Raw genomic sequence first — 144,179 nt, forward strand, 5'->3', positions numbered from 1 at the left:
AGGGCTGTGTGGTCTCTGCACTTTCATGAGTACATGCACATATGCACACACTTTTTATTTTCTACATTAATACTGTAAAAACTCAGGGTGCAGAGTGCTGCTGAAAAGGCACCGTGTATTCTCCAGCTCACACAGCATATTCAGCCATCTTCAAACATTTCTACTCCTGTTACCTTAGTAACAGTGCTAGGGAATCCCTAAGTAATTAATCAAGCTGCTTATCTATTTAAGGTTTCTTACGAGGGATGCTGTTGTCAGGCTTCTTTCTCATTGCTGGCAAAAAAAAAAAAATCTAAAAAAAAAATCTGTATTCGGAAAAGAAATGGCATGTGGTCTGTGTCTGTCATATGGAGGAGGTAAACAAGTGCCCATGTGCACCTTGTTAAGCATTTCTTTGGCATGTGTGTACTTACTAAGTAACTGATACCACAAGTCACACTTGAAGCATGAACCTCAAAGAATTTAGAGGTGCAGCTGCCAGGTTGGGTTTCTTCAAATATTTCAATGTCCATTCTAGGAGACCATCCTGGTTCCTCCTTCCAGTGCCACATTCAGAAATCACTTTCAGGGTCATTAATGCAAAACTGAGAGTGAGAGCAAGAAACAACTATTATAATTTAGCCTGAGTTCCCATAAAACCTTTTCCACAGACACTCACTGTTTAATTTTAGTTTGTTTTTTTTTCTCTGCTGAAGGCAGTATTCTTCCTTTGTACACTAAGGAGCATAGCTGAGTGTGCTGGGTTATGGAGACCATAAAGCCTGTCTTACAGAAAGACATACCTGTTGATCCCTTCCTCTAAAACAAATGAAACTCTATCAATATGGACTGTTATTTCTCTTTTTAGGAGAGCAGCTAACACCATGTCAACCCTTTTTCATGGTGTGGATCCCTGAGGATTTTAGCTTGGAGCGGTGGTTCTTTACAAACCAATTCTCTTTCCTGAGTTGTCCTCCAGGATCACTGGGAGGTGCATGGCACTCCACGGACATGACAACAAAAGCATGACTAGATCAGGTCACTAAACTTTCAGTACAGCTCCTTTCCTTCAAGGGATATAGAAACAACAACAGCAACAACAACCACTCCCAAATATTCGTAAGAGGCTGCAATTTGGATCAGTTTTCTCTGGCAAGCCTTTACAGACTCCATAGATCCCATCTGGGGAGACTCAGCAGCAGTACTGATCAGGGAAGAGGACAGTGGTGAATCTAGCCCTTGCTCATCCTGAATCAGCTCCATGCATTGATTTTCACCACCCAGTACCCTCTCTCAGTACTCTCACTACAGTGGTCCCAGCTAAAAGGGTCTCTCCTATGTGTTGTGACAGCCTCTGAAAGACTTACGATGTCTGTGTATGGGATGGGAAAATTTCTGAAGTCACAAAATGGTCAGAGGAGGAGAGAACAGCAGCAGATGTCTTTCTGTGGTCTGTGCTGTGCCAGAAGGATGCTGTTTTGCCTAATTTTGCTGACTTTGCATAGTGAGTCTTGACAGTACTAACCCCCACGATGACCTACTCTTTAAGATGCTCTGCTCTTTAAGTCTGAGGGATTTGCGTCTGTTCCAGCAGCAGACACCACTTTATTTTTAGATTAGTGAATCCTGGAGTAGCAAAGCACTGTATGACTGTTAGAGATAATTTCTGACTTCAATAAAACTTAAGCAGTTTATTGTAATAAAGCAAGAGACATCTGAAAAATGAGAAGCAAAAGCTACAAAGCAAGGAAAATATATACCAGTAAAATGGAGTAATTAATTACTCTTAAACCTCGTAATAGATTTCTCCAAAGTGCTTAGGGTCTCAGCTGACCTGGTAGATGGACCAGCTGCCCTGTCCTCCCAATCTGTGTTGCATTTTGAGCTTATGCCTCAGAAAGTTCTCTCATGGCTTACAAAAAAAAAAAAATAATCCAGCTCCTTATACTAAATACAGACATGATGACTCTCAGTTTTCTTCTTCTGTTTTCTCAGACATTCACCTCTGAAATACAAATGCTGAAAGCAAAACGTGGTTTATTTTCACCTACCCTAGGACTTTCTCTGCCTTTACACTGCTATGCTGTGCCTGAATTAGCACATTTCTTCTGCTCTAGCCAGAGCTTGCTGGTTATGATTTCTGCAGCATGACTTTTACCTGTTTCTCTTTTCTGACTAGAAAGGAGATCTCATGGACTTAGAAGGTCTTAAGCCACCTATGCTTCAGTTCCTTCAGGTTGGGTGAGATGAACCTTCCCAGTGAACCCCAATGTCTTTAGGAACTCTTCCCAAGAACACACATTGCACCAGACATGACTTTCAATTATTCCACACCTATTCATGAAGTTCATTCTGTTCCACACCAATTAAATAGTCGTTACCGTAGCCTAGAAATACACAACTAGAATTAAAATGATGACAGTGGGTTACCAGCCTAAGGACAGTTTTCTCACTGTGGGAATAATTTTTTGAGCATTCCCCCATTACCTCCTTGACAAAGATCAAACATCCATGAGTTTTCACAAGGCCTGCTGTCATTTTGTTGTTGTCTGAAACTGGAGAAATACATATTTTTAATTGGGTTGTGTATTCCCACTGATCTCATATATACTGTGTACACACACACACATATATAATGTGTATTTACAGGGATTTATATACACATTCACAGGACTGTTGGCAAGGCAATGCAGAAAACTATCTATGATTAGCCCTGATGCTGTTGTCTGCCAAAAGCAGTTCACCTATGCTCAGATGAGGCTGCAACTTGTCTTGAAAATTAGTCTCCTTTGCTGTTTCATTTCCCTCTTTGTTGGATCTATATCTCACAGAAAGTGCTTGCTTTTGCACTCTGCAAATGAGTGCTAATGAGGTCATTAAACTTTGATAACCATCCATTTATTTGACACGCTTTGAACAAAGCTGTGTCTCAGTTTTGGGGAAGGCAGTTTTTCAGCTCTGAACTGCAAGCAGATTGAAGTCAGGCAACGCTTTGCTGGGCAGAGGAATTGCTCAATGAGGCTGATTAGGAATTCATCTGATGAGGTTGACTAGGAATTCACCTGATAAGAGATTAGAGGGGAAACTCAGCATTTTGGAATGAGGGAGGAAAAAGAAGAAATTGAAAAAGTGGCCAGCAGCAAGGGAAGGAGAAGCAGGGCATGGCACAGGGCTTTGCTGTCAACATGAGAAAAGGCGTAGCCAACTGAGGAAATGGAAATAAAGAAATTTTCAGTGGTTTGGTCAAGATACCTACATCTCCTCTGTTTGTTACATAAAGAATGATCAAAAATTTTGGAAATTTTTCCAAGTTGGTGTGTCTATCTGTTTAAGCCAGTAACTGCCAGACAGGGTGGCTTGTACACCAGCACATCAGAAATCCCAAGCTCTTTCAAGAGACGCCAGGATGTTTGCAGGCAGGAGACAGATGCATTTTATGTCCTATTTTGAGAGGGTCACGGGCAGATTGACAGTGTTCAGTAGCCAGCAGGGCAAGAAACAAAGCTGCACAAGCTGCAGTGTTAGGGAGCTGAGTTACCTAATTAGGTGCTCTGTATTTTCATTTAAAGCTCATTGGAAACAAAGGATCTTTGTTTTTTTTCCTGTAGGGAGCAGAGGATTTGTTTCCATACACAAACTGTGCCTTTGACAAACAAAAGAAAAATCAATATATAACACGACAGGTGCCTCACCAGTGGAACATGAATGCACCATGTGCCCAAGCAGTGGCTGCTTTCACTGAAGTCATCAATCTTTGCCATCACACTCTCACAACTGCCAGGTAGGCTGTGAGGCTTGCAGCAGAGGGTCACTTAGCCTCTTGATTAAAATAAGGATGTTTATTTTTCTCAAGACTGAGTTCAGGGGAATAGAGACTCTGAGTGTCTCCAGTTGGCTGCAGTTTTCCTCCAGCCTCCAGCCTACACCTGCAGACCTCACTCGTGTGCAGCTCACTCTGCAGTCATTCCACTCCTAATTAATTCTCCTTTTCTCTTCTGAGTGTAGATCAATATGTCTGCAACTGGAGGTAAAATCACAGCATTTCTAATGTGGAACAGGAGTTCCTAAATCCTAATTCAGAGAATCCATTGAAAACAGCCTTTATTTTAGGTTGCACTAAAATATGTTGCTATCAGTGAACTCAGTGAACTGTGCACCCTGACGGAAACTGAACACACACAGTTAAATAACACTCCAGGCTACTTTTTCATCTTTCAGCATCCTCACCTATGGGCTTGGAAAAGCAGTTTGGCTGGAGCTCCTAGTGCATCTCAAGTTGTACACAGACCTGAAACATTGTCCCACTAGGGTAATGCATTCACACTCATATTGCTCCATGTGCATTGGGACATAATGAAAGCAAATTGTAGCAAGAGACTAAGATTTTGCTCCTAAACCGGAAATGCGGCTTATACTCAGGAGCGGCCAATATGTGAATAATTTTCTGACGTTTACAACCTCAGAAGTGCCAGCCAGAGTGCCAAGCCGAGCAGCTGCAAAGTCGGTATTTTGCAATTGTTACAAATTGTTACTCTGTTGTGCCGCGGGTGGAGCCTGGCTGCCTGCAGGCAGCACGGGGGGCGGGGAGAGAGGCGGGAGAGTTCTCTCCTTCCCTCCTCTGCCGCAGCCCGGCGGAGAGACAGGGGGGCCCCGTGCCACCATTGCCGCGGCTCTGGGAGGCAGCGGGGGCCCCGTGCCACCATTGCCGCGGCTCTGGGAGGCGGCGGGGGCCCCGTGCCACCATTGCCGCGGCTCGGGGAGGAGGCGGGGGCTCTGTCCCCGCCCGCCTCCGCGGGAGTGGGGGGGGCTCCGTCCCTGCCTGCCACCACAGGGCAGCACCAGGCCGTGGTGACCGAGCCCAGAGGTGGTGGCCGGCCCCGAGCGGCCCCACCGAGCTGGGCCACCTGGCCCCGTCGGCAGCCCCTAGCGGGCCGAGACTGCACAGCCCGAGCCGAGCCAGTAAACCCCGCCCTCCCGCGGTTCTGTTACTATTTGGCAACGTTGTTGCACACGGGTCCTCGTTGCGAACGACAGAGCGGCTTATACTCGGGTACGGCTTATTTATGGACAAAGAACAAAATATTTACCAGCATCCAGAGATGCGGCTTATACTCAGTGTGGCTTATATTCGTGAAATTACTGTAAGTGGTAAAACTGTCTATTTCCATTCCAGCTCACCTACTGAAAAACATTCAGAAGAACACACTTGTCTGATTTGCAGACAGCCAAGTGGGAAGTGTTCAGAATTCATTTTAGGACCCTTAGAGAATGACAGCAGAGCCAGGTGGGTGGACTGTAGTGGTCACCGTACACAACTGCATTTGGGAAATGTGTGTATGTGTGTGTGTGTGACCCTACAGTGATGAAGAACCACTACAGAGCAAGGAAGAAAGGCTGCTTCAAAGGAAGTAGAGGCCACTCCAGAACATGAGAACAGTAATTGTGAGATGCAAAAACTATTACCAAAGGACACCTCAAGAGGGGCCTTAACAGTAGTTGAAGAAAACAGAAGCGAGCAAAAGAAAAAAGAATGTGAAGAATCTTTACTGTGAGGGTAGTGAGACACAGGAACAGGCTGCCCAGAGAAGTTGTGAATGCCCCATCCTTGGAAGTGTTCAAGGCCAGGTTAGATGGGGCTTTGAATAATCAGGTCTAGTGGAAGGCATCTCTACCCAAGGCAGAAGGACTGGAACTTGTGGGAAGATAGGTTGAAAGGATAGTACAGAAGGCAATATCTCCTGATGAATTACAGCTGTACTGATTACTGAGGAGTGGAAACATCTGTGCCTGCCCAATGAGCTTGGGTGTTATAAAAGAGCAGGTTAACTGGCTACCAGTTGTAGTTTGAGACAGAGTTTGCTGTAGTTTGGGGGTGGAGGCTGCTGGATGTGCTGTGAGGGATATGCAGTTGTGCAAGGCACAAGGTAAGAAGATGCTCTGTGAGGGACATACAGGGTTAGGCGGCCAGGAGAGGGACACCTTGGAGTTTAGCCGGTCATGCAGAGAGGACAGAAGGAGTCAGAGCTGTGTGGAGCTGCTTGTAAGGGAAGGAGTCAGAGTTGCTTGAGAGACATTCAGTGAAAGAAGGCATGAAAAGCTTTCTAATAAAGAACTGGTGGTGATGCTGGTTCAGTCCATCTTGACACAATTACTACAGGAACTAAATATTCTTTAAGGTCCTTTCCAACCCAAACCTTTCTATGAGCCTATGATGAGAAGAAAAATATCTGTATGAGACTTAAAACCAGTCACTACTTTTGCATTTGATGTTTCCCATATTCTTTAAAGAAACATTTGACTAGAATGCTCATCAAATCTTCATCCACATCTACATTTGCTTACTTGCAAATTAATTTTTGTGATTCCAGATGTTTTTGTCTCACAGGGGTATACTTGGGTAGTGAAGATTCTGGTATGAGTTTCCAGCCACCTGTGACTGCAGCACAAAACATCCAACTATAGCCTGTCCTCCTAGCCACTTCCTACACAGGGAGCAATTCAGGTGCTTAAGCATCAGTAGCTAATGACACTAGATGTTATTTTTGGTCTGAGACTTTCAGATGGCAAATATAACAAGGCCTGGGCTTTTCTCGAGCCAGAAAAGATAGATTAGCATCTAATCCACACTAGGCTCTTTCTTACTACCAAGAAACTTCATTTCCCCTCTCAAGAGGAATGAGTTGCTAATTCATCTGACAGGATTTTGTCTTTGCAGCAAAAGCCTAGATTTAGCAAAGATGACACAGAATTTCTGTGTTCTAGTCACCTGAAATGCTGATTAAAATAAAAGCAGAGGAAATCCCCTAATGTAAACCAGAGTTTTTCAGCAGTCTGTGTATGTTGGTTTTTCTGATATTAACTGTGATGTCCTTTATACAGCCTACATGCTAAGTTTGCTGGGTACTACTGATTTTCTCCTTGATAGAATACACTTACATCTAAATTGTCTGGTGGAAAGATGTGTTTTTGTGCAGCTCTGCTTGAGACCATTTGCAGACATGAGAGGCAGCTCAATACCATGGGATGAGATAGATGTATCTTCTAAGTGATCAAAAGGGAAATAGCTCATCGTGATTCTACTCAAACTGCTGTCTCTAAACTCAGGAGGCAATAATCCCATTGGGATGAATGAGATTGTTTACTTACCAAAGCTGTGGCTTCATGCCTCTTGCAAGTGGTTTTATTTATTGGTTTTGCTAAATTCACAGGTAATCCACAGGGAGGGAGTTGGAGTATAAGTCTGTGGAAGAGGAGAATCACCAGAAGCTCCTCCAAGTGAAACAAGATCTTAATAGATATTTCCTGTGGTCTATCCTGACTCTTGGCAAGATGTGCCATGCCATGCCTGTCCCCAGCCCAGGGAGGCCCTGGAGTCATTTACCTGCACAGGCAAACCTGCCCTGAGCTGCAGCAGGAGCAGACTTGCACAGAGTGGCATCAGGGCACAGCCAGGGCTTCCCCAGGGGCAGGGCCTGCCAGTTCCACCACAGGAAACTGGTTGACGATCCAGGAAAAACTTCCTACAGTAATTTTCTGAAGATGGAGGACTTTTCCCAACAGCCAGATTTCCCATCTCTGAGCTCCACAGGGTTTTCCTGGGTCCCCATAGGCAGCCGAGGGATGAAGTCTTTTTGAGCAGCAACAACATGGATATTAACTCCATTATGAATTCCTGAGGGGAACTGCTGGACACAGATCCTGTGATAGTCCTGCTGCATCTCTTCACCCACCCTCTCCACCAGTTGAAAACACAGCCACAGCTAAATCCAAGGTCACTGCTGTAGTCTTCTGAATGGATTTGTTGTGGCTTTGTTGCTGCTCCTGCTGTTGGCAATTGATTTCTTCCCTGAAAGGTGACTGCAAGACATAAATTTACTGTACCCATTAATTCACTGACACTAGAAGGGCAAACATCCTTCTTCCTCTTCCTGCCCACTAGCCCCATTTATGGTCCCATGTTGTGTCTGGTCCTCTTTTGTCACAGCTCTAGTATCTGTTCTTCCCACTACAGCATTTCTGATGGTTCTCTACCAAAAATACAGTGTTTTCCTTACATGTTCAGGAAGATAACTTCTCATGTCTGCCACCTACCCAGTTTTTACTCTCTCCACAAAGTGAATATGCCTCACACTCCTCCAGAAGGGCACAATAGCTGTGAAAAAACAAGTACTTTTTGCTGAGACTTGGCAGATACTATAAGTTCTCATATCTGCTTTCCCCGCCCCCAGTCAGAAAACAACTTCAAAGTGGCTAAAGCTGGGTGCAGCTCATGGTTTACCTGCATCTCCACTTCTAATTAGACATGAGGTTACTCTGTGCCTGTTCTCCTGTTTCTGGTGGCAGGTTTGGGATGTGGACAGTCACAGTGATGGAGAAGGCAGCACATGGCATCACCACTGTGCTGTGGTATGTAAGCAGCAGCAGTGGGCAGGGTGAAAGAGTTACAGCTGCATTCTCTGCCGCATTACAAGTGGAATTGCAGACCTACAAAATGGCAAGGATTAAGCTGGTGTCCTAGACATGTAAAATTCAGGCTCTTGCCAGAGTGTTTGGGAAAACAAAGGTGTTGAAAAATCACATCCTCCTTCCCTTTCTGAAATGTCATGACTGATGGAACTAACTTTTATGCCACACAATTGCATTTAAAATAGGAAAGAGAGAATGATAGGGTTCTTTTCTCTCACTACAGTGTTGAGCTTATGCTAACACTTTAACAGCCTGGTTCATCAGCTGTGCCTCCACTGTGAGTGAGGGAGCCATCCCTCTCCATGCCCACAGGACTGGGACAAGGAATACTACCTGTACAGACCCTCTGATTTGGCCCCTTAAAAAGGGAACACACAGGACTGCTGTAACACTTCTAATTCACCTTTTGTGCTCAGAAATTCTCAGCTGATTTGGAAGGAATTAGGCCAGTTTCCACAAGCAATGAATTTAGCCCTAAGAAAATAAATATCTCAAAAATGTTGGTCTGTAGTTTTTCTGGACATGCCCTCATAGCAAACCAGACAACACCAGAAATGATCTTAGCTTTTTGAATGTCAGTGTAGGCGACGAAATAATTTTCAAGAATTGTACAAGCTTTTGTTATGCATAAAAGATTATTTACAGAGTGCTATTTTAAGTTTGAGCTGTAATGGGAACAGATTGACTCACGTGCACTGCCTGATATAAAACCAATCCAAGTATCTAAGATGGTCATCACCTTTGTAGATGTTTTATGTGGAGGAGGAATATGTTTAAAACTTGGCAACAGAAGTTATTAGCTGTTAATATGATCCTTCCAGGAGTGTTTGTGTACAGAATTTATTAAGCTTATTTTAAACTTGGATAAAATCTTCAGCATCCTCCTCTGAATATTATGCCTGTGTTTACCCAGGAATGCAGTTGGACTTCTCACCCTGGTCTTCCAGCTATGGTAACTCTGTATAATCAAATCAATAAAGGTAAGTGGAGCTACAATAAAGCATTAAAGTATAAAGTATTCACATGATGATTCATAGTTTAGGGTATCAGACTTTGACAATGCCACTTTCAAAGGCCTTAGTCAAATGAAAGCCATGCCTTCTGAAGAACGAGAGATTATTTTACTATGCTGTTTGATGGTTTTGAGGTTCATGTTTCAGGAATTTCAAGTTTCATTTTAGTTCAGGAAAGAAGGACATTTGGTCAGGGTGCAGCTTTGGCCAGTCCCAGTATCCTGCAGATGCTGGGCACTGAAACCAGCCTATTGCAGCCAAGGACCAGGCAGGGAGATGCAGCAAAGCCCAGCTCTTCTGTATTTACTGCTTCCAGCTGTACACATCTGGTCTGTCCTGCAAGTGAATCCTTATGAGATGCAACAAGATGCATGAAGACACTGGCCTTTATTGTAGATGGCATCTCTACCAACTTAGAGCGGAGAGATACAAGAGCCCTTCATAGTCACATATTTCAAAGGGAATTCTAAACACGAGAAGAAGGAATTTTGCAGATGAACAGCTCTAAAACCAATTTTGCTAAATTGCCTAGAAGTATACGTAAATATTAGCAGCCAAAAATATATTTCACCCCTTCATATTTTCCCTCAATTCTTTCTGCTATTAATCCCATACTGATACCCTAAGTTTTAGCTTTCATATTATCCAAATTCTGTACTGCATTAGTATATAACTCTGAACTTCATATAAAGTGTTAGCAAGTTCTCCTCACGGTTTAGTTGAAAACAATCCTTTTCCAACTTGAGAACCAAGGGCACTGTTGCAGCTTTAGGCTCAAGAAGTGTAAACAACAGCAAATTGAGGAAAGCAGTCTGGGAGGGTGGGACTTTACAACCTGAAGCTGTAATTGGACAATTAACAAAAAACTTATAAAAGTGTGAAAACATGTGACCCATCATCTGTCTTGGGCACAGCCATGGCCAGGCTCACACCGTGCCCAAGGTGTATCCTTTGAAGGCCTTTTTAATAAATACCTACTTTATTTCTTCAACTCTGTCTAGCCTCTGTTCTAGGTAGCCTCTCAAGGCATCAATACAATGAAACACATGTACATAATCCTGCAAACATCTCACATAATTCAAAACAGTATCTGTTTCTATTTAAGGCAAAGTGAAATATGTGCCACAGATGCAAGACTAATTTCTTATGTTGGAGAACGTCCTTTTCCCCAGGCATGCAAATATTTTAGCTTTTTTATTTTTCCCTGCTCCAGTACAGCATGCTAGCTCAAGCCTAACTATCCCTCCCTGTGTAAATAACATCATAACACCGATGACAATTCTGTCTAACAACTAGTTTTCCTGTCAATGTTTTAAAAGCAAGGTTTCCTTTAGTGACCATCTCAGTCACCCAGCAGCACAGTTTATCAGAACAGTACTAGGTAAGTGTTTAGTGAAAGTAATTTCTGTCTGTATGAGTGTGCTCAAAACAAGCCTGACATGCAACTAGATAAGCCAAGGCATATGATTTTTTAATTATTATCGTGTCAGTCTGAATAACATTGCAAGAAAGATGCTGAGCATCAGGAATATTGCAGTCATGAGAAAGGATGACATTCCCAGTCCTAAGTGCAATTCAGCTGCAGGGCCTCTGCATTATAGAAAAGGGAAATGCAGCCACAGCAGTGTTTCTCATTAAAGCCATGGCCCGAAGAATAGCTATTTACCATAATTTATTTTGGAGAGGAAAGAGATCAATAACTCAGAAACATCTATTTGCTGTCCTTCATGCCTCCCATTCAGTTTGTAAAAGTACTTATTAACCTCAAGCTTTTTAACAACAAAAAAAATCAAAAAATCAAAACCAATAAGACAAACAAACAATGAAAAAAACCAAAGAAAGAAGAAAACAAAGCCCACACCATTTTACACAACTTTATTTTCAGCAATCCAGAGGGGGAATCTGTCAAGGGAAACATCTGTTTTGAGCTCAGAAGAGGCATGTGCTACGCATGAGTGAAGCTTTTCAGTGCCACATGACTGAAATGCTCTGGTTTGGTTATGTGACATTTAACAGTCCTTGAACACAACACTCATGTTGGTGCACACAAACACAGAGATGGCAATAGGAGTGCTCATAATGGGGAAGAGAATATATAAATATTCTTTGTTTATATATCATAAACAACTCAGATGAAAGAAAAAGAAAATAACTTGAAAAGAGAAAAGAAAGCAATGGTTACATACAAAGAAATGGCCAATAGAGCTGAGATAAAAGTACAAGTTGTCCTTTCTCCTCTGGCAGCTCCTTCTTCCATTATTAACAGACAAGAATCAGAGCAGGCATAAAACATCATCATTAAGATCACTGTGTGCTGCTCCTCATGGTGCAAATTACACCTAAACCTGGGGACTGTGACAGCTTTCTCAGTACAAGCCAGACCTTTCCTCCTCCTACTTTAAAGACATCACTGGGCCATCTACAAAAGCATGAGTTCTGCATGTTCTCATCTGCTACAGTCCCTCTTCTGTTATGTATAATAAAATTTATATATCCAGGCCATCTGCTATTTTAGCAAGTGAAATTTTTAGGAAAAAATATAGCAAAAAGGTGTTTGAGAGAGAAATTTCACATCACATGCAGGTGTGCAATTTCTTCTTTGAATGCTGGAAACTGCACACAGGCAGTTCCTGCTAGAAGAGCCACAGGCACAAAAGCAAGAGAACAGGCAGAGTAGAAGTAAAGTTGGTTCCTTGTTGTTTTGCAATGACAACAAGATATCAAAGCAGACACCATGAGAAACTGGAGTTACCTTGAGGACAAGGTAGATCCCTCATAGGTACTGTGCTTGGGATGAACAGCATCCTTTGGTCCTCAACCTCATGGAGATTCATCACCCTTTACCCAGCTGGTCATCCCTTGGCAGGGCTGGCAGAGGTGCACACACACCAGGGTCCCAGGCAAAGCCCAGTGTGATCCTGCAGGAGCTTTATCAGTGATTTGAACTCAGGCTCCTGTGGAAGAAGACTTCCTTTCACTGATTCCAGGACAGTGATGATCTCTGAAAAAGAGGCAGAGCAGGAGCTGGCAGGGACTCTGCCCCAAACAGGTACTCAAGGTCTCCTACAGATGATGGGTCCAAACATACTCTTCCCAGTTCAGGCCCTGGTCTGCCTGCCTCTGTTTGAAGGGAAGAGCTTCTTGCCTGCAGCATCTGAAGGCCCTAGGCCCTTCCTGAACAAGCATGAATCACTTGCCAGTATAAATGCATCCTGAGAAGCCATACTGCAGATTTGTCATGCTGAGGTCTCTAAAACATCAGGCCCAGTCCAAATCCCATGAAATAATAAAGAGATCTTTATAGGTTTTCACTAGGTCTAGAATGAATGACACGTTGTTATAAACACAAAGCCATTGAAAAAAGTAAGGATAACTGCCATGCAAGAACACTTTTGTTCTAGTCACCTGATTTCCTGGACATTCTCAACCAAGTTCAGATCCAACAGCCTGCAAAAAGATGTGAGGCAAAGACTTCCTCTGCACAGCTCTGACTGTCCTGTACCCACAGACAAACCCTGCCAGGACTCCCAGGCACACCCCACAGATTCCCAGTTCTGTCAGGTGTCTGGCTGACACTGAATTTGTGACTGTGGAGCCTTCTCAGAGCCTCTGCATTTGAGAAAAAATTATTTTGAATTGCTCAGTTGCTAAAATAAACGCTTCCTCTCACCTCCCCAATATCCACTAAAATGGAAATTGGACCAAAGCCTGGTATTATGTATGATGTACAAAAAGGAAAGCAGATTTCTGAAATCATTACACATCCTCATTTTGAAGTGCTATGCCTTATTTCAAAACACAATCAAAAGTATTCTGCTGCTTCAAATTTCAAGAGTAGGTTGGACAATTTAGATACAATTGCAGTCCATATTAAGTAGGGTAAAAAAGGAGGGGAGATTGTATACTTACTTGTTCTTTTGCTTTCAGCTTATTGCTGGCTCAGTGTGACTGACTTCAGCATCTAACATGTGATTTTATGCCCATTGACCTTTTAGTTTATTTAATCTGCTCCATATTTGGGCTACATTTGTGATGTATTTGATGGAAAAAATGTGTACATACGTGTGTGTGTTCATATTTGCACACATACATGTTTGCATCCTGTTCCCCACCAACTGTTCTTCTAAACCTATGGAGAGGAAAAACAAATGTTTGTGGTTTTTTGTGAGTTTGTAGTAATGTCAAAGTTTAGCCCCAGCATCAGTCAAGCCCCAGGTGAAACACTAATCTTAAAGAAATTAGGATTTTAGTTAAAAGTTAAAAGAAACTGGGCTTGAGATAGTTACCTGAAACTTAAATAATTGATTGCCTGTCAATTTATGTTTGCTTAGCTGTGCTTGCAATGGGAAAGGATGAAAGTACTAGTTAGGTCCAAAGAACACAAACAATTGGAACCAGAAACTCATTATTTGCAAAACTGGAGTTGCCCCAAAAGCCATTTGTATTGTCATTAATAGAAAAGGTCAGGGTGAGGAAGACTCGCCTTACTTCCTCCTTTTAAGACCCTTCCCCACAAAAACAACCCCAGACTTAATTCAAGAAGCCAACCATTCATGCTTAATAGCCATTCAAGCTAATTACCATAGGAAGCAGGGGATGGGAGGGGCTGGTATTGTGAATATGTATTTATTTAAACCCTTTGTCAATAAATAGACTCTGTGACCACCTGTAATTTTGCAGCGCATATCAGGGGGCTACCCCACGCTGCTGCCCAGCGCTGAATAAAAATACCCTTTCTAACTTTAAATTGTTAGAGACTCTTTTGTCCGTCACAGTTGAGTATCCGTATTAGACCAATACTCATATTTTGGTAAATCACAGGCAGCTGCTTTCTCACAGCCTCACCAGTGGGATCCAGGGGAGAATCAGAAGGATAGAAGATAGGAGACTTGTGGATTGAGACAAATACAGTTTAACAGGAAAAGACGCACCACAAATGAAATAAAACAAGGAATTCGTTCACTGTTTCCCACAGGCAGGCAGGTGTTCAGCAATCTCCAGGAGAGCAGGGCCCCATCACACTCAATGGTGACTTGGGAAGACAAACTCCATCACTCCAAACATCCTCCCTTTCTTTCTTCTTCCCCCCATTTTATATACTGAGCATGATGTCAGATGGTCTGGAATATCCCTTTGGTCACCTCTCCCCGCTGTGTCCTCCCAAGTCTCCATTGCACCCCCAACTTCCTCACCAGTGTGGCAGTAGGAAAGGCAGAAAAGGCTTGGCTTTGTGTGAGCCCTGCTCAGGGCTTAATAACCAAAACCTCTCTGTTATCAAGTCTCTGTTCAGCACATATCCAAAACATTACCCCATACCAGCACTGTGAAGGAAATTAACTCTACCCCAGCTGAAATCAGAGCAAGTATGTGTAGTTACAGCTACTGCAATTGCAAATAAAACAGAGGATGCAGTCCTTTCACACATCAGATGTATCTCTGTGACTGCTGTCTGAGCGCAAAAATAGCAACCACTGAAAAACAATTGCCTTTTCAGCTGTGTACAAGGCTATTTTGTCTCTGGCCAGGGCTCAGCACTCTGCACAACAGGCAACAATTTCTCCTTCCTACAGGTTTGGTCTTTGTCAGCAAAGGCCTCCTGCAAAGCTAACACATTTGGGATATTTCTAAAGGTTGGGAGGAGTGGTTCAATTGTGCAGGGGCTCATCCCTCTCTGCTGCTCACTTCTATGCCTTGCCCACTTCCTTCGTACCAGCCTGAACTTCAACAGGACTTTGTCAGCCCAACATTTTGTCCCACACCCCAAAGGCTAATTAAAAAAAAAAAAAAAAAAAAAAAAGGCAGATTCACAAAATGCAGTGAATCTGCTCCACTTTCTAGTACAACAAAGTAGACTGATATCAGAGCTGGTCCTTGGAACACACCCTCAAAGAGGCAGAAATACACCTGGTTTTACTAGTGGGTTATAAAAACCCATCTGGGGACTGGGAGCTGTGTATGCAGGTGGGTTTGTAAGGGCAGGGGAGTCCCACAGGAATGTCTGCCCACATCTCCTCAAAGAGCTGCTGCAGGACTGGCTCCTATGCAGCTCAGATTGGTCCATGCCCCTGCTGACAGGCCAGACTCACCTGAGGGTCCCTGCAGTCCCACCTCACCTTGGCAGAAGTGCTAAAGGAAGCTGAGGGAGAAAGGCTCACCACACATCAGTGTCTGGCTGGTAAGAAAGTCCAGTACCAGATTTGTGCAGGTAGCTCTCATTCCCCACTGTGAAGTGTAGGCAGACAGAGGTGTACAAAGCAGTGTGGGATATGGCTGGGAGGAAAGACTTTGCATTGCTCTCTCTGCCTTGCATCAGCACAGACGTGTGAGCAGCACAGAGCTGACCATCAGAGGCATTGCTCTCCACTGTCTGTGAGGATGGAACACACACACCAGCTACAGGTGCAGGGTTACACCTGTCCCAGGGTTGCAACTCTCCCAGCGGCTGATTCGTGTAAGGTGCTTTGGTTTCTCTTTCTGAAAGCCAAACACTGGGAGTATTTGATGTTAACCAGATTAACTTCTGATTTCAGTTTTTTAAAGTACAGGTTCTGTTTTGTTTGGAAGGTAGTGTGAATGCAGTATGAATGACGGGGAGAGGAAAAAGGCAGCCAGGTACTGTTAGTGTGGGACACAACTGGGAGCAGGGTCTCCCTGTTGGGTGGTGCTTCTGGAGAAGACTAATGACCAGTCTGTCCCTTTTCCCCTGGGCTGCTCCTTCCCACTTCTGACTTTTTTAGGGACCAGACTGAGGACTATGGTTTTTTCCAGATCTCAGAAGAGGGACATCATATGCAGAATCTCTATTCAGACCTAAAGGATGAACAGAGTGGATGTACAGGTGATGTGGCTGAGAGAATCTGCCTGCAAGTGAAAGACTGGGATGGCTTTTGTGAGAAGGACAAGGTCTAAAAAAAGGTTGGGCTGTGTTCCAGCTGGGGAAGCCAGACCCACAGCCATCACATTATCATGCAGAGTTCTACATACACACATGCATGCAAAAATACACAAACTTTCCCCCTCCTTTTTTGGTGGGGGGAAAGGGGAAGCTAAGGCTAAGAAAGCTTATAGGCCTGGAATTATTGTAATAATAATCTGTAATAGACAATGCTGCTTTCATCCACATCTGTTTGTCTGCTGGTACCAATCAGTCAAGAGAAATGTTTATAGTATTTATAATATTTAAAAGGAACAACTGTTATTTGATTGTATTGGAGGGCAAGCTCATTATGTCATTAACTGCTTATGCTAGTTATATGTTTTGAAGTAATCTGTGGTGCATGAGGCAATATGCCTGAATCCTTGGGAAATAGGCAGAGAGTAAGGACTTGTCAACTCTAAAAAACCTCCTCAGTTTTAAGTAACAAGAGTATCCAACAACCCAACATAATTGAAAATTAAATAGCAAAGTTGAGCCTAATTTAGCTTAATTTGCATGTGGTTTTCTACCTTTCTTTTTCACAAATATACACTGTATATCCCAATCCAGTGCCTGGACTTTAAAAAGGCTGTTGGCAAATTAAAGAAGTTTCAAGGAAGATCCACAAAAATGGTTCCTGAAACTGTGACAGATAAACTCAGTCTATTTATTTTATCATAGAAAAGTTTGCAGATAGATCATTTGAGCAGGTGCACACTTACAGGGAGAGGACTGAGGAAGATGGAGCCCACTTTCCCAAGCCCTGAGTGCTTTGTGGGAGCTCATGCATGCCCAGAAGGACACTGGGCCATTCCACAAACCCTGAACATGGGCAGCTGCTTCCTGGCCCTAGGAAAGAAGCTCTTGGACAGAGGAGCAGCAGGAACTGTGGACTCAGGCTCCATTGTAGCAAAAGCCAGCAGATAGTCTGAAGACGGAAAATTTAAGATCAGAAAGTTTTCCAACACAAGTGGCAACATGCTACTGGGGCAGCATACTTAGAGTCACACTGGATTTTCTATGTTTTTATAATCATAAATCAGGCTCAGTTTCCTTCATTAAAGGTACAAGCATAATTAGATTAAAAAGTGCTTAAATGACAATCTTTGGTCTCTGTGATGCAGAAAGTCAGCACAGAGGGTTGTTCTGATCTGTACAGCCTGTGAGTCTAAAGCATTCCTTCATAACAGCATAGGCAGGCACAGCCAAGACAACATGCAGCATATGACCAGAAAGAAATAATTTATTCTCTGTGATACAGGATGAATAGATTTTCACACCATTCAGATCCATTTTTTTTTAACCATCCACCATATGCCGGGAACTGGAGAGCAGTGCGCAGAGCAAGCCTGCATCTGCTTCCTCCTGCATGCTGTGCATGCTTGTTATAAAAGTCTTCCCTGGAAAGCAGCAGAAGCCATCGCCAGCAGCACTTCCCAGGGTCTGGGTGAACACTCTGCAGGGGATGGACAGTGCTGGCAGCCAGTGTAAATAGGCAAGAAAGAGCTGCAAGACCACGACACAGATGAGGATGCCTAAGCGCCTTCCAGCACAACCATGATGGGGAAAGCTGACACATATGAACATCTTTAAAAATGAGAAGAAAATGTTCATCTTGATAATTCTCCTGTGTGGGAATACTTAAGTGTGAGGATTCACTGTGAGTTGGTTCTGTGTCCACCATCTATTTCTCTCACTGCTTGCAAGCATGTTTTAAGGAGATCCTGCAAGTTGTGCAAAGGTCAGCTTTTATTACAGCGCTATTTACCGTGCAAACTGTATTAAATTGTAGTCTCATAAACAACACTTACAACTCTCACCATTTTTTTTGGCTGGAGTATTTATCCAGCTTTATCCAGGTCTCTGCTCAGGGTCAACTGGAAGCCATCAGACTGTCAGACTGCTTTGTTTATCCACCTTTTAAATTTCTTTAGCTTTTATTTCATGTCATTGGGCCTTACGTCCAACAACTTTCACAGGGTGCTTGCAGTGAAAATTGACACATTTGTACATATCATAGTTTTTTAAAATAATGATGGCATAATTACTGTGTTTATAAACATTAGCTTACTTGTAAAAGTACTTCAAATTTTACCAAGAACCTGCTACCTCACTAGTATTTTTTTATAAAGCAATGATGGTATTACTACAGCATCAGCAAAAGAACTGACATTCATAGCATTCACACTTAGTTCAGGTGACTAATTCTAAACTATAAATACTTCAAGATCAATTTGTCACAGACTTACAAGCACCTTGTCTCTGATGCTACAGCCTATTTCCCTTGGCACTTCCAAAACATCAGTGAATGGGAAACTCATCACCCAATAAACTCGGTAATGATTCTTCTGCTTACTACTTAAATGCATTAGTATTGCCACACAATAGATAGGATTAGGTCACCAAGTTTGCTTTCTGTGTCTGGCATTGCATGTATGACAGGGTTTCTTTTCTAAACAAAAGGCTGTTTGTCAGTGTTACTTTTGCTCTAACGCATGTAAAGCCGACTGCATAAACAGAGCAGTATTTCTGTAACCACCTCACTGCTCTGTGCTGCTCTGAAGCTCAGAGGAGATGGACTTCTCTCACCTCCTAGGCTGCATCTACTGAGACAGCAATTCAAGCTGGAAAGCACAGCCTGGCTTGCTACTTATCATCCAAAAAGTCTTTGAGGAGAGTATATAATATTATTATTGCTCAGCTAAGTTTCTGGGCACCAAGACAGCCAGATGGTTAATTCCAATATGTTTTGTTGTTTTTTTTTTTTAAAGGAGGAGCAGAGGGGAGGGAAGTCCTCTGGCACGAGGTTCTGGCACAGCAGGCTGAGCCCCAGCACAGCAGTTGGGATTGTTGACCCAGTGAATGTGCCCAAAGATCCTTTTCAGCCACACAAAACAGTTCAGTTTTGCCATTAGCATATCAGAGGTGGAGCGGTGGTGGGAAATGGCACGGGCAACAAAGCTGGGAGCTCAGAGCCTTTGTCTGGCTGCAGCTTAGGGATGCAGGAAAAAAAATTATAATTGGCCATTGGCCGTGCAGTGACAGACAGATGTTGACATTTTTCTCCCTTGGCTGATCAAACCCCACCCTCGTCCCAAGGTCTGGAGGAATGCTGCTGGCTGCCCCATTCAGGCAGGCAGCTTTCTGCCCACTCTGCAGAGTGACAGGGACTGCATTAGCACAGTATAACCTGCAAAGAGAAAATTGAGAGGGTGAGAGAAATTGCCTCTGATTTGTTCATTTGATTTTTTAAATTTTTGTCATACTCTAAATCAGATCTAAAATAAGGTTTTAATTCCAATTCAAAAGCACAGGTGGCGTACATCAGTTAAATGCTACATCCTAGATCACCTTTGAACCCCATGCAATATCTATGGGAAGAGGCCAACCTGCCTTAGACAGCCTTCCTTTGCTTCCTTGGCAGAAAGAGATGTTTTGGCACCCCAAAAACTGCTCAGAGAGTTCCCACTCCCATATACTAAAAAAATCCCAGAGGAACAGGTTCAGGCTGGGATCTGTAAGTGTGCCCTGATGCTTCCAGCTCCACGCATCTTCCCTCCTCCTGGCAGCAGCCATGAGAGCAGCACTGGTTCTGCTTCCTCCTGTCCTGACCAACTCTGGGACAGGAAGGATGCCAGATCTGAAAGAGGTGACATTTCTCTGACACAGCGATAAAGTCAGCCTGTATGCTCAAAGGACAATTCTGCATCTTTTCCATTTGTTGTCCAAATCACAGATCAATCCCTGGAGGCAGAGCATCTTCCAGTTCACTGCCCATCAGACTTTCCCTAGAGCCAAGCAATACTTTTTTTTCTGACATAGAGCTTATTTGCACCGAATATCTCATCTATCACTTTTTGAATATCACATCACTTTTCTGTATGAAGAAAGTCTACCCACCTCCATGGCTGTTATTCTGAAAATGTTTCTCTATGCAATGGCCCTTGCTTCTGCAGCAGCAGTGAGGCAACATCTAAGGACAGCCTGTAGTCATGAACACTGCCTGAGAAACCTCTGGGAATGCCTGGCAGTGTTGCAGAGACAAGCCCAGATCGTCAGAGGTAATACCAATACTTGCCCAGCCCCAAATCACTCACAGTGCCCTAACGGCCCCAGCAGGGAGGAGTGAAGATGCCAGTGTCCATGGCAAAGAGTGGCCATGTGTGTACTGCTAAAATGGAGCAATTTCCCCTGCACTCATCACCCTTCTACTCTCCTTCATCAAATGAGCTTCACACGGGCTCGGCTTTCACCCAGCTTTTAGCTTTTTCCAGTGACAAATCATGATTTCATAAGGTTTTGTTTCTGCTTTGAAAGGCCATCATGAAGCCTGTACCTAAAGCATCTGTTTAGAAAATTCACATGAGGGCAATGAGTCTATTAAATGCTGTCTAGATGCAGGCTAGAGCAGAGACTGTCAAGTCTGCATTTCAAAGCGACAGCTGAGCTTGGAGTTTAATGCTGTCATATTTTGCTTCTTATGAGATCAAGGACCCTGTCCTCAGCCAGTCCAATGAGGAGGATGATCATGCTGGGCATGTCTCCTTATGAGTGGAAAAAACCTGGCCCACCCCCTGCAGGAAAGGCCCTTTACACCATTCTGTACTTCAAAGCCAATTGACTCACCCAGCCTGGACAAAGAACCACAGAGAGTTAAAGCTCTTGCTAACTCTTGCCTCAGGCCAGGTTGAGCTGCTTCAGAGGCAAGAATGCTTAAGTGACCCCAAACACCCAGGGGTAGGAGGATCAGACCTGTCAGCACACAGTTCAGCTCCTAGCTCAGCAGCTGCTGAGCTGGCTACCCTCTTGGGAGGGTCTTGAGATTCAGGGTTGGGGTCCAAACCTACATATAGCTTCAAAGATATGTACACAGTTGTTAAGCCCTTTGTTTGTTTACATATATAATGCACTAAGCGAATATAAAACTAGATTTCAATATGTTTGATAAATTATTTATGGCAAATCCATTGAAAATTCATGTAGTTCCTAGCAATTAACCTAGCCAAAGTGCAGTGGATATGAAGAGTCATCATTCTTCTGCCTTGTCCCAAAGGAAACACACAACCATTGAGCATAGATCTTAAATGCACATATCTTTACATGTACATCTACAGTCACAGCTTGGAAATGAGTTTTTATTTGCTTCAGATGTGCAGGTTCTCAGAGTAGATTATTCTGCTTTATGCTTGGTTTGCCCTTTTATTAGGACTGTGCAATGTGAACATTTCTCCATGGAGGCATTACTGTGTGGTAGTTGTTCAGCTCTTTCCACATCAGAATACATGCTCTGTGGCCAAAAGGCTCTTTCTCATCCCATCCAAACCCTGGGCTGGATCAGACTTAATGCTTCTTATCCCATAATAATGGCTAAAATATGTCTTGCTCTACTCTGTAGTGAGGATTAGTAGACCCTCAGCCTGAGTCACCCATTACTAGAGGCTCATAGCAGTTACATGGGTGCAAATTTGGCCTTGCAGAACTCTGACTGTGGAGAAAAGGAATGGGAAGGAAACAGCAGTTTGACTCAAACACCACAGAGTAATATTCAGACTCAGAAAGGAGTGTGAAGCTTGAAAGTTAACCTGATTTTCAATGGTTATTTAAATCAGAACTACTTTTCAGCTGTGATGGAGCTGGTTATAATGATGAAAACACAATCCCCTTCACCACTGCTGACAACACTCAATTTTCCATTTACAGTCCTAGAGTTCAGTCTAGGTTATGCTCTGTGTTGGGATGGGAGTATTTTTATTTACACAGTTTGTAGATCTGGCCTTAAGTTATTGTACTTAGAAAAGTAATGTAAACAAGATGTAAAAATTTCAACCAATAACCTTTAGGATCCAGCAATTTCAAAGTGAATCATACAATTCAAATTAGCAATTATGGTGGGGTGACACCTAAATGTAAGTTTTGCTAGATATTTACAGCTGCCTTCTGTTCACATTTCTAAGCTAAATTTACAGTCAAGCAATCCAAACTCCCCTATACAGACTCAGACACCGCACTTGTTTTTTTCACTAAATAGGTGTAAACAAGTCTGAGAATCTGGACAAAAAGATGGTAAGAAAAACTTTAAAAAAGATCTTGCAACTGCTGAAATTAACACACCTTCATTTTACACCTATAGTCATGCAGGGAAAATCCCTTGCTAATAAAAAATGCTTGCTCTTCCTATTTTCATGTTAAGGTTGTGTTATGACCTTATATTCTTTGCATAGGTCACCTTATTGCAAATGAAATAAAAATAATACTTTCTAGTGAGGGCAACAGAAACATTAATAGCTGAGTTGATTTGAATTCAGGTGAAGGAAGGACATGGCTGGTTTTTAAATAAGCAGCTGCTAAACAAACCCCCACATCAGATCCTGTGTTTGTAGAAATCTCTTGATACTTGCTAAGAGGGAGTCTTGAAGATCATTTGAAGTGTGGCTGGTTTTCCAGGGCTCACCTCAGTCATGCAGGACTCCTCTGCAGCTGCTGTGTGCACACCCAGACCTGCCCTCCTGTGGTCTCCTCACCACTGGTATTACAGAATCTCCTGCTTGTGGGGAAGGGCCTGGGGGAGGGTCTCTCTGTGGAACTTTTTATAGGACTGGTCTTGGCAAGCCCTCCAGCAAATGTCAGATTTTGGCAGAGAGTTTGACTGTCTGTCCATCCATCTCACCCTTCAGCAGATAATTTTGGATTTCAAGCACAGTTGTCAGGAGCCAGGATGAAAATGTACAGAGGTGTTCCTTTTTAAGATGGCCATCTCAATATGCATTTTTCAAGCATGAAAGTTTATTTTCAGTACAGGATGTGATCTATTGCTTTAAAAGCCTCGCTTGATCAACCCCCCTCATTTTCCTTGTTCATGGATATGCAGCACAGGGAGTTGAAATACCTTAACAAACAGCACTGGAGGGTAGAGAGGCAGTGAGTACATCAGCAGGGGAGAGAACACGTTATACTTGATAATCAATGCCCAAAGGCTGGTAGAAGACAGCTAAATTATCACACATGAAATTCCCATCTCCCTGGAGATGAGTTTTTCTGCTGAGGAGGTAGGAATGGAACAGTCACACTTTGAAGCATTTCAGATACATTTTGCATCCAATCCAACGGTCAGTATTTCTCTTAGGGGTTCCTGCTTTACAGATATCAGCCCTGATCTGAACCACAGTCGCGACCAGAGATGGTGACCAGTTTTCTTATCGTGTCTGAGCAGCATTTTTCCCTTCCCACTTCCCATCATCTTTACATATATCTGTGACAAAGATTTTAAAAACCTTAATGTTGAACTGTAGAAACCACAGTCTTCTGGAAAAAGAAATCCCTGCCAGCATAACTGTATTATTCCCTTTTTGGCCAAACGGTTGAGGAAGTGAGAGCTTGCTTTCATTCTGCAGATGCCTTGACGAGGACAGGATGACACATAAACCTTGCTCTAGCTCCATTCTGAGATCCCACGCAAGCAGAAAGCTGTCTCAAACGATTGGTGAAGCAAAGAGCACATCCAGATTCACTCGTCTTCATGGCAGCATCTGCTAGAAAATACATGCAGAGCTGAACCTCAGACATGAAAAAATATTTTTAAAAGTTTGCGGACAAATGCCATACGTTCCTTAATGGCATTTGTCTGTTAGTAACTCCTGGAATAAAAAATGTTTTCATTCCCAGTTTCAGCATTTTCTTCCTCCCCTTTGAGTCAACAGGAACTGAACCTATAAGTCAAAATAGCCTTCTATCTGCAAACAGACTGAGTCAGTGCCATGGTTTAAAGAGATAGGGGAATGCTGGTGACTGCTTTGAGGCAAGAGATGGAATTTCTGTCAAAAATGGGTTGAAGGGTCACAAAACAAAACTTCAAAGCTCATCTGCACTTAAAGAAAATACTACTGCTCTTTGAATCAACTAGGCTGCTTCCACAGCCAATACTGCTGTGACAACCTTTGTCTTTAAAGAAGTAAAATGCTTTATCACTTCACAAACTCTTGCACATCACTATTGCAGGAACAAAATTAATGCATAATATTCTGCCTTGGTGGTTTGTACTATTAACTCCCTCTCCATTAAAAGATAGCTGCTTTCAAACAAACCTGCCTCCTGCCACATGGGTATCTATGTTTGAACCTGCTGTGGATTTGGGAAATGCATTTACACACGTGCATTGCAGTGTCATCTGTGCCTGTGCATAGCAGTGCTTGTGACATGCAACAGAGGGACTTTGCCAACACCCAAAGCACAGCTCTTCAGAGAGAGGTGAATTTTGACACAATCCAACAGACTGTGGAGTCAGTCGGTGTCTTGCTTGTTCCACTGTGTAAAATGGCCCAGAGGAGCTGTGCCAGAGGCAGCAGCCCATGCTGGGACAGTGCTTATGGGATCGGTGTCAGAGGCTCTTGGCAGCCAGCACAGCCATGCCTGGGGCTGGCCTCACAGAAATTACAGTAATTTAATGACCATAAGGCACACCGGACTATAAGGCGCACTTCCGGGTTCGAGGGAAAATTTGAGTCAAAAGGGTGCGCCTTATAGTCGTGAAATTACTGTACATTTCTATGGCCTCAGCTTGCTGCAGAAAACAGGCTAGTTAGGTCAACCTTAAAAATGAGGTGGGACTTAGCAGTGAAAGGTGTATCTATTGCACAATAAGAATATTCAAAGAAGCAGTTTGGAATTTGGTCTAAAATGATGGTTTTTTCTCCACTTTACATATTTTCTTTTATTTACTCCCAGACAAACCACTCTGAAAAGCCAGTCACCCCTAAAAAATTAAATAATGAAAAAACATGAGAGATCAAGTCCATTTGGGGTCAGAAGAAATGAGGGCCACACTGAGTAAACTTGGGGCAGTCAGTGCCAACTAGGATTACTCTGATTCTGACTCTTCATGCCTTGCTCTGCTCACTGAGCAGACCAGAAAAACAGTGTCGGTCCATCCCAAAAGCCCCAGCTGATCTCACAGATCAAGAGTAAAAAACCAGCCAGGAGACTGAGCCCTCTGCCCCCTGCCTGGACAGCAGTGTGGCAGCACTCCTGTACCTCTGAGTGAAGGGGATGGGAAGATCAGGCAATCCCTTTTTAGCCAGGTGGGAAAGATTCTGGAAGAGCTCCCCATTGCCTTCCTGTTCATAACCATACTCCAGAACTGTATTCTGCTTTCCTCAGAAGCACAGCCCTCTTCTAATCAATCTAATTTTATCAGTACCAAAAGAACTCACAGCTGGTTTAGATCTAAGGACTTCATGTTGTGTTTAGAAGTCAGACAAGACACTCAGCAAAAAAAACCCAAACCAAACCCCAAACAAAACAAAAAAGTGGGGAGAAGAGGCATCCAGAAGCAGCAGAAATGTTTAGGATGCCTTTTTGATGAACAGACTGCAGCCTGGAAAGGCTTCAAAGAACTGCCCAAGGGTTGAGGCAATCCCTCTGTCTGCATAAATAATGTCACCTTATACTGCAAAAAGAAACCTCAACCCTTTTGATATTATTAAAAAAAAAAGTCCAGATACCACTTTAAAAAGAAACTTCCAGGATGGAAGCATTTTAGGTGCTCCATGTTGATTAACAAACTGCACTTTGGGTCATCAAATATATTAGAAATTTAAAATTTGACATTTTTTCATTATTTATTGTATTTACTTTTCTTCGGTGCCATGAGGTTAGGCAATTAAACAAAATAGTTTATCATGGGATTTCAGTCAGTTTTCCTCTCAGGTTCTCATGCATTATTTTGAAGTCCTTAGCTTGTAAACACTGCAGGGTAATATTTATTTGTTTAAAAGTGCTTTCACAAAACCCTGGAATGCTTTGTTAACCTTAAATCTTTTACGAACAAACAACCATCCTCAGACTATATAGTTTTCTGTATATATTATGGTTTAATCCTGTACTTTAAAGTGATTTTATATAAAGTCATATGATCCTTCAAATGCTTTCACTATTTTTTTTCCTGCTAACCAACACAGAGAGGTCACATCTCTTCCTTTGCAGTCACTTTTTCATAGAATCCACTTCCCTCTTCCCATTTATTTTTAATACTAGTGGTTTCATCCACAGGAATATATTTGCTATAGAAACAAACCTCTCCACTGTTGTTAACCAGAAATGGCTCTGAAAGCCAAGTTGTGGCGGAAGAGTTTCCTGTCAGAAAATAGGTACAACTTTAGCAGCAACCACTACTGCACACTGGCTTTGATGTGTTTCAGTTTTGTTTGCTTATTTTATCTTTTCTTCATCTTTATTTATTCCATCAGAGTGCCCAGCTGTCTGAGAGAGCAGCAGGGTTATGTCCATGAGGGCTGCCACCACGGCTGGGCTTTTATCTGTAGGTGCTTTTATCTTGCTCTACGGTCAATCCCTCGTGACTTTGTCAGCTTGCAGGTAGATAGATATCTTCTGGGCAGATCCTTTGTGCCCTAACATATCCTTGTCCACTGCTGCTGGCTTCTCCTAACACCAGGAAGTTTTGGGAGCAACATTATGAAGGGATTTGGCAGGTCAAACTGCTCCAGGGAAGGTGCTGCTGCTGTGCAAGGACGAGGGCCAAAGGCTGCAGCAGTGTCAGCGCGTGGGTGTTTGGGTGTTGCCGCGATGTTTTGGTGAAGCAGACACGTGCTCTCTGCCTTTCAGTGTTCTGTTGGAAAGATGATTGATTTCCTCCTGAAACTGCCCTAATGCAAAGTGGTGGATACCTGAGAAAGCCTCTCTCATAAACTGCGCTTGGGTCACGGAGGATGGGAGTAAAACCTGATTTTTGCCCCGCAGAGAGAAGGCTCTTACAGTCTGGCTTTGTTCTGGACTGAACGAGAGGAGCAGAGCACATGTGGTCTTCATTAGTGACGCTCCTTTGAAATGCCTCCAAGTCCTTGGGTTGTAACTTTAGCACACAAAGGGATGGGGGAGTGAGGAAGGGAGAAGGGAATGAGGGAAGAATGAGGCTGCTGGAGTTATCCCTCTGAAATCCATACTTGGACACACTTTCTGGTTTTTTCCTTCCTCCCTCCTTTCTTTTTTGTTCTTTTCTCTTTCTCCTCCCACAGGCACAGGATTTTTTTTTAACCTTCTGAACTGTGAAAATATATATTTTTTTTAAATGCCACTGCTTTTCTGTCAAAGCAAAACCAAGATGAATAATCTTTTCTAAATTATAAGCACTAAATGACGGAGCAAAACAGTTATCATTTCATTGCTCTTTATCCATATGTGCCTGTATATAGGCTGTTGTGGTCACATGAAGTCTGTGAGCTGCAGCAGGCTGGAGTTTAAAAAATGCTTTTGAAGGAGTGGTTAGAGAGCATGCAGGAGAGTGGGGACTGATCTGGGAAGCTGAAGTAATTGGTGTTGATCTCTGCTCATTAGGAGCCATGTCACAGAGCTGCAGCCTGATCAACATGCCTGCCCTCCAACTGCATGGTGCTTCTTCGTGTTTTAAAACTGAACATCTCTACTCCTTCCCAGGAGCAATGAAGAATGAAGTTTAGAAACAGCCATACTAACTGCATATGTTAATTTTCCCTTATTTTGCCCATCTATTAATTACATTTGAATTTCAACCCTCTTAAATTCACAGCTACATGTACATGGTTTTCCATAGTAGAAATCAGTAAGAAACTGTTGAAAACTAAAGAATAATCAGTTAGAAACTGATGAAAACTGAAGAATATTAGCAGAAGAATAACCAACAGCAAACACAAAGTGTCTCAAACCCAAGGGCAATTGAGATTCCACCCTGCAGCCTGAGGGAAATGGGAATATTTCACGGCACTGAGGAAATAACATCCACATTTCTGGTACTGACAGGCTGCTGAAGTATCCTTTTAATTCCTGAGTGAGTTTGGGAACATTGATGTCTTCAACTGGCCAGATGTAAAGCATGAAACTCTCTCACACACACATCCACCCACTTTTCCATTTGTGCTCCCTTCCCCAGGGAGTCTGAATTTCCCAGGTAATGGACATTCATGTGAGAAGTACAACAGCTCTATCACACAGGCTGAAATAAAAAGGTGCTGACATGGGAAAGGCTCAATTGCCTACATGCAGGAAGGCAACAGCCCAGGCCTGCATCAGAAACAGCTGCACCTTCATGGCAGGGCTAGAGGAGTCTAAAGGAAAAGCTTCTCTCTGAGGTTTTAACTGTTGAAACAAATATTTTTGCCCAACTGCAAACCACGGTTGATCCTCACAGGACTGTGTGCTCAGAGCTGTGGGTAGCTGTTGTAAGCAGAGGGGTTGGTGCCAGGGCTTCTCCACACACTCAGCTTCAGAAGGTATTTTGCCTTTAGTCCTTTTCGTCTTTTTCCTTTCCACTGATGCTGTAACACCCAGTGATGCACCAAGGGTCCTGTAATAGCTCTGTTACCAAAAGCACAGTCCAAACACTGTTTAACAAACGAGGCTTGTACGACAGAATGGGTGCTATACATAGCTATGAGCAACTATACTTAACTGGAAAATGCTTCTCTCCTTGCCTACATAAGGATTTGCCATTCAGCATCCATATGAGGCTGTATCATTCAAGAACATCATCCAGCTTAGCATATAAAAATGCTGGGGCCTTGGGCTAAATTGTGGTGTCAAAGGGGATTGTTGGCAAATGCTGCTTTGGCCCAGATGTATTTCCCTAGCACTGTGTACAGACCTGGCCTGCCCACTGCTCTCTCCTGGGCACAGGGCAGAGGGGCTCCAGCATTAAGGCACAACTGATCAGGTTCTTCATCATCCTCCACAGCACATCTTGCTGACTGCAAAACAATCTTGGGAAATGTTAGAAAGTGCCAATGGGGTGCAGGAGGGAATGGTACAACCTATTTCATTCCCACAATATATTAATCCAGAAAAAAGAATACTTTTCCATCATTAAGCATATGTACCCACAGGCTAGGCATTAGGATGTGGGAGTTGCCTCCTTTTATTCCTCTTTCTGTATATGGTAATAAAATGAAGGAAGGTATTATTGTCCCTGTGACCCACCAACTGTTTTCTATAGACTGAAATACTGAAAACCTCCTAACATTCAGGTGGGCAGATAAGGTAAAAAAAAAAAAAAAAAAAAGAAAAAGAAAAAGAAAAAAAAGCTTAGAAGAACGGGTGTGGTGTTTTGAAGCATGATTCTGACTAAGTACATATTTTAGGAAACCAGCGCACGAACAGCCTCACTCTAATCTCCCAGCAAGTTTACAGCCAGGCAGCTCTCCCAGTTCATAACCAGATCAGAATCCAGCTCAAGACAGTAATTTTTATACTGCTTGGCATTCTAGTAATGACTACAAAAAGGGAACTTAACCCTTTTGTCCCTATACTTTTACAGACATCTTTGCTGAGTAACTGTTGCAACCCATTCTTAGCCCTTCCTAAAAGCTTGGGCTCACTTCTGCTCCTGTAGCTCTTTAAACACTCATTTGTGTCAGAAAAACAGCTTTGAACAATACAGAGCTCTATTGCTTGCTTCTTATCTCACCTTGCCCAGTCTAATCCTGTTACAATGGTATTTGCTTTAATATTCACAGTCTTGATTAATGCCACAGTAAATAAGATAAAATCAGATATAGCCCATGTTGTTCTATGAGAAGACATACAATATAGTTGAAGACAACCAATTAAAATCTTACATTCAAGTACAGAACTATAATTTTTTTTATTCTAAGAAGTCAAAAAGGTTGGCCTAGGTAAATGCCAATTGCCAAATGGACAAAATGGATTAGTATCAATACACACATGAAAGTCAACAAACAGATTAATACAAGCTCAACATATATGATGCTATTTTATTTCTGACCAGGTCACTAATAGCCACAGATACAATTCCATGTTCATTTTGGAGATGTCTTCACAGACCATACAGGTATTCCTTACTCCTTAGTGCCACATAAAACAGTGCTGCACTCCCACTGCACAGTGAGAGCTTCTGCTGTCCAAGTGACCCACTTCCTAATGCACACGTGTGCCTATAAAACCCCTGGGTGTTTTCCAAGAGCCTCCTGATGTAAGACAATCAGCTTTGGTGAGCAAGGGCTTAAAATGTTTAAGATTCAGAGGTTATAAAGTAGTTCAGCATTTCAGTCTCTCCTTGAGAGTAAAGCGGCAAACCACTCTTGATTCCTGTTCATTCCTGTTGTATGCAAAATAAACTAATCAAAATGAAAAATGTATATTAAAAAAGGCTATAATAGCTAGACCTTAAAAGCTAAATAATATAAAATTGTTACAAAGATTCACAAAGTAAATCTGCCAGTGTTATTGCAAATTGGGCTGATTACCAGACAGCTTTTTTTCTCCTTCTACTTTGGATTGTATCTGTAGTGTGCAGAGATACACTTTAGATTAGCATACACTGAGTGATGAATCACATTATATTTCATAAGAGCACATATTTTTTGAAATATGTCCATGTTCTGTTTGTATCAGAATATCGATGGTGTAATTTCTTCTCTGCATTATTTTGAATATTTCTGTTGTGCACAGAGACTAGAAATTGCAGATGCAGGCAGAGATTATTTTTTCTAAGTTAAACAAGCATTTTCCATCAGTTCAACATCTGGTTTCAGGTTTCAAGTTTAAACTTATGTTATCCATATGTTTGCCCACGCTTCACAATAGAGACTTTCTGTAAACAATATAAATTTCTTTCATAAATGCTCTGATCTAAATTTTTGTGTAATGTGATCACTGTTTTCACATGTCAAATGGAAGGTACATCATTTTCAGAAAGTAAAGGCTTAGCATGTTCCAAAACTTCAGCAACTGATCAGGTCTCAAGTGGGAAATCTGAATACTGTTAAGTGCTTTACAAAAATTTTGTCTCTCTATAATGGAACTGGTCATAATGGACACAAAAAATTGTTACTTTCTGCAGGAATTTTGGAATCACTTATTTTTACTACACAGTTCATGATATGCCTAACATATATCTAGTGTTTATTAACCTGGAAAAAAAATACATTTTTTATTAAGCATTTTGAGACCTACTTATAGAAAGACTGCTACAAAAGAGCCTGGAATTAATAACAATAAGCCACAATACCAAATAATCATTCAGATCTTACCATCCCAACAATGAACAGAGGAATAGCACACCTAATTCATTCATTGTTTTTTATATTTCCATTGTATTACCCATACTGACTTTTCCTCCATGATAAAACAATCTCAGTCTTTCCAGTGTCTTTTAATTTAGGCTGTAAATGTTCTTCTGTTCTGCCTCTGCACCTTTCTTCCTTTTCCTCTTCTGCAGAGTACTTTCTGCCCCAGGACCAAGCCACTGCTAAGTCCACGGCTCCACAATATTGTCCTATCCAGATTTCAGCTCCCCAGATTGTTCTACTGAATTTATACAGCTTTAAAGGCCTAGCTTTTTAACATGCCACTGCATGACAAATTGGAGCAAGCCTCCAGAGAAGGAAATGTCAATGTACAAAGATGTGATTGGAGGTGTGGAAGGGCTGGGGACATGGAGGCACCTCTCCTCCTCTCTGCATCTGTGAGGGAGACACTAGATGAACACACATATAGCAAAGCCCTTATAGCTACTCCCACAGCTGCATCCCAGGAAAACACACCAAATGTATGGAAGCATAGACTGCAGAAGCTGATGCTGAAGGTGAGAACTTTTGCTATGGTCTTGGGCTTGGTTTTTACTGACAATAAAAGGGACCTTTCATACCCCAAGCCTGTCCCTTGGACAGGGTCAGCAGAATGCCAAGGTTTTGCATGGCAGAGCTGAAAGGGAATAGAGATATTGGGAGAGGGAGCAAACATGAACATGATGAGGCACTGCACTGTTTGCCTTTACAATGGACAGTAAGTGGGGAGTATTCATATGCACACACTAACAGGCTATTTTCTAATAGCACTCAGAAATCAACCTTCCATTTTCCTGCTTTAAATTCTCCTTGAGTGTGGGAAACAATAGCTGTCTCCTGCTTGTAAGTTTGTTAACCCAAAGATTGCTAACCTCTAGATCTCCAAGGGCAATTAAAAATACAAGCCCTGCAGGATTGACTGGAGCATGAGAATTTAAGGATCCCATATCTGTGATAAAAATCTACTTCTTTAAAAGATGTTTATAGTGCTTGATTTTATAGAAGACAGCAGGAGTAAAAGAGAACAAGACTTTCTCTTTCCTGGCTGTGCCAAGGGTCTTTCACAGTCAGTGCTCTGTCCAAAAGCTTCCTGCATCTTCCTCTAGGTGATAGTGCCAAGCCATGTTTTCTAAGCTCAGTGGTGCTGCCTTCTCTTTCTAGCACTCTTGCTGCTTCATCTTCTTTCATTCCTTTCCATTACGCATGAATCATCATTAAACAACAGCATGTGCTGTAGAGGTGTCATTGCTTTGGACTGTGTTCTTGGGCTGGGGCAGAGAGCACTCTGGTTTCTACTGTCTAGTTCACAATGTCTTTATAAGCTGTTTGTTTGCACCATTTTAAAGGACAAGGGTTGCACCTGTCCATTTTCATTTTCCCTGAGGTTCAATGTACACCAGCAAACAGAATCTTGAAACACCTTCCTGGGTTTTGACATCCCTGGATAAGCAAGTGGAATGTCAGGCTGCTTTCCTCTGCTACCTGTACTGCAAATAGTGTTTATTCTGCTAACAAGCTGCAAAGTGCTATGTTGTCAGAATTGGAAGATCAAAAAGTAGAGGAAGGGCATTTTGGCCTTCTCAAGATGCTGCTCACATCTGCAGGATGGTTCTATTGAACTACATTTTGTCTCTCCTCTAATTACTCTTCTGTGCTGTGTTGCAAAGCAACAAATGAGACATTGCTCCATTGCTGGTCACATTTTATTTGACTGGTTATTGCCATGTGGCATCATAAAAAAAAGAAATATAAAAAACCTAGAATCTACATTGGATATATTCATTATATTTAATGAAAAATTTTGCTGTGGATGTTCCAGAAACTCCAGTTTTGTAACAACAACTGCACATAAAGATCCTTCCCCTATGTAAGCAACAGTAATTTTTATTTACATAGTGTACCTTGGAGGAAAATATTTCCTTCTTTTCCATTTCTCTCTCTCTTTCATTAAAGACTACTGAAGACAAAAAGGCTAAAATGTTTGAAAGGGATTTGTGTCAGTCTCCTTTTAATAAACAGTGCAGGCTCCTTTGTGGTAAGACAATTTCAATTATGCAGAAGTCAAATTTCAGTAAAGTCTGAGCTCTTCTATGTGAGGTAATGGTGCAACTTTTCAGGCAGTGATTTTCTGATCCCTGAAACCTGTATTTGGATAGGTAACTCAAAATAAAAGGTCTTCACAAGTATTGATGGCTGGTTCTGCAGCAGTATGTTCAGAAGCCATATATATTCCTTTCCCTGAAAATCTAGCAAACGTCACGGCAGAAATGCTTATGCAAGTTTCAAACTGCAAACAAATGCTCTCCATATTGGCAGAACACAGATTCTACATTTGGAATTGATAGCATGCACACAAGAAACATGAGTCCAGATATTATGGCTATGCAGTGAGAGGATGAGAAATGTAACATGAACCTCCACACCCAGTCAAATCAGCTTTGAACTGGACTGCATGGTGGAAACAGAATACTTGAAATTCTTTGATGAAGAAATTTTGGGGAGGGGAAAGGAAAAAATCTGCAATCAGGAGTAAACAGATTTAATATAAATAAAGATTAATATGGTGATGTGAAGTTTGTAAGATCAGCTGAATAAAAACCATGATTCTAAAATGCTCTCCTTCGCATTTTAATTATTATTGGTTTAATACCAAACAGAAATGAAAGACAGTGATTTACTATAACTTACAGAGAAATAATGTAGACTGTGTTCAAATTTACTCCAAAATACAGAGTATATATCTTGTCAAAGGCTCAGTGTTTGTGATAGATACTCCAGAGCGAGAGGCTCAGCACAAATTTAGAAGTGCTGAAAACTTCCAAGCATTTTCAGTGTGATTCTGAGCCCTGGCAGCCCAAGTCTATGACAATCAGCAATTTTGTGAGTGCTTTTATGAAAACACTTTGCCATTCATATGAGAATTGAAATTGAAACTTTCTGTTTTAAAGGTTCTTTCAACCCAAGTGATAAAATCCCATTAGAAAAAAAATTAAAAAGCCGGTACAGAAAATCTGAGTTATTAAGACTTGTAGGGTGCTGATTCAGGATTGTGGGACATTTTCACAATTAAAAATCTGTTGCCCTGATGCAATGCAGAGAAGATAGAAAGTAGCCAAGACTGCAGTAGCCAAGAAATTCCCAGCTCCAAAACACACCCTGGCTATATTTCATCCATTCTTGCACCCAAGAGTTAGAGGCAACAGTGATTCTGCTTACAGGACAGCTAAAAATTGGCAGCAATAGCTGGAACATGTAAGAGAAGGGGCTGCCAGAGTCATCCATGGTGCCAGCAGCCTCACAGAAAATGTGCCTGGGTCGGAGGTGTCCTGTTGAACTAGTACAGCAAGACTGTTCCCAGAGCTGCCAGAGCCCAATCCTTGTGGCCAGTGAATGGAAGAAGAGAGAGCAAATTATAGACAAAACCAAAAGAAGTGGGAAAGACCTGAAATGTGTTTTGTGTGCCATCATAACCAATAACAAATGGACAGCACAGACTTCATTATATGCAACCTCACAAAAGGTTGTACATAAAGAGACAAAGTCAAAAAAGTACCCATATTGGTCCCCATATTTGGAAGCAGCTCAAAAGAAATAAATGCAGGAAGTCTATTCAGGCAAGGGACAGTCCTCCTCCCTTGGTTTCCACTTGCAGAGAAACCTGCAGTGGTCTGGTACGAACTGAGCATCCTAATCCTTCTCTGCAAAACCAAAACATTATCTTAGCTGTGCAGTGTATCTAATCACCCTGAGATAGTAAACACACCCTCCCTCCAAATTACCTCCCTTTTTTCTCTTCCTCTCCCACATTTGCAGCCACATGGTCCCACCATGTTTTCATACCAGCTTTGGGGCTCCCTGGATCTTCCATAACCCAGTCCAGTTCATTAGCACAGAAAAAACTTGCCCAGGTGGTTATGTTGGAAGGAAAGAAGGAACTGAAGAGCCAAATCAAATCACAGGCAGCTGGGCTAGATTCAAGTAGGGAAGTGACAGAATCATTTGGATGAGAGTATAATTTGCCATTTTTGACAGTGCAAGCTTAAGTTCAGTTCACTCTCTCTCCTGAAAGCATCAGATAACCCAAATAGAGTAATTGAGTAACACTCAACTCTAAAACTCAACCATTGCCTCCACTTTGAGCCAAGGAGCTGACTTACCTTGAGTTTCTACTCCATATCAAAAGCATTCAACTCTGAAGCTAAACTGGGATTAACCTGACTGCAAGACCAGCTTTCAGCAGTAATGGCCTCCTCATCAAGTTGCAAAAGCAGGCTTTTCTGATGTAGTCTTTGATTCCTGCACACTTTTATTCTTGATTACACAGTGGCCAATAGGCTTCCCCTTGCCCAGGTGGCTTTAAGCCTCATCTGGAAACCTCAGCGTCAATTGTCAGCAAGTGGAAGACAATGACCTAGACAGTGAGGTATCTTAATTCCCATGGAATTCCATGGTATCCTCACACCACCCTTTGAGTGTTTGGAGTTACCTGGTCTACAGCTTGGAGGCAGCCATCCACCCAAGGCCTTCAGTTCTCCCTATGCTCACCTTTGGGCAAAGCTGGCACTGCTTTGATTCACACCATCAGATCCCAGCCCCAATGTTTCTGCACAGAGATGCCCTGCAAGATCCCCATGCCCTTGTAATTACTGAACATTTTTACAAAGAATTCACAAGGTTTTGAGTCTTGAGAAAAAATGACTACTTTTTAACAGATAGGTAAAACCATGTCTTTGTGTTCTGCTGGAATTCCCCTGCTTGTTGAAACAACATCCACTAAAGATAAGCTGAAGAGATCTGCTGTTAATGGAGACCTTTTCCTTCATCAGCACAGGCTACATGGGCTGCTGTTGATATCACTTCCCACAGACAATCTATGCAACTGCAAAACCTTCAAACCTTGAGGCTCAAGTTGAGCAAATCCAAAAACCCAGCTCAAACACTGTGGTGAGAGCTGCAGCTAACATCATGGCTTAAGCAGAAAGGAATTTTTTTAGCAGAGGGTTACTCCTTCCTCTCTGCAGGGGAGAGCTCTCCCTGAGACAACAAACCACAGAATGAACTTCCTCAGGAACTTAACAACTGACCACAGCAAACCACACTTTTTTTTTTCTTTTTTTTTTTTTTGACCTTGCTCTCACTAAGGTAAGCACATTATCACCATTAAAAACAGGAAAAGAACAACCACTGTAAAAGCCTAACTACCTTATTAAGCCAAATCACCAAACTGAAACATAACACCTCCCCTGAAGGAGAATGGGCCCCCATGACCGATTTCCACTATCAAACACCCAAGTGTAAGTTCTCTGATATTACAGAGATAAGGAGAAGCAAAAAATACCTCTGTACTGCAATCTACCTACAGTGTCAGATTTGAAGGGATGTGGATCTCCATACATGTGGGATTCTCACACACCCCAAGTATCTGGAAGTTTTAAGAAAGCACACCAATCACACGGTCATCACAAGCCAGGCTAATAACACTTTGCCTGAAAAAGGGATGTTTTGAAATGGTCATTTTCTGTGCACAAGTGGAATGACCAGTGTTCTTCCCTAGTGCACTCTGGAGGAAATATAAACCCTTTCTCTGGATTTCTGGTACTGACAGTGCAGAATTTTACACCTAAGAGGAAAAATCTTATGTTTCACCAAGTTCTACTTAATTCACTAAAATCAAACTAGTCTGCTTTGTTTGCTCATGGATGATGAAGCAATCTCTCCTTTGAAAGCAAAAAAAAAATGTTTTTGTTTTTTTAAAAATTTGCCATATTAATAGAGGAATGACATCATGAGAAGACTGGGAACTAGCATATGAACTCTACTCCTCGGGAAGGTTTGTGTTAGATTGGGCAAAAGCAAGTAAAAAATAAATGCCCTTCTTAATTTGTTAGTAGGAAATTAGGAGTTTCTACCTTTTAGGTTTTCCTTTTCTTGTCTTTTTGGGTTTTGAGGTTTTGGGTTTTTTATCTGCTGCAGCTGCAGACAAGAGTTTCTTGCTTTCTATTGACAGGTGCTGACTTTTGCTAATGGATTTGTATTGCCATACTCTGTCAACACCTCAGTATCACTCAGTGTTTCAAGAAATTGACTGACTGAGAATTGGAGCCACATTCAGGGACATTTTAATTCAAGCCTCCAACAGCTTTTAAGAAACCATATCTAAAAGCTCCCTTCCAAGACCCTGGAATGTGAAGCATGTGGGAAATGTTATCTTACTGGCCTCAAGTCTGCCAGTGATTGTGAAACAGCTTCACTATTCTGGGAAAAAACAACCATGATTCCAGGCAAAGAGAGATTCATGTAAGCTTGTTAAAAGTTTTAGGAAATACAAATAATACAGAATCTGGAGAAAAACTATAACTTCCATCATGTGAAGAAAGGATTGGTGTGAAAAGATTGTGATTTTTAATCACTTCAAATAAAAAATTTGTAGAAATTGAAAAAAAGACGCAGATGTAGCACAGCTTGTTGGACCTAATTCATCTTTAATCCATTTGTTCTCAGCATGGTCTGTCTTCCCTGGAGATAACAGACCGTTTTCACTGTAGAGTGTCCCACAGCCAGGTGCAAGAGCAGAATCATGCTGAACCATGGTGGTCAGATTTGTGTTGTGCTGCAGCCCCTGGAGGCAAAGCAGGGTGGTATCCACCCATGGGAGGTGAGTGCAGCCTTCACTCCGGATGCTCAGCACACATGGAAGCTCTTATCCTGCCTGTGGGCCTCTCCAAGGACATGAGTGAAGTCTGGCACACACCTGAAACTAGAAATTAAATTCTGTCCACTTCTCAGCTCCTTCTTTCAGTCACTTCTAGGCAGTCCCAGAGAAGGGCATAGCAGCTACATCCACCTCATCATGCGGCGCTTGCGAAGAGACACCAGGTCTGGGGTGAGGGTTGAGGATTACCATGTTTCTCTCTGGGAACTCACAGCATCTTTCATCAAAGAGGTAGATTTCCCTGACACACAATCAAGACAATACTTTTGTACAAGTATTTCCTTTTCAGACCCAGCGTAAAGCAAGAAACAGTGAGGTTTTATTTTTCTCAGAGTGATAACACAGGTCTTAAATGAAATGAGCTTGTCTCTGGGCATAATTTTAAGGTTATCTTCATATTTACACAACCAAGTAAAAATGATGTTATGTTGTGGAGTTATTTCCATTTCAGCAGCCTCATCTTTCCAGTGGTGTTGGGACATCATTTGGGAAGTTTCCAAAGTTTTCCCTGACAATCATGTTAAGCTCCCTATCAGCTACACAGTGTCACTACACAATGCATTGCATACATGCTGGTTGCTAGCCAGTTGACATCTTAAATGAGCAGTTCAGGGAAAAGTAATTTTTGGTGAGGGTTGACCACAGCTGGTTTGACATTAGACTAAATTTTCAGGACTTAGCATTGCCAAGCCTCCGGAGACTTAAAGACTCGACATTATTTTAAACTTTGACTGATTCAACATCTTCAGTAAACAAAGAGGGTGTGAGGGATCCTTGCACATGAAATCCCTGCATATGTAACTCTGTGTATTTCATTTGCTTATTGAATACATATATTTTATACTATATCTGGTTTTTGCACAATGATTTGTGTGTCATTCTTACTCTTGTCACAAAGTAAATGTGGTAGTTCAGCTGCTTCCTTGAATTTATGTGACCACCACATAATGTAAATATTACCAAATGTTGCCTCTTGGCCTTTGGAAGACCATAAGGAATATAAACCTACAGGGAATAATGTAGTGGTACCATGTAACTATGCTTGTAGTACACTAAAACAGTCTGAAGTTGTCAGAAAGTAGTCATTGAGAAAACAGAAGGTAGGCTGTTTTAATCACTTTTTTTTGCACATGGATATTTCACTCCCACATACATCAAAGTATATATCAGTAAAATTTTCGGTAATTTACAGTATGTCCCTGCAGAAAATAGTAATTAAACGTAGTTATAGATCACTATTTTCTGGTAGGTATTCTGGAAATAATTTCAGTTTCATCTTAATTTCATTTAACTTTTTTAATGGAAAATTGCTATTTAAAACCATTTGACTTGAATATATCAAACAAAGTACAGTGTTGCTAAAGACATAACATTGTTATAACTTTAAAATAGTATTCCTTCATTATACAAAACCTTCTGTAAGTCATAAAATATTGGAAGAAAATCAGAACTCTATTTCTTATAGAAATAAACTGTTCATAAACAGTTCAGTACAGCTCTGGGTGCATCATGTTCTAATTGCTTCTGGTGAGCAATAATATTTAAAAGACTTCCAAATAAAAACACTTTATTATCCTACGCAGTTTATATCTTCAAATGTTAACTGATCCTTCTAAACTATTAAAAGGAAATTTTTGAAAAACTGTTGTCCTTATCTACAGACTGAAGAACAGGCTTATCTTCCAGTTAATCAGCAACCAAGCTGTGACAAGAACCCAGAAATTCTAAGCTCAGAACTCGGCAGATGCCTTCTGTCCAAAACAACAGGACAGAAAGAAAATCTGAAGAACATATCTGAAAATATATTTCAAAAATATTCACCAAGAGATAAACATGACTAAGAAAGCAATTACAACTATAGCATGTCAATAGTTTACACTTATAATTAAAGTGAGGCTTATGATTTGCTTTCCCAACACTGCATCATAGGAACTCAAAAAAATTAGTACAGTAAATTCACGAATACAAGCCGCACTGAGTATAAGCCGCATCTCTGGGTGTTGGCAAATATTTCGGTTTTTGACCATAGATAAGCCGCACCCGAATATAAGCCGCTCTGTCGTTCGCAGCGAGGACCCGCGTGCAATTAGTAACAGAACCGCGGGAGGGCGGGGTTTACTGGCTGAGCTAAGGCTGTGCAGGCTCGGCCCGCTAGGGGCCGCTGACGGGGCCAGGTGGCCCAGCCCGGTGCTGCCGCTCGGGGCCGGCCGCCGCTGCCACTGGGCTCGGTCACCCCGGGTCGGCGCTGCCCCGCGGTGGCAGGCAGGGACGGAGCTTCCCCCGCTCCTATGGCAGCGGCGGCAGGCGGGGACGGACCTTTCCCGCGCCCGTGGCGCCGGCGGCGGGCGCGGACAAAGCACCCCGCCTCCTCCCCGAGCCGCAGCAATGGCGGCGCGCACTTCCCGCCCCACCCCGGGCCGCAGCAATGGCGGCGCGGCCCCCCCACGTCCTCCCCGAGCCGCGGCAATGGCGGCGCTTCCCCCCCGTCGGCTCCCCGGGCCGCGGCAATGGCGGCGCGGCCCCCCCGCGTCCTCCCCGGGCCGCGGCAATGGCGGCGCGGCCCCCCCGCGTCCTCCCCGAGCCGCGGCAGTGGCGGCGCCCCCCCCCCCCGTCGGCTCCCGGGGCCGCGGCAATGGTGGCGCCCCCCCCCCCCGTCGGCTCCCCGGGCCGCGGCAATGGCGGCGCCCCCCCCCGTCGGCTCCCCGAGACGCGGCAATGGCGGCGCGCACTTCCCCCCCGCTCCCCGGGCCGCGGCAATGGCTGCGCAGGGCTCCCGTCGGCTCCCGGAGCCGCGGCAATGGCGGCGCCCCCCCCCCCGTCGGCTCCCCAGGCCGCGGCAATGGCGGCGCCCCCCCCCCCCCCTCCTCCCCTGGGCTGCGGCAGAGGAGGGAAGAAGAGAGCTCTCCTGCCTCTCTCCCCGCCCCCCGTGCTGCCTGCAGGGAGCCAGGGCAACACGGTAACATTGTAACAATTGCGAAATGCCGGCTTTTACCGGCCGGTGCTTGGCTCGGCACTCTGGCTGGCACGTCTGGGGTTGTAAATGTCAGAAAATTATTAATATATTAGCCGCACCCGACTATTAGCCGCACTTCCGGGTTTCCACCAAAATTTTTGTCAAATTGCTGCGGTTTGTATTCGTGTATATTGTCATTTAGTTAATGATGCAGAGAGCCTTAATTATGACTTTTCCTACCTTTGAAGCTCAACACCTGAGATTTTTAATATGCCTATTCCAAAATCATACCGTATAAAATGAGTAAAATAGAGTGATTCAGGAAGTTACTGGTGCAAGGGAACTGTCAAGATTTAAAAAATATGCAATAATTTGCATTCATTAGAATAGCCATGAAAATTTCACAGAAGAATAAAAGTTGGATCAATTCTCACATGGGTGGCCAGACATGTCAACAGTAGCTGGGTGAAGAAGAGCTCCTTTGGGCCATTCTTCCTCCAGCAGGATAGCTCACTCCAGGAGGAAGCTGGGTGAACATTGAGGAAGATTCTGCTTCCTCTCAAAGACACAATGGTGGTGCAGTCTCAGGAATGGTAATAGAGTAGCTAGAATAATTGGAATTTTAGAATTTCCTGTCATGTCCTTGTGCAGAGTTGATTTGGTGCACACTACAGTCCCTCATTGCAAAAATTTTTTTTGACTTCTTCAGTAGCTTTCTTGAGAAAGCAATATTGGGAAAACAACAAACAGGCTTTTCAGTTTTTGCATGCTTGATTTAGCGAAGACAAATAAGGGGGAGAATCAAGACGCAACATCAAAGTACTATGTTTTCTGCTCATTCCATTTTTAAAATTAGGCACAAAGAGGATTTAATGTTTAATAGTACTTTTAATATCTGAAGATTTTGATGTTAAGATTTTGATTTAGCAGAGGGATACAACAACGTGCTGAAATCAGAATAGAAGCCCAATACAGTAATAGCAACACACAACTGGATCACAATACACATATCATTACCATTTCCAGTTTCCCAGTGGATTCTTTCATGATGTTTGGGCATTCTCAGTCACAGGTTGAAGCCAGTTCAGGCATGTTCCTCTCTTTGAAGTTCATTTTATTCATCATTCAGTTTTCATACTCTGTGCTAAGCCATGTAAACCCTATCCCCATGCTGATCTTGCTAACTCAAGAAGACATTCACACTTTTTTGATTAACTCAGGGAGAACTCGGTGTATCAGCTGATCCACTCAACTGATCCAGGAAGTTATCAAAACAAAGGCCACCCTACTTCATGTTGAGATGAACTCACTGATACGCAATAGCTGTGGTCACTCCCTGCATTCTTCCCTGAGCTTCACGAGCCCATCACTTACCTTCTGAGCCCTCTTCCATTGTAAGGTCCATCACCCCCAAGTATATGACGCCAAAGAGCTCATCAGAGATTATCAGCAATTGCTCCACAGACTACAGCTAACAAACCCTTGAAAAGAGCAGAATTGCTCTAATGCCATGGAGCCAATTCCAATTTTTCGCTTAAAAGTGATTTTGTATGTTATTCTAGGGCATGGGGAGCAGAGAGACAGAAATGTAAAAAGCAAACACCCTTCTGCCCTATCAAGAGAATATAATTTTTTTTCTAAAATAGAGGAGAAAAATAATTGCATGCAATACTTTCCTTTTTTCCCCTAATTTTTCTTACTGCACTGTTTTTTTGAAGGCCAAAATGGAGCATCTGGGCTCACTGTGCTGCTCAACCAACTTTCAGAAAGCATGATTTATGCATCATAGAGTCTCCTTATATATCACACAAAGAGTAGAATCTTACTTTGGTGGGTCTTATACACTAGTTTGACCAGAGGAAATCCTTTAGAAAGAGGAGGGTACTAAACCCATGCTCTCATATTTGCTAAGGTTGGGACTGACAATGTACTTGGGTTTATAGATCTAGAGCCAGAAGAAAAAACGTAATTGTTTATTTTTTCTTGCCAAATAAAGCAAGAAACAGAAGGTGGATTGGAAGGTTTTCCATGCAATCTGAAATAAAATCCCCTTATCACTTTAGAAAGGAATGTACAAAAAAAAAAGCCAAAAAACCCCACAAACAAACAAACAAAAAAGAAGATAAAGGAGTAGAAGCTTTAAGTGTACAAAGCAAGATGTTGGACAATAACTGTAACCTTGTTCAGTAATTCTGTGATTTTTATACCCTCTGCCCAGGATTAAGAGGTCCAGGTGCATCTTACTCTCTTCCTGTGGCAATTTGGACTCCCATCCCCTACCGCCAAGAAAAAGGATTTTAGCTGCCAAACCATAGGATATATGTTAGATTGCTGTCCCTCATTGCAGTCGTTTTTGCTTTTCAGCCAGAAGCAGGTGAGAACAGTACCTCAGGCTGCTGGCAGGAGCCTTAAGGTGATGTGGCCGTGGGTGCTGTGAGAAAACCCCTGTCCCATGCTGTGTCTGTCCCCAGATCTGCTCCAGCTGAAGGACTGTGCAAGGTGTGAGGCACCAGAATTCAAGTTCCTGGCCAGCTGCACCTCTAATCAAGTGCACAAAGTGGATCTGTAACCACAGAGTTAAAGTCTGTACATCCAGGTTTACACAACTGAATTGTCCAGAGGTGTGGTTCTAAAGGTACAAAAAGGATTGTAATCCAGCTCTCCCAGATAAAGAATGATTTGGTCCAAAGGGACATTCAGCCATTTTGTTGCTTTAGATCCATTTTTAATAACAAAAAGTAATGATCCTATTCACCTTCAATTCGTAACTTTTTTCACAAAACCACGTTTTTCAGAAAATCCTTGGAAAAGGGAGTAATTTCCTCCAGCTCTATGCCTGGCATTGTGCTGATATGCAAAATCACATTATACAATGCAATAGAGCAGAATATCTGATGGAGAAAAGAACCATAATGACAGCTGCTTTATAAGCTTCTCCTGATAAATATGAATGGTTAATACAAGACTGCATATATATGTATATCCTAGTTAGTAATTTGCATGTCCTAGCTATCTGTCTTCTATCTGGGGGAATATTGACCTGGTGGTCTTCCACAAAACCTGAATATTGCCATTCTTCTGCATTGTTATCAAGTTAATTAGGGAATAGGGCAATTCTCCCACTGCAATTCTTCCATCTGTTTCTGCCTTACCAGTTTCACATATTATGAAAATGCGCCAGACAGCAGCTCCATCCAATATGTTTCATGTTCACAGTATATGTATGAAAGACGGTTTAGTATCAGCAATTAAGCATTTACTGGCCTTCATTTTAGCTCAATATTTCTTCTATGGAGGGGAAAAGCTCCAGCTCCTGAACGATTTGTCACAGCGACTTTGCAATATGCAAAAGGCATAAGGAAAATTGCATTTCAGCCTCACACTGGGGTGTGCCAGTAAATAGCTAAATGATAAAATCCTGATGCATATAAAACAGTCTTGTTTACATGATTATGTTCCTGGAGGTTCCAAAAAAAATCTCTAGATTGCATTATGCTATATCTTGTCCAAATATTTAGTCAAAGGCAGCCCGTGCCTCAAAGAACTTATACCCAAAATAGACAAAATAATGAATAAAACCCCTGCTCTTAGCTGCTCACCACTGCCTCTCTATGCAATCCTTCAGCCAATCCACAAGCTATCCCATTGCCAGTCCCACTACCATCTAAAATTTTCTCACCTGCTTCACTTAAAAACAGTCCTCCTACTTAAATATATTTAAATATATGTTCCTATATAGGAATTAGACTAATTTGGCCAGACACCCTTCCACCAGGACAGGCAGCAGCCTCCAATTGAAGAGCAGGAAAAAAGGAGCACCAAAAGCAGTATCGGGAGAGGTAGGAACAGAGGAGGATGCTTGCCCAGAGCTAAAGGTCCCAGTCCTGCATTTAAAAGCATTTAATCCCTTTTCCTGTCAGAAATCCTGGACAGAAGTAATGGTTGTAAATCTCTTCTGTCATCTGATGTTTTGTATTGGATGCTTTGTAAAGAGGCATATGATGCAGATTTTTTTTCTCTTGAAGTACATAAAAATCAAAGTGTAATATTTTATTTTTTGGTTGGATACACTCAGAATGTATTTGTGGTCTGAATTACTTGAATTACTTCAAAGGTTTGTCTGAATTTGGGGTTTATTTTTGAGCTGACACGAACAAGCACATGCATAGTGATCTTTTCCTAATGAGCTAGAACATCAGGACTTCATGATCTATAGTTGGCTTGCTTGATGCCTTTCTGAACAAAACTGTTGGATTTATCTTGGAAGCCCTGGGATTCAGAAGGCATTACAGAAGATGGACTCAAGCCAAGGACCCTGCTCACAATGTGGGAATGAATGAGATTTGGTACTACAGCTCCCTCAAGACGATACACAGTCATGATCTGCAGTTCAGTGTTGAAATGAATAAACACAAACCATTGTCATGCTTTGAATAGTCAAAAGAAAACATTTCAATGAACTCCAGACTTTTTAAATAATATTTTTCCTAAGAATTTTATAATTTCCGTTCCTAGGATGGTTTGGAAATCTTTTGATTTTGTCCTGTTGTAAAATGAAAGTAAGTATAGAGAAGACAGAATATCTAGCACTTCTTTGGCAGCTCTAAAAGTAACATACGTAGCATTTTTTGTACTATATTGAAACAGCTTCATTGGTGTAATTGCAGATATGCCAAGACCCTTACAAGATTAAACCCCCAGCTTTCCCAGTAAGCCACATGATGACTATGTATGTATACAACAAGTCCTACGGGGGATATTTTATTCGAAATTATCAGAGAGAGGTTTTCTCATTTCTATTTCTGGATGTCGAGTCCCATGTACTGTAATCCCAATTGTAAATACAATCTACCCAGTTATAACAAAAAGTCTTTGTAGAGCACACACAGCCTTTGTTTCAGGGCCTGATGTTAGAGGAGTATAAAGGCTGCATTCAAGGCACTCCAGTGTGCAGCTGGAAAAATGGCTGGAAAATTACTTCCTGGCCCACAGCCAGCACTAAATTTGCTCAGGACATAATGCAATACAGAATATGCAAGGCTCTGATCCATATCTGGTCCGAACCTGAAATGGGGAAAAAGCACTAATTTGCTACCAGTCATGTATTGACAGCACAGCATCAGATGTGTACATTGGCAGTCAGGGTCCTGGGAGCGCTCCCATATCCATCCCAGGGCAGTGTGTCCCCCGGTCACCATCACCAGGCCTGGCCCTGATGATCAGTCCATCCATGGACTAACAATGGCCCATTCCTTTCCTCAGGGAGGGCCCAATGTCCAGGGCTGGGGATGCCCCAGTGTCTCCCAGCATCCCAGCTCCTGGCTGGGGAGCAGATGTGCCCTGGCTGCCAAATCCTGTCCTGACGTGGGGAGCCCCAGACCCCAGGAAGTCCCCAGTCCCTGTGGTGCCCTGGTGTCATCATGTATAGCCCTTTTGTGAGGCTCTTCAAAATTTAAAAAAGTTAACTGATAAGACATGCCATTTTCACCTGTTTCTCAGAGTACCTATGAAATCACTACTGAGAACTGAACCCATTTCAGCTCAACTGCCTGAAGAAATGGAAAAAATTATCAGTTCCAAAACAAAATATATTGATGGCATGGTTATATTTCCAAAGAGAAACAGGCAAAACAACAGGAGAGAGGAGGTCTCATCCTGATACATCCTCAGGATCAGAAGCATCACCTGTTTTGTGGGAGCTTATGTTTTAATGAGATAGTGAAGATTACTACAACCTCTCTAACAAACAGCGAGGCCTAAACAATGGGCTGTGGGATACATTAAGGGATATTTCCTGATGCCTTTCTAGTACTCCTCACTTATTCACTGAAGCAGTGGTCAGTGGTCAGCTGGTCTGTTGGCTCATTTCCTCTGTTCACACTCCAAGGTTAACCTTTGGGCAAGAGGCCGGATGAGGTCAGTATCTCTCCAGCTTTGGGGAATCCACCTCTGATTTTATTAAGCCCTCTCAAAGAAAGGGACCAGCATGTACCAGGGATGTACACCACTGGTTGGCCAAGCACAACCTCCTTCAGCAAGGGCAGATAAAGTGGTCTGGAGACAGTAACACACTGATTTTACACGAAGGGAAACTGCAGAGCAGAAAAGACCATGTCCACCTCCTGCCTCCTGCCAGCCCTCCACTCTCCATCCCTTTTGTCAAGTGTGGCATCAGCAGCTGGGGCAGCAGCACAAAGGAGCCAACGGCCCCAGAGAGGGCAGTGGTTTGTATCTAACCCTGGACAGGACTGTGGGGAAAGTCAGTGACTTCTGAGCTTCTCCCTGGAGGCACTCAGCTGGAGACACAGTCATATCCTAAACTCACCCCCAGTATAAGCATGGGAAGGATGCTTCCACTTCCTGCACCACACTCTTCCTGCCTTCACTTTGGACCCAAGGCTGTAGGTCCCCAACACCATGAAAGATTTTACCCTGACATTAAATATTAGGAAGACTGAAAGATCACAGAATAAATGCCATAAATAAATCAAAACCCACTACAAAACATGATATATAGTTGGAAATAGATATCAATGGTAGGTCAAAGGACAGGAAAGAGGAAGCCTCTTCTCTTCTGCACTTACTGAATCACATGAGAGAAAATTACCACCTAAAATAGATTGAAAACTAGAACTATTGAATATCCAGGTCACTAAGGATATTTGTTTAGAATAATGTAAAATTTAATTGCATTCATGACAGCATTGACAAGATTTCCAAGGGGATGTTGTAGCACCTACATTTACACAAGCACAGAAAACATCTGAAGATGCTACGTGTGCACTGTGTGTGTGTGGGAAGATGGAATGACACAGTAGAAAGTTGTGCACTGATGGTGATCAGGCACAGCACAGCCCGGGAGGGGATTGTCCATTCTCTCTGCACTGGTACAGCCTCGCCTTGAGTCCTGCCTGCCGTTTCAGCACCACAATAAAAAAACAACAAATGAAGCTATTGGAGAATGTCCAAAGGAGGGTCACAAGGATGGTGAAGTGTCTGGAGGGGAAGCCATGAGAGGAGTGGCTGAGGTCACTTGGTCCATTCAACCTGGAGGAGACTGAGGGGAGACTTCATTGTGGTCATCAACATCCTCATGAGGGGTAGTGGAGGGGCAAGCACTGATTCCTGCTCTGTGGTGACCCATGGCAGGACTCAAGGAAACAGCATGAAGCTGTGTCACAGGAGGTTTAGGTGAGAGAGCAGGAAAAGGTTCTTCACCCAGAGGGTGACTGGGGGCTGGAACAGGTTCCCAGAGAAGAAATCACAGCACCAAACCTGAAAGAGCTCAAGAAGCACTTGGACAATGCTCTCAGGCATATGGTGGGATTCTTGGGGGTGTCTTGTGCAGAGCCAGGAGTTGGGCTTGATGATCCTGATAGATGCTTTCCAACTCAGCATATTCTGTGGTTCTTTGCTTCTATGATGTGGAGTATATGAACTGTAATTTAATTTAGTAGATTCTCTCTGCGAGATTTCAAGCTCCAGTGTGACTGAAGTGCTGAGTGCCTTCATTAGTGTCGTTCTACTGCCATACTTAACTGGAATTAAATGGGATGCTGACACATTACCCTGAGAAACCCTCATTAAAATGAAACTAGGTGGGGAAATGTAAAAAGCAAAGTTTCCTGGGGTTAAGATTTGTCCACCTTTTCAGGAAGTTGGAGCTCAGACCACTGCAATTTCTTCCCAAGGCTAAACAAAAGAATAAGATGTCCTATTGCAACCCTTTAACTAAAAGTGATTTCAATTCTAAGGACTACTCTTTTTTTGCAGGAGAAAAGGTATTGCTTCTTTCAAAGTAGAATTAGCCAAGGAAAAAGAAAAATGGTTGTATAAAGAGGAGAGATTCAAGAACATTCAAAAGAGGGTCCAATGAACAGGTACAGCCTCAAATCACAGACAGATCAGAGAGTAAAGACAAAAAGATTCTGAAATACAAAAAAAAAAAAAAAATTGAGGGAAGTAAGCAGAGGTATATGTGTTTATTATTTTGTCTAGTTCTGTATCCTTCCTGCACTAACTGAACTGGAGGATAATTGTATTTAGAAACACATATACATCTTAGGCATCTGCTAACACTCATCTGTCCTGTATTACTGAAGAGTAACATATAAATCCAGGATGCTGTGGGCTAGATTTAAGGAATTCAGTGTGTTTAAATCACTGTGGTGTCTGGAAGCTTAGGACAGCCTAGGGGCCACTTAGCCCCATTTCTGTGAGGAGATAACAGATATCCACGTTATCTAAGAAGTGTCTCAGAGGTGCCAAGGCTGGGACAAAGACCAGTGGACCAGGAGAAGATGGAGCTCACATGTCTATCCCTGACATCCCAGCACAGCAACCTGGTTAGTGTTCAGCTAGAGCTAACCACACCAGACCTGAACAATAAACATGAATAACAGGAGATATATTTAGTCATAGTAGTAACTGAGCTTGCAAATTGCATTCATCTTAAACCCTTGGTCTCAAGGCAGAACTTTTTCATTTAAGTTATATATTGAAATACCACTGCCATGTCCCTCTCCCCCACCACCATCATCCTAGTTAATTAATAAAAGCCTCATACTGAAGTGCAAAGAGTGAAGAGTTGAAAAAGTAGACACATTTTGAGGGCTTTTCGCCCCCTCAGTTACCTCCTTTCTGCTTCATCAGAATTTGCTCTGAGTTTGAGAAATTTTCTGCAAAAGTCCCTCTTAGCTTGCTTGTTTCTGCTTCCCACAAAGTTTTTCCTGATGGTTTGTGACCCCCACATCCCCATCAATTACTCTTCTCAGCGATATGAACTGGTTTAAAATCTTGTAATATGAGTGTCGATACCAAGGAGGATTCATCCATAGAGGAAGGGAATGTGGAGCTTTCTCTGAGTGCCACTCAATCACATTAGGTGTTTTTTGAGTTTTGTTTCTGGTTGTTTGGGTTTGCTTTTGTTTTTGCTTTCTAAACTAGAAATTTCTAATATTTGTCTTAGCCTCTGGGCTGTAAAGGGCATGAAGAGGAGGACTGGAGGGGACAGTGCTTATCTGAGGTGCTCATGTACTGCAGCACACAATCAACAGCTGATCACCACTTTGCCACTCGTGTTAGAGCTGGCAGTGTTTGCTTTACATTACAGTGTTTACATTAGTCCAGCACTCACTGACCATCTCTAGTTGTGAGAGAACACACTGCCATTTTAGAGAAGTAAAACCACAAGCTGGAAGTATTTCAAGAAGAAGGCACTTCTTACCCATCCATCATCAACTATCTCCTCTAGATTGTCAGTTACTCTTAATTTACTTAGTGCTTTTAAAAAGCCCAGTCTTTACCACAGCAGCAAAACAAGAAGGTCATCACCACACCTATCTATTATTAAACTCAAACTTGGTTATACAGACATATTGCAGTTGAATTAAAGCTGTGGGTGCCCCACTCCAGCAGCGATCAGGGAGCTGAGCTGAGCTCAGGAGCCCAGAACACGGACTGGGTGACTCAGCCTAGGCCAAATAGTTAGCTAATGGTTAGTGCAGTTTGCATTTGTTTGATCTTTGATAAAGTGTTTCAGATCATTTTTCAATCACACAATGACAAGGCTATTCGAAGCAAAATCAAGAGCTTTCTGTAATAAGAGGGAGTGCAAATCTTGAAAGTAGATTAATTACTTTTGCTTTAGGAGAAGGAGAACATAACTACAGTAAAACTAGTTATGGCTGGAAGGGAGAGGTCAAAAGTATGAAAAAGATAAAGCACTCTCCTTTAATTATATTTTCCTTCAAAGTCAATGGTGCATTTTTATATCAGTGTTCTAATATAACAGCAAGAAAGGGACATAATACAGAGTACCAGTGACTTTAAAAGGATGTGACATCATTAAATGAATTACAGCTTTAGTGGTGATGATATTTATTATTTTGGATTTGTAAAATGACAAAACATACTCCCGTTTTTAATACAATCATACAGTTTTGTGCAAAAACCATCATATGAAATACTGCAAGAACCTCATTCCAGAAGGGCCTTCAACAGATGAGCAGTTTGGACAGTTTTCTAAGTGTAGTATTGATAGCCTTGTGAAAAAATGTGAGAGATAATAATGGAGATTTGTCATTTTACCTATTGCAAATTATCTAACTGCAACACCTTGAGACCACAGCTCAGATCACAGCACTGAGCTGAATTTGGAGTAAAAAACAACTATCACACCAAAAACATGCAGTTCAAATAGCAAATAGCCTCAAAGAAGGAAGGGCATCATATCAATAATGTGTGGTAATGAATTCCAACCGTACTTGTCTCATGATAAGCAACATTCCCTCATTTCTGCTAAGCTGAAAAAAATCTGTTATGTGTTGCTTCTTCTATCAAATGTTCTTACAAGTTTGTTTTTACAATTCTTTCTTAATTTTGCTTTTCAGTAATAATCAAATATATTAGTCAAATTATTCTAGTTATATTTTTCTTCTCTTTTTCATACTATTAAAAACCCCAGTAGAACAAAAGGAAGTACAATACTTTGGGGGAAACATGAAGAAGGGAACTGCTTTGAAAATGGCATATATTTTAAATATTATGATTTAAAAGAAAGAAAAAACTCTTTGAAAGATTACTTTTACATAGAAGCTATGTAAAAATAGATACATAGAGCAGAATAATCCATATTTTAGAGCTTTGTCAGTAACAAAAGAAAACTAAAATTCCATCTATTTGTAAATAATAAATAACTGAAGCCAGTCTTTTTTACACTCTAGGCTATTTGAATTTGGGATTATCTTTAAAATACATAAAAAGGCAGATCCAGAAAGGATATTCTACCATCTCCTCACTGTAGTGTAAAAGGCTTACTTCAGGGCTATCATACAAGAACCCATTTTTAATGGAAAAAAATGGATCTACTTTTTGTAAAATGGATCTTCTTTTTAATAGCAACTAAACCTAACACTTATAAGTCTTTGTGTTTATGTGGATGGAATATTTCATATCAGATACATTACATCAACTAAAACTGTTAAATCAATGAAAAAATAAAGCATTTTTCTACTTTTTTTATTGCAGCAAATAAAGTGTTAATGTATACTGGAAACACATCTTGTTTGCCTGTTTGCTTCAGCAGATGTGGTGGAGATAAGGAAAAGAGCCAGGAGGATTAAAGACATCCACGCTACCTCCCAAGGCCTTTCCTACTGCTCTCATTAACTGCTCTGTTAAACTGGCTAAAAATGCTTTAGGAGCTTAATGGAAATGGCTTTTCATAATTATTCTTCTTCTCTAAACTTCCTCTTACTTGAAGTCGAAATAATTTGGAGTGAGAGGAGATCAGAGGCAAGTCATAGGTTAGGGATTATGAGATTACCAGGGCATCCGCAGGAGGGTATAATCCTCAACAGGGCCCAGCAGGGGAGATTTCTCTGTTGTTGCTCTGTGTGACCACACTGAAGCCCTTTGGGGTCTCTCTCCTGATTGAGCTCAGGCATTTCTGTAGATTCTAGGAGACAACTGATTTTTGTTGTTGAGCCCCAGCACGATGCGTCCACCTGACTAAAGAAAACAATGCCAGCAATAAACAAACTACATGGGAAACAGAACACAAAAGGAGGAAGTCCTGGGTTTTGTCTGTGTGTGTGTGTGTAATGACTGTGCCTGAAATAAGAGATGAATTTACGTGCTTCTGGACATGACAAAGTCTCCTTATATTATCTGTTCCTATTCTATGCAGAAATTAGATACTATTGGCTTAGCTTTACTTTGCATATAGCTCCCAGACTGATAAGACTCATAAAATTTACCCACCACAGACTATCAGCAATAAAACAAATTTGATGAGTCATAGTTATAAACACCATGGTTTCAAACTCAAATACAGGACAACAACAACCAGATGATGTGTAAATAATGCTTTTGTATGACAGGCTCTGTCCATTGCCTCTGCACTAGCTGCTTTTTCTGCAACTCAGCAATACAAATTTGGCCTAAATGGACCCTGAGAATACCCCTTCCTTACAAAGGAAAAGTACCAGGCAGGACAATGGAAAGGACTGGAACACAACCAGGGTGGCTGGGATGTTACTGGGTGATTCAGGAAGAAACAGCTGCTCACCTGACCTTCAGCCAGTCATGGTATATTTGGTAGAAATATCCCTGAATTTGTTTTAAGAAAGCTTGCTTGGATGCAGGATCAGTCCTAACATGGAAGTATAGTTCCCTGGCGTGCTTAGCACTCTAAAACTTAAAAAGAAATAAGAAACTATTTGGAATTCTGAAGAAGATTAAGGCCCTTGGCACACACACTGGTAACATGCTATGATATGTCCCATCTTGATGTCTAATGACACTAAGTATTATCTTGGATCATGCAATACAGGAGAACCAGATGGGATATGTCCCTGAAAGTTCATAACAAAAAGCAAACAAAGAGGCTTGGAAAAGGAGAGAAAATATGCAGGATGTGACCAATATCCATAGTTCTGCTTTCTTGTATAACCATCAGATTCTGAAATATAAAAGACAAAAATAAAAAGGAAAAATATAGTTATATCTTTATATCAATAGTTATAGTTATAGTTATATCTTTTATATCAATCCTCAAGTACACTGATGCATCGAAACTATCCAGGCTTCAGAATCTGTATCCCTCTCCCCAATGGCCAGTGTCTGGAGAGGGACACTACCCAAGGTGCCTGCCTTATCATCATTGACATCTCTTTACTTCTTATGCATGAGAAATGAAAACATTTTGCTCGTATTGTAATTTTATTTACCCCAAAGCCTCGCTGTGCAAATTGCACTGCAATCCCCAACAAGCAGTGACAGACTTGCAAGGGGCCAAATCCTCCAGAACTTCTTGGGGATACATAACACATTGCCTGCCTTTTCTGCCCCCTATTTTTGCCTCCTGTTTTTGACCCTTGCTTGTACTTTACTTTCATAAAACTGTTACTTTCTCATGTCCATAAATCCTAATATTCTTCATCGGCAACAAATAGAATTTTGCAAGGCTTGTTCAAACTGTGATAAAAACAATATTAGTTTTCATGCAGGAGTTAAAGGAATTTTCTGCGTCAGATCAAAGATTTATTGTAGAAAGAGGGAGAATTATCTTAGATTTTTTTGGTCATAAATAATTGAATGCTTTTACTCCATTCTTTCTGAACTGCTACATAGTGTTTAGCTTTGTTGTTCAGTTAACTATCTAAAAGTAAAGCAGTTCTCAGCAGATTAATGAAATCAACACATTAAATGAAATGTACAGACCAAGGTATGTATTATTTTGGGATTTTTTAAGATGGTGGCAGGCTTTACAATGGCTTCTGCTGGTATCCATTCCATGCAGCACCAACAACTAATATGCAGGTGGACTGTAAACTCTTCAAGACTGAGATGCCCTGCTTCTGTGTGGCTACAAACTGACCATGATCCTCAGTCTTCATTTGGCTCCTGTTCCAAACCAGACCATGAGTTGAGACACACTGAACAGTTCAAGCTCCTGCATGATTTGATTTATCAGAGAGCATTTGCTTTGGGAGTTGAGACCCTTACTCTCTGCATTTGGAAATAATTCTTGATTGTGGTACAGAGCCATCTGTTTCCATATAACATCATTCACCTTATGGGATCCAACAAATCTCTGTTTGACTTCTGCAGATTGGCTCTGAATATTACGCGTGTGATGAGAAAGGCTGTGCTATTATATATAAATATCTGTATTGTACAAGTCTTCGTTACAGAGTAGATACCAGCTGAAAGGTGATACTGTTTCAATTTGAAAAAAATTCTAATGATTCCTCCAAGCAATTACAGTGATTTCTGAGGGAGTGATCATTGACTACATTCAAGAAAGCATCTCTGAAGGCTATCTCTAACTACTATCTGGTTTGAATCATATTTTAGAACAAAATCATCAGACTGAATTGAGAGTAGTGCAGATATAGACAACTGATCTTAATCAAGACCCTATAACAGAAGGAAACAGAACCATCAGACATCTTTTACAAAATATATAAAAATGTTTGCATTGGAATGATTCACCTTACTGAATATATACTTCAAAGTGTTTTCAGTGCTTTTCTTCTAATGGATGTTTTTCTCAGGTCTCTACTCTTGTTGAAGATATAATAAATTTGTTGTGTTTGATCAAAAATATTTTTATGTTTGTCTAATTTAAAAACTTTTAAGTTTTCATGGGGAGCCTCTCCTTGAGCCACTTGCTTCCGCCATGGTGGTGCAAAGCAAGGCTGAGACAGCCTTCACATGACCTGGGAAGGACATGGGTCTCCTCTCCAAGCCTGTGCTAGATTCTGCCACTCAACCTAATGCTTGTTCCTTTAAGGGGTTTTTAGAAACCACTCTGTAAAGCATCTTTTTTTTTTTAAGTCTGCTCTTCAAAACAAAAACAAAGTAGGCTTGCTCAAAAGTTAATGTAAGCCATATTCCCACATTTTTGCTGAGACCAGCCATTTCCTCAGAAATGAAGTTCTACAATTTCCTCTGCCTTCAATTTCCCTTCCTCTGGAGTAAGTTACCCCTGTGGAAAAATGAGTTATTGGGCTGAATTTTACCATGAGGTGAATTTTTTCAAATTTGATTCTCCAAATCCAACCCCTAAGGAAATAATTTACAAGTGAGTGAAAACATATAGCTAAAGATGAGCCCAAATTGCTAAAATAGTCGCTTCATCCCATACATGCAATACTGTTTTCTTTGTGTCTCAGTTTGTATGGATTTATGTTCTCATGACCTTGCAGAGCCAAAGTCCAACAGAACTCATTACAGTCCTGCAAGATTCATTCCTAACACAACCATTCCCAGGGAAGTGGCAGGACAAAGGTCTGGGAGAAGATTAGGTTTCAATTTGCTCTCCACAACATTCTGTGGCTGATCCTTCCCTGCATCCCACTCCCCTTTCTTTCTCTTGTCTGCTGATCTGGCAATCCCTGAATATTAGCTCTAAAGCTAAATGCTCAGTGTAGTTGGAGAGAGGGAAAAAATGATCTTGTCTGTATCAGATGGAAGGAAAAAAAATATAAATTGAGTCCTATCAGGCATACAACCCCACATCCTCCCCCAAAAAACAAACCCACAGAAATTGAAAACAGCCAGATCCCACCCCCTGCAAACAAACAGCTGAGTGAGCTTTAAGCTGACCCAGTCAGATTCCTTGTTTTATCAATAAATTGTATTATCTCTGCCTTGATTATTTCCTACTACAGAGGGTATCTGCAAGGTTATCGAGACCCAAGTGACTTAATAGGATCACAAAGAGATACAGCTGATAATTGTTTTCTGACAGGTTTATGTCCGCAAACGATGCGTCTTTTAAGAGTTTGATTTTTTTGCGGACGAGTCTAAGCAGAAACATATGCAGTGCCTTACCACGATGGAGTCTGGGGTGGGGAGGGGGAGGTGACACTCATCTGAAGCAAGGAAGCCCCCTCTTGTCACTCAGCCTTGAGCTTCCTGGTGCCTTGTTAAATACACTGATAAATGCATTTCTCAATGAAGCTCCAAGAGGACAATTGCCTGTTAGGAGACTTGACTTTACAGATTGCCCTATAGACAAGAGAAATTTGATTTCTGAACCTACACAAAAGGCTCGCTGTGCTTTGTGAGTGTATTGATCTGGCAGCACTACAGCAGCTGTGAGCTCAAATGTCTGTGCTGCTGGTATAATCAGAAACATGCTACATGCAGGATGCAGCAAGCTTCAAGAGCTTAACAAGCCAGATAGGGGACCTGTCAATTCCTTTCATGGCTAACAGCAGGGTGAAGGGGCAGCGTATATGGGGAACTATCAAAGCAATTGCAAGAAAGAGATGAGAGAATGACAAAAGAAAATTAAAAAGCACACGAGAAGCACTGGAAGATACACAAGTACCTGATTATTCACCTACCATATAGACATGTTAGCTTTACAGTGCCTAAACAAATCCAATATGCAGCCCAATTATATACAGTCTGAAAAACAAAACCCCTCTTTCAAAATGTCTGGGTGATATCATTGTTCTGTGTTTACCTTTCTCATATTTTCCAGCAGTCCTGAAGCCGTCCTGTGCTGAGCAAAGCTTTTTATGGTAGGAAGGATCTGCTTTGTTATTCTTAATGTTTTCCAAGCATCTTTCATCATAATAGAACATCATATTTTTGGCCTATGGATATATTTATACATTATTTTTATCTTGATTTCAGTACATACACGTTTTCTCCTAATGGCTTTCTGGTAAATGTATGAGCTGGTAAATGTACACTTTGCATCTTGATATAATACTCGTACCTGACATTTTCTGAAATTATGGGTTTTGTGCAGGCAATAGCAGAGTGCACAAAAGAAAGGTAATAGCGGTGGTTTATGGCATGTGGATTTGGCTTTGAGGTTAGTGAGTAAGTCATTAACATATGGTCTATTCTTGCAAATGCTCACATAGAGAGCGCCTTCAGGGTGCGAGGAAGCACAATGAGCCGGGGGAGCACTTCCTCCGCATGACTTTGCAGAATGCCTCTCAGCTTTCATTTTCCGGAGACACACCATGGAGTTAGATGCTGAAAACCTGTCTGTTCTGGTCAGGGTGAACGCTGCTGGAACAATGAAGTGTGCTATTTTTGCTCCTTATGCTTGTTATTTGTGAATCATGTTAAAAGTACAGCAATCTCAGTTCTGCTTTTTCCTCTAGCATTTTGAGTTTCTTGAGTGTTCACCAAGAAGGCTTTGTTAGGTAATTGCCCCCACTACACTGTCAAAGTGCTTAGAATCAGAGGCTTTTAAAACAGCTTTGGTTTGTCCTTTTTTGTGCAGTTAAAGGTAGAAACTACTTTTGTAATTTTTAATTAATAAAAAGGAGGGTTCAGAGGAGGATTAAATTTAAACAGCAAGTGGCCCTAACTGCAGTGGTAACATCTGGAAACCAGCAATTATCTTTCTTGGTAGCTGTGCAATTACAGAATGTACCTACGAGTGAAAATCCTCAGTAATGCATTACTCTTTTCTGATGGCTGTGCTAGGGAAAGAATCCATTAAGAGGAAGACTGGATCTTATTCATCCATCAAAATGAATCAGACCTAACTGTTTTCTATAAATACATCATTCCAGTATTTTTGCTTTGGTAATCAAGAACTCGGAAATGTGGACGCATTGACCATTTTATAGAGATAGGTACGTTCACCACACAGCTAAATATACCATTCACATTTTCATGGAATAGCCTGTATTCACCCTGAAAGAGAGGTATATGAGTAATTTTTAAAAGTATTTTTGATAGTTAAGTGTCAAAATTGTAGCTGCCAGCCACAGAGCTCTTTTGAGCTAACAGAAATTTTTCCCGTAAGTTGCAGAGCCCACAAACCCAAGTCACCAAACCTTTCTGTTCTCTGGTACTCAGCTGGAGAATATTAAAGACTCAGTCTTTAAAGGATAAGGCATGGATAAGGAATGGCGAAGGCTCCTGAGTTCTGGGAGTCCTTGCTCAGGAACCACCACATTTAGAACTGATTTGGACATCTCTGAACATACCACGTGTCCCTTCATTTTAATTCTCTTTCACTTCAGAAGTCAGCTACAACAGGATCGGGTTTTCCAATCAAGGAAGGTGACAGAGACATGGGATTTCTTCATTCCTTTTGTAACAAAGAGCTCTCACCCTCCAGCAGGCTGGGTTCCTGCAAAGAGGAACCTGTATGCCTTCCTCAGCTCAGTGTGGAAGCCAGACCCTTGCTTCAGGAGGACTGCTCCATGAGACATTAAAAATGCAGATAACCTCACTGGCACTCCTTTACTTCTACTAATGGAAAAGTAGCATTAGCTACAGAAAAATCCTTTCTTACTCTACATGCTCTCACTCATGTCCGTACTAATCTAGACTTTGGTCAGAAACAATGGATGCAATATTTCTTATTGCAAAATCTGTGAAGTGCTGGTTCAGAGTCAGGAGTGGTTGAGCTGCTGACAGGCAGAAAAAAAACACTGCAGTGTCTCCTCTCTCATGGGACTGCCTTACAAGTAGCTCTAGGCAGAGTCAAATGGGGGACTGTACCAGCTCTCTTTGCTTCTTCTTCCCTCTGATAAGCCTGAACCAATGCAGCTGCAGTAGCTACCTACTCAACACACTGCTCCATGTGTCTCTCCTCCTTTTCTGTGCCTCTCACTGTCTTTCACCTCTCACCGTGTGTTGCAATCACTAGGTCATTGAGAGAAGGATTGATATTTATTTTGTGTTCATAACATTTATTTTGTGAAGTGTTAAATGGCATCTGTAGGCACTTTCAAAAAACAACCAAGCAATATAATGCCTTTTGAGCAATTACTGTGGCAGTGTAAAGATCTATTTGCCCAGCTGAATGAAATGATGCTTACAGAGCAAATGAAATTCACTCTGTAACACGAGGGGTGGTAAATCAGAGTAAGATGAGAAATATTTCAACGTAGCTAATCTTACTGACTCAAAAATATTTAAGTCTGTTCAGCTCATAGTACAATTGCTGGAAATTATTCATGTTGCTTTCTATCTCTTCTCATTTTTTTTTTTTTGCTACTGAAATGGATTGAGAGCAGCCCTGAGAAGAAGGGCATGGGACTATCAGTGATGAAAAGCTAACATCAGGCAGCAAAGTGTGGCTGCAGCCCAGGAAGCCAAAAATGTCCTGGGCTGCATCAAAAGCAACACGGCCAGCAGGTCGGGGGAGGTGGCTCTGCACACCAACTCTGCTCTTATGACACCCTGCCTGGAATGCTGCTTGCAGTTCTGGGGATCCTGACATGGGAAGGACCTGCTGGAGTGAGTCCAGAGGAGGGCCACAAGCAGGCTCAGAGGGCTGGAACACCTAGGAGGACAGCCTGAGAAAGCTGGGGTTCCTCAGCCTGAAGAAGAGAAGGTTCTGGGGATACCTCATAGCAGTCTTCAAATTCCTAAAGGGTTTTTTATTAAAAAAAAAAAGATAAAGAGAGCTTTTTACTAAGGCCTGTAGTGATAGGACAAGGGTAACAGTGATAAACTGAAAGGGGGTAGACTTAGATTAGATACTAGATAGAATTTTTTTACAATCAGAACAGTGAGACAGAGAAACAGATTGCCCAGAGAAATTGCAGACTGGAAGTGTTCAAGGTCAGGTTAGATGGAACCTTGAGCAAACCGGTTCAGTTAAAGGTGTCCTGCCAATGGCAGGTGGATTAGAATTAGGTGATCTCCAAGGTCCCTTCCAATTCACACCATTTTATGACTCTGTGATTGTGTGAAATGCCACTGTTCACAGTGCAGTCTGCAAGAATGAAGGCTCAGTCACACTGTACAGGTACACAGACTTCTTACTTTGTTTGGGAATTAAAGCATATAATGAACAGATTCATCTTAAATAACAACATGCCTTTATGTTTAACAAATACTTTCAAGACCTGACCAAGATCTGGAACTCAGCTCTAATATTGAAGGAAGCAGTAGGTAAGCCATTTTAAATCTTGAAATCATGATCTTTTAAATCATTGAGAAATTGAATGCTTTTGCTCATGTTAGTAGCTTAATAAAAAATTGGGGTTTGTTGTTGTTATCTAATTTGATAGCAGGAAAAAGTTACATTTGGGAAAAAGTAAACTGGGAAAATTCACAGGTGTGTCTAATTTCTTATCTGTGAAGGCAGTTCTAGCAAGAGAATGTCTTCAGATTAAAACACAGGTTTGGTATCCATATTTCCTAATACCTCAAGCAACTAGATCTAAAACATCACCTGAGGGAACACTTTGACTGGTTACATTTTAAGACAATGGCTGCAAATATGTGAAGCGAATAAAAAACATTGATAAGCAAATTTCTTTATTTTTGTGTGACTATTCAAAAATACATGAATGTGGAGACAGTGAAAAGGATGTATCCATCAATATTTTAAGTGGTATCTTTAGCACATATATTCAATAAAGTGACTGTCCACTCAGTGGACCTACTCTAAATCTTGTACTGCAGTGATCTACACAAACATACCCTAAAAGCACGATCTGTAGTCATCACCCCTTTAAATGACAGGTATTCAGAGAGAGAGAGAGGGCATTCATTCTCTAGTCTACACAAAGCACTTCAAAAAGGTAAAATTTTTTATTTGATTCACTAGGATTTAAATGCTTTTCCAGGAGAACAGTTTCCAATTACTACTCTCAATTTGCAGAAATGGAACTGTCATTCAGGGTTTGCCTGCGACTTTGATTGAATCTCCAACAGTGATCAGGAAGTAAAAGACTTCTAGGGAAAATATGGATATCCTTGGCTAGCCAGTTGCACTACAGACCTTGTGGTAGTTTTATACCTGGTTATTGCTACCTAGATGGTTTTTTGGTCAGATGTCAGCATCTGTTATGTTCCCACACAAGCACACACTAAACTTTACTTCCTACAATATTTAAGTAAAATCTCTTGCCTTCCAGAACTTTCTCAGTGTTGCAGCTCAGATACACAAAATATCAGGTGAAGCTGAGGACTGTGCTCTGAAGTCTTTGACAGTATTTACCAAGGCCTTCCAGGTCAGCAGAATTCAGAGCTTCTTTGCCAAATTTAGGATCTGGTCACAGTGGTTCAAAACCAATTACCACTCATCAGGGAAGTCATACCTTTTAGGTAATAGCAGTTGATATGAATGGATTTAATCTAAGGTCTGCCCCTTGGGCTTTATCCCTGAAGACTTCAGTAGGAACTTGACAGACCTATTAGTTAACAGTGCACTCATGGTTCCTTAATATAATTTTGGCTTATTAATTAATGAACCATGTAAATCACATGCAATGTAGTGATGAGGTAACCTCAAATCAAATAAGTATGAAGGTCAAGGAAAGGAGGTGAATAAGCTCCATGGTTTTGTAGCCTTTGGCTGCATCTGCTTTCTCTTATCCTTTGATACACCTGACTATTTCACACAGCCAGCACTGGCAGGGATGTCTCTATCAGCATGGAAAAAGCTAGGAATCAGCTAGGAATCTTTCCCCAGCTCAGAGAATAGCTAAGAATGAGTCCTGGAGCAACCTGCAGAAATGCCATTATAAGAAACCACCTTCTCCTTCTTTCCAGATTGTGAACAATTCATTGTGTATGTGATCACTTGGGCTTGGAGGGGATCCAAAATCTCTCTCCTTGTGTTATTTGCTCAGCCTAGGGATGACAACCTAAGAAAAAAAATGTCATACAAAGCAACAACAACAACAAAAAAGTATGGCCATAAACATCCATTTCAAAGGGGAATAGCATCCTCATGTATTGCAGGGGACTCAAAGCTAACAGATGTACCCAGGCACACCACCACTAGTGGGCAACAGGCCAAAAGTCGGGAACTAAAAAATAAAGCCATAGATGAAAAAAAAGAAAGAAAAAAATCAAAGAAATTAAATAAAGATTGTGAATTATCAGACAAATTACAACAAAGGCTGCTAGGATTATCACAAGTACAGCACATGAAACAGTTGGAGCTTTGAAGAGGTCTCCTGGTGAGAGTAGCTCTGAGAAGGGTCTGTCCTCCATCCTACCAGAGGAAGGCAGGAGCACTGCAAGGGGGCTGCTAGCTCCCAAAAGGTCCCCTGCCCTAGAGGCTGCCTGCACCCTGGGGCTCCTCTGCACTGAAAGCTTTCTTGTGATGGGAACAGATTGTGGAGCCAAAAAGGGAACGTTACAGGAGAGTGCAAAATGGGAACAGCTGCACCAGTCCCAGGCAAAGGTAAGCCATAGCAGGTAGAAGCAGGAATGTGGGCTGCTCTTGTGTCAACATTTGTTTTCCCTGGATGCATCATCTAACAAATATTTCCTGGAGTCTGGCTGTTACTCTGTTCTGTCTGGACACCTTCAGAGCACACAAGTGCAGCTGCTGGGGGTGACTCACAGCTGCCAACATGATCCACATCAGCACCAAGAAACTTCAGCACAGGGAAGGTCATCCCATGTGAGTGATATCCCCAGCAAGACCATAAACCCCAGGAAGCTCAGGGCATACCTGGGATAACAATAGCTAGGAAAAACCCATAGGTACTGAAAGAGTCTTACTTTAGTCTCAAGCCATTCAGAGGGCTATTTCACCAGGATAAAAAAATCTCAGCTTTTCTTCCCTTTTTCTCGAGTTTTGGTTTGTGGGGGGGTTGTATTTTGGGGGTTTTTTGCAGAGCAGTGATATTTGAATAACTAGACTGGTAGCAAAAGTGCTGAGTTCCTATATGGTCTTTGCCAACTTGTATGGCTGGCAGCATGTAATTTCAATTTTGTCGCAGTTTTCTAGTAGTACATGAGAATAACAATAGTCCAAGTGGTTTTGAGAGACTAAATTCATTAATGTCTTAAGCCAAAGCCCATTGAAGTCAATGGAAAAGCTCTGAATTACCTTGAAGGTCTTCAGGCCAGATCTTGCTTATTCAGTCTTAGAAGAAACATTTGAAAACACTTTAAATGGCGCCATATGGGTGCAAAGATATTGGTGATTACAGGATTGAGGAAACTCTTCAACTGATAACAGTACACGTGAAGTGTCCCATTTTTGGTAAACTTTTCTTATTCTGGGAAAAAAAATCATATAAAATAAATAATGCCAATACTCATTATTGTCTTCCATAGTCTATAAGACAAGGCATTTATTCTGTTAATCTCAGACTTCTTTCAATTTGCAAAAAATGCAGATTTGGACAGATCTGAAGGCAATGCAGAAACGTACAAAAGCTGTCATTCTTTACTAACTTATGGCCAGTCTTTGCAAACCTTTGTGAGAGGTTTCAGTTGATTGACAGCTTGTGGGGCAGAGACCCACAAACAGGTTTTAAAGCTCCAAGACAAGCTTTTCTCTAATAAGACTAGATTTCTTTATATAAGACTGCCCTATGAATGGAAGGTCATAATTTATAGTGGTCTATCTAGTGTTATCCTCTACGAAGTCTCACAGACTTTACTGCAACTCTGGACCAAGGTCAATAATCACTTAGATCTGTTGGGAAACTTCATGGTTCCCAGGATAAATCGTATGTCAAGGTCTTCTCTGCATCTGGGTAACTTGGTAGAGAAGCTCAGCAACCAACTGGAATGTAACAGAGAGGAAGCACCAGTGCTGGCAGGGATGATGGTGACTGATCCTATTCTGCTGCAGTGAGAGCAGGGAAACCCCATAGAACAGGTAGTTCATGTTGAAGGAAACAAAGAGGAGAAAGTAGAAAGTTTCCATCTTAAAAGCACTTGGAAATGGCCAAAGTTAAAATCTTGAAATGTATTTTTTTAATAATTTTCAGATTAAAACAATTCAGTTGCTAACACTGAACTCATTTGGATACAATCATATTGTTCACTCCAGTTGCAGACCACAATGAAAAAAATTAAGTAAAATGTTCCAATGTTTCCTATAAAAAGGTGCTCTGTCTCTTAACTATGTGGCAATCTTTACTCATTGTTATTAGAAACCTTCAATATCTGCATGCAAACACTTTAAAACATCAGAACAAAGCACTTTCAGTTGAAATGAAACATATTATTCAGAACAGATTGCTTGTTCCTCTGTATTTCCAAAGTGATCAACAAAGTAGAACACAAAACACACACCATTATTCATCCAGTACTAACATAATAATTGCTTAGCAGAGTTGTGCTCGAGGCTTCAGAATCCCCAGCAGTTGCAGAGCATAGAAAAAGAGAAAATGGGAAAGATAAGGTTGCAGGGGAACTCTAACCCAATAACCCAGACATTTTGCAGGCAGTAAATTCTGAAGTATTATCATAGTTATTGACATCACAAATGCTCCAAACTAAATATATTGATTGCCAAGGTCAGCATTTTAGGCAGCAACAGCAGACATCCTCATCCATTAGCCCTGGCATATTGATTTCAATCAGGAAAATAGAAACCAGAAAAAGAAAAATACTCAAGCAATAAAATGATCTTTCTCTATCTTTGTCTCCCAGACATAGGAACAGACATGCTATTCAGAGTATATCAGTATTTATGGGATTTCTGAAGACCCATATGGATTTCCCGTTCCTCAGTCTATTAAATATGCATTTGTATTTAAAATGGCTTTAAAAAATCACTTCAAATGTGAAACCAGATAACAGACAAGAGCATAGCTTTGGCTTTACCTTGCTTGATAGAGCAGGATGGATCTCAAAACTCCAAGTTCTTAAAACAATTAGAGAAAGTAGAAAGTGTTTTTCAAATGAAACCTGGTATGTGCCAAATGCTTAATTATATAGCAAACACTCACCACTAAGAAAGTCTCCTAAGGCTAGAAACTCCCGTTAAAATTACTTTCTCAACAATTATTGCTTCATTTTTTCAAAGTGGTATCACTTAAAACAAAAAACAGTTTAGTTAAACACAAATTACTAGGTTCTCAAACCTAGACAGAAATAAAAAACTTTGCCAAATGCTTCAATAAGTCACAGTACATACTTTTTAAAAACAAAAATAACAGCCAATAACCTTTATAACTAAGTGCATAGCTGTGGAAGACAAAAAAGCTGTGATAGTTGAGCTCTGGAGGGGCAAGAGCAGGCAAGGAGAAACACCCCTCTAGGTCATGGTGAGAAGTGCCTCCCTCCCATAGGCCCTTGCAGGCACATGTTAATCTCTTAAGTTCTATTGGCTATTGCAGTTAATGTCACCCTGGTCACCTCCTGTTTACCATATTTGTACCTGCTCTGGAATGTTCTTCCCTCTCCTGATCCCCATTGGTCCTGGTTTGCCACAGTGCTCCACCCCTGTCACCCCATTGGTTCTCCCAGTTGGTTGCCTCCCCTCTGCACCACTTTCACCCATTTCCATTGGCTCTTGACCCTCAGATGCACCCCTCTTGTGCCATATTTAATGCTGTGCCTTCAACCCCATCTTGTCTTTGTCCCTGGACACTTTTCAAAATGATGAACTGTTCTCAGAGTTTCATACAAAGACCCATCCTTTGCCTTCTTTTGTCAGCCAGTTTTCAATAAGCATGCTCTAGGCTTTGAGAGTTATTCAGCCTAACTCATACCATTGGGAGAAATCATGTTGTAAAAAGATGTTTTATGAAGATTACTCTAATTATTTTCTAAATCTATATGTAGAAGGTAAAAGTAAGCAAAATTCTCAGAATAACAGACTTCCATGAGCATTTTTTTTTTTTAATGTTTCTTTGTTCCCTGCTAGAAATGCTTAAATTTTGCTTCTTTTCTGTCATGTGACAAATTTTCAGGAGGAATGTAGTGAGGCTAGAATGAAGCTGTGAAAACTGAACTGCTGTATGCATATGGGTTTAGTGGCCAAAGGCAGGTGGAGAAAGTACACCATGTGCACTTCAGAAGCTGGCACTTGCACGAATAGAGCCATGCAGCAAGAGCTGCGGCAGCCATTGGTACAGCAAGCAGTGCAGAACTGAAAAGTAATGGTTTTATCCCAGGAAGCTTGAAACACATGGCAAAATACAGCACAGCTGGAAGCAAAATTGCCGCCTTTAAGTTCAAGGGCACAGTAATAAAAGGTAGCTCAGTAAGTGGCTAAATAAAGTAACACTGAGATTGACTTGACTATTTTTGGTTCTAGCATTTATTATGTGAATTATCTGCTAGAACCAGAACAATACACACACTGCATGTTTACTCTGTTCCAGTCACAAAATTAATCCTGCTTCAACATGTTTCTGTACTGTTGCATTACATCTTGGAAACTTTAGTTCTAATAAGTCTTAAATCTCTTTCTTCCTGTAAGTTTCCACTATGTCTTAGCAGACTACACATGCACAATGCAGATAGCTCTTTCCTAGAGAAGAACACAACAACTCAGTATGATCACAACTTAGAAAGCAGCAGAGAGAGGAAATTTCTAACAAGAACACCAGGAAAAAGCACCATGGGAACCATTAGGTTTACGCAGAGGAAAAAAACATCATTAATGCGAATGACCAGTGCAATAAAACACTGAAACATATTTCTTTATCAGTTTGTTCCCTTGGGAAAGTGAGGGAGTGAAGTCACTCACTTAGACTTGCATAAGCTGTTCTAAGGCTCCCAGTCTATCTGAGTCTGTCTTAAGAAATTACTTGTTTGGAAAGAAGGAGGGAGGGAGGGAGAAAAAGGGAAGAGGGGAAGAGTAGAGGAGACTTAAGTAAATCCTGGTTTTTTCAGAGAATATCAAACCTCAACATAATGGTGTAAACAGAATGAATTGCAGAAGTTGAGTATGAGGATAGGCACAGACAGTTCAGTGTCTGCTCTACCTGTGCTCTGAAGAGCCAGGTGCAAGGCAGATGTGGTCTGCATAGTCCCAATGCCCACAAATACAGGTAGCTGAGAGCAGGGGTAGAAAAACCCCACTCAGTGATGTGCCAAGGCCCAGTGGCAGCTGGTAGCATACTGCAATGCCTGGTGCAGACATGGAGAGAGCAGGGAAGCTTTAGCCTGAGCCATGAGCATAATTTATTCCGTCCTTCCTGAGGGCCAGGGCTCACCTCCTGTCCCTGGAGACCAGTGCCCACGTTATCAGAACAGGACCTAAAGGGGTGGGAAGTTACTGAAACCTTTAATTTCATCAGTCTTTAGGACAGGCTTTTCCATAGAGAATATGTTTTTCTCTGGTCTTTAGCATTCACAGTCTATCCACTGGCTCTCAGCAGTGAGGCAACTATCTATATGTCTGGTTAAATTGACCATGGAATAGTGGTAATTTTTCAAAAGTGATTTTTAAGAAATAACTTGAAAATAGTGATGGATCTGTAATTAAAGCAGGATGGCTACCTTACGATATTCATTCCTAATGTGAGCAAATTAAAGGAGCAATAGAAAACTGGCTAACCACTATAGTTGGCCTATATGTTAAATTCAAAAGAGAAGTCCCTCAATACGCAATACTACAGCTATTTGTATTATTGTAATCTCTATTATGCATTGATTTCCAGCACAACTGGCAGGACTCAGTACAGAGAAATCAGGCCTGCTTCTTGCACACAGGGTCAGCAGTTTCTGTCTTCACTTCTCTCTTAAATTAGATAAAGCTATCCAAAGTTATTGTTGTTTCCAATTCTATCCTGTCAGGGGCCAAATACTCCTGTAAAAATCATCCATTCTGCTCTCACTTCATTTTTAAAGGAGACACTCAGGTGACTTATATTTTCCTGATGTATGTCTTCATAAAGGAGAGCAAAATTTCATTATCTGTACAGAAATTCCAGTTAACAATAGACAGAAACTAGCTGCCCTCTTTTATTAAAATACCTGTCAAATATCAAGTTTAGTAGCTCAGCATGATAGGAATTCTTTGTCTTCAGGAAAAAAAAAACTAACGAGATTTTAATCACTTCTTATTTCTCAGAGATGCAGTTTAGATAAATATAGCCATCAGCAGTATTTGCAAGTGAGACAATTGACCAATGATTAAACAGTCAATGCCTTTAAATTTAAGGAATTTTCTTAAAGATGAGAGAACATTCACTTCTCTTGAAGAATTGGCTTAAACAGAAAGCTCAACTTTATCAATACTGTTAATATTTTCTACCTCTGACTGCAAGGTAACTAGAATTAGTGAAACCCATAGCCTAATTTCATTGGGTGCTATCACCTAAATTTTCAAGGACAGAAATATAAAACTTGATTCTTTTTGTGCACATCTCAGCAGGCTGAAAGTCCCAGAAATATTGTCTCTGCTATGCACTACATTCCTGGCTGGTTGAAGGCCAGGGCTGGTTGAAGAGGGTTCTTTTGCCCTCTTACTCTCATATCCTGCTCTAAACCAAATGTTTATCCAACAACATAAAACACTTCTGTATGTAAAAAAATACGGAAAAAAATCAGTTGAAGTAGAACAAATGACAAATACTGGAGCTGAATGAAATCAAAGTCTAATGTGCAATCTATGTAGCTGCAGGTTGATCTGCCCCTGGGGTGGACTTGGAAGAACAAACAGCCTTTGAGAGACTCCTGTGGAGATTCAAGGACATTTGAGGAATATACAAGTACTGGAGGGAAGAGCTGAGCAGAAAGCACTCCTAGTAACCACAGGTTTAGCTCTTCAGATGTACAAAACATCCTAGGGTGGGCTCCTGCCTGCTGAAGGAGATATTTTTCTATCATGTTTTGCACAGTGCTAGATTTTCATATCAGCAGTCATGTATAATGCACATCCTCTACAGATATTAGGAAATGTCTGTCCTTTTGACAGTCATTATGGACACTGGCTTCTTGCTTCTGACTTATATTGAAAAAATAACTTGGGAAGCAAAATATTTCTTCAGACATACAACCACAAACATGCCATGACTCAAATCCAAACACATTTACACCAGTTACTATGTAGATATAGATATTGATTCCTTAAGTCTTATTCCCTAGACTAGTTTGTTGAGGCTAGAAAGACTACATGGGGAAAGTTTAATCCAAATCCTTTAAAGGACCAGCTCAGGCTTTAGCAGCACCTAAACAAAAATTTAATCATAACCATGCTGTTATTAATGGAAAACAGACAGCCCTGTCCTGCCATTAAAAATTGAAAAACCACTGGATGCAGAATAAGCAATTCTCTCCCCTTGTGCAAATGTGTCATTTATCAGCCAGATCCAGGAGCAGGTGAGTGTTGTGATCTAGTAGCATTTTCACAGCTAAAACAGAACAGGAATTGAAAAAGACTCCAAACAAATACAAAAGGTACTTGAAATGTCGGATGACAATTCATGTCTAGCCATGGGATTTCTCTGCTGACCTCTTCAGACCAACATAAATAATTTATTTCCACGAGTACAATGTCACTGCACATCAAACACATACTGTGGCTGCAGGAGCCAGGCCAATTCTTTCCACATTGCCCTTTTGCATCAATCCCATTGGCTCCCCAGCACATCAGGACTCTAGTGCAGGAGATGAGTATTTGTGCATTACCATCAGTCTTTGTCCACCCTCCCTGACAGACTGGGATTTCATGGTCTCTGGGAATATTTATGTTTGCTAATCTATTTTGGATTGTCTCTCTTTTGTTTTACACCTAAATATGATACTCACATGGAAACTGGATTAGTAGGAAAATACCTTTTGTGAAGGAAACTAATTCCAGTCTTTATTTTTTAGAAAATGAGCAAGCCACAGAAACAAAGACATCGGTTATCTTCTATTAAGGGTTATATAGTGCAATAATTGTCTATAAATGAATGCTTTATTGTTTCAAATCTTAAAAAGGCAGCAATTAAAATTTTGACAGGTGCTGCACTGTAGATTGTTGAACAGAAATAGCACAAAATTGTGCTCTGTCCGTGCATAAAATTGTGACAGCTCATGTGACACACTAGGAATATATTTCAATATCAATAATATAACCTATAGTACCTGACCAAAATCTAAGTGGAATGACTCTTTCTGAGGTATTTGGCTCTTAGGTAAGACTTCAACCCAACTGATTAGCTGTCAAATAACTACGCTCTTGTTTTTCATGACTATACTATCTTAAATTGATATTGAAAAAAATTGCAGACAAAACAAATCAATATCCCAGAAGAGCTAGCAGTCAACACATATGTTAATCCCATACTGGCAAAATAAATCAGCTGCAGTGTAAGCAGGTGAGTAACATCTTTGTATGAGAAGGTGGTAGCATTTTATCCATTAAATGTAAATATAGATACGCATCTGGTCACAATATTCTATGTAGTCTTTGCAGTAGCACTAGTATTGAGTATTGGCCATTCTGCTATTCTTCTGAATAAAATCCTTTCCTTTTTATTTCCATTATCCTTCTTGAAGCAAACATAGGCTTCCTCTGAGCTAAAGGGCACTGCTGGCAAACTCTGTGCTTTCCCCAGCTTTGCTTCTGAACACCTGCAATTCAAGTTATGACAAACTGCACCTACAGATTCTCCACGATCTCCACAGTTCCAAGAATCTCATCAGCAAGAAGACAGAGAAAATATTTTAGGAAACTGGAGAGAAAAAAAAATGTTCTGCAGGGAAACCAAGGCTCAGAGTCTGACGTGAAAAGGGTCAGAGCAATTGTGATAGTGAATAGCACAGCGCTCAGCACTCAGGTGCCCGGCCCTGGGAGCTGCAGCTTCTCTAGTGAGTCAGATGTTTATTGTTTGACACAACAGGACAAGCATGAGGAACGTGATTCAGCTGTGAAGACTGTGTTAACAGTTTTTAATTAGATTTTCTTTTTCAAAACAATTTCTTTGCATGCTGGTGCAAGAAGATGATAAAACTGTCCTTCTAATTTTTTTTCCCCTATCAGATTGAAGGCATCTCTCCTGGAAAGGCATGGAATTCAGTATTTCTGAGCATGACAAATGAGCTGTTCTTTTACACTAATTAAATGTGAGATTATAGCACCAGTTTTGTTCTTTTTCTCTGGTATTGCCCACTCAGTTGCAGGGTTAGAAGAGGAGCTCACAAACCCAGGTCACTCACAATGCGTCTGCTGACACCAGACCACCCTCTCTGCTCAAGGTGAGCCATCACATCTGAAAGCCAGTGAATAAAAATTTGCAGGGCTCTATATTGCTGTGCTGAGTGAGCTGGCTGGCACAGCCCTGCACCACATGGCAAAATGAAAGAAAATACCATTGTCAGATATCATTGTGGAGATCTGAAGATCATATCACGTATGAAATTATGAAAGATGTGTAAGTCTTCTCAAAATCTGATGCATTCTGAATTGCTTTGATTTAAGAGCTACTTAAATAAATATTATCAGGAAATTATTTTTATTTTAAGTTTCCTAGAGAGAAAAATATGTATTTGCAAACAGACGTGTATGTAGGTTACTGCAGCCCCAGATGGGACTCTAAGGTCTGGACAAAGACATAAGGCACTTCAGCACTTGATCTTGTAGCATTTATCATGCACAGATCTAAGAAAGGTCTCAAACCAGGCAAACCCTCCTGCAATGTCTTCTGTGCTGTATGAAGTAGTAAGTATTGCATGTGTTTCCTATTTGCTGATGACTGACAGGCCTCACATCACCTCTGCTGCTCCTTCCTTCCCCAAGGTCAAAGTGGATGGTAGTCTTTATGTAATGTAGTGCTCTCACCCCTCTGCTGAACCCCTTCATTTCTCCTAATGTTCTTTTTGTTTTTCCCCTTTCTGTTGCTTCCTTCTATAATAATGACAAGTTTCAACATCCCTGAAAAAGCAAGCACAGCCTAACTCCAAGCTCCATAGTAAATCTGCACTCTAAGTGCACTGAAAGTTTCTTGAGCAGCTGCACAAGCCCATGCCAGACCCAAAAGGTTGTTAAACTGCAAAAGGATTGGCAATCCATCCAAATAAATTAGGTGAAAAAGCTGTTCTCCTAAACCTCTGTTGTACCACCTCTCCTCTACCCCCAAGGCAGGCAGGGACCATTCCATTCCATTCCATTCCATTCCAAGTTTTGGCATAGAGATGCATGCACCCAATACCCTGACTCACTCCTATGGCACCACAACCCTTAATTAGCACAGAGTTTGCTATTGCTTGGCTGCACTCTGCTCTTAAATTTGAGGGTGCCCAGAAAATTAGAAATAAGGCATTCTGAGGTATTGCTTCTTCAGATCTCTCTTAGAGAGGGAGGAGGTCTTTGAGGAAAAAGAAGTACAGATTCTGAAATCATTTGGATCAACATCAGATTAGGAATATGTCAGCAGCACAGATAAAAAGATAATTAGGTCTCCCAGAGAGCAGCTTTTAAAAAGTAATTAATTTTGTTCAGGGTAGTCAAGAAAATTCATGAGAATTTCTCCTTGTGGCACTGGAGGTAAAAAAAAATGTTTGCCTTATGAAATTTATATCTCCAGCACAGTTCACAAAATTATATGTTACACAAATACATTGATCAGGAGACTTCTGCATCTTCTTTGACTTCTTACCATTCTTATGTGCCAAAAATTTAATTTTTTTCAAAAATACAGAAGTGTCAGCAGGATGCATAAGGTGCTAAAATTGGAGAAAAGATGAAGAATTTAAATAAAATAGCCAAGAGTGTTCAATCAGTCATGCAGCACTCATATACATCTCCCCACCCATTTGGCAACAGATTTAAAAATTGAAACTTGAAGGCATTTAGCAACTCATCTAAACTAAACAAACAAAAGCAGAGAACATGATCTCTCCTCCTCTTTTCTGATTAATCTGATTTACTGCATCCTGTCACAGATAAACAACAGCTAAGGTGCAGATAATTGTTCTTAATAAACCTGGGCTTTTCTTATGGTTTCGGGTAGGAAAATATGTTGAGCCAAACTTGAGACTTGGTTGTTTGTTTTTTTCCATGAGAATGAGTGAGGACAAGGAGTTGTCCTTAGATTTTTCAGGACAGTGAGGTTGAGATTTGCAGATGGTGCTGGGTTCCCTGTCAATCCCCCAGCACTAACCACTCTTGCAGCGCCCTGTCCCCTCCTGCAAGCCTGGCTGGATGTCCTGAAGCTGCTGCCACCCCATCCCCTCCTGGGGCTGGGTACAGGCTGCAGAGTAGCTCACACACACAGACTGTTCCTAATTAGTCATTACAGCCTAATGGGGAGGCAAAGAAAGCCTTCACTGACTCTTCTGCATGATGCTACTGGTGAGAGGAGATTAAGAGTCTGCCCTGGGAGAGCATGCAGAGTGTCCAGGCCTTGAAGGTGTCCTGTTAGATTACAGTAATTTCACGACTCTAAGGCGCACCCTTTTGACTAAAATTTTCCCTTGAACCTGGAAGTGCGCCTTATAGTCCGGTGCGCCTTATCTGATGGACAAAGTTGCAAAATTTGCCAAACCGGAAGTGTGAGCTGTGAGCCTTGGGGGGAGCCGGCAGTGCCACGGCAGCCGGCTGGAGTCAGGCCCAGGGGCCCGCGGTGCCACCCCTGCCGGGTGGAGGCGGACCCGGGGTCCAATGGCTGCCGGGTTGAGGCGGGGCCTCAGTCAGCAACTGCGTGGAGGGAGCTGGGGGCGGAGCCTCACTGCAAAAAAAAAAGGTGCGCCTTATAGTCTGGTGCGCCTTATCTGATCTACAAAGTTGCGAATTTTGCCGACTCCCAGGGGGTGCGCCTTATAGTCCGGTGCGCCTTATGGTCATGAAATTACTGTACTGTTTGTTTGTTTAGTATCAAACTAAAGGGAATAATGAAACAAAAAATAGCAATAATAATGGAGCAAGAATAATAAGCCAGTACATGTCCTGATGTCATGAGCTAATGTGAAGAACAGTTCTTGCAAATGCTGCTGCTTTCACCCTGATGCCTGTAGCTGCCCCCTTTCCCACTAGATCGCCCCCAGGTGCCCTGTGCTGGGGCTCCTGGTCTCCTCTCAGCTGGGCTGAGCCCAGCAGCCCTGCCCTGGCCCTCTGCTCTCAGCACACCTGCAGCTTCCCTGTGATGCTCTGGTTTGCCCAAGCAGACACAGACGATTTAATAATTTCCACAAGAACTTTTTGTTTCACTTCCACGACTTCCTGCACTTGATGGAAGACAGGGATGATTGCTGCTAATGTTAACATGTCGCTGGAGCCTGATGTTACAAATCTTTCCTTACACATAATGTTATGCTTCAGCAGCAGTCCTTAGATGAATAATGAAAATTTAACCAAGTAAAGGAGTTGCAAGATCAAGCCCACAGTGAGATTTATAAACACAGTAAATGCCTTAGATTTTCTACACTGAGTCTCCTGGTTTTGGTTTTGTTTTTTTTTTTTTGCCATGGAAATACTGAGATCACATGAGCCAGAGCAAACGCAGGTCACAAGGATTAATATATGGATTTATCATGTCTACAGTACACAACTGTACATGCAGTATGATCCAGAAAAATAGTGAAACCTAAGAGGAAAGTACACACAATAAGGGAATTTTGATAGTTTAAACAGCTCTGCTTCATTTTATAAAGTTCCGTTACCCCACAAATAATGGAGCTGTCATAACAAACAGTAACAGTGACAGATACTAAGGAAAGCTGGCTGGTGTGCAAGACTGTGGATACAGCTCCAGTGTTCAGATCTGAATTGACTTTAAACTTAATATTTCTTGGATTGCTCAGCCCTGGCAAGGGCTGCTACAGTATTTCTCAATTTACAAACCTAATAGGTATCAAATAGCATATAGTAAAATGTAACATTGCATTGCCCTGAGCACAGCTGCTTAAGGCCATATATGGCTTCTAGAGATGAACTTTGGGTAGTTAGGTTTCTATCTGGAAGACTCGCACAGACCTCAAGCTTCTGAAGTGCCTTTAAAAAGCAAAAAGGGAAGAACACCATGGCCTGCCATTTGCTGGTTGGATGCTGTCCATCACATCTGCAATGAGTGATGTCAGGCTCAGTGCAACTGCTGTCAGCTTGGCAGCACTGCCACTCGTTCAGTGTGTTTAGAGCAGTACCCCATTTTCAGTTGGTTAAGATCAGAAAATTATAGGTTAAATGAGGCTGGGAGAGACCCAGTCTATCCTCCTGCCCAAAGGAGCTTTGGCTTCAGACTGGCTGCTTAGGGCTTGGACCACTAAGGCCCTGAAACCCTTCAGGGATGGAGGCAGCACAACCACTCAGGGTGAGCTGAGTGGCCTCTTCATGGGGAAAGTTTCTCCCTATACTCACCCTGAACCTCTCTCATTCCAACTTCAGGAGATTGCTTCTTGCCTTCCCATCCTACATCACTGAGAGAAGTCCCACTCCATCTCTTCCATGACCCTTTGGTGGTACCCCAAAGCCATCTCTTTTCCCAGCTGACCCAGACCAGCTTCCCCAGTCTCTCCTCATGGGGCAAGTGCTCCCGCCCTGCCACCCTGGGAGCCCTCCCTTGAGCTGCCTCCAGTTTGTGCATGTCTTTCCTCTGCTGGGTCCCAGAACTGGACTCAGTATTCGGATGTGGTGTGGAGTGCCACACAGAAGGGGGACAATCGCTTTCCTTGACCTTTGAGCCATACCCCTGGTCACAGTTCAGAAGCTGCTGGCTGCCTTTGCTGTCAGAGCTCACCTCAGTGGTGTTGAGCTGATTGCCCGCTGTGACCTCAGGGCTGCACTGCAGAGCTGCTCCCCAGACCCATCCTCTGACAGTGTCATTGCAGGAGGTCATCATTTCCAGGTGCCAAGAAAGTATCTGCATCAAGGAAAAATGCTTCAGAACCTTTTGGGTATATAATTTTAACTACCTCTGTGAACAAAGAATGAAGATGTTTTTACCACATTTAAGAAAATCCAGGAACATTTTCTTCAAGCAACAGTCATTCCTGAGTCTCTGGGATTCAGTGAATGCATTTTGCCATCTTCTGAAAAAAAGAAAAAAGAAAAAAAAGCCCTAATTGTAACAAAGCTGTCTGTGAAGAATTGCAGGCTGCAGAAGCTGAAGGGTAGCATGATTGAAATGCCAGAATACTTTTGGCAGAACAAGCTGTATCATGAAAGAAAAATGTTTCATCGGCGCTTTCTCTGCAGAAATGCCTCACTGGTCTGTAGCACTGTAGCAAGGCAATCCCTCCTCATCACTCTTACCACAGTGCTGCAAAGCGCTGTGACACAGGCAAAACCTAATCCAGTCCATCCCTTTAAGAAATATAAATCTGAAGCTTGGGTTTGGAAGGGTACAGTTCAGGTTTCCTCATTTTCACACAAAACTAGATTTGTCTTAAGTAGAAATTATCTGTTCCTTCTGGTTTCCATCATTTCATATGACTGAGGGCTCCTGATTCCCTGCAGTGCCCACTTCAATGGTAATTCAGACACAAGACCACATTTTATTTAATCTTGAACATAACCAGGGGTTGCTTGCAGAGATCTGAGTGTGATTGGAGAGAGGAAAGCATCACTTCAAAGCCTGAGAGGAAATTGGCTGGGCATTGGCCAAAGCTGGTCCAGCCAGCTGGAACTGAGGGACATCAACCCAGTATCAGCAGAAATAGTGCAGATCACAGAAATTAGACCTCTGGTGTCAGGAGCTCACACGTGCTTCAGAGATTGCAGTCAGTGAACAGTGCAACTCGAGAGGGGCAGATGCATCTGGTGAGGCTGTTGGCTTTGCTCAGGGTAACAGAACATTACACTGAGTATTTAGGCTCTGTGAACATTCATTTACAATGCTGGGAAACATGTATAGCTTATCCTGGGGGTCTCCTTCTAGTATTACTTCATGACTTCTGCTGTGTGTATACTCTGCTTACACTGAAATGTTTGAGTAGCCAATCAAAGCTCTCAAAAGTTAGGAAATGCCAAAATTCATGCAGCTCTCATTCACCTCTCTCATGCTTGGGGTCATGTTGTTTTACTGCCTACACATCATCCAAAGCACTAATTAGTTCAAGCTATGCAAATTGTTTTAAAAAGCTAAAAAGCCTAGTTTGCAATTTAAAATGGGATCCAGATGCCCTATCACTTCAAGGGAGGAAAAAAAGGCATTAAGTGGTAACTGGATTTTTGTGTTATATGGCACACATCCAGCCTGAATTTGCACATAAAAATAAACCTCATGAGTTCATTGTTCTGAACTTACAGCCAAATGTCCTGTTTGTCTTCTGTTGGTTTTAAATGTTTTGTGACTAAGTTATATAAAGCATACTTTTCAAAAAAACCCAGTAACAGTAACTAGTGAAATCTAAATAACACAATTATTTGTTTCTTTGCATGCTTCTAGACATTGCACAACCTCTGGATGTTCTGATAGAATTAATGTGAAAATAGCCTAAATATTCACTTATTTCTCCGTTCCCATAGAAACTCTGACAGCAATGATTCATACCTAAGAATTATTAAGTCCCTGACCATGCAATTTGTACTGTTCTTCTCCACAAGGCTCCAATAGCTCACACATTGTACTGCAGAGAAAGCTCACCTGAAGGACAGATTATCTATTTTTGTTTGTCAGCTTCATTTTCTTGGAAATGCACAGCCTTGGTTTTTTACCATGAGAGATTTGCAAAAAAAAAAAAAAAAATCCTAGGGAGAAAAAAAACCCTAAGCAGAAAAAAACCCCTAATCACAACTAGTGTGTTCTACCATGGAGAGGTAGATTTGGATTTCCTGTGCCAAACTGAAGCACGTGGGATGAATGGAACCCTGCTGTAGATGGAGAGGGACCCTGCAGCCTAGCACAGCAAGTGTCTCACACACCAGGAGAAGGGACAACACACCAGCTGGGACAGAGTGAGCTCTCACAGCCTCTCTCCTGACTCAGGCTGGTCCTTGCTTGGCTTTTTGCACTCTGCACAGCTAGAGTGTCTTCCCCAGAACAGCTGGGAAAATGAAAACAGCAACTGACAGAAAAGTGTCAAGCAGAAAATGGATCCCTCATGGCCAATCTGGAAACATGCCCTGTCTGTGAAATTAACCCTTCATATGCAATATTTCCCTGGAATTTGGACTTTAAGACCTTTTCAGTCCTTAGTCTTAGTGCCAAGAACATCGACTGAGGTGACAGACACTGATTTTGATAGTACTTTGGTGTTAAAGCTCTTGCTTGGAGAAGCTACCTGAGAAAATCAGCCCTGTCCCATGGCACAATAGCAGAGGGACATCACTTACCTCCTCAGCAACACAGTGCTTGCTGAAAGAAACACAATGAACAGCTTCTCTGGCAGGAAGAGGTGATAGGGTGCAGCTCATAAGGGTTTTTCACCCTCAGAATTACAGTGCAGAAGCAGAAAAAGATACATCAGCTGAGCAGTCATTTTCCACTATAAGGATGTGGTAGCATGGCTGGCTCAGTAGAGCACAACACACAGTTGAACTGAACAACTATTTTTGCTCCCAAGGTTTATCAAGTTTATGCAAAAAACACCCCACAGCTGCTATCTGCTGAGTGATTAGCAATCTGTTGTGCAGTGCTGAATACCAGCTCTGCCACTGACATTCATAAAGAAATATCCAAAAGGTTACAATGGCTCCTAGGCTGCATGGACAAGTCAAGAGCCATAAAAACAGTTACACCTGAAAGTAATCTGGAAATTGAGTGATGGAAAGGAAAGTCACATGGGGCAAAGTAATTATTTTCCAGGGTAGAAAATAGATACTGTCTTTCCGTCATAGAGCAGTGAAGTCCTGCTGCAAGCCCATCAAATAAAATGACTGTACCCATGGAAACTTCAAAGGTTCGATTTTTAAATGAATGCAAAATAAAATTCAATCATATAAAAGAGAAAAATAAAACACAGCAAACCTTTGAAAAATTATTACCATCATTTGTTAATGATGTTCATTTAAGTAATACTATGTTTAAGCATTTTTATGAACACTTTTGGCTAGAGATTTGTGGGTAATAAATGATTAGTAAAACATATTTCCATTTATAGATGCCTTAGAAAATGAATCTATCCTACAACAGAAAATAAAATTATATATGCAGGGACTTCTCCCACTTCAATATCTGTAAAGACAGTTTGGTTGGCAGCTCTCAGTTAACACAGTGGCCCACAAGTTCTGGTGGGATTGTGTCATGAGTAACCATTAGCAGGGCAAGGGATGGAGGGCAAGAGACAAGGAGCACCACTGGAGTTCATTAATGAGCATGAGATTGAGTGTACACCAAGCAGAAGGAGTTCCTAGCAAGCACATGAGCCATGTGCACAGTTAGTCAGACCGGTAAACTACACCTGGTAAGAAGTATCCTCAAGATCAAGAGCAGAACTGAACAGTGAGCTCCATTATGCTTACAAATGATACACAGAACTAGTTTGGAGTAGATTTTGCTCTTACTATTATTAGGCCTTACTTATGTACTATTAGGGTGTACAGGATAATTTACAATGGGCAGAATCTTTCAAACACAACATAATTCCCATCACACAGTGCAGTGAGCCCAGTAGTGGTGGCAGCTTCAGTACAGCAAAAATAACTCAAAAAGGCACCTCATGGGCTCTGTGATAACATGATCACACTGTGCTGCTCATTGCAGCAGATTGCATGGGTCAGGCAGAAGGAAAGTTTTCACTCAATGACCAGCTGCAGAAAGTAAAGGCCACATGGGTGTGATCCTGATGAATAAGTAAAAGTAATGTCCAAGCTGGAAGTTTAAAGCATTTACATTGTATTTTGTAAATTCAAAGGATTAACACTATAATTTCAGTGTCAAGTGTATAATTTAATCTCCTTGTGGACTGCAAGCATTGCTTTTGGAAACAGAGAAGGACTAAGTGGAGGGTAAGCTACCAGCCAGGAATATCCAACACAGATCAAACATTTCCTAACTGCATGGTATGCTGATGTGGCAGCTTCTAGTGTGCCTCAGAAATCCAAAGTGAGGATGCCTGAGACGTAACAGTTACTGTAGGCTGAAAATACAGAGCTTTTGTACAGAATTTAGGCTGCTTGGCTATATCTACTGACATATATCTATTACAGTGTTCCCAGTGCTCAAAACTTAACCATGGGTATTATTAATTTATTAGAACAGTTACTAGCAAGCCTTCAGAGCACCCTACTATCACCATCTGCAGGTGTGATTTGGGAGTTAGCAGAGCCTTGAGCCCATTCCTAGCTGCTGTTTTCCTGCAGCCACTCTGTGCTGGGGGGAGAGAGAAGGTGATACTTGTGTGGAGGCGGCAAATCCCTGCCAGCTGCTAAGAACAGTCCTGGCTGTGCTCAGCCCACCACTGGGGATGTAGCCCTTGCATCTCATGAAAGATGAACCAGCTGGAATGACCTGGAGTCAGATCAAGTTTCATTTCAGGGTTTACTTTGCCACCACTGATTCTTCAGAGAGCCAAACCTCTAAGGAAGCATAGGTTCCATTTCTTCAGTTTAGTCTGATGCATGTAACATTGGCAGTCGATACACTGATCATTTGTGGTTTAATTAAGATAAGATGGTTGACTTAATGATGCCACAGAAATTGTTAGGACGTAATTACTGTTAGTCAGACACAGGGAAGTACACAGAAGATGGTGTGGCCACACCTTTTTGCATCCAGCCTAGATCTGCCTAATACAGGACAAAATACAACACATTCATACAATTATTGAGAGAAGTCCATCAATAGACTGTTCACAGGATGCCCATCTCTTGTAGGAATAACACTTGGTGTGGCCAGTCCCTGTGTTCAGCATGTCTCATGGGGTTGACACGTGGTGTCCCCTTCATGTGTTCCTAGTTCCTGTGACTCAGCAGGATTTGATTGTGAGAGCCTGAGAAATCCAAGGCTCAACCCACAGAAGACAGAGATGTTGCTGACAGGCTTGGAAAAGAGCTCAGAGCTGCAGGGTTTGCACTGACCCACCAACCAAGACTGTACATCTGCTCTCTGTACAAGGTTTACAGACTTTTATTGCTTTTTATAGCAGCAATTGCTTTTAGCAGCACTTTTAGTCACACCAGTGCCTTCTCACCTCTGCTTGGTAAAAAACCTCCAGGCTTTCCTCTAAGGTGAGCAACTTGCTAATGATGCCCAGGCTGTAGCCATCTCAGAAGAAGGTCACTGCAGTATTTTTGGCAGAGGAGAACACACACATTTCGTTTAAAAACTATCTGAAGATGGAACTTACAGCTGGTTGGTGATAGATGTCTTATTAGAAGCATGAAAACCAGTGATCTGCAAGAGAGACCAATTACCTTTTCATATAAATTATTGCCTCCCTCTCCATCGGTGCTGCAGAAAGCTGAGCTATAGATCTCAGAATAGGAAGGAAGGGAGACTGACTGGCAGACTGTGATGATGGAGTTCAACCTGGTGCTTTATCCAAAATCAGCTAGTTCAGTACATAGAAGTCTGCAGACCTTCAAAACATATGATTTTAAAAATCTGGATAGAGATCAGGAAAAAAAAAAAAAAAAGAATGGGAAAGTATCTAAGGAGAATGGGTTATTCTACCTGATTGTCACTATGTTTTTTTAGGGTTCATCTTTGTAAGCTTTTATTTTCTTATCTTCTGTTTTAGAACCAAGTACAAGTCTTCTTTAAGGGATGAGAGCAAACTTTAAATGATAGTAGAGATTACAATAGGTACTTTCTTTTTCTTTTTAATGTTTGTTTAAACACAGTGGACAACAATAGGAACAGCTGGGGCTACACTAGCGGCCATACCAGACTGAAATCAGGCAAGGGTAGCAGTTTCTCAATGTTTCCTTCATTTTTGTTGAGACCTTGTCAAATCTCCTTGAAGGAAAGATACCAGTGACTTCAGAGCACCAGATGGTTTGAGCTAGACAGACAGATGACAGAACCACAGACTGTGCTGAGTTGGAAGGGAATCAAAAGGTTCATCAAATCCAGCTCCTGACCCTGCACAGGACCATCCCCGAGAGTCACATGTGCCCAAAGTACACACACACAAATGGCAAAGCTACAGCACACTCACAGTGTCTCACGCTCCAGCAAACCAACCCTCAAGCCAGAGGCTTTGAGGTTACTGAAGCTGTTGGGATCCCCTGACACCCACTTCAGGGGCTGAGCATCCCTCAGATGCAAGGGCTAAGTGCTTAGCTTGGTGTATGAAGGGTGGAAGGGAACAATCCAAACACATATCTGTGCATGGGGACTAGGCACAGATTTAGGACAAACCATAAAATAATGAAGAAAGAGCTATTTTAAAAGTAAAGTTTGCATTGCGTTTTAATTTGTCCATCTTATTCTTTCCTTCATCTTTTCTGATCAGTATTGATTAGATACATAAAGTTTTTTAGGCTAGAACTGCTAACTAATTTGCCTAACAGATTTGGATGAAGGCTTTTTAGCACAATGTAAATATAGAATTATTACAAGAAATTACCACAGAAATTACTTTTAGGATCACTTTTCTCTTACCATCCCCTTCCCTTCTCACAGCAAAACATGCCACACTTGCTGTCCTTGCAGACGCCAGCTGCAAGCAGCAGGGGACTTTCCATGGAAGTCCCCTGTAGGAAGCACACAGGACATTTCTGAGGCTGGGTGAGCAGTAACAAGCAGCTCCCTGGGGCAGTCACAGGGGTAACTGGATTTTCCAGAGCATGGGAGAGGAGCATTACCACAACTGGGTCACTGTGCCACTGGTAAAGACCACAAGAAGTAAAATACAGCAATTAAGTAAATTATCTGTAATCCAGGATAAACAAAAACACATTTTCACTTAGCATATTCCCTGAAGTCTTTAATTGCTCCTTTCCAACTTTTTACTAGAATAAACACTTTTGTTATTAATGTAAAGGAAGCAATCTGTCTCTGAGTGTGCTTTTTTGTTTTCTTCCAAAGGCTGTCCACAGGGAGGAATTAGCATGATCCTGAGCTAAATGGTGCCTTCATTTGCAACAGTGCAGCCCCACTAATTTCAGAAGCCTTCAATTTCCCCGCCTCCCCCATGTGGGAAGGCTGGAATAAATTATTAAAAGTGCCAGCCCTCCTCTTCCCTTTCCACTGGTGTGGGAGAAGTGGGGCTTGAAGTGAACAAACCACGTGGGCTCTTCTGGAGCTCTAATGCTGTGAAAAGACGGGAAGGAAGAGGTTGGAAACACACTCATGGATGGGGGGGTCATATAAATTAGAATCTGATAATTAAGAAGCATCCAGTGGATGTTACAAACTTTGTCTCCAATGGGGTTTTTTCCCCTCCAATGCAGAGAGACAGTAACAATGGTCAGTAATTCAGTTAAGGTGTTGCAGATGACTGAGAGCAGCTCTCTTTGACCAGAAAAGCAAAGCAGGACAGCATTGCTATATATCCTTCTAGGTGATCAGTGCAGCAGTTCACACAGCCCAGATTGCCTATGGATGGAGCAGGGATCATATGCTCAGAAGCAAGGCTAGCCACCTTAAGATCAATATGCTAATTAAAACATTAAGGTATCTTGTGTCCTTCATGTAGTAGTTCCCAATTTATATCTATTACTGCACAATCTGTTGAATTCTATGTAAAACATTATAAAGCCAGTTTCTTATTATTTACTAATAGGTTGTAATTTTTAAAACCCCACTAGTATGCTTACATTGGGCTTTATGTTATTAACAATTAATCAGGAAAGATTCTTTCTCATCCTATTGGAAATGAGGGCCGAATCCAAATTAAAGATTCACATTTATATTTCTGTTTGCTCCTAGCTTTACTAAAATACTTTTCTTAGGTGAGTGCTACTGTAAATGCTTTTATAGGTTTTGCTAAGGACTCATCATCCATCCAAACTACCCATCTGCACCTCAACTGGAATCACAAAAAACCACTAAGGCACTGAAAAACAAAAGCAGGACTGGGAGAATAATCAAGTTGTGATCATTTGCAGTCTGCTTCGATTTTCCTTTTGTTTGCATTTGTCAGAAGACTGGGATGTGCCTCTGCCAAAGGGGAGATGTGCTGTGGGTGGAACAAATGTGAGCAGGCAGGGATTGGATAAAGTACACACAGCATCTGCTCCCAACGTGAAGCCAACCTCCTGGCCCCTTGGCAAGACTGCTTTCCTAGGTCCATGCTCATCATGGTGATACCTGCAGCCTCTCTGAGGACAGGCCACTGGGATGGCTTCCTCCATCCAATCCTAAGTGAACACAGTCACATGAGGGAAGGTTAAAAATACAGCATAGTCTATAACCAGTATCTAACTGAGGTATGTATATTCAGCTACATGGTAACTCCGTAAACAGACATGTTGTGAGCCGGCCTGAGCAAGAGAAGAGAGACATGGAGAAAGAGGTAAAGGAAGCTTGGGAAATGAGAGCTTGGAAAGGAATGGAGATGCAGAGAGAGAAAATCATGTGGAAAAACTGTCTGTCATTTCTCTGAGAGATAGATGCTCTCAGCGACAGCACTGATCCTCTGCAGTTACTGCTTGCTGAAGGAATCTGTCATTGAGCAGGAAAATACATTTTAAAAAATCACAAAACTTTGTACCTTTTTTTATGTACGGGTTTTGGGATGTTTTTAAATAACCATGTCAAGGTCTTCGCCTGCAGGCTATTGTTGTCCACAGTGACTCTCCATCTGGCTCAGAGCACACAGGGAAAAACCACATTCATCATTATTGATTACTTTAGGTCTTGAAGGCCTTTGTAATGGAAAGGCCGATGTCAGTGTAAGACAATAGATATAGTGAGACCTTTCCCAGGCTTCTTTGTTTAGGCTCAGCAGGAGCCTCAGGCACTTTGTGTGTATGTCTGAACCAAACATCAGTCAGAAACCTGTCATGTGCACGGGATACAAAAAGCTGGTATCTCAGCGTGTGAGAGAATTTCATAGCCAGGGTCAAGTTTTCTTTGAAGAGTGTGTCATGAGGGGAGAAACGTTTTGGATTTTTAATAGGACAAAAGTCAGGGTTGCTCATTTCTAGGATCACAAATTGTCTTAAAACTAGAGGTAGGATCCAGGGTTGTGTTGCAGCTGGGATTTTCACATCATGAACACTCACAAACACTGGAAATCACCCATACTCATTGCTCCATTTTAATGTTGCCCATAAAATCAGCAGACAAAACTACTCCTGTTAATAAAACCCCAAGTTCTTTAGCCTATAGGAACAAACTGAGATACAAAAGGATAATATGCAAAACTGAACTGCAGTAGCAGTATACCAGTTTCTGTCCATTGTTTTGTGTCATCTGCTACAAGAGCCCAGAGAGCAGCTGTGGTCAGATACCCTGCATTGTAAACTGATGCAGAATAAAGGTTAAAAGGCTTTTTACCTTTTTCCATCTTGTTTCCAAAACAACTGCAAACAGTCATTCTATTTTGTGAAGGCAAAGGGAGGGAGAAATGGGAACAAGTATTTAGAAATACACAAAGATATTTAGTGAAGAAATTTTTTTGCATAATTCTTTTTTTTTCCTTTTTTCTTTCACATTGTTCTTTATACAAATAAACATAGCATATGTCCTCCATCTAACTTCACTATCAGACGAAGTTTTTCACCATTTCCTTCTTTCTGTATCTGATTTTAGCTAAAAATAAAACATCCCATTTGCTATATTGAAATTTCAGCTTGATCTACTTATACAGAGACTAGGGAAAATGTAGAAACAATGAGAAAGCTGAAGATGGTAACCTAAAGACATCCCTTAAGTCCACCTGCAGGACAGTCAACTAGAAAGCTGTCAGTGGAGTACAACAGGCTCTTAGTCACGAGGAAACAGCTGCAGTAAAAGTTTTATTGCTTTCTTTTTTGTGAGTTGCATCTTCTGAGATTAATTTCTGAATTTTATCAGTTCTCTGAAAAAGTCAGGTTTCTGAAGTCTGCACATCCACCCCAGCTGAACACTAGAAAACTGTAAGTAACCAGTGTTTCGCCAACAGCAGCTCCATGATTCAGAATTTCTCCAGCTGCATTCATCAGAGGTTATAAAGGCTCACCTCACAGACTGACCAGGAAAATGCCCACATTAGAATGCCTTGTTATATCATGGCTGGCTCACAGACATGTACGTGCTTCTCATTGAGATGAGAGATGCAGCCTCCTCTCAGAAGGTAAAAGAAAGGCTCTACAAAAATGGAAAAATGTTGGGGTAGTCTAGTAGATGTTCAGTAGTGTCCTGCAGGATGTTCTCTGCAACACCAGCTATGCTGTGTTTGCCTGAGTGCTCCCACTCACACAACCCCACAGCAGTGCCTAAAGCCAGCATTAGCAATGCACCTGGCCCTGTCTTTAAGCTTAACCATTTCTCTTCAGGTATTCTGAAGTGCTTTACACTGCAGTCACTGTGCAGCTTTCTCAGAAGAGCCAAGGACTCTGAAGTCCTCAGTGAAGCCAAGGACTCCCACAGTTCCATTTAGGTAGTGGCATTCAAGAAAGAAATTTGTATAAAAAATCTCCCAAAGCCCATTTTTGATTGGAAGTGGCTAATGGTAGGCTTTTTTTGTAACTGCCTGCCCAAAAGTCATCTTGCCTCTGTAGGACACCTCAGCACCTTGGGACTTGAATACTTTCACCCTCTCCTCCAGGGTTTTCACTGGCAAATGAAACAGTGCACGGGAACATTGCTGGTCAGTGGAACAGGTTTGTCTAGACTAATAAACTCTGGGGATGGCCCATGGTGTTGGATATGCCCACATCAACCAACCTTCTCTCAAGCAGTTCCTGAGCGTGGTTTGAGAGTTGGAGGCTTCTAGGGACCTTCCCCAATAGGCACCATGCACCATGCATGTGATCTCCCAGCTGCAAGGTGAAAAAAATTCCTGCCACAGATGTGGGTTATTCTGTGAGCCAGCTGACTTCAGCATCCAGGAAGATCTTCATCTTTAATCTGTTACTGCAGATCTAGCTGAAGACAGAAATCCAGTCTGTCCCTGGGTTTAGCTGGCTCTCATGGTACTGGTGTCAGTGCGCTGGAGCCACACCAGCATGCAGGAAGGAGTGACAGATCAATAGTAGGGTAGGTAAGAAAGTATCTGCATTCAGCCTGTCACCCCCACGCCCATGCCGTGGGGAGTGTGTTCTTATTCCCGCTTACTCCCACTGAGGAGTCGATTGTGTGCTTTTATCTAATGACTCTTTAATGGATATACATTCCCGAGGAGCTGGAGCAGGAAAACCGCTGTAATTGTGTCACAACAGAACAAGCTCAATTTCCATTTAAAGAGAGGAATTTTTAATGATATTTATGAAGGGAAAGCCTCATGTATGCCATTAATTGTTCTAGTCAATGACTAAAGAAAGTAGTGCATAATTCAAACATACATCTGAAAAATATATGGTTTTGAATTTTTTTAATCAATACTACATTAATTTTTAATAATGGCAAACTTCCAGGACTAATTAACTAGTTAGGCTGATATACATCATAACAAAGACTGGTATATCCAAACCAGAGATGGATAAGATTTGAAAAAGAAAAAATTAGAAAAATAATTCCCCCAAATACTGATTCAAATCAACTGAAGTCAGTAAAAAAATTAATGCTGATTCAGGAAATATTTAATCTCTTCAAAAAGGGTATTTTTTTTTTTGTTACAAATAAACTCAATCATTTAAAATAAATGGTAAATAAAGCTACTTAATCTCAAGAGAAATAAAATTAGGACATATATCAGCTAAGTGATTAATTTTCTAAGTTTATTCAAGTTTTAATTTTGGAATTCAAGCAAATGCTAGAATTATTTTAAAATGCTGTGGCATATCCTTTCTTCAAACATGCTAATATATTGTAATGTGACTTTTTGAACATGTGTTCAAAGCTATTTTTGGGAGACATGGGAAGACTAAGATATGGGCCATGTTATATTCCATTCCAACATACTTGGAAGTTTATATTTGCATTATTATTTTTTATTAATTTCTATTTTCCCGTTTTTTAACGTTCTATCCTTAATGTTTTTCTGGTATTATTTTTCTAGGCTGTTGATCAACTAAATTGTGCACTCAAAAGTCCACATCCAATTGCCATAAAAAATCATGTCTGTGTTCATGGCATCTGGTACTGTAATGTCAGACACAAATAAATACAATATCCTCATTCTTAAAAGGCTGAGACTTTAAGTGTTAGAGCTGTGAGAAAACGATTGAGACTCAGAACGGAGATATCTGCAGAGTGAGGTAACAGCCAGGGTTAATGGAGGGCAGAACCAAACAGGTGAAACATCTCAACTACAGAAGAAACAGGAGGGACCACAAGGTTTCCAAATCCAAAACCACAGCTGCAGCTCTAAGATCATCTTTCAGTCAGCAATGCATTTGAGGCTGCTCTTTTTTTACCCCTCTGTTTTTAAACACAGACTTGAAATTCCTACCTTTGTCAAGAATTCAGGTTTGAACAAGTTCACCTCAAAATTATGACAGCATTTATATGACAAGATGCTGCTTGGTAAAAGCAAAGAATGCAAAAAACCCTTCTAAAAGAGTATCTGTGATTTTAGCTCCCAGTGAGTACAAAAATAAATGAAATAGTTTAGTCTTCACATTTCTTACCTAGATGTACACCAGCAAGCATTAATACTAATTTCTGTGAGCTACTCCAGCAGAAAAACAGAAGGAAGCTCTAGGTGTACTCACAGATGAATCAGTAGCTGTCAATGAGGACAGAATGAATTTTTTCTAAGTTTGCCTCATGGTAAAATTGAAGTTCTTTGTCTTTACTGATTTTTTTTCCCAAAACTGTAGAAAAGCACATTATCTACCCTGAAGTAAAAATACATCTCTCTCAGTAAAAAACATGCCACATGGATTTTACAGTGAGTTCTGAAAATTACATATCCCTTCTTAGGCTTTTCCAGCCATTATATTGATTGCTACATAAAATTACTGAGTTATTTCAGCTGTCACTGTCTTTTGAAGGTTATGCAACTTAAAACAGTTAAACTAATCTTTAGTTTGACCTTTGTAAGCCATCAAAACATTATTGGAAGCAGCTTTGTTTAACCATCCATGATTTTCAGGTACATTTGAAGTAATATCTGAAAACTGAAGGCCAGTGTCTCTGTTGGGAAGACTAAATTCCACTTTCCACACATTATTTTCTAACATTTTAAACTTACTTTACTGAAAGTAAATCAGTCATTGAATGAAGAACATTTTCTACTTCTTATGACGTGAACAAACAAGCAAGCAAAAACCTTTAGATTGCCACAAACTTCCTCATCCATTTGACCCGCACAATGACAGATTCTTTTCTAAGGAATTTAGATATTGTATAGCCTCAAAAGCAGTCTGGTGAAACAGTTGTGAGAGTGAATGTAGATAAAGAAATGAGGTAACAAACCACACTGTGGTGGGGATAAACTAGTTGTCAAAATGTGAACCCTCACAGTTTTAACAAGCTCTGAGTAAAACAAGCAAAATTGAAGTGAGTACCACAGCAGGGCAAGAAGAAGGGAATCCATCTGAAAGGCTGAATATTTTGTTCATATAAACAAGTTCACTGCATATTAGATGTCTGGTAGTCATAATATATTCTTGTAAAATGGAAAAAACCCAGCCAACCACTTTTAGATTTGGTCCTTTGTGCAGTGATTTAACGGGAAGGGAGTGGTGACCCTTTGCGGAGCAGTGATCTGGAACTGTAGCCCTGACAGAGGGAGGCTGGCAAGGGCTGTGGGCTGATGTCACTGCTGCCTGACAACACATTCCTGGCTTGCCTTGGTATTTCTCACTGGACTGACTATGTTCCATTTGTCAGAATTCCTTGAATTGTGCAGCAACAAACATACGTAAAGTTAATTTTCTCATATTATATACTTAACCTTACTGTGTCCTAGTTTATTCTAGTGCTGTTGCTGGTATGATGCATTTATTGCACTTCCTATCCATAAGAGTAATGTAAACGGTTTTTAAAGAATACCATTAAGCATTTTAAGCCTTGATATACAAACATTTTCAGAGAAGAGGCTAATCATGAGTCTTGTTCCATCTTCTCCAGTCCAAAACTCCCATGTCTCTTACAGAAAATATCTCAAGGTTAAACCCTACCTGCACTGAACAGGAGAAAATGTCTTAATGAGATAGATATTACAAGGGAAGGAGACACATTTTTCATCTTGTTTTCATATTGAAATACTTAGTTAAAAATAGAACTATGAGATTAAACGTTTCTTTGTACTGTCCATGCTAACCATTCCTTGGTGATTATAAACATAAGAGAGTCTCCTTGCTTTCAGGTATGTCCCACAAAGTCCCCTATAGCTTCCACAAAGGGTAACCAATGCCTAAACAATGACTTTGATTACTCTTCAATGTGAGTAAATTTGGTCATTTTAAAGGACAAGTTCCTTTTGTTTATTAATTACCAACAAAGAAGATGCAAAGGAGTAAGAAGGTAACATTTGATCCAGTAAAACATTTGGTCTTTGCTCTGTGGAGGTGAGGAGAATTATGTGCATCAGGACTTGCCAGTTCAGGTATGTTGCAAGGAGTAAGATTGCTTCTCCATGCTGTTCTTTTGCATACATTAAGCTTTCCTGCTAGGAACTGTGTAACTGTGGATTTGCTGTCAGGACAGCTCTGGTGGACAAACAGAGCTGCAAAGCAGCCTTGTGTAAAAAGTGGCACAATGTTTTTGTTTTTTCAGCCCTGTCCTACAGTTCAAACATGGAGACTTATCTAAGCAGAACATACTTCTTTGCTACCCAGTATCTCTTCTTCAATGATTAAAGCCAGTGTTTTAATTTAGACTCAAATTTCTACAGAATGTTCTTCACATAAAACCGTCCATATCAATGAGGCAGTTTTCTACTTGGTGGAAGATCTGGAGTCTGAGACCCACTATGCATCCCCAGCATGTAACAGCCTTTGTTCCCTTTATTTCGCAGAGGAATTTAAACTTTTTTGATGGACAGACATATACCCTGTGTCCTTTAATACCTAAATGGCCAGTGACAACAGAGATATATAATTCAAAACCCAGAGGTATTGTATTTGAAATTGTTGGCCTAGAGGCTTAACGTGTACTTGAGTACCCAGCTATGGTCAATAGGGATTCTCTGGAGGCAGGCAAATATTTTACTTGGTAAAATCATTTTCCTTTAGTTTGTATAGAGATAGAGAAAAAAACTTACTGTGACAGAGGGAAATTAATTCAGCTTTGGGTGGGAGTAATTGAGTTTAGCAGGAATTCCATTAGTGATGAGGAAGGGGACTCAAAATACTGTGTGGATAATCTCAGTGGATATATGTGTGGATTATTGTAGTTCTGCAGTTCAGCTTCTCCATTCTCTGACTTCGGTGCTGCAGTATTAACACTAAAAAGAGCAAATACAAAACAGTGAATTTTCCACAGATTTGTCTGCAACTAGTTACTGTGGTAGCCAAGTAATAACTGCAATAGCTCAAGTGCATTTCTCTTTCTGCAGAACAGCTTCTGACATACAGAAGCCTTAGTGCCCAGGCCTCTGCTGGGAAGGTGGCATTTATTCTTTATATTGAAGGCAGAGTTTCAACAAGCTGGATAGAGCTGAACTATTAAAATGAGTTTATGCCATCTGAAGAACAAACTAGTTGGGTTTCTTATTTCCATTGTTTTTTAAAGAACAGGAGGAGCACCCTTTAGACTACAGAGGTTCTTCATAGGCAGATGCTGGCAGAAGTGATGCTCTAGAGGAGCTGGCTGTCCAATGTGCCACTGCACAGCACAGCCACCACAACAGCACAGGCGTGCTGGTAACTCAGCCCCAGAGGAGTGAGGAGCATCAGCCACTGCAAAGATCACCCAGGTGCCCTGCACCCAGCTGTGACCCAGACAGTCCCATCCCCTTGGAGTCAGGGATCCAGGGAGAACCACTGGCAGGGGATCACTGTTGGAGCACCCCCCAGGATACACCAACCCAACCGTGAGGGAATTTCGTTTTGTGGCTGTACCATAAGAGCAGGGCAAAGGGACGACAGGTCTGAGCCTACTACCTACAGTCATCCTCCTCACCAGAAAAGCAGAGCTCTGAAGGCACAGCAGTGATCAACATGTTGGGACTGAGCAATCTAAATGCATGTCTATTCCAGAAGACTGAGCTTGAAAATGTTTCTTCTGACCTTTCCCAAATGCCGTTCTTTGTCGTCGCCAAGTAGAATTCCAAGCAGTTTAATCAGAGGAAGATTTGGAGTGGTGATGGATGTCTTTGGGGGTTATGACTGTTTTTCAGTTTGGTAGATGTTTTAAGCACAAGCTGAGCAATGTTTTTTAAGGCTCCCAGACCTCTGACAAGCTGAGGAAGTTGTTTCTCAACACCATGCCATCCTCATGGAAGTTGCAAGAGTCTTTCTTTTTTATTCCAGTCCAGTGGCACACATTTCATCTTGTCACGCAAAGGAAAGCAAGCAAGGCAGTGGAGGAGGAGTGTGAATTTACTCTGCTTGTCTGAGCTCACAGGTAGGTCATGAATGTCATGATCACTGGAACGTGACCTGACACGGTACTGGAGTGAAGCAATTTAGCAGGTGGTAGGACTGGGGTGATATGAAGCAAACACTGTATCAGTGATTTCAATTTGTGTCTGTGTATGCAGGTGTCGTGGTTAAGCCCTTCCATTTCAGGAGGCACTTCTGATTGTAAGCACTCTTCATTTATCAGTGATAATGAGTATAAAATGAGAAATGCAAGTTGGAAGCTAATTGCTGTAACAGCCCTTCCTATAGACAAAATTGCCAATGATATTATCTGTCTTCATCAGGGCAAAAGAACAGACCCAGTTCCAGCCACAAATGCTTTTCCTACCAAACAGCCATCAGACACATATTTCACCCCACAAAACCGAGAGATAGCTATAAATAGATAAAATAGCTGTTTATGCTGTTTACAAAAGAAGTATATATCTTCTCCTCATAACTAACAATCACAAGGATGCCTTTGCTATCCTGGACTCCAGAACTGACCTGTGGATGTCAGTCAGCACACTCCTGAGAAAACTGAGCACTCCCATCCAGGAGCCCCTCAGTATGCTCAAATAAGCAGCTCATGACACAGCCCTTCTAGCTCCTGTCTGCATGTGTGTGTTGGGAAAGTCTTTTTTATGGAAGATGTGTGTGCCCTTCTTCACACTACAGTTTTTTTCCCGACTCCCCTACAGGATTTTACAGCAGGAACCTCTCTTTTTTGTTACCATGCTCACATAGGCTGAGGCAAGACACTTATATTGCAGGCAGGTACCTCACTATTCAAAATCACTTCAAAGGTATCTTCTTACTTTGTCTTAAATCCGAATGCCAGACTCCTTAGGCACTTAACAACCTAGGACACAATTGCAAGCTTCCCAGCTATCTGTCTGCTATCAGAAGGACAATCACTCTTACTCCAGAGCACTGGGAGCAGCATTATTATTTACAGGCAGTGTTAAGAGCAGTCTGCCCTGCGAATTCTGTTCTGATCATGTCCATCAGTCATTACACTAGCAGAGAAACTCTGGGAATTGTGCGTGTGCCATCTCTTTCAGGCAGGTTACTCATCTACAGTATGTTGTCTTCCTGTTTTGCTACTATAATAGAAGGTATATTACAGTAATTTCACGAATACAAGCCGCACCAATTTGACCAAAATTTTGGTGGAAACCCGGAAGTGCGGCTAATATTCCGGGGCGGCTAATACATTAACAAAATTCTAAAAGCTGCCAACACGGAAGTGAGAGCCCGCGGCAGCCCCAAGCCAAGCTGGAGCCCGGCCGGCCCCAGCAGAGGTGGGAAAGCCTGGCAGAGGCGGGGCCAGCAGTGTGGGGGGCGGGCGGCAGAGCCTGAGCCAGCAGGGCGGGGCAGGGAGGGCGGCAGAGCCTGAGCCAGCATGGCGGGGGAGCCCGGGAGAACTGGGGCTAGCAGTGCAGGGGAGCATGGCAGAAGCAGGAAGGCCGGCGGGTGGGGCTGCCTGGCAGCGGGGGAAGCCTAGCAGAATTGGGGCCAGCAGCGTGGGGGAGCCCGGCGGTGCGGGGGCCTGCAGTGCCGGCCAGGGCGAGGAAACGCGGCGGCGGTGCAGACGGGAGGGGGCGGCCGGCGAGCCTGGTGGCGGCGGCGGCAGCCCTGCCGGCGGGGCGAGCGAAAGCGGCGCTCGCGAAAGCGGCGCTCGGCGAGCGAAAGCGGCGCTCGCGAAAGCGGCGCGGGGCGGGCGCGGCGCTCGCGAGGCACGGCGCTCGCGAGGCGCGGCGCAGGGCGAGCGAAAGCGGCAGCGGGGCGAGCGAAAGCGGCAGCGGGGCGGGCGGCGAGCCCGGCGGCGGCAGCCCTGCCAGCCGGGCGAGCGAACGCGGCAGCGGGGCGGTGCTGACGGGAGAGGGGGGCCAGCGAGCCCGGCGGCGGCGGCAGCACCACCCGGCCAGCCCCGCCGAGCCGTGGCGCTGAGCTGGGCCACCCGGCCCCGTCGGCAACCATGAGCGGGCCGAGCCTTCCTGGCCCCGCCCCGAGCCAGTAAAGCCCGCTATGCCGCGATCCTGTTACTAATTGGCCAATTTGTGAAAGCTGCGCACGGATTCTCGCGACGAACGAAAGTGCGGCTAATATTCGGGGTGCGGCTTATCTATTGACAAAGACAGCAACATTGTCGAGGCACCGGGGGTGCGGCTTATAATCCGTGCGGCTTGTATTCGTGAAACTACTGTAAGTTGAAAAAATCTAGGGAAAAAAAAAGTTTATCTCTAGTTCCCTCTTGGAGACTGGAGAGAAAGCCATGACAGCAAGAAAAAAAGTATTGTGATTATGGAAGCCTTGGTAGATCCTTATTTAGGAAAATGAGTGTGATTCAATACCATGGTGTACAATGTGCTTCCCACATAAGAGTCTCTTTGGGAGCCATTGGCTCCAAATGAACAGCAGCAATTCTGCTGACTCAGAGAGGAAGAAAAAGACTGGAGGTTAATGCTAAGTAACTACCTTTAAAGGAATCTGTATTTCTTGAGAAAAAGGAACTAAAGCTGTAAACTAACTGCATAACAAACGGTAGGCATTTTACTGCTAGGTGTTGTGCTGGTTTCATGGCTTATGGCTCTGTTTTCTGTGTAAATTATAAAAGAGCAGAAACATGTATTATATATATATATATATCTCTTTCTTCTAATATATATCCAACTACAAAGAAGCAACTAATCAGTGAGCAATATGTGAAACTCTCTTAGTAGAAATGGCCTTTCCAGAGAATATGAAGTGAAATTGAGCTTCCTCTATTTGATACTGACAGTTAAAGAAAGAGTTTTAATCGAGGTGCTTTCTTGTGTAGCCTTCCTTGCGTTTACACACACGAGTCTTGAAAAGCTCTCTTTTAAGCATACCAAATGGAAGCTACATCTTGCATCAAGTTCTTTATGACTGGGCATCCTCCAAAACAGTGTAGCTATCTCCCAGCATCTTGATTTGTATTCTACCTAGCCCATAGTGTGGAGCAGGAGCAAGGAAAACGCAAGCCAGAGGAAGTACTACACGGGGAAATTCTCCACCTGCCTTTTTCTTCTGTCTTCTCAACAACTGCCAAACAAGCATTTCAGAAGAACTTACAGGAATGGAAATTCTCTTGTGAATTAAAAAAAGAGTAATTTTCCTAAACACCACACAGCTATCACTCAAATTTCTACAGATGGATAATAATGTGTGTAGTATTTTAGGAGCCAGTGTTCAAAATATCTACCACTTTTTTCTTTTAATAGCTTTTTGAAGTGAAAATTGTGTTTTGCCAAACCCACACTTTTTTCTGAAAAGTTCCGCATTTTATTGGTGTTCTCCATGCATCTATCAAGTCTAAAAAAACCCATTTTTTTAATTCACACCCTCCACTTTTTTCTTTCATTCACCAGAAGGAATTTGCATTTGCACCAGAACAACATATCTCTACGTTTTCCCTTTTCCAGTCTAATTCAGGGGGCAAAATAAAAAGTAAAGAAGAAAATTTCCAGTCTTTATTGATCAATGACTCATGATAGAAATTTTTGTGTGCAAGCTCAGGATAAATTCATAACCCACAGGAAAATGTGGGGTAAACTAAACTATTCAGTAATCAATGGCATGCCCAGCTGTGCTGTGCAATGCTTACAGACCAAGAGCAGCCATAATTTAAAGGAAATTTGCCAAGTCAAATCAATCAAGTTTTGTTCTCAGAAGCTGCAAGTTTCACTCAAAAACCAATTATGAAGACTCTTAGGTAACTGCCCAGCATGTGATTTCATATTCAACTTGTGCTGCTTTATATTAACTGTAGAAAAAATGCAATTTTCTAGCAGTCACTGGAGGATATGTTAGGTTAAACAAGGACTGGTTGATTCAAAGATCTTTAAAAAACAGTGGGGAATGTGCAGAATCATAATTTTCATTCATCATCTAAAAATAAGTCCAGAATTGCTGATAAAATATGTAGGTATCACTAAGGTTAGAAGAGCAGTCAGAGCAATTTGTCTTGCCTGTACACCATGCCCAGTCAAGCAAAATGTGTTTTCAAAAGAGAAGCTTGGGCTACTGGGAAGAAAGAATGGAGATCAACCCTCCACAGTGGGGAACTGCCTTGGGGCTCTACAAGACAGCTAAATGAGCAGAACACCTCATATTTAAAAGCTTAAAAAAATTTGGGTAAAGACACAGGGAAATAATACTGACTGGCAAAGGGATGGCACTTTCTCTCCATATGGCACCCACAAACTCACTGCTAGAACACAGTGTCCTTTGGGGATATCCAGCTTCAGAAAAAGAGGCAGAAAATCTGCAAAGAGCTTAGGGATGGATGGCTAAAGCAGAAAAATACAGCTGTTTGCTGTTTGCAGACTGAAGGACCTTTTCTATTTATGTTTATTCAAGAGGTTAAGAAATTACTTGATTACAGCCTACACACATTTACAGTGAGGAAGGGCTTGAAGAAAAATAATGCCTAATAAGAAGTACTTGGAAGTTGAAATGCAACAAATTCAACCCTTGGACTCTAAAGTTCAGTGATGATTACAAACCTGTACTTAATAGATGTGTACCAGATTTACCATCTGGTAAAGTTTTGAGGATAAAAGTGAATGGGGATTCAGCTTCCCACACCTACCCCCCTTTGGAGCATGGCATTGCAGGAACACAAGAGAACGAGCCCAGAAAAGGGTGTCAGCTTGTCCACATCACCAAACCTTTAACTCGCTCCCTGGCCCTCCTTTAGGCCACTGCAATCAGCTCTCCCTGAAACAGTTACACCTGCGTTTTGGCCAGCTCAGACACACTCCTGTGCCCTGCAATATCCTCAGGAGATGGAATGATGCAAATTCCCCACAGCTGAGGAACTACGACAAAGAACAAATAAATCCATCCATTTGAGCCTAGTTTCCCTTATCTCTGCTCATAATAACACCTCCCCACTATTTTATACTGCTGTGCCTTTCACAGTTTTAGCTTACAGCACATAATAGGCCAACTCTGGCTACCTCCTTACAACCATTCTGTTAGCCATTCAGACACAACAAATTCACAACTATCAAAAATGCTGAATAAAAAATGCCACTGCAGCAAGGAACATGATGCTATAATTTACATTTATAATACATAAAGTATATAGTAATATATTATCATGGTATTTTATGTTCTAAATCTATTTTTTATATATATATTTTGGTATTTGTACAATCTTTATATATATATAAAATATACATCTTCAATATAATGTGTTAGACAAAACCTGCCAAAACCCCTTTTTCTGTTGCAGGAAGCGTGACTTATCTTTTTTTCACACAATATCAAGTAAGTATTTCCTTTCATGACTAAAAAAATTATTAATGATCATTGAATCAGCCAAAGCCTCTGCAAGTAAAAGTATAGCTTCACATTATCACAAGGCTGCTAAAAGAACTTTTCTTTGAAAAATGCATACACAGAGGAAATTAGATACCTGTAAATTGTCTAAAATTACAAGCAAGCTATTTTTACATTCTTGCTTTTTAGTCCATTCCAAGGTGCAAGACGTCCCATGAGCTCCCTGAATGCTGATGACCAGCCACATGCCCTGGCCTCTACACACAGCACTGTACCATCATTAAGGTTTCTGTGCAAATCATCTTGACCTCAGGTGGCCATTCATCCCAAAATCACTGACATGACAGAGCGTGAGAATTGGAACTCACCTCTTTCAGGGAGCACAGAGCCCTTCATCTTCCAGCTGACACACCTTGTGCCATAACTGCTTCCTCCAAGAGATGACAGCCTATCTCCTGAGTCCATGCATTTACAGATGGAATTGGTGGATTGTCACTGTGATGGGGCAGGGGGTATCAGAATTTGTGTTATTAATTGCTTAAGGCAACAGGCAGGATGGTAATTCATAACATGGTAGGGATAGTAAAAGTCACACAAAATGCATTAATTACCAGAGGTGGCTGACTGTCAAAGTGGTTGGAGTATTTTATTCTGTTGTTATGGCAGATACATAGCATGACAGAGAATGTCTCACCCTGAGTGGCTTGTATTCAAAGCACTGTAGAGTGTTGTATAATGCAGAATTTCTGGCCAAATAATCATAACATGTTTGCTAGTATCAACAAAGTTCAAATTCATAGGCACAGAGATGTAAAAAATCCTGAAAGAGAAAATATAGTCCCCAAATGAAAATAATGATTGACACAACTGGCATCTTTAAATTTGTAACACCTACATATGATTTACAGGCGAGCACTCCATCCAGTAGGGATGTCTGAGGTTCAGGATTAGTTCTGCAGCTCATTAAACAATTTAGGAAAGTTGGTTTCCTATGAAATTGCATTCTTTGTTTCTTTCTTTCCCTTCTACTTATGCAGTAGGAATTTCTGCCCCTAACGTGTCTGCTGCTGTCTTCTCACTATGGCCCTGCTCAGGCAGTGCTGGCTTGGCAGCCCATGGGCACAGGCTGGCCAGCTGGCTGAGCTCTGGCTGCTTTTCCTTTCTCAGTAGCACAGATGTGTATCACCTCCTCACAGTGCAGCTATTTTCAAAAAGCTCTAAATACACAGACTGTAATGACTCTGAGACTGTCACCCCTCTGACAGTTTGGACTTAAAGCGGCCAAGGATTTAGCAAGGTATGAGGAAAAGAGTGGGAAGGTGTTAGACACTGTGATCATGTAAGTTGCATTTCCTTCAGAAAACATCCAGTAATTTCATGAGAGTGCTATAAAAGGCACAGAAAATATTTCTCACCAAGACACCTACAGAGCTTGCTCTGCTCAAGTCACCAAAATGGAGACTGAGGTGACATGGTTATAGGTGAATAAATACTCTCCCAAGGGGATTTTTTTTTTAATGTAGTAGACTAAACTGCAAAGAATCAACCATTTCAATGTCTAATGACAGATAAATCTGAAAAAACCCAAGTAGGTTAGCAATGAACAGATTAATTTCTGGAATGCAGTGGACAAGTTTGGGTCAGCATGCTCAATGTGCTTGGATGAGGGACGGTGACTTTAACATAGGACGTGACTTGGTCAGAGACACAACAGGAGGCTTGGTGTAAAGACTGTCTAAGTAATAAATGTCCAAATAACTGAAAATGCCGTTTTGGATGACCTTATGGACATTTTTTCACTTTAAAAGTCATTGAGTTAAAAAATTAAATGCCAAGTGAAAGTTGTCTGAAATCAAGATATATAATGGAAGTGACAATATGAAATTATGAGTACAAGGATTAGTTGTACACTACATTACTGAATTACAATAGCATGCCTTCCTCCCTTCCTTCTTGCTGAAGTATTACTTACAAGGGCTCATAACGTGACTAATGTATTAAAAGCTTAAAGTTTTGGCCACATTAGCCATAGAAAGGTTAGAATGAACATTGCAGCAATGTCCATATTAGAACATAATTTTTCTGTTTTAACGAATCATGATGCTGCAGCTCACAACAGCAATAAAACTGCAGTGCTTATAAATCACTCCATAAAAGAGAGTGATTATTTTTTTCATGATAGCAAGGCTAGGAATATTTCAGTCCCAAATGACTAAAACAATTCTTTGTTTAAATAGGAAGGAAGCTTGGGGGAAAAAAATGAAGGAAAGCTGGATATGCTGTGCTTAGAGGGAGAGCCTTATAAGTCACTAATGACAATGTGTTATTTTGAATGAGGAGAGGAAAGGGAAAACAGTGACATAGCAAAGAGATGTTTTAACAATAACACTTTGGAAGTCTTATGAATAGACTCCTGACCTTTACTGCAAAACACTGAGGCACAAGGCTCCTACAAAGGTCTGCATTCATTTCACAAAAATAAATAGTATCAAGGCATTGTTTTAACCAGTCAGAACAAACACACATATGAGGATTTGTGCTTTAGTGTTGTACTTCAGGCAAACATGAACCAACCCAAGAATAGAAAGAAGTAAAGCACAATGGAGGGAGTTTCATTCAGACCCCCCTGATTCTTCTTATTTTAATTAACAGGTTTGCCATGGGGTTTTTTGAGTGGTGATGGAAAGAGTTTTAGTTAATACTGTTTCCTGAATGTGCCTTGTGTGCTACAGATTTCTCACAATAAGTCTATCCTACCCTACACAGCACACAGTGTCTGTCCAGTGTGTGCTACACCAGATAAGGTGGGGAGCTGCATAACAGCAGAGCTGAATGGTACTTGCAGAAATAATGAGCTACATTTCCATATGCATGTAAACACCTCAGTCATCAGTACACTATGGCCATTGACTTGTCTAGACAAGTGTCAGATAGATAGACAAGCTTCCCCTGCTGCTTTTTAGATGCAGGCAGTATTAAACTGCACAGCCTCAGGGACATTACAAAGATGCAAACCTTACAGGCCAGACCAAGAGTTCCAAACAGCGGCTGTTCTACTTGTGTGCAAGGACTTCCTTGGCTGAAGTGCTACCAGCTTCCAGGAGCTACAGGTGTAAAAATGGGACAAAATGTGAAACAGGAATAATTTGCACTGAACTCACAGCTCGTATTCTTGCATCTGGTAGCCCACAACAAACTCTGCTGTGAGTTGAACAGTGTCCAGCCTTTAGCAAAGATCTGACTTCTCAATGTGAGAGAAGACAAAGCAAAAGGTGATATTTGTAATTAGCAATACAGTCATAGTCCACACGTTCTGTGCCCTTTAAAATAAACAAGGGGCCATAGGGGAAGAGTTTGTGGAAAGCAGTACATTTGGTTTAACCACAGCTCAGAAGCAGAGCTGGCAAGCAGCAAAGCAAGCCCAGGGCACAGAAAGCTCATTGTAATGAGAGCACGAGTGACTCAGGCCACTGGAATGGGATACAGCACCTTTCACCTCCAGGTCACTGCTTTCCATCCATTTGCAGCTAGCTGGGACTAGAAGTTATTACCATCAGAGGGGCATCCAGTGAAATGAGTCAGTTGTCTCCATGCAGCCTGGAAGGGACAGCTGCCAGACCCTCCAGCCCCACAGTTATTACCCTGGAATTACATGTACTGTTCTCCCAGGCTCCAGCCATGGCTATCCAATAATCACCCCAATGGCCTGAAGCTCTGAGGGCCACCAGGCATACACTGCTGCCTTCTGTTTCACACAGAAACAGGCATGCTCACCCCACTGAGAAAAAGACAAAGACCTTCTCATGTCCCCTTTGTTCCTCACTTCTCTTTCCTTAGAAAGATCTGCAAGAAATGTTGTCTACACTTCTCTGTAGTTTTTCTATTTTCTCCAAGCTTAAGCATTGACATTTTTTTGGCCATGCCACAAAAATCACGAGCATTAAAAAGCATATTCTATTTTCTATTGTTCAGTTCTCTTTTGATTTTTACATTTGGTTCATATTTTCAACTTATCTTTCTTTCTTTTCTTTTTCTTTCTTTCTTTCTTTCTTTCTTTCTTTCTGTCTTTCTTTCTTTCTTTCTTTCTTTCTTTCTTTTTCTTTCTTTGCTTTCTTTCTTTCTTTTTCTTTTCTTCCCTAAGGAATTTTGAGATACTCATACAGACCCAGAAGCATGGACTTCAAGAAAAATTGTGATTCTTTCTTCAAAAAAAACAGGAGCTGGCAACACTATATGCTGATTTAAGACACTAATACATTCTATGCAGCGCAAATGTCAGTAACTGGCTTCCAGTGGAGCTCAGAGGAGGTTAGTAAGATGGAGAATCAACTATAACATGCTTGGTTTGGGGCCAGAGAGACAAATATTGGGTCTTTGTCTACTGCAAGTCTCACAAAAAGGACTGTAAAGAAATTAAGATTCTCTGGTACAAACTCAACACAGCTGTGGTCCCAGTTGCTTCTCATCTTTCCCTGCAGAGGCAATTGGAGGCTGAGTCTTTGCATTCTCTTAAAAAGCACAAAAGTCTCTTGGTCATGTCGCGAGAAATATTTCACAGGTTTTGTTTTTAACTCTGAAGTTAATTTTCCCCTTTGTGCCATTATCCATACTACAAGAGGATTCATATACAAGATCAGGGCAAAGAACACTGTCTTCAGAATAATAATTTTTTCTTGTATTTTCACATATCCCACTCAATTTATTTGCCCATTCCCTGTTTGCTCCATATCCCTATCCTTCCTATACTTCCAGGCTGCCCACAGCAGCTTCCCAGTGTTGCTGGCCATGGGCCAGGACCACAGCAATGGACTACATCAATCACTTCAGCAGTTTAATCACAGCTTTCCTCCAGTTTGCCCCTTATATCAAGGAAATGGCCTGCAAATCTTACAGATGACACATCCAGGAATGAAAACCTAATCACTGCTCAGCAGAGCCGTGACAGGGCAGAGCTGAACCTTGCTACTCAGCACTGCAGGGCACTGCTCTGCAGAAATAACCAGGGCAGCAAACCCACTCCTGCTAGTCTGGTCATGCAAGGTCCCATCTCAGATGTCCTTTGGATTCAAGCCCTGAAAGTTGTCTGGTATCAGAGGAAGCAAAAACATTTTACCTTCCTTTTGGCTCCAGAGAGACACACCAGGCAGGAACTATAAAAAGCTTTAGACATTGGATGCTAGGAATGCATGTCATAGTCTAAAATCCCTCCACAGTGTTAAGCACTTAAATATTCAGTTTCATAATATGCAACACTTGCCAGTGAAAAACAGAGTGGAGAAAGGGATGTGATTTTTTTTTGCGACCCTGTAAGAAATGCCAGTGCAGAAGAAGATTCTTCCCAAAAAAGGTCTACAGATATGCTCAGATATCTCTTATCCCTCTATCTATGCATATTTTTACATTTTAAAACATGGCTCAAGGAAGAACTCTACCGCCAAGGCAAATGGCATCCAGAAGACTACCTGGTACTTCAGAAGACATACCTTAGTCACCCCCTTCTGCACTCTTTTGGGTAAAGCTGCAGGAGAGAGACAGCATTCAGTCCCTTTGAAACTGGGCAAGAATGTAAAATTCAAAGTATCATAAAGAGAGGATAACATGAGCAAATGTGTAGCCACAACCAGCAAAGAACCGGTGTGTGTTACAGGCTTTGTCCAGAACTCCAAGGAGTCTGGGTGGGTTTGCTGGTACTGATTTGAGGTGATAATGAAAAAAAATAATCTAAGGCATTATATGGATTTTTTAAAATAAATCACACTCACAGAGGTGTCTACAATGAAATTTGAGTCTTTACTGAGCCTCAGTCAATAATAGGGCTCTTATTTATCACTATATTACACATAAATTGTGCATTAATGGATGTTTATGTGCTCTCTCGAGGTCTGTACATGCACTTGAACCAAAATTGCTAGGATTTTGCAGTCCAGTATCCTGCTTGAAATAATTATTTCAGGGTGACCAAACCTGAATACTATTTTCCTGACTTTCCAATAAATGGAAGTAACTAAATTTCCAGCTGACCTACATAAAGCTCAAAAACTTAAGGTGTTGTTAATGACATTCTTCTGGGTGGTAGGACACTTCAGTTCAACTGTTTCTGCTCCCTGACTGATGAATTGGGGAAATCAAATCTCTTTCATTTGAACAAAACAAGCAAACAAAAAGAGCAAGCTAAAATATAAGCCCCACTTTTGGACTTCAGATTCCCTTACTTAGTTTAAACAGAACTGCGGTGTCTTTTGAGATTCACTTATTGCTAATAATAATACTGGGTTGTTGTTCTTTTTAATTGTATCACAACTGCTTGAAGCTAAATTATTGTTTCTAATAAAATAAAGCTTTAAATATTACAGGTTTTTTCTCTACCCTGTCTGACATAAACTATAATCTGGGGTTTTTTCTCCCTTTCATGGGCACCATCTGTTTGTGACCATTAAAATCCATTTTCTATGCTGAAGGGATGGGAATTCAGAGGGATGTGTTCAGCCACTGTCCAAACAGTACTGTCATTCCTAAGGGATCCATTACAGTTTGACACACCCAAGTATTTATGAGCTATAAACTGCCGGCCTAAAGTGGCGATTAATCACCCTGTGCATGGCAGACACTGACAGAGCATCTCGTAGCTGCGAAGGGAGAGGGGCTGGAAAGGGTTTGAGTTTTGGTTTTTTGTTGGTTTTTTTGGTTGTTGTTGGGGGGCGGGGGTTGTTTGGTTTTTTGGGGTTTTTTTGAATGAGCAGTGCTTTATGACATCAGGTTTTTCCCCCTATGGCACCTCGTTTCCAAGCCATTTGCTCCGACAGTTCTCACAGCCAAAGCTAAATTAACAGATGTCTTGGAACTGGACATGGAATGAGACGGCTACAAGGCCACCACTTCTCTGCAGCATTGTCTCTGCGGAGTCACCACCCACTCCGTGTCAAAGCAAAGCATCCAGCTGCTTTTCTTGGTGCAATGCTCCTTCCAGGGCTGTTTGAGGGACGGGGTGTAGCTCTGACACCGGCTTGACTGAGCATCCCGATCTCATCCAGGCACAACCAGAGCAAAACTGTCACGTGAATGAGATGCCCGGAGACTTTGTTCCTGTTATCTCTGAGGCAAATTGTATTCCCCCATTACAAAACTGATGTAACAAAACTGATTAGAAGCAACATTGTCTCTGAAGAAGTCAGACAACACAGCAAATGGTGTTTTTCAACTGAGATTTAATACAGAAGACAGATAATTTCAAGACTTTTGCTCCATATGGCAGGGGAACACATCACATAGTTCTCACACCCACATGAGAAACTGCATAAAGGAACAAAGAAAAGGAAATACAAATGCTGGTAAAAAAAATTAAGTGCAAAGACAGTCAGAAAATCGGGTCTGAACACTTCTGAGGCTTTGTGATCTCAAAAGAATACTGTAAAATTTAGATTTAATTTATATCAAAATTAAAAAATCATATCCACTGTAGAAATCATCTTATTTTTATAACTGCCAGCTTGATATTCTATCTCTGTTCATGCCCAGATAAGCAACTGTCTTGTCTAAGCTGTGCTTCTCAGCACCTACCACCCTTTGGAGATTCACAAACCAGGCTCCTGCTGCTTACGTTCCCAGGGGACCCAAGCTCACAGGCATGTTCACTGAACACCAACACACATCCCCAGCATTTTCTTAAGCAAGGCACCACAGACACAATTCTGTTTCATGAAATGGAAAATAAAATAATGGGAAAACCATGGACAAGCTGGAGCAGTAGATCTTAATTGTGATAGATTTAATAACCATTGTGCATTCAGTGAGGCATCAAATGACAGATGTGCACAGATATTTGGGACTGAAACTGCACTCCCCATTCCTTGCTAAGTGTTCTCACCAATGGATTGCAGGGCCTGAACTATTAAGCCTGTTCCCATGCATTCCTCACCTCCAAATCTTCAGCTGCTTTTTTTCACAGTAGACAGCCTCAGCAGTGTCTCAATGGCAGCCTGGGCATTCCTCACCAGCCCCAGCTCTCCCATTTTCCAGGTATGTTCTCTCAGGCAAGTAGAGAAATTTTATATAAAAACACTATTACCAGTGACTATCTTGAAAACAAATGCATGATTCTATCACCTGCATCCAGTAGGATGACTTCAAGCCTTTTCTGAGTCCTGTTTGTTCTGAGTATCTGCAGGACATGAGCTGGCAAAAGGTACCTGTTCTTCATAGTTTCTACCAGCTAAAATTAAGGTACCTTCCCACTTACTGTACAGTTCCAATTATCACCTCCAACCACTTCCCCTGGTATCTATACTTTCAATTTATTATTAATTTATCCAATTCATATTGAAAAATCCCAGGCCCAAAAACAGGGATCTAAGAGGTTACCTTTTTTCAGTTCTGTACCAGATCTGATCCCTTAGAAACTTAAGGCTGTACACCTTTAACACAAATACAGTAATTTCACGAATACAAGCCGCACCAATTTGACCAAAATTTTGGTGGAAACCCGGAAGTGCGGCCAATATTCCGGGGCGGCTAATACATTAACAAAATTCTAAAAGCTGCCAACACGGAAGTGAGAGCCCGCGGCAGCCCCAAGCCAAGCTGGAGCCCGGCCGGCCCCGGCAGAGGTGGGAAAGCCTGGCAGAGGCGGGGCCAGCAGTGTGGGGGACGGGCGGCAGAGCCTGAGCCAGCAGGGCGGGGCAGGGAGGGCGGCAGAGCCTGAGCCAGCATGGCGGGGGAGCCCGGGAGAACTGGGGCTAGCAGTGCAGGGGAGCATGGCAGAAGCAGGAAGGCCGGCGGGTGGGGCTGCCTGGCAGCGGGGGAAGCCCAGCAGAATCGGGGCCAGCAGCGTGGGGGAGCCCGGCGGTGCGGGGGCCTGCAGTGCCGGCCAGGGCAAGGAAACGCGGCGGCGGTGCAGACGGGAGGGGGCGGCCAGCGAGCCCGGCGGCGGCGGTAGTGGCTGGCCCGCCGTCAGGGCGAGTACGTAAACGCAGCGGCGAGGCGGCCGGCATGCCTGGCAGCGGCGGCAGCGGCTGGCCCGCCGGCAGGGCGAGTACGTGAACGCAGCGGCGACGCGGCCGGCATGCCTGCCAGTGGTGGCAGTGGCTGGCCCACCGGCAGGGCTAGGGAACGCGGGGCGGCGGCGGCAGCCCGCCGGCAGGGCTAGGGAAAGCGGCGCGGCCAGCGAGCCGGGCGGCGGCAGGCCGCCGGCAGGGCTAGGGAACGCGGCTCGGCCGCCTAGCCGGGCGGCGGCAGGCCGCCGGCAGGGCTAGGGAAAGCGGCGCGGCCAGCGAGCCGGGCGGCGGCAGGCCGCCGGCAGGGCTAGGGAACGCGGCGCGGCCGGCGAGCCGGGCGGCGGCGGCGGCAGGCCGCCGGCAGGGCTAGGGAACGCGGCAGCGGGGCGGTGCTGACGGGAGAGGGGGGCCAGCGAGCCCGGCGGCGGCGGCAGCACCACCCGGCCAGCCCCGCCAAGCCGTGGCGCTGAGCTGGGCTACCCGGCCCCGTCGGCAACCATGAGCGGGCCGAGCCTTCCTGGCCCCGCCCCGAGCCAGTAAAGCCCGCTAAGCCGCGATCCTGTTACTAATTGGCCAATTTGTGAAAGCTGCGCACGGATTCTCGCGACGAACGAAAGTGCAGCTAATATTCGGGGTGCGGCTTATCTATTGACAAAGACAGCAACATTGTCGAGGCACCGGAAGTGCGGCTTATAATCCGTGCGGCTTGTATTCGTGAAACTACTGTAATCTTTATAAGACCATGAGATGCCATTGAAATGGGAGTCTCCTAAATGCCAAGAAAAAGGAATCAAAAAAAGCACACAATGTTCCTTCAGCAGACTACAGGAAAAAATATTTGCTGGCCTGCTGCAGCCAAATCATATCTCTCAGTACTCAAAAGAAACATGGTTCAGAGAGCAGCATACACATTTTCCTCAAATTCTAATACATAAAACCGTTGAAAATTTTTGAGACATTTTCTCCCTATTCTTGGGTTATGCCTCATGGACAAATAACCATAGATCTAATAACAGCACAGTAGCTGAGCAGCTTCTTCACCTGTATTATAGGAGATCAAAAAGCTGTATGCCAGTGAGCCTTAGTAAAGAGGGGCAGTGCATTCCTTGGTTCCTCCCAAAGGCTGTGAGCACTCTGGTTTTCTCTGCTGCATCAAGCAAATGAAAACCAAGTTACACAGCTCACATCTATTTCTAAAATCTCTCCACTTCAGATATTCACAGGTTTGGGGATTAACCCAGCTACTAATGAGGCTATTGATTTTAGGTAATCGGAAAAATACTACAGTGTTTGGTAATCTTAACAAATGCTGTTCAAGGGCAGAGTGTAAATATATTGATAAAAGAGTCAGAAGTTAAAAAAAACCTACTCTGCCACCTTGTAAAACACGCAAACTGTTTGCTTTCGGGAGCTCTGGCCAAAGACGTAAACAAAAGTCTGAGGAATTCGCATTAAAAATTGCTCCTTTTCTCGCCACGCTTAGCACCGTGGCACGGTGGAAATGCCGTATTCGGCGAAAGAAGGCGGCTTGCGAAGCGTGCGGCTGCTGTTGGTCAGGCTGGCCGCGGCCGCGGAGAGGCGGCGATGGCTGCCGAGCGCCGGAGCCGCTCCCAGCGGGGGGAGAGCGCGGGAGGCAGCGCTGGAGCACGGCTGCCCGCCTGGGCACACCCCACACACCGGGGCTCTTCGGGGGTGTCTGCTGCATTCTCCGTGCTGCTGATGTATAAAAGGGAGGCCATTCACTGCTTAAAGGGTTTTTTATGGCACGGTTGTGATGTCCCGGGAGCGCAGGCTCTGCCGCACGGGCGCGTCCCGCAGTGCGCGGGCACAGCCGCTCCCGCGGCTCCGCACGGGCTTTGAGCGCTGCTGAGCCGGGAGCGCTGCTCCCAAAACGTCCCCGTCCAGCTGCTGCTGCGGGACGAGCCCGTGGCCCGGTCGGTCCGCTCTACCCCGGAGGCACCAGCTCCTTCCCCTCCCTCCAGCTCCATGACGGCAGAGCCGCGGAGCAGGTCGCATCCCTGCTCGCACAGACGGCGCCTGCCCTCCCCGCCGCCGAGCGCGCACACCTCCCTCTCCTCCATGCGCAGGGCGGGTTCCCTTTGTCAAAGGCTGCCGGAGGTGCCCTCCCCGCCGCGCCCGGCCGGAGCGGGGGCACCGCGGGCTCGCACCCACACGGGGCCGGGCGGGACCCCCGGCGGCGCCGCGTCCTCGTGCGCCACCTGCTGGCGGCCGGCGGCGCTGCAGCGCTGCTCCCGCAGGGCGGGGCCGCCGCGCCCGGCCCGGCCACAGCTCGGCCCCCGGCCAGACACAGGCCCAGCCCCGGCACAGACACAGGCCCGGCCCCCGGCACAGACACAGCCCCAGCCCCGGCTCAGACACAGCCCCAGCCCCGGCCCGGCCCCCGGCCAGACACAGCCCCAGCCGGAACAGACACAGCCCCAGCCCCGGCTCAGACACAGGCTAGACACAATCCCCGGCCCAGCCCAACCCCTGGCCCAGCCCAGCCCCCGGTTCAGCCCAGCCCAGCCCCCGGCTCAGCCCAGCCCCCGGCTCAGCCCAGCCCCCGGCTCAGCCCAGCCCAACCCCCGGTTCAGCCCAGCCCAGCCCCCGGTTCAGCCCAGCCCAGCCCCCGGCTCGGCCCATCCCAACCCCCGGCTCAGCCCAGCCCAGCCCCCGGCTTAGCCCAACCCCCAGCCCAACCCCCGGCCCAGCCCAACCCCCTGCTCAGCCCAGTCCCCGGCCCAGCCCCACGTCTCTCTCGAGGAAAAGTCGCTTCCCGAGGCATTTGCGAGCTCTGGTTTGGGTTCCCCCGCCCCCGTTTCCTGGGGGGTTCTGGCCGGGAGCGGGCGGGCACGTTGGCTCCTGCTCCCTGTGTCCGTGAGCCCGGGTTCAGCACCACGGGCTGCTGCTGGAAGGTGCCTCTGAGGGGGTGGCTTTTCTTAGGGGAAGACAATAGGCTTTTCTTAAAGGAAGACGATAGGTCTCTTGCCGTTTTTGTGTAACCCATGTTCTTTGCTTTCCACTGAAGAAGGAGGACGTCAGGTAAGGACAGCAGCTGGCTGCCTCTGTCACCTGTACGCACTCCGTGGAATCAACAATGCTGAATTTTATCCAGAGCATTTGCATAGCTTTAAGTGAAGACAAGCTGCCCCTTCCAGAAGGAAGTAGAAACAACAGGGAATCCAGCCTGAACTTCATATCCTAAGCCATCTGCAAAGCTAGTTTTCCTTCTCAGACATTTCCTCTGGAGTCACAGAGAAGCCCTGAACAATGAGCGCCAAGATGCTGGGAAACACCCCTGTTCTTTGCAAATAAAGACGTATCTCAAAAAGAGCCTGAGCTTAGATTCTCAGCTCAGAATATTCAGTTCTTACTTTGCTACATACAAAATATCCTCATTGTCTGAAAGCAGGAGCTGCATAGCCTTCCCAGTGGGAACAGCCCTTGGGCTGAGCACTACATGCTGGTGCCACTTCAGCAGGAGACCTAGGAAGCCTGCAGCAACTCTCCCCAGCTGAGCAAACACAGGAACTTCTTGATATGGGAAAATGAAAAAATCAGATGGCCAGCTTTTCCCATGCCCCTCCCTGGCTTTATGCCCAGGCATGATGAAGATAAATTACACACGTACATGCAGTTGTGAGCAGGAGCAGGAAAGAAATTTTCTGTGCACAATGTATGACAAGGACACAAATTAAACAGTCCCTTAGAGTACACAGGCAATACTGCTCATCAATGCAGTGCTGTGGATTCACCAAAACAATCTAGCAGTCTCTGTCTAAGCTCTGTTTTATCCCAGTCCAACTCCCAGTTACATAAAGAACAGCAACACCCTAGAGCTATTTACTCACATGTTCTTGGAGAGGAGGTGAATATTATTGCTGGTGGCTCTCAGCAGAAATGTACGTGAGATAAGATCTAAGGAGAAAATGAAAGTGAACAATGGCCATTTGGAAACAGGCTGTTCTCTGAGGGTGATATTTTCAAGCAAGTGTTGACTTGTGGGGTCAATGAGTAGCTGAGTGGGAAGAAGGTTGATACGAATAAAATACACACGATGAGAGGCTTGACTGAAGTTGAAAAGTTTATGGGCTTCCTCATAAAAAAATTTCCACTGCTGCCTTGTTACAGGCCACATTGGAAACATCATATGAGCAGCTTATCATGAAACAGTTCATGTCACTGTTTTCTCTTCCTGACAGCAGAAAAATCCATGCTTGTTTAAAGCAAAGGTTAGAACCCAAAGGTGGAAGGAAGTTTTAACAGTAACATCTTTGAAGAGAATGAAAGAGAAAATGTCATTGCAGAGTCACATTACAAATGCAGAAAACAGTATTTGAAATATGAATAGTTCACAGCTGTTAAACCAGGAATTTACTGTGGATTCTTAATTTTCTCATTTTCGTTTTTGTATTAATCTCATCTGCGTGGCCAGGGCCCACAGGGTGCCTCACACACCTGTGATGACACATTGCATCCATCCTCCTCTGTTCCTCAAAGGCTCAGCTCTGAAGGAGAGACCACTGCCTGCTGCCAGGACAGAAATGAAGGGGACGCCTGCACAGATGGGCTCCAGTCTCAGCCAGGACCTGCACAAATGAGGAGCAGCCACGAACTGTTTCTTAAACCCCATCTCAGCTGTGATTTGTGATTTGCATTTTGACCCACAGGCAGGTAGCTAACTCCTACCTGAGCTCCAGGGGCTCTGGGAGGGCCCCAAAAGCAAGTAAGGGGATGTCATGGGCATTTGGGGTTTGCACAAGGGTGCAGGTGGGGATTTATTGTTCACATAACCTTTATCAGCATTCAAAACTGCAGAAGGACCTGCCCAAAAACCTTTGAATAAATTGAACAATAAATTCACAGAGCAAAGTATTTGTGTTTCATTACTGGATCTGCTGTATTTTTGTCTGACATATTTCGGCCTCTGTGCTTCTGCTTTCCCCAGAAAACTGCAGAACAATATTTCTGTTCATCCTTTTTTGCATATGGCATTTTTAAAATGCAGTTTTCAAGGATCAGAATTGTGGTCAGAATTCTCAGTATGACTGTGTTCTTTTTTTTTTTTTTAAAGTACCTGACATCACACCTAGTGAATATTTTGGCTAGGTTGACATCCACTTTCTTCTCTTTCGTGGTGGAATATCAGTTTGATGCATGTGAATCTTCAGGATATGATTGATCTAAATGTATGCTTTTAGACAACATGTGCACTACTGCAGTATCCAGATGTCATGGACAGTAATTAAGAATTAATTTGAACTAGTTAGAGTAGAGTTTATCAAAGAAATTATTGAAGTGGTTTGTAATTAAAATAATATACAAATTTTAAAGATACTTTTGGTTTTATTTTAAAGAAACAAGCAATGGCAAACACCAAAATAATCACCTTTGTTAGATCATCTTGGTTGTACTAAAACAGTAATTAAAACCCAACTGTGTTCTTTATTTCACTAATGGGAATCTTCAAATTAATCAGATGTGCTTTTTTTGCCTGTTTTGCAATGCAAGCCACATAATCAGATTTTCGAAAACTGAAACTTAATTGACTCTTTCAGTGGCAAAGATGGATAAAATAAAGACAGATGGATCTTCTTGAACTGAAAAGTTGATTGAACACCAAACACTTTTTCAGCAGAGACACATTCATATTTCCTGACTGAGAGGTAGAAGCAACCAAAATACGTAATAAGTCAGGCACTGTTGTTTAGTGAAACTTCTACTGATTTGAATATGTTCTGTATGATACTGTTAGGCTATTAATATGTGAAAATTACGTACCCTGAGCCACCGCTTAAAGCTGTATCATGTTTCCAAAAGTCTGGTTTAAACATATGCAAAATCAAGGAAGTACAACAGGTATATTTGGAATTTATCTATATTTTGGGGTGATTTTTGAACCTTAGTTTTGTGTCCAAGAGTATGGACATGTTCTGCTTATGAGCAGCTTCCTTCGGGATATCATTGGATATCGTTGGAGGCAGATAGAAGGAGACTTCCAGTTAAAAAATAGTGGAGCCTGTTCTTTTCTTTTATTTAGAAGTGTTAGGACACCTTTGGATAGCAGACAATGTCCATGCAACACACTGCAAATGCATACAAAATGCCTCTTCTGAGTGGATCTTTGCAACACACTGCAAATGAATACAAAATGCCTGTTCTCAATGGATCTCTCCTTTTTCCAGGGAAACATATGCAGAAAGCAGGGGTCAGTACAAGCTCGGTTGGACTCTCCATGACCAATGACTGCAGCATCTTACGCTCAAGGAACATGGTGATGATCATGGTAATGATATGCATTTGTTTGAGAGAAGAAAACCTTATTGTATTGAATTAGATGTCTGATTCACTGGGGCATGTTTAATGTGACAGAATTTGCCCCAAGTTGCAGCATCTGGAGGTTAACATAACAGAATGAATGAGACTTAAAGGTGCCGGAGTGTGTCTGCTGTCAGTGAGACCACTGTGGGCAGTGTGACTGGTGCTGGCTGGTGCTGGGAACTAGGTCTACAGCCATCCATGTAGATGCTTGTAAACAATATATTCTTCTTGCTTCTCTAATGATGGATGATTATTTCTTCATTCTACTAGAATAATACTAAATGCTCCTACTCATTGCAGGAGCGTTGGACTGGACGACCTTCAAAGATATCGTGGAAGCACAACAGTTCTATAATTCCAGGATTTCCCTTCTTGCACCACCTCCAAATTTGTGGGCATTGCAAAACTTGTATTAGAACTCCTGTAACATGAACATTTCAGTAGTGTGCAACTCAAATTTGTTCTGTTGATAGAGTGCGGACTGTAAGCCAAGGAGTGAGTAAAAGTCCAAATAACATCCTAAAATCATGGAAGAAAAGAAAAAATAGAGCCTGTTAAGCAGTTGCTAAAAAAATGAAATGGCAAGAGAAAGAAAAGGAAAATTCCGGAACCACATGAAAAAACAAAAAATGAACAGGATGACAAGAAGTGCATGGAAAAGGACAACAACTGGCTAAAAGTACTCCTAATAATCTCTTGAAATCACAGAAGAAAGGAAAAGATAGAGCTTGTTAAGACCTTTGTAAACAAAATGAAATGGTGAAAAAATTAATGGGAAAATTATGAAACCAAGTGAAAACACTAAAAGTGAATGGGATGACAAGAAGTGCAGGGATATGGACCAAAGGTTCAAAACAAATTTCAAAACAAATAAATCCATAAATGTTAATTCAAGACAATAATGCTAAGGCATAATCAATCCTATCTGGCCTGCAAATAAACTCATTTTAGCAGCTAACACATAAGAAACTGGAATTCCTTTATGCATACGAGAAGAAATCTCTTGCATGAAGTTTATGGAGCTTTTCTCCATTTGGGTTTGTGAGGAAAATAACCTGACAATAACTTTCCATATACTACTAAAATTTTTCTATTTCATTGATACGTTTATATTCTTCTTTTATATGAGGCACGTACCCTAGGAAATTAACCCAAGTGATAAATCTGAGCAGAGAAATTTTAACCTACATCTCAGTTTTCTTCCATAGGAATCATAGTAATTACTTCTCCACTAATGCAGGAGCTGAGCTGGAAAATGAGCTTTGAGCATGTGTATAAGATGATAGCAACCATTTGCCTTTGCCTGGGTCAGTCCACTCTTATCCCTGTATTTTAATAACTGGGTTTCCAGCAGGGCAGGATCTTGTCTAAGATAAATCTTGTCCTTATAGTTGTTTTCCACATAGATATTCCCTTTTCTTGGGTATTTCTTTTTAAGATGGCTTCAGATTTCAATCAGTACAATATGTGAGGGTCTCAGATGAATTTTTTTTTTTTTTTCTTTTTTTTTTAAATGGGAAAGACTTTTGTTTGGGGTTTTTTGTTTGTTTTGCTTTGTTTTGAAATCCCAGTTGCATGGGGAGAGACCAGAAGCAGAGATTTTACAGCTCTGATTCTCAAACACAGTGAGCTGCCCAACTCCTTCGTGGCAGAAGTTCTCGTGTGTGTTGGAGGGTCTGAGCATGACTTGGTTGGAATCACTCAGAAAGCATGTGGCTGACTGGGGAGTCTGGACAATGAATTGGCCTCCTGTGTCTCCAGTGAAAATAGCCTTGGTGTGCATGCACTGAACAACTCTCCAGCAGCAAAAGGTGAAAATAAGTGCCCAGAAGGGTTTGGAGAGGGTGCTACATCTCAGCCTAGGGCCTTTAATGAGTCTAACCTGATCCTCTCTTTCAGCATGGCATGAATTATTAGATTGTACTGAAAGGAGGTAGTTCATTGGTAGAAATTAAAATACAAAACCTAATTACATTTTCAGGACTTGTGAGGCATAGAGAAAAGAAAGTGTGTCCATATCAAACATTTATTAAGATGAATATATTGATGTCATTACTCCCCGTTTCTGACTCAGTGCCCACAGTGTATGTGTGTGAAGTGATGAATTTTTCCTGACTGCACTTGCTGACAGAACTTTTTTAATCTTCACTTTAAGCATAAGAGCACATCTGCTACAGTATTTACACGTCTTGCTTTTCCTTTTAACCCACAAAAATATTCCCTTCAAATTTTAAAGACTACAGTATAAAAAAAATATAAATAAATGGGACATACCTCTTGGACAATCTGACATTTTAGTGGAACAAAATCTGTACTAAAATCTGCTGCAAAGCTGGTCCTGTTTTATTTAGTAAAATAGACACAACATTGAGTATCCGTTTTTTGGGTTTTTTCTTTGTAGCGCAAATAGCTCAAAATGTAATTCTTAAAGCATTAGTGTAACAAGGGGGCAGAAACGCACCGTCAGTCAACTGCTACCCATAGAAAACCTACAAAGAGTTTTATTTAAAAAGCAAACACCTTGTACTTTCAGAGACAAACCTGAATGAACAATTGCGGTCTGAAAAACACCTTATACTGAAGGGTTTTGCATTCCTTAGGACCACTAAAAAAGTAAATTCTCCCACCAAAAAAAGGCTCATGAATTGAGACCATTCTGCTACTAGGTGCCCAAGACACAGTCAGGACTGTTACCTCTAGGTCACCAGCCCACACAGACATTCATCCTGGTTAGACAGTGTGCCATGCACTTGATAAAGGTCTTCTTTCATCTCCTGCAATCTTGTGTAAACTGTTACTTCTCCAGAGCTTTGCAGAGTGTGAATTCAAGCATGCAGACTCCTAACGATACAACAGGAACTTGTACCAACACAATCCAGCTACCGCGTTAAGGTCAGGCCTGGAGTTCACTGTCATACTGTTGGAGACATGTCACCAGGAAACTCCCAAATAATGTGTTCATTCAGGAATACAATAAAAGAAAGTTCACTTGAGTGACAGGAGATACCAATATTTACATATATTCCAGTACTATCAAGTACTAAAACACAGTAAAAGCCTTTGGAACTGAGATATATAGGGGTCTTTTCTCCACCAGCTGAATTTGTGCTGAGGTCAGCAGCTCACAGTTAAGTCTGTAGTGGAAAGAAGAATAAAAGCCTTTACCTGCTGTGCCTTCCTGGTATATAACTGCATTTTCTCTGTCCCTGCACATGAACACCCAACACCAACCCACTCTTACCCACACTGCATGGGGAAAAGTAGTTGAACTTGCCACTTGTGCTAGTTCATTTTGCTATAGCTTGGTATCAGATGTATTTAGGATGGTAACAGTACCCCAGCACAGTTCTCAATTACCCCACCCCAAATCCTCAGATGAGGATTTATTTATTCTCTGCTTGGACATGTTTACTCAACAAGTAACAATGATTCTGCACTGCCAACAATCCATGACATTTGTGACACTTTAATGGCAACTGTAATTTCCTTTCATGCAAAGGAAGATTTCTGGCTGCCCAGCTGAGGAAGAGGGATCATCTTTTCTGAAAAAGAAACTGCCTCAGGAAGAAAATCATCACTTTGTGATTATATTTGGGATTATTTTCCTCTACAAGAAATTCTCAGCGTTTTCAATTAAATAAAATTAAGACAATCAATGATAAATTTTGGAATGGACACAAGCTTTGTGCTTTTGGTATACAGCAAAGATATAAAAAGTCAGTGATTAGTCCTGAATAAAAGACTTTGGTTGCTGTCTTTCCTCCATTCCTCCAAAAGTCTGCAGCCTGTTGTTTAGATCCTTCTCATAAAATACAGGATAGTCACATTCAACTCTTTGCTCTGATGTAGATTTAAGTTATTTAACATTAAAGAGCTCCAACAAGGGCAGTAAAAGCAATCTGACACACTAATCCCTAAGCTTTGTCATCCTTCTCCTTGTGCTCCCTCTTCCTCTCCCCAAATAATACTCTGTGGTGAAAGTAACTTCTAATGTCCTCTGCAAACAGTGTCACAGCAAGTGTTGGATGTGGAACTCACAGGAAGCAAATGTGCTGTTCACCATCTCGTGTGGCTGTAAGAGATTTGCTCCTACCTGGATATTCTGGCATGGAACAAAGAAACCCTGCCTTCTAAACTGACCAAAAATATTGATATATTCTGATTAAACACTTCTTTTGAGATATGAACAGTTTTAGTTTTCACAAAAGAAGCTCTGCGCCAGCCCTAGCCACCACCTCTTTGCACACCTGGTGTTGCACATAACAAAGGTGCAGCAGACATTCTGCTGTCACTGGTACAAGGACATAAACTTGCCTGCACCCTGCATGGTGTTCATTCCAGCCAATGTCAAAGTGATTCAAGACCCAACAGGAGAAGCAGGGCCTGTGATGAGGGAACTTCTTCCAGTTTTTTAATAAAAGCTTTGTTCTTGACTTGGCAGTCTATAGAAGACTCCTACCACTCTGTCTCCATTTTGACTTCCCTCCTGATCCCATAAACTGTTGACAGATCTTTTTCACACCAAAGCTCCATGCAGCTGAGCTGCCTCACTGTGTGCAGCACAACCCACAGAGCACTGGAGTCACGAGGGATATCCCACAGCATCCTGGCAGGAGCACTGGCTGAAGAAGCGGCTTTGATGCAGTGTTGCAACTGAGCAAGTGCAACTTTGACTGCCCAAAGAGTTTTCTTAGAGTCTCCTGCTTCTTATGTCTGACCCAGAGATGATCAGTCTGGTAACAGCTTGACAAAGCCATGCAGAGAAAAGGCATTATGATGCTTCCCTCTACTTACGGAGCAGTAATCAACTGTTGTTAGATCACTTTTTAGGCAAGCAGCTCCTACAGCAGTTCAACAAATGGGAGATGTTCTGATGAAGAGCAGACTAAATTTGCTCATTCTGTAGCTAGTGGAAATGTAACTTTTCTCGGTTGCTTTCAGGTTGTGAAGTAGCTTTTTAAAAGAGCATCTTAATCCACTGTTTGGCATTGCAAGTTTCACACATGGACCATCTGCCTCTTGCTTACCCTCTTCTCTCTGGTCCTTCCCTTTCATTCTCACCTCATATTAAATTTCTGGCTGAAGATACGCTGAACAGTTGGTCTGAACAGCAGAGCCACCTGACATCTGTTTTCAGAAAACAAAGCTAATCAATTGACAACTCAAAGACCAGACCTTTTGGGTTTTTTACATACACTTCTGAGCAGCTACTGACAGAAGTGTTGCCAAAAGATCTGGACATAATGCTTTATAAGAGCAATGTCTCATTAATCTGAGAAAACTCTTCATGACTCTATACTAATCACTCTTAAGCATTACAGCTATTATACTCTTAACAGTATTAAGGACTATATGCAAGTCCTTCCTTCTTCATATCCTATAGAAAATAGGACTCTGCATCACCCATGGAAAACAATTATGATATTGTATCTATAATCCCAGTGTGCACACAAATGCATATCTACAGCTTTCTGGTCTCTCTCAAAACAGGTACAAAGGCATACATATATGCTATAGGAAAAGAGGCCTTGGGAAAGTATTTGTGCACAGTAGGTTTAGAATATATCCAAAATTTCTATGTAATATAAGGGAAAATATTCAGAATTTCCTAATGAGACATAAAATACATGGAAGAGTGGGAGACTAGAACTAAAATTTAGTCCTAGGTCTGACTGCTCTGACAAATAATTGCCTGCCTGCACAGCAGGTACTTCAACTACAAAGCTGACAAAACACTTGGGAAGACTCTTGAGGACTGAGTTTCTTGGTAAGGTTCAAAGTCAGCATGAATGCCACAACTAGAGCTGGAGAGTTGCCTTCCTTTACTAAGTTAAATATCTGTTGCCACCTACTGGCTATATTGCTATGTTAATAGAACAAGCCAGTGATTTCAAGGGTACAAAATCAACCACCTGTGTTCTCTCCATATGAAAATTATATACACTAACAGTAGAATAATTAAAAGTCTGTTTCCATCTTTATTTTTCATGAGGAAATTATACTTGATAGTTTTTTTCTCCTTTCACAATGTATATCAATAAAACCAGTTTCAAACATTTAGAGGTACCATCATGTGGCCAAATTTGGCTATGCTAGAGGGTATAATGTTAATGAGTGTTAATAAATGTAATTAGTGTCCTGGCTTGCCTGTATCTGCCTCTTTTCTTAGACACACAATATGTCTCAGGGAAGAGAACACATATTTTAGTTTGTTTGACTAAAGCAGAAGAGATCCCAGCAGAAGAGCTGGCTGGGTGTAGGTACTAGAAATATAACCAGATTTAAGCAGGGCTGTAGTCTAGCTGAAGAATGATCAGGCATCAGTAAATCCACTGTAAAATTTCTGCTGTTAGCAATCGGTGAATTGCACTAAACTGCACTAAAACTCTGCTAATTATCCTAATGTATGAAGCAGCAAAGCAGACTGGCATCACATTCTGGAAAAAAAAATATAAGAGCACAGTTAATCTGTAAAATAATATAGTACGGCAATAGTGCTTTTTTTCCAAGAAAATCCAAACAAGTTCAAATTCAGGGATTTTGGTAAGTGATAAAGACAAGTTGCATTTGATTCTGGACCAACACAAACTTTGTCAATAAAAACCCAAGAATTGCACAGGATGAAGAAAATCACTTTCATTTACATTGGCTCTAAATTTATTCTGCTACCTTCCTCCAGCTGACTGATGCTATATCTTATAAATGTTATTCTACCAATTCAGCCAGTAGAGGGCATTTTCAAAGCTTGGATGCAAATTACATCACTTAAAAAAAAATGTTCAAATGTGGTTTGCCTAAATTTATATTGAAACAGGTGAGAGAGTGCTCACTGAACCTGCACCAATTGAATGGAGAAAGGCAGTAACCTTTGGCTGCTAATGGATGTAAATAGTTGCAGAAAGGATTTTGTTAGTTAAGGGTAACCAGAAACACAGGAGGATGTTTTTCACACTTCCTAAATTGTCTCCTATTACATAGTATTGTAAAATAATTTTACCATTTAACTTAGTCTGCAGGAAGCTGAAATATCTCTACTCAAAGATGAGATTTTCTAATGAGGAGTTTCAGATACACTAATTTAGATGTATTGACTTTGCATGTTCAGCTGATTGCCTTACATTTATAGATTGTTCCTGTGCAGACCACACCTCCTAAATTTCACATAGGGCTATGTCTTCAGATTTCATTAGTGTCAAGCACAATGGAGTGAAGGAAAATTACATATTCAGCAGAAACCTGTATTAGATACCTACATAAATGCTCTCTTCAAAAATTGGCAGCAGCTTTATTCATTTTTAGTGGGACACGTACCAACAAGCAGTCTCAAACAAACAGCTACTTGACTTTCATAAACAGAAAGCTGCTCAGTCCTTTCCTCCAATTGTTGGGATTTACTTTGAGGATTTCTATTGAAAACAGAAACCGTATTCTTAGGTTAAGAGAGCTCTGGAGCCATTCTTCAGAAAACACTTGGAGAATGAGCAGTTGATATCATCTTAGAAAGCATCTGTAAAAACATCTATGAAGGATAAGCTATCATGGGTCCCTAAACAGTATTAGGTATTGACCATCTCCTCTGAGAAGCTACAGTGTACTGAAGTATGATGCAAATACAGAATTATTGTGTTCTCTCGGTTTGCCTCCTTACCAAGTAACAACAAAGTTCTGAAAAGAGAGCAGGGTTAGATTAGATATTATGAAAAAAATTATTTTCTATGCAGGTGATGAAGAACTGGAACAGGTTGCTCAGAGAAGCTGTGGATGTTCCATCCTTGGAAGTGTTCTAGGCCAGGATGGATGGTGTCCTGAGCAAAGTGATCTAGTGGAAAGTGTCCCTGCCCATGCAGGGGTGTTGGAATGAGAGGATCTTTAAGGTGCCTTCCAACCCAAACCATTCTATGATCCTGTGGTAGCTCTGCTGCAGCACTTAGCTGGACAAGCAGCAGCATCCAAAATACTTCTTTCAGGATGACAAAATATTTATAATTTTTTTTTCCCTGGGGATCTATAATACAAATTCCTTTTAATCTCTCTATGTTGTATTTCTGTTTTAATATTTTCTCTTTGGTAGCTTTTCACAGCTATGGAAGTTACCTGCTGTAGGCAACTAAATTTGCAGATTTTTGGCAGCTGGGAAGTTTAACTCAGAGCACAGTATGGCAAAACACGATATTTAAAATATGTTGAGGACGAAGTGCTACCTTTTGTTTCAGTACCCTTCAAAGAGAGACAGTGAGGGAAAGAGCCACTGTGTGCTGGAATTCCCACACAACTAATTAGTGAAAACTAACCTGTGAGCAGCCATGGGATGGCGATCTCGATTCACACAACACAGCTTGAACACTGCAATGCTGAAAGACTTGCACAAAAAAGTACATCCAGTCACTTACTCTTCATCCAAAGCTATGGCAAGCTAATAAATTCCTTTTTTCTCAGCCAGGCTTGATGTTAGTAATGCCACTAAGACCTACAGGCTGAGAAATCTAATATTTATCCACCATGCAACAAATATTTTTCAGAAACACCTTGTTAGACACTTCAGTTTTTTTCAAAGAGAATTTAATAAACTTAAATAGTTTAAAGTACGTCCAGTGGCATAATGAATAATGGCACTTATAAAACCAGCAATCAGTTTTATGTTCAGATTCTCTGTACTCTTTAATTCAAATTTGTACACTTTTTATATTTCAGGTTTGGGTTTTTTCCAGGCATCAGATAAAAGTCAAGGCAGCTACAAGTACAGTAATTTCACGAATACAAGCCGCACCAATTTGACTAAGATTTTGCTCCTATACCGGAAATGCGGCTAATAATCAGGAGCGGCTAATACAACCTCAGAAGTGCCTGCCAGAGTGCTGAGCCGAGCAGCTGCAAAGTCGGCATTTTGCGATTGTTACAAATCGCTACTTTGTTGCACCGTGGGTGGAGCCTGGCTCCCTGCAGGCAGCACGGGGGGCGGGGAGAGAGGCGGGAGAGCTCTCTTTCCTCCTCTGCCACAGCCCAGGGGAGAGACGGGGGGGGCCCGGCGCCGCCATTGCCGCGGCCCGGGGAGGGGGGGGGAAGCCCGCGCCGCCATTGCTGCGGCCCGGGGGGGGGGGGGGGAAGCCGGCGCCGCCATTGCTGCGGCCCAGGGAGGGGGGGGGAAGCGCGCGCCGCCATTGCTGCGGCCCAGGGAGGGGGGGGGAAGCCGGCGCCGCCATTGCTGCGGCCCGGGGAGGGGGGGGGGAAGCCGGCGCCGCCATTGCTGCGGCTCGGGGAGCCGACAGGAGCCCCGCGCAAGCCATTGCTGTGGCCCGGGGAGCCGACGGGAGCCCCGCGCAGCCATTGCCGCGGCTCGGGGAGCCGACGGGGTGCTTTGTCCCCGCCCGCCGCTGCCGCGGCAGGAGCGGGGAAACTCCGTCCCTGCCCGCCGCCGGCGCCACGGGCGCGGGAAAGCTCCGTCCCCGCCCGCCGCCGCTGCCGTAGGAGCAGGGGAAGCTCCGTCCCTGCCTGCCACCGCGGGGCAGCGCCGACCCGGGGTGACCGAGCCCAGTGGCAGCAGCGGCCGGCCCCGAGCTGCAGCACCGTGCTGGACCACCTGGCCCTGTCAGCGGCCCCTAGCGGGCCGAGCCTGCACAGCCTTAGCTCAGCCAGTAAACCCCGCCCTCCCGCGGTTCTGTTACTAATTGCACGCGGGTCCTCGCTGCGAACGACAGAGCGGCTTATATTCGTGTGCGGCTTATCTATGGACAAAAACCAAAATATTTGCCAACACCCAGAGATGCGGCTTATAGTCAGTGCGGCTTGTATTCGTGAATTTACTGTACAGTCATAGGTATTTTATCAGGGAGAGAAACCAAGTTGTAGTATTAGAAGTGACAGTAAAATAAAGGAAAACTTTTTTTTTTTAAGTCCATTTTTTTTTAACTGTGATGATAACCTTGTAGTCCCTGAATCTGATTTGGATGAGTTTAATAAAGCAGGAGATGAATTTTCTTCATGTAATGATCTGAGATCTCTGTGCATAAGCAAGAGTTCAGGCAAATATCCGTCACATGAGCAAAATCACAAAAAATTTAAAACCACACCATGCACCTATATTTCAAGTTGCAGCTCTACATTCTAAAACTAATCTAAGTTTTTCAAGTGCCTTCCATCTTCAGACCCATTTCAATTCAAATTCCCTTTGTAGAAGAACAGAAGACCTCAGAACAAGAAATGCCAACCTGCTGTCGTGTGGGGACAGGCCAGCTCTCAGTAACTGCAGTACAGTACTACAGCATATTATACAAACTTCCAACTGATAGCTCAAGCATAAAATCCCAAGGAAGAGCCAAAGGGGTCTCTCTGAGGGCTGTTGGACGCTGATTTTTGCTGGTGCTGCGTTTGGATTTTTAGAGGACCTGCATCTCTGAGAAATGCTCCCACCATGTATATGCATCTAATTCCACCAGTGAACTGGTTTTTACCTGTAACATTCTACAGTTAGAGATCATATTGAAGAAAGCAGAAAGGCTGAACTTCCTGGTCATGACCTGAATGTTTAATTTTTGTTAAGCTCACAAATTCTGAGAGAAGGATTATTTTTTTTTTTCGCTTATCCACACAATAAAGCTAAAATACAGATAAAGAGGTGTGTGGATTTACAGCCTGTTTTCCATCAGAGTCTTGAAGCAGCTGTCTTCGTGTTCTAAGGTAAGTTGCTTCATACAATGCTCCGTAGGTATTCAAGCAGAGAAATTGCATAAGATGTCTATTAAGTTCACAGCTATGAAGTTCCCAGCTTCCTTTGCTGTGCACTGACTTCTCTATGCAAACAAGTTTGGTTTGAGCAAGAGCGGAAGAGTGCGTCTATTCACAAGTTACCAAGGAATGGGGAAAGAATGGAAAGCAGTAAAAGAGAAAAGTTGCAACTAGGTTGCAGGGGAGTGGTGTCCCCTGCAAATGATCCCCAAAAAGCAAGTCAAAGGCTTCTCCCTTACCAGGGAAGTGGAAAATAATGGAAAGGGGCAAAAGAGAAAGTTACACTAACGCAAGACAGAAAGTTGCCTTGGTTCTCAGCACTAAGCAGCTTTGGCACCAGGCATGGTGCCAAAATGCAGATGCTGTTATGTCCTAGGGCATCTCCTGTGTTTGTGGGAAAAGGGATATAGCTCTGGAAATACTCAGGAAGGTTCAATACAGCTTGGGGAAGTTAAGTTATGGCAGAGGTTTTCAATGTGCGGTCTGTGAAATCAGGGAATACGTCTGCAAACGTATCTGAGAAGAGTGAACTTAATAATGGTGGGAGGCTGCAGCTTATCCTCAGGTCTGAATTTCCACTGGGCAAGCTGGTGAAGTCTGCAAAGCAGCACTGCATGGCTGGGGAAAGCTTCTTACAGGGCACCTGGACACTTCAGCAGCTGCTTCAGAGTAACCTGTGAAATACCATTAATAGGGCCTGCATAAATGTGGTCAGAAAATAAAAGCAACTCTGTGCTTACTGTGTGGGGGCAAGAACACAGACAGCAGCCAGTGTTTTACAGATAACTTCTCTCTTGTCCATTCATGCCTTTACTTGCTCTCAGCTTCCATCTGCTCCTTGCACCTTCCTCTCCCTGTATAGTTGCACCATTACAATAAAAATGGTACAGTTTTACAACTGCTGACTTTGCAATCTGTGCAAGAGCCCTCTGACCAGGCAACCCTGTGTCAATGGATAAATGGACTCACAGCACACATGCAGACTTCAAAAAAAGCTTCAAAAAGTTTCTGGATAAGGAAAAAAAAACAAACTAGGAAAACGTGAATACATGCTCACTCTATTCATATTCAATTTCAATTTACCATATCAGATTATGTTGCACCTGGATGTTTGATGTTGTCAAGGATGATTTAAATTAAAGTAAAGCTTATCTGTTAACACAAACCCTCACATTCCCCAAGGTTCTTCAGTGCAAAGATCATATCTATGACTTGCATGAAGTGCATGGAAAAGAGCCCTAAAAAGCCATGAAAAATACTGATATTATCTTTGGAAACAGTGATGTGATATATGAAGTGAAATAACATTGAATATATAAGGCAAAATTCTCTATTTATATTTGAGGACAAGATAATAAAAGCAAATAAAAGCAGGATAATTCCATTTTTTCTCCATGATTTCTACCCATGCACTGAAGTTATATTTCATCTAAGCTGATGTCATGTTGAAAGTATAGGCAAAATTTTTCCATGTCAGAAAGTGAAAACTGCAATTTTTAATCTTTAGATTAAAAAACTGATTCTGTAGCTGATTAATCTATGATGAATGTTTTTGCTTGCTGTAAAAAAAATAATCTCTGCTTTAATCTGGTGATTCTAATTATTAAATCTCTGCTTTAGTATGCTTAAGTCATATTGCCTGTGGAGACAAGGAGAAAAATCACACTAAATATTAATTATTCTTTACAATTGTCATGTTTTAGAGCTCTTGAGAGCTTAATCCTCACATGAAAAGACCTAGTCTATCCCAAAATTCTCATCCTCAAGGCCAAAAACCAGAACTCGTGGAACATGATATCAACGTTAGCATATTTAAAATGCAAAAACTTTATCAGATGGCCACAGCAGATGGCATCAAAAGCAGAGCAGAAGAAGCTATGTGTAACAGTAATTGAACAAAGACTTCCCTATGTGGAACCAGTTGTAATTTGTAGAAAATCTGTAACAGCTGCTTTAGAACAGGTTAATCTTACTGCTAGTCCAGATCCCGTTCCTAGTGTATCCCCACACAGTTATTTTGTAGTATTTAAAATAATAAATTCTCAGCAGCCCTTTCAGAACCTGCAATGCTGGACCTTTACAAGGAAACACAAGGAAATGCTGATGGTGCTTCTCAAAGAAAGAATTCAACCAGAAGAGTCACAGACTCCTCTTGAAACTCAAAAATGCTACTGACATCCCAAAAGGCAGCTTCTTAAACAAACAAGGAAAAAACAGGCATGAAGTAGGATAGTAGTATATCAGGAGAAATGCTTTTTGGCTTTTCATGCTTAATAGAACACTTAATTGTATAAATATACTATGCAATGCATCAAAAATTGAATAATAGAATATTTCACTGTAAGAAAGATTTTAAAGTTAAGGATACGACCATGTATCATATTCCAAAATGTATTCAGGTAGTCTGTAGGCTGAAAGCACACAAAGTGAGAGGAAAGGATATTGCTACACTAATAATGAACTAAAAATATCTCAGAGGTTTTGGAACAGACTCATGCAACTTTTGGTGAAATCAGGACCAGAAAGGAAACAGAGACCACTCAACCACTCCTGGAAATCTCCTCATTTTCCTGATTTTTTGTGTTTTGTTTTTTTTTTTTTCTTTTTTAATTTGAGTGAAATTTGTGTCTTTAGGAGAGACCATAGAAAGAACATGAAAGCATCAGGTCACACAAATTAGTGTGACAATTCACACTAATTAAGGATTCTGTCTTGTGGCCACCTCACAAGATGAGGGCTGAGGGCACCAGCCAAGTCACATGAGAGGTCATCATGCACTCCCATGATAACTCCCAAAATCTTCACTAAAGCTGAATTCTTCTCTTCCCAAAATTCTGGAAGGAGTGCAGCACCAGGTTTGACTTGTAAAAATTTAGGCTGAACTCAAGAAGATTTAGGTATTCGTTTTCTCTCCATCCATGATTGATTCTCAGGATGCTTTTTCCTGAAGCATTCATGAATTCTAGAATCTCAGGCAATAGTAATTTTCTAGCCAGGAGTATAATTATCTGGGAGAAATATGGAAGGTGGTTTTCACTTCCTTCAGCCACCTACCAAGCAAATGACTGCTTCCACTGAAAGCTTGTTGTAACACAAGAGCCCTACTCAGCCCCTCAATTGAGGGATTGAAACTTAAACAGGGAAGAGGCAAAGGGTAAATCATGTGTGCTGCTCCTGCCTCTGAGCAGGAATCCTGGTGGGCATGGACTGAGAACAGGACTCCTGGCAGGGGGAATGTGGTGGAATCAGGAGTGGAGGAAGAAAACTGAGCTTCTCACAAAACTGCTCTTAGCAAAAGGAGAACAGGGAAGAGCAGGCAATGAGGAAGATCAGAGACAGGGCACTGACACTCAGAGCATCACCCTTTACACAGACAGTGGGATGCTGAAGGTATGCACAGAGCAGGCTCTTAGCAAGCCAAGAAGCATGAATGCATTTTGCTTTATGTCAGGGTGAGAGGAAGGCTGTAGCTGAGGTCATGGAAGCACAGAAAAAAAGCAGCTCTCCTATGAGATTGGCTGTTCTTTAATTTGAGGTGTTGGCCAACAGACACTGCTCTGTTGTACTTACACAGCAGTGCAGCTGCTAGCACAGCATTTCAGGAATATTCCGAACTCAATAAGACCTCCTGGGTCCTCCCAGTCCAGTTTACACTACTCTTAAGTGTGGGAGATGTTGTGTTTTCTGATCTTATTATTTATAACTACCATCTGGAAATTTATTTATTTACTTACTGTGCCCATTCAAAGCAATTGTGGGCAATTGAATGCATTTTGAGAACTCCTGAGAGTTCTCACTTTAAAAAAGCCACATACAAAGCTCCTCTCTGGAAGAAAGTCACATTTTGGCAGAGTTATCAATTGGTTAATGGCTTTGTTTCATCATAGAAAATGGGGCCAGAGATCTGAGATATAAAGGAAGCCTTTAATAGCAACCGACTAGTGTGAAGACTGCAATATTTTTTACAGTGCAATCAAACATAGCATGTTGATTCTACACTTCTATTCCTTACTATTTTTTCTTTAACCACTATTATCTTCAGTTACTTAAAGGCCCAATAAATTTATTTTCCTCTCAGATTAATTTCTTTCAGCTCTATGTCCTTCTTAGTTAGACACAGGGTACTTTTAAACATCACTTTTGGGGAGCTCTTAATCTTTGCACTGCTGTGGGTGAACCCATTTAAGGACTGACATACAAACCACTACCAGTAGATGAATCCTCTAAACACATTTCCACTTGTGTTATTTCTTTCACTTTCATACTTATCTGTGGCCCATTACTACTCCTGACAAGGGAAAGCATCCACTACCACACCAAGAGGGTACAATATGCATATCTGTAGATTATGGCATTCTTTTTTTAATATAGAAAAGGAAGTGAATGGAGTAAGTGCTTGTACTGGAGTTAATTGTATGCTCCTTTATTCATAATTCTAATATATATTAAAAATAACTAAAAATAACTGCAGTTGTCATGAGGTGTGTGTCTGACTGGCAAATTTCCATTGAGTGCAATAATGCACTCATTTCCTAGATAAGGCAGAGCTAGAGATAAGCATTTTACTTTTGAGTAGAGAGTGACCAGAATGAAGACAAGAGCCCAGCTTCATTACTGTCCTTTCACAGACCTTTCAAATTATTACCATGCTTTTATTAGTATCAATTTTCAACAAGTCACCATTTCATTTAAACTGGTAGGAACTGCACAAATAAAAGAAAGAAAAATGACTTTTCTGAAAGCTGAATTCACATCCTTGCAGATGACAAGTGCTAACACTCAGAGCTCTCCTGCTTCCCATTCTTTTTGATTCTTGCACAATTTTCCTCTCAAAATAGCTTCTGACATAAGCTTAACTCACTGTAAATTGTTGTGGTTTATGATTTGACAAGATGCAACATTAAGAGAAATAAGTTTTTTATATCTTGCTTTCTAATTACAGAATAGTTTTCGGATTATTGGTCTTAAGATAAATTCTGAAGTCTGTGAAGAGCAACAAAAACCTAAAGAAAAGGTAAACTGAACAAGCAATAAAATAAAAGTATTCTGTCCCACCACACTAACACAAACGGATATAGCAGAAATTAAACTGACAAAAGATAAAAGCTTATTTTTCAGGACCTAAGGGAGTCTAATTAACTTATTTCCAGAAATGGGGTAGAAGCATCACACTAATTTCATTGTCAGATATTTGGCTAGAAATCAAGAGCTTCAAAAGACATTAATGGGCAAGAAGGTAACATCTGACAGTATAGAAGACAGGCTCATATAAAATGTGGGCTCCTTAATTTAGGAGCTCCTGAGGACATACTGAGAGCAGACAAATTATGGGCTGCAAAAAGGAATCTGAAGTAAGTCCCAAAGATTAATCATAACCAAAAAAAGATTATCAGCAATTTCCTTTCCATGTGGTAAGAGCTACCAGCAGTCTGAAAAATGATCAATAAGGTTCATAAAATAGGTTGCAGAGTTTGCTCTGACCTGCTGTGCCTGCTGTAGGATTCAAGCCATCAGCATATCAGCATTGCATGTAGGTACATGAAATCATTCTGGATATCGGCATGCAAACTCCTCATTTCCATTTATTAATATCTCTGCCAAGGTTATAAGAAACTATCTGATGAATGTGCAATATTCCAGATGATGCTACAACTGACAGAGCAGGCCACATGCAAGATTTCATTTATTATTGCTAGCTGACTGATGCTCTTTTTTAGAGGTAAATTTGGGTCGGTGTAAATTTCTGTGATATTCTACTTTTGATTAGCAGTATTGCCAGTGCCATCTCCTACAGCAAAAAATGGTTCATCATCTTCAGGAATTTACCATAGGTAAGCCAGAAAACCATGTTCTTTCTTTTTTCCACAAAAGTATATCAGAAGGGGAGAAGGTTGTTAATGGAACAATATGCAGTTCTCCTGAGACAAAAAGCTTTCTAAAGAAATTATATTTATAAATAAAATCTACTGTACTATGCTAATCAGATCTGGTAAAGTACAGACTCATTCAAAATATATATTGTAAATATAAGCATCTAGATTCTCTAAGGAGAGTAGGTTTGGGGATGGAAATTCCAAACCAAAGGTATTTCAGAACTATGATGGAGATACTGTGGGTTTCAACAATACTCTACGAAGAAGCATAGAACAAGGACCATTTCTGATTTCAATACATATAAATCTAGTTTTAATATATAATTTCTAAACAGTCCTGTTGTTTCAGCTATAGCTGCTAGGATTTCAACTCTGTTCAAAATTTTTAGCCCTTAGAGCAATAGAATACAGAAGTTATGTAAAAGAGGATCCCTTGAGACCAACAAAGTCACCATGACTGCAAAGCAAAATTCAGAATGGTACTCAAGGAGAAAATGAAATTAAAATGTCCATTGTAAATGTCAGAACATTTCAGTAAGTTGTTATCTCTGTATAGCAATGTAATGACTCTAAGAGAAAAATAGGAAAGAACACTCTAGATAAAATCACTGTGAATGTAGCTGATCTTTAAGGAAAATGAGATAAAAAAATACAAATAAGTATTGTTACTGGCTTCTTTAAGAATGAAAAAAAAAAGAATAAATATCCAATGACTATTACTTCATTTATTCCACAGCATTGCTTCTAGGCTAAGATGATATGCAAGATAATTGCAAGGAAACTGGCTGACTACTCAGAAAAAGTAAATCCTCTAACATCTAACATCATCCGACTGTTGTGAATGTGTAATTTCTCTCAGTCTGGTTCTTTAACACACCTACAGAATTTTTGGCAGACTCTGGAGCTACAGACCAGCTGAGGAAACAGCCTTGAGCAGTGCCAATCATAGCATTTTTTTAAATTGTGAAAAATTTAAAATATTATCCAGGTCTAGTATGGAGTGAAGCCATATGAATCCACTGTATGACTTTTCTTCTATTTCTCATATTGTGAGAAACACAGGACATGGATTTCCAGTGACGTATTCAGAGATACAGCACATCTTTCAGCAGAATAAGAACCAAAGACAACTTCTACTCAACTTACTTAAACAATGGTCAGTTCTTTTTTCCAAGGCAACAAAACTGCACCTTCAAAAGCACTTAGCCTTGAGCATTCCTGGACACACTGCTCTGCACCTGCAGCTGGAAGGTATTTGCTGCTCCAAAATGCATTCTTTCCAGGCTTTAAATTTCAAGATGATGTGAACAGTGATAAAAGATAAGAATGTGTCTGTGAGTAACTGAGAATTACTAACCTTACACCTGCAAGAGACACATGAACATACATACATGAACACAGAGTTGGAATATATGCCGTATATTCCCAGAGGTGAAATATTTCCCAGTCCATTCTCACCCCTGTCCAGGGTCCAGACAGGATTAGGCAACAGTATAAAGAAAAGATGAGACATTCACAGATTGCTGAGGGAAAATTAAATTACATTTTTCTAGTTAAACTATCAATGATCTTTCTAGTTGCATGCACAATTCCAGGACCATTTTTAGATTTAGCTTGTCTACTTTATGCCAGCAATTCTTCTCTGGATTCCAGTGATGATGTCATAGCATCTCACGGGGTTATTGGTATCCTTGCCTCTGAACACGACTCTGAATGAGCAGACTGTATCTGACAAGAATAACTAAGCAGGAGGTGGTTTGAGTGTCACAGAGGTCAGCACTTGGAAATTCCTAAATTGGCACGTCTGTGTCTTCCAGTCCCATGACCTGTGAGCTGCTTTCTGCAGTGCTGGAAGCCAAAGAAGAGCAGTGTGGAGGTGACTGGGAGAAGACATTCACTTCAGAAGACATTCACATTCTTCACGTGAGCAGTTCTCTACTCAGAGCATGAACAGCAAAGCTACAGTTTCATTATAAACTTGAATCAAAATCAATATTTACAAAAGAGTCAGTCCTCTGCTTGAAGGATCTTTGTGTTAGGAACAATCCTTTAAAAAGTATAAAATTCATCTTTCCAGATCTGATGACAGTCAGCTGGTCCAATAAACAAGAAACACAAAGTATTCAATTTTATTTGTTGGCACAGTATTCAGTCCACATCTTGATGGGCACCACCATAATAAGAAAGATTCATAATAAAGTCTCACTCACCCCAGTTATTTCACAATATATCTGCTTTCTTACAGTTACACAGTAAGACGATACATGTTGTAAAGTGCAGATATCTGCAATAGTTTGTTGGGTGCCTATAGCTGTAAAACAGAACAACTGTTTGGTCTCATCAGTTCATTTGAGTCTATCTGAAATCAGACTACTTCGCTCAGACTGGAAACAGGCCCCAAAATGCATCATTCTTAATAATACCCATATACACACTAGCTCAGCAAACTAGTGGGAAAGGCAAATGGGAAAAGGAAGACTGAAATATTTAACTTCAGAGGAGATGAGCAGATATTTACATATATTTCACACTAGTGAGGAAGGCTTAAAGCTAAGACTTATATTCAGATGGCTCAAAGTTAAGACTTATATTCAGATCACTAATTCCAAAATATTACTAGTTGTTTTATAAGCTGGAAAAAAATATTTTATCAAGATTTTCTTTGCTAAAAATGCTAAGCAGGATTAAAGACACATTTCAGAGACTGACATGGTTCACAACTGAAGCACACTCCCAAACTGAGAAGGGAAAATATATTGTCCATGCTGTACAGTCACTTTTTATGATTAGAGCCAGACTATTTTTTCTATAATGCAGGTCATCATATTTTCTTTGTTAAAATGCTCAGCACTACTGACATCTCAAAGCATTTGATATGAAATGTGATAACATGCTTCTTTGGATGCAATTCTACACAGTCAGTAAAAGTCTATATCTTAAATATTGTAGTTGAACTGTTTTTCTCTGGTAAATTCAGCTGACAATTTCCTGCTGCCCAAGCTGCTTTCAGGCAAGGACAACCAGCCAAAAAAAATATTCAGTGTCAGGTGGGTAGAATGTACATGTACAAAGGTTGCTGCCATGCAATTCTATAAAAGTATTTTCAAATAATTTCAAAAGTTCTGGTTTCCCAAACTCAGGAAAAATCAAAGTTCGTTGGTTGTTTCAAGCACCTTTTCCTGATAGTACTCAGTTCAAATGTACTTTCTATTCTTTATCCTGCTCCTAGACAAAATGCTTTCGCAGAGTCTTTTGGGCTTTTTGTGCTCCTTCTTTTACTTTTTTGATTTTCCTGCTCCCCTTTCAAAAACTTTTACTTACAAGCTAACCTGGACTCACTTGCTGTCCATTAGTGTTATATACTAATGTCTGTGTTTGCTCTTGGATCATATTATTTCAGATATTTTATACATTTTCCTGCACTTACATTAAGAGATGGGATATGTTCACATCCAATCTTTAACAAAATATTGCTACTGAAATAATGAGCTGAAGGCATACAATTGCAGGTCATCCTAAGGCTCTGGGTACTTCTTGGTTCCTAAAAAGTCTATTTGTTATTAAAATTTCATTATTACAGCCAGCAATAAAGAATAATTGGCTCTATACTGGCAGGAAGGCTTCTTATCTGGAAAGCACTTCACAAATATCCTCAGATATTATGTTGCATGATCATATATTTTTTCTTATAAAGTTACAGTGTGAAAGTACTTTTCAGCAGCATATGAATTACACGTGAAAGCTTTGGTAGAAATATTAACATTCCTTAGCTAATCAGTGAGAAGTGAAGAAATGTTTAAACCAAGACTTGTTCTTGCAGCCACCAAAGAGCATTGCACTGACAAGACAATTATTTCCAATAATTTCTCTAGTTTTGTTACCATATAACACTGCAGTTCAAATAACTGAGTTTACACTTCCACAGCCCAGCTCAGATCCAGCAATTCCCTCTGAGTTTTCCATCACCATCTCCTTTCACTGAAAAGGCTGCTGCACCTGTTTAGTGGTTCCCTACCTTCAACCTTTATTGTACAATGGACTTATGCAGTGATTTCCATCAGCTATCCCACTGCTGCCTGGATAATCTTGTCTTTAAGTGTGTGATTTAAGAGCTTTACTCTGCATAACTAATTTGCTTAATTTAATCTCAAAGCCAAAATTATGTGACTGAAATTCGTAATTTACATTTTAACAGAAGTAAGTAATTCCTGTACTGCTCCAGAGTTTTATATAAGTAGAACTTTTCAACAACAGAATTTCAACAAGCTTTTATCACCATAACTGGGGGTAGGACCTACGTTGCTCATGATGACTAAAAAGTTTCAGCTCTTTTTCTTTGGCAGTAGATTTTTTTATAGTACCTTACAGGCTTATTACACTAACAACCGATTACCTTTTGTCTTTGCCCACAGTACTAAAGTTCAAGACAGATTCTGACAAATTATTGCAGGATTTGGGATCAAGAAAGTACTTCAGTGCTTCAAATAGTCACTTCTAATTATTGCCAAGAAAAGGCTTGATGAATGTAGAGCTATGATTTTAGCAATGTTTGACTGTGATTCACTTACTCCAGCTTCTTTTCTAGCCACATTAAAATGCTGTCAGTCAACAAAAATCTGACAGAGTCAAACGCACAGCCCAAAGCATGTGGAGCAACCACCAGGTAAAACCAAGTATCAGGTGGCAACTTTCACTCACCTCTTCTCAGAAAAACTTCCACATATTAAAGAATGGTCTCCTCATACAAAGGGTTTGCAATGGTGATGAGCTCCCTGCCTGTGGGTTCTTTCAATTAGGGTAACTGGTGTGCATGATATATCTAAACCAGATACTTTTAAGGAAGGAAGAATGGTCTATCTGCAAGTCCTGCTAACATTTCTGGGACACCAAAACAAGGCCTGGCAATATATACAAGGCAAATATTCAAGAACTTTCCAGACCTGAAAGAAATAATTTATGTTTCAGAGTAATACACAAAATCTAATCACTATGGAGATGAAAAAGCAATAGAAACAGAAAAGACAAAGGAGTGTTTCAAATACCTTTTTACTAAGTTGGAGAACAGATGACTTCACAGATGAGAAAAAGGGTGAGAAGCATTTTTTGGTTTGTTTTTCCCCCAAGAAGTGTAGTCTCCCAGCAGACACAGTATAGTTTATGTTTTTGTCTCAGGATGTTGGTCCTACAGCCAGGTCTGAAAAACTGAGCTGTAAGGCCAAGTTCCTCCCTTAGATGCACATACTTAATTCCCATTGAGAAGACAAGCCATAATACATCCAGAGTAAAATCTGATCCTTTTCTGTTCTCTGGTTTCCTGGTTGCTATTAATGGGTGGAATAGAACCAGAACACCATTTACTGCTTGCCAAAGTTCCCTACTTACATGCCAAACTTGTGTGGAATTAATATGTTTCAATGATAATACTTCATTTCTCTTTAAAAGTTTGCTACCAATTAACTCCTAATTTGGTGAAGCAAGTGCACAAAAGATACAAATAAACAGGCATCGTTAACCAACATCATAGCATAATATCTCAAGAAATGAGCATTGCACAAAAGCTTTAATGTATTTGAACTGGTTTCCATTAATTTTTATTTCCCCAGCTCAGTACTGCTATGAACACACTCCTTCCTGTTCTGGTGCTTGAGAGAGAGTAAATGCTACCTTGAGACCTGTATTTTACTACAGAGACACAGAAACAGAGACATTTGTGATATTAAACATGTGCTCAAGTGCTCAGAATTACCATGAAGCAGTTTATCCTGTACTGAGGGAAGCAGCATCCCCCTCTGCAAAGGCTGCAACCACGAGACCCACTGAGAGCTCTGGCAGAGCCTGACTGGGACAGGTTTGGTGTGGCCCGACGGAGCAGGGAGAAGCAAGGATTAACATAACCAATAATCCAGTTTTATGTGTATCACTGCACACAGTTTCACACCCTCCTCAGAAAGCTCAGCGTGTGCGGAGCAATTCTGTCTGCAGCTAACGGGGTTTGGGTCAGACTCAGCCTGAAACGTGTCACTAAGCTGATAACATAGCTAAATGTTAAATGGGGCCAAATATCCATCCAGAATCCAGAGCACAGGACACTGGGTCCTTGTTCAGCTCATCATCTGCTGTACATTCCCACTGTGCTCTGGACACACTGTCACCATGTGTCCTGAAGGAAAGGTAGTTAGGGTGTGTGTTTGCTTTTCCTGGGGAACAGAAGACTAACAACCTTGCAGGCTGTAGAACAATCATATTCAAGCTCATAATTTTATTGGCAGATCTTTAAAACCAAAATAGATCTACTCCGCTGTCATTGTTCAGAAAGAAAAAAGTCTAAGACTCTGTTATAATCTCAGTTTTTTACATTTTTGGCATGAGTCACCATTTACTAACTATAGTATTTTCTTACCACAAAATAATTTAGATGCTAAGAATTGTAATCTAAAAAAGACAAATTGATTTCAATTCTTAAAATGCAGTGATAACCTTTCTTTTAGCACTGTGATAGGAATAAAATGATGTAAATATCAGTGTGTACAGAATTTAGACATAATGGAATAACATTTAAGCAACCATGCTATTATCAACTCTTGGACCAAAGCTATGGACTTTTGTGACCACATAACGTGGGTAATTTTCTCATGTAGTTTATCTGCCACCATATAAGAAACAAATGCTACAGCCAGGTTCTAAACCCACAACATTTCAAAGTTTCAGTCCAAGAGCTTCAGAAAAATGGTCTACCTCCTTTTACTAAAATAGATATGGGCCTGAACATCCCTTTGCTCTGAATTCAGACCCCATTCAATGCCCATTTTCATAAGCTACCTAGTCATAATTTCAAATTTTAATTTCTCTTTATAAGATGATATCATAGGCTTAGTTCTGCTATGGGACGCAATTCTAGTATGAAGAAAAAGTTATTTTTAAGATCTGTCCACAAATCTGGAAGCTAGCCTGCTGAGATGTAAAATCTTTTTCCACGCTTTGTTTCCTTTCTCCAGCCCTTCGTGTCTTTCTAGAAATAATCCACTCAAAGAGGAGCACGTTTACAAACACTTTCAAAATATGGAACGTATATTCAATATACATATCCAAATTTATAGAAATTTTGTTCCAGTTTGACAATTGTAATGTTATCACTTTGAAGTTATAAAAGGTCTCCAATTTTACAATGGCAGCATTTACTATACAAACTCATTTTGCAAGGAATAGCTTTGTAGCTCTAATAATCTTCTTGACAGATTTAATGGTAATTTTCAAAGCTGAAGAAACAACACAGTTTATTCCTTTCACTGTTAATTTGAACAAAGGATTTTAAAAAGGCAAAAAATGTATTTAGATTAGTATCTCTCAATTTCAAGAGTATTTTGTTACAGCTGGCACCTTTACGAAAACCCTAAATATGCATTTTTGAGAGTGATGTGGAAGAAATCAGATAAAAATAATTCCCCCCTTAGCAATAAAGGAAAAATGGTTTTCCACCTTTTCTCCATCTCTGTTACAGCTAAGCTACCCCCAGTGCCTCTTCAAAGTGAAGTTAATGACAAAGTTGTATCTATTTAAATTCTGTAAACCCACAAAGTGAAATTAGTATAGCAACAAAAATACATGCACAGCCACCTTTTTGCTCACTAAGGGGGCCACAGGGAAAAAAAAATTATAATTAAATAAATAAATAAATAAATAAATAAATAAATGCATTTAAAACTGTAGTCATAGTCAATTAAGGCTTTATATTTTTCTATACCATGAGATTCTTTTTCTCTCATTTTGGTACAAAGGAAGCAATGAAAGTGTAAAAGTACATAGTTTTCCTTATGCTTCTGGCAGTCTTCTTTGCATCATTTAGTAATGAGCAGAGGGGGTCCCAATTCAAAACAAACAAAACAAAACTTTGAATATAAATATATTTAAGCAGAAAACTCATTAATCTCTCTCTCAGACCTGACTCTCCATATCAATACCTCACAGGAAGAAAGCATTCAGATTCTTGTGAAACACTAGCACAATAGAGTGGCTCTGGGGTAACAAATGAGCAGTTGGAGATGGAAAATGCTTAATCTGAAGCTGCAGACAGAAAAATGCATATCAAAATGCATGTCCAAAAGTTCTCCAAAAGTTAGAAACCTCCTATAAGCCTGAAGGGGTTCTGATCAGGATTTGGGGTGTTCTTAAGTCCTACAGCATGAATGCAAACAGGCTGAAAAGAGAATATGACCTGCCTCCAGTGTTTGCCTGACTTAGTGAACTAAAGCCCAATTCCAAAATCCTGCCACCTTTTGGATTTCTGTATCCTTTAAGAAGAGCATTTGACTGGCAAAATTGGGACAGGAAAAATTTTTGCTAGATTTGGATTTCTTGTGATCTAGAAATGAACAATAGGTTCTATCTTTTGCTAAAGACAAGTGACATGGCACCTCAAATGCAAGCTCATCTGTGTTTATGTGTGTTGATTTATCTCTTTATATCCATAGGTATATGTATACATATATATACTGACATATATGTATATGTAAATATATGCAAAGGAGTGGCTGGACTGCATGGAGGCTTGTCTTAGAACAGGTGACAAAACAGCAGAGACATCACAATAAAGCAACCTGATTGTTTCCTGTTAAAAGGCAAGTAACCTTGGTGGCTGGTCAAAGCACAGCCTTTGCCACAATCCCCTGACCAAAAAACCAGTGCCAGTAAGGCAGCAGGAGACTGCACAGAGTGGTGTCTCAAGGTGTGATGAGTGTTGCACAGTCCCACTGGCAGGCAGTAACCACTGGCATTCCTTCTATCTATCTATCTATCTATCTATCTATCTATCTATCTATCTATCTATCTATCTATCTATCTATCCATCCAACTAACCATTAACAGAAACACAAAACTTATATCCAAAGTCTAAGAAACGATGGCATGAGAAGAGGTAGGTTTCTTCCAGAATAAAATTTGGGAGTTATTATTCATGCTAGTAATAAAAATTTTCTCTGAAGATATGCAAAAGCAATATTCAGTTGTTCCCTAGGTTCCCATTTTAATTTATTTTTTCCTTCTTTCTCTCAAACAAATTACTGTAATTGCAAGGAATCATTTATGATTTACACATCAGCAGGCTGTTGTGGGAGGCCAGATAAGGGAGTTTTATTGCTGTGTTTCTTATGAAAGAAGGAGACAAGAGAAATGATAACCCAGAGCTTTCATAGGAATGGAGGAGGAGATAATCTTCAGGGTAACCTATTTGGGGATTCTGAAATGTGTAGTAGAGGCAAGCAGCCTTCTGAGCTGTGGAGTGCCAGATATAATGCAATTTCTTTATTACAAGTAATTTACATGCATTAGGATTTATACCAGTTTTCTTTAAAACATTTACTCACTCACTGTTCTATGTGCTGTGCTATCTTTTGAGAGAAATAAACTCGAAAATATAAACTAATGTTTTACTGTCCAGAGGAGAATTTTCCCAGCTTCAGGGTATCTTCATACCTCTAATAACTTGTTCCCATCTTGGTTGCCTGCACTGTGTTTATACTCAGAACAGTTGATGACTGTTGACAGTTGATGAAACACTCCCTAAATATCAAACTTCCAAACTAAGCATCAGCAAACAGGTCATCAGCAATTTAATTTTGTGTTTTATTGAACACAAGGCTTATTAGAAGAGACAAGGAGAATTTAATATTCTCAGTCCCTGCAGAAAACCTATTTCCACTTCTTCTCATGTCGCTAGTAGCAAAGCCACTGTCCCAGCAGGACAAGAATGCATGATTTTCAAAAATCACCGGGTTAGGTTATGTTAAATCAGAGAAGATAGAGGAAAAAAACCAGCAACATTAAAGCATGCTATGCAAGGGAATTTCTTCATCTTTCATCAAGGAATGTCATTTAACAGTGTGATGCAGAGAGACTATGGTGTCATCGTGACTGTAAACCTTGGGTTAAGTTGCCTAGTGAAGGCAATGGATCTCTTCTGGTTTATCTTTGATAGGTTTGTGACCACAACATGTAAGTTAAAATCAATACCTTTTCCAGAAACAATTAGAAGGTAGTACAGACTGTATCTGCTGGCTTATGCTGCCATTCCAACCCTGAGTACCTAAACACCATTATCAGGCAGTATCAGCCCAAGAGAGGAATCCAGACTATGCACAAACTATGTATCATCCTTCCCAGCTTGTGGATGGTTTTGTTATCAATTACAGTAATTTCACGAATACAAGCCGCACCATTTTGACTAAAATTTTGCTCCCACATCATAAATGCGGCTTACATTCAGGAGCGGCTAATATGTGAATAATTTTCTGACATTTCCAACCCCAGAAGTGCCAGCCAGGGTGCCGAACTGAGCACCTGCCAGTAAAACCCGGGATTTCACGATTGTTACAAATTGGTTACTGTGTTAGGCGGCGGGTGGGGCCAGCTCAGCGCCAGCAGTGCGGGGGGCGGGGGGAGGGAGGCAGGGGAGCTCCCTCCTTCAGGCGGGGGAGAGGCAGGGGGCTCTGTGCTGACACCCCATGGCTCGGGGGGGAGGCAGGGGCACCGTGCTGCCATCCCCTCTGCCCGTGGGGTAAGCGGGGGGCTCCTGCACCCCCCTGCCATGGCAGGAGCAGGGGTGCTCCTTCCCCTCCTGCCGCCGCCGCGGAAGCGGGGGTGCTCCGTCCCTGCCTGCCACCACGGGGCCAGGGCGAGCGAGCCCAGAGGCGGCGGCCGGCCCCGAGCGGCCCCACCGAGCTGGGCCACCTGGCCCCATCAGCAGCCCCGAGCGGGCCGAGCCTGCACAGCCCGAGCCAAGCCAGTAAACCCCCCGCCATGCAATGGTTCGGTTACTATTTGGCAACTTTGTTGCACGCGGGTCCTCGCTGCAAATGACAGAGCGGCTTATACTCGGGTGCGGCTTATTTATGGACAAAGAACAAAATATTTGCCAACACCCAGAGATGCGGCTTATACTCAGTGCGGCTTGTATTCGTGAAATTACTGTACTTCATCTTGGCATTATGGTGCTGCCGCCTTTTCACTTGTCAAATTCCAGACTAGCACATGCAGCAGACTTGAGGAATGGTCATGGTGGGATTTCTGCTGCTGGCCTGTCTGAAAAAACCTTCAGATGCTGTAATTGCTACAGTAAACAATAACTTCAGGGTGTCTTCATGCCTCTAATAACTTGTTCCCATCTTTGGTTGCCCACTCCGTGTTTATACTCAGAACAGTTGATGACTGTTGACAGTTGATGAACCACTCCCTAAATATCAAACTTCCAAACTAAGCATCAGCAAACAGGTCAACAGTGATTTAATTTTGTATTTTGTTGAACATGAGGCTTGTTAGAAGAGACAAGGAGAATTTAATATTCTCAGTCCCTGCAGAAATCCTTCTCAGCCAGAAGTACAATTTAATCCTCAAAGAGAAAATAATAAAAAGAAAAATAAGTGAGAAAAGATGAAAAATTAGTTCTTCTGATGAGACATTTCTTCAGTAAATTTTTTGTTCAAGAAATCCAGCATAAATTTCCTGTATGGACCTAAGTCACAAAATCCATGCTCAGCCACTTAGTTCCTGTCACAGACCAGGGCTCAAAGGCTGAAGTTTCTGAGGAATGCCCCAGCACACAGGAACTGACCTACTCACTTCTAAATCAAGAGCTCCATTCTAGGCAAATAAAACACATTTCAATTATTAAATTGAAAAAAGAATGCAACACATTGTGTGCAGGACAAAAGAGCACAGATTTTGCTATGAGATGGCTGGGATTTCTCTGCTTTGTGTTTCCTGACATTTTTCCTCACATGGGGCTGTTTTATCAATTAGCAGCACATGTGTGAAAGAAAGGTTTGATTAAATTGACAGAATCAGCACAATTATGCACATTAAAACACAGAAAGATACTGGCATTTATTCAGTATTATAATCTGCCTCCAGAAAGCAATGAACACTCTGTGACACAAAGCTGTACAATTGTTTCTAAAGAAGAGATTTTCTCTAGAGACTACTATTGTTCAAGGCAGGAGATGTAATTTTGCTCTCTTAAACAGATTGCTGTAGAGAGACAGGACACTGTCCATTGGTTTCCACTTCCAAGAGATGCAAACAAAAGTTGCCTCTCTGTACATTATTAAATGCTCAGACTTATACCATAAATAGCATTAATTTCAAGAACAGGAAAGCACATATCCTACAGAAAGTTCAATGAGAAAGACAGTCCTCTTTAAAGACTGAAACAAAATGTTTTCAACACTCTAAAGCTCTTACTTGTTCTTTCCTTTTTCTAAGCAAGATGCACCGAGCAGTCAGAAGTCCTGGGTCACAACTCATCTTTTTTCTTTTAATCCTCCTTTTCATAGCATTTTGCAGCTTGCATAGCCCAGTGTTTACACAGCTTCCACTGTCACCAGAGCTCAGCATTACCCCATTGATGCACTGAATGCCTCCCATAAGGCCAGACTCTCCTTTATAACAAAATGCATATTATATTATTTACAGCTAAGCTTAATAAACATGTCTATTGGAAAGGGAAGACAGCTTTCTGACAGACTCAGAATCATCAAGACACAGAAGAATTCATTAGCTAGCTACAAGTGCAATTTCAAACCATGGCATATCAACTTCTGCAATTTCTAGTGAGAGGATACTAAATTTTTTCATTGTGCTGATTGAAATTAATGATACAGATATTGAAATCCAAATTATTGAACAAGGTAGATGATTGATTCAACTTTCTGGAAAGGAGCAGTTCACCTCTTTCAACTCTTATCAGAACTTCTGTCAAGATATGATTAATGAACAAAGAACTCCTACTTTTGGGATTTTTTCCCAGAAAACAGTGAGTGGTTAAGGTGCAGAAATGTTGGGAGCCACTGTCATAAAAGATGGAATTACTTGGAAATGCGTAAATATATTCCATATTTTCTCTTCACACCACAGAAGTAGGAAAGCAGAATTGATACTGTAAGAAGTACAGTGGAAGCTGAAGACAATAAACTTTTCCAGTCCTCAGTTTCATCTTGAAAGCTTCTGAAATCTGTGCATTTCCTCTGTGACAATTTTGCACTGTCTTCCTGCAAGAGGTGGCATTTAGAAAACACTCATTACAATGACACTGACCCTACACAACACATGCCCATGTGGATCCAAAACGTTTGTAGGCATCTGTTTGCTAAGGAATATCTCAGTGTCCAGTCTCTTATGGTGGTCATTTGCACAGCACAAACACAATTACAGAGCAGTGACTAAGAGTCTGTAATTCCACCCAGCCTAAATTGGACTTTTGTTCAGCAAGGCAGGATTAGCCATCAGTCATTCTTATAAACCAGCTGAAGTTACTTCACATGGTCAAGAATGATGATACACAAAACACATGGTGCCCAGTAAAATCACACCAAGACAGTGGTTGCAACTGCTGATATGAGTCTGGTTTTGTTACTAGCACTGCAGAGCTCTGCAGATTACATCATACAGATGGTTTCTATACCTGGCATCCATTCAACCTGCACATATACTTATCCACCTCCACCTGTCTGCTTAGCCAAACCAGTAATGGGGAAAAAGAAAAGAAAGCCAGGCAGCATATAAATCCATCTGCACTGAATACAGAAAGTTAATATTAAATGCTGTGCCATGGAGAAGTACTTTAGATTTCAAAATGAAAACTCTCCCATTTAGAGAAGCAGGGAATTCAGTCCACAGTCGAAAAAGAAAAACTGAGCACTCTTACATGTTCAAGCACGGCAGATACAGCTGGATACAACATTTCAAAACAAAACCAGTATGTATACAGCTGTCTACTCAATCCTACCATCAATCAGTTGCACTCAGCCTACAATATCTATTTTCTTCAAATCTGTGTGACTGTGTCCTTGCTTCCTGAAACACAATGGCATCAAGATCCCAGAGTTTATTGAATGTGGATATAAATGAAGAGACATAGGTAGCACTTAATAAGTTGAAAAAATAAATTTCTTTTTCCAGAATAAGAATTCTGACATGGGTGAGTGATAAATATGTAAAACAAAACAACAGAAACAACAAAAAAATCATTATACTCAAGGGATAATGATTTCATTATTTTTATCTTCAAAAGAAAGATAATCCTCAAGCTGAAGGTTCAAATCTTTCTCAGTCTTGGCATTATGAGACATAGCCTAGCAGTATTTGAATGGGACAGAGGCATAGCCTCTCCTTGACAAATTTTATGCAGCTATACATAGGAGAAGGTTTTGTGACATTTTGCTTTCCTATAAGCTTTAGAGTTATTCATCTTCCTGAGTTATGTTGTTTGCCTTTTTGTGTTCTTACCATGGACCACACACAACTCTTGTCTTTTCCTGCCATAAGGAAACACACTGCCCAAGTCCTGCACAGCTGTA

General features: G+C 41.8%; 1 long non-coding RNA gene across 1 annotated transcript; it reads right to left on the reverse strand.

The window, feature by feature from the left end:
* Positions 1 to 17,599: 17,599 nt before the first annotated feature.
* On the reverse strand, positions 17,600 to 91,403 carry LOC116993213. Its single transcript, XR_004417217.1, has 4 exons — positions 91,316 to 91,403; positions 76,134 to 76,219; positions 75,928 to 76,050; positions 17,600 to 19,564 (listed from the first exon to the last, which is right to left on the reverse strand). It is a non-coding gene; the product is annotated as an uncharacterized LOC116993213 (long non-coding RNA).
* Between the last annotated feature and the right edge of the window lie 52,776 nt (positions 91,404 to 144,179).

This window comes from Catharus ustulatus, chromosome 2 (assembly GCF_009819885.2).
Source record: "Catharus ustulatus isolate bCatUst1 chromosome 2, bCatUst1.pri.v2, whole genome shotgun sequence".
NCBI classification, from domain to species: Eukaryota; Metazoa; Chordata; class Aves; order Passeriformes; family Turdidae; genus Catharus; species Catharus ustulatus.